This window comes from Cajanus cajan, chromosome 8, assembly GCF_000230855.2.
Source record: "Cajanus cajan strain Asha chromosome 8, NIPB_CcT2T_4, whole genome shotgun sequence".
Classification (NCBI taxonomy): domain Eukaryota; kingdom Viridiplantae; phylum Streptophyta; class Magnoliopsida; order Fabales; family Fabaceae; genus Cajanus; species Cajanus cajan.
The window spans coordinates 13,449,440-13,593,618 of NC_138524.1; the positions used below are offsets into that span (position 1 = coordinate 13,449,440).

Here is a 144,179-nt window from a genome sequence, read left to right on the forward strand (position 1 = left end):
ACCTCCCTTTGCAAAGTGAATGGAGAAGTCCACCTTTGAGAGGGATTCATCATCCCCACCTTGTATTAAAGCAAAGAGTTTTCCATCATCACTGTAAGTTACCCCTTTAATTGGTGTCAACACTTTGGGAGTAGGGATCTGTTGAGTGACAAAACAAAGAGGTGGGTGTGTATGAGGCAAAAAGTGTGCATGCAAGGTCATGATGGAATCCTTATTATCCCTACTAGATATTGGGCCAAGTGTGTCAAGCTTGAATGTATGTGTTTTGGTGTTGTTTCATGATTTAGAGACATGTGACCCAAGATTAAAATCCCCATTTGCTTCTACAAGAGTTAGGTATTCCTCTACTTGTCATGTGCGTTCTTTAAGTGACACGTGATTGCTTTCACCTACCTTGAATCCATTCTCAATTGTAGCCTCTTTTAAAATACCTCTTTCTTGTAACAACTCTTGCACCGCCATACCTCGCATCCCATCTTTATACCTTTCCCCCCACTAGTTGCTCCCCAATGTTTCTTTCCAAAACCCTTTTGATGTCATCATATGTATCGATAGCCACAAAGTCTTTTATTTTCTTCATTAACTACTTGTCAAGGCTCATTTAAATTAGTGAAAAGAAGTATCAAATAATTTTTAAATTTTTTAAAATTTGCAATCTTGATTTATGCATTAAGAACTTTAAATTCAACGATTTTCATTGAAATTTAATGTAAAATATTAATTATTGAATAAAAAGTTTAAATAGATTTACTTTTAGAATAAATGAATCCTTCTTCATGTATAATAAATTTACAAATTTTCATGTTAAAGCCCAAATTAAAGATTATGCTAAAGAATATTAATTAAATATAAAATTATTCATACTTCAACTAACTTGAGCTTTTAGAAAAATAGTTAATGGACACTTTTTCTCTTTGGATGTTTCCAACGGACTTGCTTGTGTGCCACCAGCTTTTTCTTTTTTCACTTTGGATGTTTCAAAGTCCTTCGTATAGACGTCAAACTTGGTAGTATACTTACGTTTTCATGTTCAATCCCAAATTAAAGACTATGTCGAAGAATATTAATTAAATATAAAATTATTGATACTTCAACTAACTTGAGCTTTTAGAAAAATAATTAATGGACACTTTTGCTCTTTGGATCTTTCCAACAGACTTGCATGCGCGTCACTTTTTTCTTTTTTCTCTTTGGATGTTTCAAAGTCCTTCGTATAGACGTCAAATTTGGTAGTATACTTTTTTTTAACTTCAGTCCCCACACTAAGAATGCAAAACTATAGAATGTATTTGATACTAGAAAGTCTAGGAGGAAGACGCCACAATTTGTCTTACCTTGCATATAGAGAAGGCTATATATAGTTTGTATCTAGTGATCGAGAATAATTTTTATTTTAATAACGTGAGAACTATAAATCCAAATAATACACAATCACATATTGATGATTACTTAATTGTCAAATCCTTCAAGTATCACGTATATCTTTTGTCTTCTAAATAAATTTGGTTATTCAAGAGAATGAAGGTTTCACTAGCATTAATAGCTGTAATTAGACTTTTCACGGTGCTAAGATAAGTGCAACTCAAGTAATAATTAATCTCAATAATAACCATTGTATTAAAGAACATATCTTTTTTTTCTTTTTTTTACCTTGTTTCATCTTAATTAAGATGCTAATAATATGATATGATGGCTTAGGTATAACGTAAAAAATGATTCTACTTATTGATTGATTCAATGATCCGACAGATCAAAATTCAAAAAGTGTTCTAAAAAGAATTGGGTCACTTTAACTCGTCTAGTGAATCAATCGGGCCAATAAATTTAAGGTTCAAAATTTAATAAAATCTGCACATTAATTTTGTTTTTGTGATGTATGAATGAGTTGACCTTTCTAATCCCCTTTCAAAAAATTCTTGATGTTCTCAATGATAGTATAGTATATTGATGATAATGAACATGAATTATAAATAAAGTGTAATACATGAAATAAATTTATTACACAAAGAAGTATATTGATGATAACGAGCATGAATTATAAAGTGTAATACATGAAATAAATTTATTATACAAAGAAAATCGTCATAAAGGAGATATTAAACTAATTTCAGCTCATGAAAAACTGCTAACAACTCGACTTTAAAAATACTTGCTTGATCCAAACCACTGTAAGAGCCACTAATCCATACTTCTATTTGCACTGTCCTTTTAATTATTGATGATGGAAAATGAATTTTACACTTTAGCCAGACTTTTTTAATACCGTTTTGTTTAGAATTTGAAAAATTAAAAGAGAAAACGAATTAAGACTTGTGTACGTTTTATTTCATTGATCGAAAAAGAAATTCTTAAAAAGTGATGTTTTAAAAATATGAAAATATCGTTTTCTAGCTATTTATGATCCAGAGAGGAAAAGTTGTCTCACATGTATGTAGGTCATTTCGACTACTTTATTTTCTGTTTGTTGAGTATTTTCGTTATACTATTTTGGTTTCCAGAGTTACTTGTCTTTTGGATTTGGTAATATGAGTACTTCTTTTATATAATTCTAGGCAAATAATCACTTATATTTGTTTAAAAATCGACACATTTTCTCTTTGAATGTTTCCACCTACAGACTTGCGTGCCACTTTTTCTTTTCCCTTTGGATGTTTCAAAGTCCTTCGTAGTATGCTTTTTTACTTCATTCCCCACACTAAATTAACATGGAAATCTAGAATGTATTAGATACAAGAATATCTACAAGAATGATATATGAATGACACAATAAATTGCCTTAATTATGAGCAACGGATAAAAAAAATGAAAATTACCATGACAGCTATAGTTTGTATAGTAAGAATAATTTTCATCTGAAAAGTACCATAAACTATAAATCCAAATTATGTAATCATATGTGTAGATTGTTTGTTAAATTCTTCAAGTATAAAGTGACTAGCTACAACAAAATAAATTTGTAGGATATTTAATATTATTTTTAATGATAATAAAAATGGTTGCAATTTTTTTTTTATTCTTCATGCGAGTAAAGATTCTTATAATAATGTATAAATTTTTGTGACATTTTTTTTATGGATATTTAATTTTTTTTGTTATTGTCACTAAAAATTTAATAAATAATTCATAATTTATATACTTTTTTAATTATCTTATCTCTTGTCGATGTGAAACTTGTAAGATAAATGTTGTTTTCTTCTTATATATTCTTTAATTTCCTCATTTTTAGTCAATGTGGACTCAATTTTTTCTTTAAGAAATAATTCTTAACTTATATATACTCTTTAATTATATATCTTATCTCCTAAGATATGTGAGACTTATAAGATAAAAATTACAATCGATGTGCGACTTAGATTTTTCTCAATACACCCCTTCAAGTTTAACACTATTGAGTTTGATAATGGTTGGTAATTTGATACCAATTTAGAATAGTAAAATATGGATCTAACTCAACCCTACAAACTAACTTGTAAGGTGAGAGTTATCATCCACTTATATACTTTTTAATTTTTTTACTTTTAGTTAACATGAGATTTAAGTTTTTCTTAATAAATAATTATCATTAATAATAAATTTTGATATAATATAAATATATTTTTAATGATTATTATATATTATTATTAAATAATTAATCATTAATATTTTTATTACATAATAAAATAAAAATATTTAATTTACTATCATTAAATAATTATCAGTAATTATAAATTTTGTTGCAGTATGAATTCATTAATTTGTCTTCAAGTCTTCATAACTTTGGTATTCACAAGCCCTGCAGTAATATTTGACTTTTTAAATTCTTTTTACAATGCAAGATAAGTGCAGCTGATCATTCAATAGTCTCGATGACAATTTTATTAACAAACATAATTTCTTGCTTTGTTTATCCTTAATTTATTAAGATACCAAAATAGATGATGTTGCTTGAGAATTGTGAAACGTGAGGGAGAGAAACTCGAGAGGGTTTTCTTTTCTTTTTATGATTCTCCTTTCTATTTCTTCTTTTCTAACGTCAAACCTCATCCTTTTTCTATCTTTTTCTTAAATTTCTTGTTTTCATTGATCTAATAAATAGTGTTTGTCCAGCAAAAAATTACATCTTTCAAATACAAATTAGTAATAATTATCGATTTAAAAAAATTATATAGTTCATTTTAATTGAAAAAAAGTTGATAACTCTACTAACACTTCCACTTCATATAACTCTCGTAATTTACTTATAACACAACCACAAATATTTAACCACCTCATATAATATAAATAATGACGTAAATATATGAAATACACATCATAATAAAAACATGGTGTTACGGTGGAACTGGTTCCTCCTCATGTTTTTTTGTCCCAAAGATGTTGATGATGGTGCGTAGGGAGAATGACAGGTTTTGGTGCATCATGTTTGTGGGGACATTGAATGGGACTGCATTGAATTGGTTCAGTGGCCTCCAGATTGGTCTATTATTACTGATATTAACAAATTTTCACAATTATTTGTCTCCAAATTTACTAAAATAAAAAAAAAGCCACTAATGGTGGCCAATGTATTCGATGATGACGCTGACAAAAACGAGAGAGTGACATAAATGAACACAGATAAATTATAAAACATATTAAAAAAAATAAAATAATAAATAAATAAATTGTAAATAACTTAAAAATTACAAATTCTAATGGGTATCATAAATGTAAATAAATTAATTATAAATTTTGCACCGTAATAGTAATATTAAATATTCTATCTTTCTCTCTATATATTTTATGAGAACTAAATTTGGTGTGAAATCAACTATACCATTGGTTAACATAAAACAATTTTAACTTAGTTAGTTTACGTGCTTGATGATATAAACTAATTTTTTAATTAATGGAATTAAATTATAGAAAATATGATTTTTTTAGAATGTTTTAATATGAATTTTCTATTAGATTATTATTATTAGAGTAGGTGAGATTTAACATTCTTAAATTTGGTATCCAAAATATTTTTATTTTTATAAGAATCTTAATTTTGCACGTTTGATTTATCATATAAAACATAACATTTTTAGAAACACGATTTCTTATAAATGCTTTTTATACTTGTTTCTTACGAAATTATTTTAATGGGATAATGAGATAATCTAATATTCTTTTGAGTTAAAAAGGAATTTATAATACTAAAAATATTACATTACCTTAATTTGTTCAGTTATTACTTATTATAGTAATTTTTTATTTTAATTAACATTTACAAATATTTTTTAAAATATTTATGATCAGTTGAACATATATTTAATCATTATTGGGAATCATAATTCTTAAGGTTTATGATCTTATAATTATTCGAGCATGAAAAAAATTACCTTCTAACAAACACTCCTTAGAATTTAATGATCATTATGAATGAGAATGGGTTAGTCGAGCTAAGCTTTGAATATAATATATAGGTTGGGTCTATACTGCAAAATTAAAGTTTAAATCTAGTCTATTATTTATTTTAGCTTTTTCTTTATAGGTCTAGCCTGACCATTTTAAAATCTAGTCTCACCAATTATCATATTTAAAAATATATTTAAATTATTAATATTAATTAGGTTAATAAACTTAATTTTTAAAAATCAACAAAATTATTTTTAAAATATAATTTACTTAATATTGTTAAAATTTAAATTTTAAAAGAAATATAGAAGAAAATTAAATCATTTTCTATTGAAGAAACAATTCATGTGTAATCATGTATTGATGTACGATCATGCACAAGTCGTAAGCTTATAAACCTATAATGAAAAAAATAATTGTATAAAAAAAATATTTTAAATCATTGATAATTTATTTTTGCTTTATAAATTTGTTTGTTTATTTATATTTTTAAATATATGTATATATATATATATATTAATTTTTATTATATTATATAAATAATAGGTTAATCTATTAGGTCTAACAAGTTTTTCTATAAGCTTAAGCCAGACCTTTTTATATATGTAGGTTTTTTTAAAAGTCTAAACTTTGTCTTTTTATACAGGCTAACTTATTTTTATTCCTAATGGTCATCCATTGATAGTATAAATTATTACATAGTATGACACTCCTAAACTCTCGATCCTTGCCTTGAATGTGAAGTTGTGATTGGAGGCATTACTTTACTCTTATAGGGTGTGATGTACTAAGAAAAAATTATACTCAAGGTCGACTTAACATATTATTAGGTCTAAAATAAATCTTAAAGTGGGGTCTTTTTTAAATTAATAGTAATATCTTTTGATAAAAATAAAATATTTTAGAAATAATTTTTTTAAAAATATATTATATTTGTATATCTTTTAGAGATAGACCTGTACTAACATGGCTAAGGTAATTAACTAGCTCGACCAAAGACAAAAGACATAAAGATTACAAGTCAAATGACATAAGATCGACACATCATATCAAGTAGACGAGCTATGTCACCTAAAGACCTAGTCAAAGAGTATAAGGTACGATTATAACGCCCATACCACGAAGATCGTAACATCCATAGATAAGATCATCCTATCTCTAAAAAAGTACGTGCATTATAAATAAGGGATATCCACATCATCAAATACTAACTTAAACATCGAAGAATCATATCACAAAGTAGAGAAGAGTTGAAGACCTCGCCCAAGAAAGTCAGTATCAAGGATATTCTAGGTGAGAACATCTTGGCACCTACTAAGGGGTCGAAGTAGAACTTTCCTTCGGCCAAGCTAATGTTTCAACTTGAGGCCACAATAGAAGAGCAAAGACGACAAAGATCATAATGCACCTAGGATGGACGACGAGGCAACACTAAGGTAGTTGCTCGACCAAATTAAGCTCTTATGACAACAAAATACGGAGGCCTTGGAAGCCATGCACGTCCAACACCAGGCTAACCTCCAAGCATTATGCATCGAGAATAAGCGCATCCGAGCCCAACTTTCTCAACAACCTCCTCAGTCGAGTAATCACCTAGAGGAAGAACACCAATCCCCCTTATCGCCACCCACGCATCGCTCACTTGTGCCCACACATCGCTCAGTCCATGAAGTTACCCAAGAACCTACCCTATCTCACCCACGTTAGGCAGGAGTTCAACGACACCCCTTCGTCAATGGCATCATGGAAGTACCCCTCCCAGTAGGGTGGAAGCCCCTAAACATCGACCGTAATGACGGAGCCACCGACCCAGATGAACACATCGACGTGTACGTCACACAGATGAACCTGTACCCCAATTACAACGCCATCATCTGTTGAGTCTTCCCACCTCACTGAAAGGATCGACACTCAATTGGTACACCCAACTGCCACCAGGGTCCATCGATAACTTTGAGACCTTGGTGCAACGCTTCATAGCCCAATACACGACCAACCAACCTCACCACATCACCTTGGAAGCCCTCTCCAACCTGACACAAGGGAAAATGAGTCCCTAAGGAAATTCATGGAACGCTTCGCCAGCATCTCCATCAAGATCTGCAACTTCAACCTCAAGGTTGCTTTGCATTCCATGCTCATGGCCCTCAAGCCAAGACCATTCTTTGATAGCCTCTACTTTCGACCTCTTACTGACATGGATGAACTTCGTGCTCGAGTTGTTGGGTACATTCAAATGGAGGAACAGGACAAGTTCCAAGAAAAAGTCCACGGGAGATCACAAAGCAAACACAACTAGGGTTACAAGGACAAGTTGAGAGTCTCAAGTAAGACTCGGTTTAAGAAACCAAATATGAGTCTTATACTCCATTGAACGCACCCCGAGTTCATATCTTGGAAGAAGCTAGTAACGCGATTTTGATAACTCTACCACCACTGGGGCACAATTCTAGCAATGCCGACAAGTGCAATCATTGTCGCTATTAAAGGAAATTTGGCCATATGACCAAGGAGTGTTGGACACTTAGAAATCAAATTAAGGATCTCATCCAAGCAGGGCAACTCAACTAGTATGTCTAGCAATCTCAATCTCATCGAGGTGGCAACCACGGCCAGGAGTGAGGCCGCAAGCATGGCTGAGGCTCCCACTTGTGAACTGATCAACCCTCGAGCTCCTGGAAAAACACCAAAAATGTCGAGCCATAAGAAATAGAGTAAGACAACGAACACATCCCCTTTTGAGGAGTAATCAATACGATCGTAGGAGGGTTCGCAAAGGGTGGCACAACCAACTTGGCCCGCAAAAGACACTTGTAGAATATCAACAATGTCCACACCAACTCTGCAGGTCCTACCCAACACACTCTACCAATCACCTTCACAGATGATGACTGTCGCAACCCAAAAATTTCCGATCTCGCGACGTATGGTTTAGACATCCTTTTAAAAGTCTCATTAATTAAGGAATGCCCGGACACCAGACTAATCCTTAATTAATGGTTTTTGAAAATAGGTTCATGGAGTTGCCACCAATATTTTACTCAAAACATTGGAAAAAGAAAAGGTTTTTTAAAGATCCAACTATGGCCTTGATAACCAAAATTGGGTTCGGGGGTCGATTACGTGTAGGGAAGGTATTAAGCACCCCTACAGCGCCCTCAATTGGTACCCTATGATGAAGTTAACATTATAAAAATTAATAAATTAAATATTGAATCCCCTTTATTAATATTTATTTACATGCTTAAAATATAAATCATGCTTAAAATATAAATTAAGCGATTAACCCTAAAATATCTACATTATGATGTTTATTATAACAAAAAAGGAGATAAAGATAAGAAATAAAAGGAAGAGAAGAAGATTAGCTGAAATACCTCTTGAACAAGCTTTATTGAATCTTCAAATATGAAAAAGGTGCTTTGTGACGACCTTTCACACTACAGTATGCCTCACAAATCTCAAGAAATACAATAGGAGGGAGAGAGAATATATAGAGATGTGACACAAATCTCAAAAAATAAAATAGAAGGGAGAGAGATAGAGAATTTTCGTTCTCAAAGGAGTCTTATTCGAAATTTCTCTGGCCGCCCTGAGAACTGTGCCCAAAGCTTCAATTTATAGGAATCAAAAGGGGCCAGAACGGCCTGTTCCAGATTCGGAACGGCCCGTTCTGGCCCAATCATTATGGGCAAATTTCGTACCCTGGAACGGCTCGTTCTGAAAATGGAACGGCCCATTCCGGGGACCAGAACGACCCGTTCTGAAAACGAAACGGCCCGTTCCGGAGACTAGAACGGCCCGTTCTGAAATCAGAACAGCCGTTCTGGGGGTACAAAATTTAGGCCTTTGATGGGGTTTGGAACGGCCCGTTCTGGTCTGGAACGGCCGTTCCAACCTACAATTTTATGCCTTTTTAGGAGTCTCGAAACGGCCAGTTCCAATTCCAGAACGGCCCGTTTCGAACTTGGGAACGGCCCGTTCCGGGCTACTAAAACCACCCTTTTTGGCCTTTAGGCCTTCTGATGTCCAGTCTTGTTGTTTGCCTGCTTCGGAAGCTCCTTCCCTTCATAACGGAGGTCCATTTCTTTGTTTGTGTGCCCCCCGGACGAAATTGGGTGTTTACAATGACTACTGTAACGTTTATTTTTATAGTTCTTAAATTTAATACTAAATATGTATTTTTTATAAATTATTAACGCAATTATAACATTAATAATATTTTACATAAAGACAAAGAAGATTTTGTGAACTTATATACATGTAGTAGCTCATATTTATATCTCATACCATTATAAAATATTTACAATAACATACGTAATTACATACTATATATATATTCTCTATTTCTACTACCATATTTACATATTAGGTTGATGTAGGTTTACTATTGGGTTAGCGTGATTAGTTGGGGATAGATAGAAAGTAACCACTATTTGACCATCTATAATAATAGGAGTTTGCTGGGTTGGTGAAAATACAAAGGAAGATACTCCTATGCCCTGAAAGGTAACGACATTTGTAGTTGTGTCCATACCCCAACTCGTACCCAGAAAAACGATCGTGATAACGAAAGTGAAAGGGTCTGGTATGGTTGGCAGATCCATCTATTTTACATTATAATTAATTAAATTTTTAAACAAAGAAAAATAAGGAATGAGAACAATTATCCAATAGATATTAATAATTAAACAAAATGCATAGAAATATTTTTAATGAATACTAAATGAGTTATTAATCCTTCTTGATATAATAAAAATTTGAATAATGCTTGTAGTAACTAATCAAGATAAATGAGCATAAAAAATAACAAAAGATTATTTCATCTTAAGTTTTTTCTTTACTCATTTAAATCCTCATGGTCAAACATCTGACTACAAATTAATTCAAACTTTCATTCTAATGGTATAGATTAACATTTATCTTTATAATATATAAAGAAATAATAATAAAAATGAGCTTAGGATATTTTAACAAAACTATTTTATAGTTAGTAAAAATAATTAAGCTAAATAAGTTTGAATATTTTTAATTATTTAAAATATAATATAATATAGCTTTCAAAAATGGAATGTATTAAGGAATATTAATCCAGTAAATGACAGTGATAAATATCATAAAATAATTAAAGAACATAAATTAGGAATACTTTATTAATTATTAAGAGTAAAAAGTATCTTAGATAAAACAAGTAAAATGAGGTTAGGAATACTAAGTAAATACAGATAGATATAACATAAAATAAACAAATATAATAATATATAAAATTTAAAAGGATAAAGATCTCTTCCTCCTTATCTTAGTAGAAAAATGAAGTGACTTGGAAGTATCCTAAAATTGTATATTTCTTTCCTCTTTCTCTCTTTTCTTTCTTTTTCTCTCTTCCTTCTCAATGTTCTTTCTCTCTTTACATAAATTTTCTCCTTCTCTTTTTTATTTTATTTTAATTAATGGTCCCCTCCCCCTTGTTGGCCTATTTATAAGCAAATTTTTGCAATAATTATTATTAATTGCATTCTAATGATATATAATTTGATTACTATATAATTATATAGCTAATTACCATACAATAAATGCTTTGGATAAGCATTATCTATTTATATGTTTCAGCAAATATTTTCTATAAGATATTATTTTTATTATTATAATAATTATTATTATTATTAACGATTTCAATTATATATATATATATATATATATATATATCACGACGATTTCGATTATAGTTTTATATATATTACGAAATCTGCATTATAGTTTTATATATATCATACGCCGTTTTCGTAGAGCTGCAGTATTTTTTTTTTATTCCTTACAAAAATAATTAGAATAGTTAAAATTATTAAGACTAGATATTATTTAGATATATTTAATCTACTAAAAATAATAAATTGAAAATATTAAAATTTATCTTATAATTAAATTATTATAAAAATATTATAAATAGGATTTTAAAATTTTATAATACAATTAAATATTATATATGTAGATATTTCCATTTTTGTTTCCTGGGAATCTTGTGATAAAATTTTTAATATATTACAATTATGTAAAAACATTATATTTAATGTCTTATTTTAAAATATGATAGCTAGAAATTTATATTATTATTTTAAAAATGAAATAATAATAATAATAATAATAATAATAATAAATTGAGAATGATAAAATTATATGATATTATAATTAAACATTGTATTAAAAATTTGGAATGTTATAACTACATCGACATGAGCCCAAACCAGGATGACCCCATGGTTATTGCAATTGAGTTAGCCAACTAGGAGGTCTACAAAACTTTGATTGATCAAGGATGTTCGGCTGATGTGCTATATTGGCCAACATTCTTGAAGTTGGATAGCTCACATACTCTCATCTGACCATACATGGAGCCCCTAGTTAGTTTCATTGTAGAACGAGTCCACATGTGTGGCTATGTAGAGTTACTAACAACCTTTGGGTCACCCCCCAATGTGAGGAGAATAATGGTCAAGTACATGCTTGTTGAGGCCAGCACATCCTACAATATCATTATTGGTTGACCAATGCTAAATCAACTCAGAGCCTTTGTGTCAACCCCTCACTTGACGATGAAATTCTTGGGGAATGATGGACACATATCTCCATTAGAGCAAACTAGAAAATAACCCGGTGATGCTACGTGGAGAGCTTGAAAGTATCGTCTTAACGGTTGAGGCCCTACACCAGCATGACATAGGAGCTACTCAAACCTCCTCCATGGTAGCCCACATTGCTGGCATTAAGATCACTAAGCTCAACCCAAGGTCAGATGTCAACAATCATCGACCAAGCCCTATCGATGACCTCATGGAGTTCCAAATTGGTCAACTACCTGGATAATGTACAAAGATCAGTCGGCACCTTGACCCTACACTGTAAAACCAAATCATGGTCGAGATCACTAAAAATGTTGACCTCTTCACCTGGTCAAACATTGATATGCTTAAAATAGACCCTAACCTTGTTTGCCACAAGTTAGCAATCCATGAGTAGGCTAAGCCTGTGGCCCTGAAAAAAGAAAAATCGATGAAGAACAACGAGAAGTTGTAGCTATTTAAACTCGAAAGCTACTGGACGTCGAGTTCATCAGGGAAGTAAGATATACCACGTGGTTGGCCAACGTGGTAGTGGTCAAGAAAAACTCCAACAAGTGGTGCATGTGCATTGACTACACCGACCTTAACAAAGCTTTCCATAAAGACGCCTACCCGCTGTTGAGTATTGACAGGTTGGTCAATGGAGCATCAGGTCATGTCATTCTAAGTTTCCTTGACTCCTACTCTAGTTACAACCAAATCATGATGTACCTACTAGATGAAGAAAAAACAACGTTCATCACCAACCAGTCTAACTTCTGCTACCGTGTCATGCCATTCAACCTCAAAAATGCAAGAGCCATTTATCAAAGACTAATGGATAAAGTCTTTCATTAGTAGATCGGTAGAAACATGGAGGTCTATATAGATGACATGGTAGTCAAAACCACCTTGATCGAGTCTCACGTGGAAAACTTGGCCAAAGTGTTCAGACAAATCTGAAAGCAAAACATGAGGCTAAACCCCAAAAAGTGGGCCTTCAGAGTCCAAGGAGGGAAGTTCCTCAGGTTCATGATCACCCACAGAGGGATCGAGGCAAACCTCGATAAGTGCAATGCCTTGATAAACATGCAAAGACCCTAGTTCGTCAAAGATGTGCAAAGGTTGGCAGGCTAGTTAGCATCCCTCTTAGTCGATATCACACTTTGAGGAATTCATAATACATCATGCACCTTGAGAAGAAAATGACAGGGTCAATCTCTTGTCTAAGCTTGCCAGCACGAAACGACTAGGATAGCACAAAACCATCATCCAGGAAATGATTAGCTCACCCAGCTTCGAATCCAAGGCCATTTACGTTAACAAAGTAGAAGACAGAGAATAGATGACCAACATCTGGAACTACCTCCAAGACGGGACATTACCAAATTACAAAGCCGAAGCCAAACGAGTCAGGATCAAATCATCTCAGTTTGTCATTGAATCAGGATAACTCTTCAAGAGGAGCATCTCGGTCCCATTACTGAAATGTCTCACACAATCCCAAGCCAGATACGTGATTGAAGAAATCCACTTTGGCATATGTGGCATGCACTCTGGCGCACGTTCCATGGCAACATGAGTAATCTGAGTTGGATACTATTGGCCAACCTTGAAGTTGGATTGTAAAGACTTTGTGCAAAAGTGTAAAGCCTGATAGGAGTTCGGCAATACATATTGGCTCCACCCAGAAGCTCTCCACCAGATGTAGTCCCTATGGCCTATCGCGTAATGGGGAATGGACATTCTCGGCCCATTTCCCCCTACTAGGGGCCAACTTAAGTTCTTGATCATAACAGTCAATTACTTAACAAAGTGGATTAAAGCAAGTGCCCTGGCCAAGATCACCACACAAAATGTGTAGAAATTCACTTGAAAAAATGTGATATGTCGATATGGCCTACCACACACACTCGTCACCAACAACAGAAGGCAGTTTGTTGATAAAAAGTTTAAAGACTTTCTCTACGATCTTCACATCAAACACCATATCACCTTGGTGGAGCACCCCTAAACCAACGGTCAAGCTGAAGTTGCGAATAAGGTACTCCTCTAAGAGCTAAAGAAAAAATAGGGACAAGCCAAGGGGCAATGGGCAGACGAGTTACCTAATGTCTTATACGCATATCACTGCACCCTACAATCAATGACAAAAGAGACATCGTACAGGTTGACCTATGAATTCGATGCTATGATCCCTGTAAAGGTCGAAGAGTTGTCTCATCGATGAATCACTTTCAATGAATCACAAAATGACAAGAGATAATGTACAACCTCGATCTCCTAGACAAAATCAGGGAAGATGCCTGAGTTAAAGAAAAGACTTGTAAGCTCCGCACCTCTAGAAGGTATAACTCCAAGTTGAAACCATAAAGTTTTTGAGCAAGAGACCTCATCTGGTGACTCATAAGAGATACAAGGAAAAAATCCAAAGATAGGAAGTTTACAGCCAATTGGGAAGGACCTTTCCAAGAACCGAGGACTTGGAGAACGACATATATCGATTGTAAGAATTGAACGACAAAGCTCTTCAGTTAATCATTTGTAAAGCTCAGGTGGTGTACTCTTTTTCCTATTTCAATTTTTTTTCCCTAATAATGAAGGAGAGTTTGGGATGAGGAAGTTTTAATGAGGCACACTTCAAGACACTGACATAAATATAAGTTACTTCACTCGCACATAATCTTTATTCTAATTTCACCCATGGCAATTACATTTAAATATTTTTCAATACGTTTGCAATATACTGAACACTAGTTGTCATGCGGCTGAGCTCAAAGTTGCACGAACAATGATTGGTCGAGTTCGATACCAAAAACACAATCCCATATTGGGCCAAGTTTAAAGCCAGGTATGGAATTTCGCGCACATAGGTGCGAATGTCAAAATTGACAACTTGCATGGCCGAGTTCGAAGCCATATATGCAATTTTGCAAACAATTCAACTTAATTGGTCGAGTTTTAAGCCATAGCTGAGTTCAAAGCCATATATGCAATTTTGAAAACAAGCCAACTTACATGGCCAAGTTCAAAGCGATATATGCAATTTTTTGAATAAGTCAACTTGAATGGTCGCGTTCAAAGCCATATATGCAATTTTTTGAACAAGTCAAAACTAACAACTTATACAAAAGGCCGAGTTCAAAACCAAACGTGTAGAACTATCACAAAAATGCAAAACACCATGATGTTCAAGCATGAACCCCGCAATCACTATTGGCCGAATCTGAAGCCAAACTCTCCTTAAAATTATTCAAGTAAGTTTTTACTATGGATTCTACACTTAGCACTGAAAACGAGTAAAACATACAACTTACGCAAGTCAAAAACATTTACAAACTCAAAATATATAGATAAGTGCAAGTGTTCGTTACAAATTTAACAAGGCTAAAGAGTATACAATTCAGACAAAGAAAATACAAAAAAGACACCAATACAAAAAAAAAAGAGGCCTCTAGAAGTTCTCCTCACTTGTACTATTAGAAAGGTCATCTTCATTCATCAGCTTGCCATTTTGAACGTCCTTGTTGATGTCCAAAGCCGAGATATCACCCTCGAGAGCAACCACGTTCATTTGGCGAGCAGCTTTGTAGAAACCCCTCCTCAGCTCAACCACAATTAGGTGTTGGGTCTCCATGAGCTCCTTTTCCACATCCTTCTTTGCCGCACTTAGTACCTTTGAGTCCATCTTCAGATTGGCAATCTACTTAGCATTGGTGGAAAGGAGATCCTGGTTGCTCTAGTGCCTCTCCTCGACAGCCTTCAACTTCTCCTCCAAAGTCTTATCCGCTCCTCATACGAATGGACTTGAGTCCTTGAACCCTCCACCTCAAGCTCGACCGCCTTAACCTTCCCAAGAAGATCCCCAACCTTGGCAGCATAAGCCTCATTCACCTTATCAGATTTTTTTCTCCAAATTTTATGTACAGGTTCCACGTTGGATTAAATCAACCAATCATACTTCTCCATTTCATTTTTCAGATTGTTAAGCACTGGTGCTTGGAGAAGTAACGTTTCTAAAAAAATTTAGAACTTGACTTGCCACGTAGGATGAGTTCAATGGGGATTTCTTATAAGCACCATTGCTTATAACACTAGTACAAAAATGACTTTTAAAATCGGGGTTTTAAAATTAGTCATAAGGTAGCCGATTTTAAAAGTGACGCGGTGGTAATTTTGTAAATAATGGCATTACTTTTAAAATCGGCTACGTTATGACTGATTTTAAAAGTCTCTGACGCTACTTTTAAATTCGGCTCTTGAACAGCTGATTTTAAAAGTCTAGTTTTAAAATCGGCTCTTGAACAGCTGATTTTAAAAGTCTACTTTTAAAATCGGTTATTGTACATCCGATTTTAAAAGTAGCATCAGAGACTTAATCTATACTATCTCCGCTCCCATTCTCCCCCTAGCTCCATTCTCTACTCTTTGGCTTCAATAGTTCATATATTCTTCTTTTTACTCTTTCAAGCTCTCATCTGAAGTGTACAGCTTCTCATTTTCTCGGAAGAATACAACATCAAGGTAACATTCTCGTCTCATGTCTCTTATTTCGTTGTTGCTGGGCAAATTTTGAGTCTGAAATGGCCCCAGAACTGCTTGCAGTGCGGCCCGTTCTGCAAGCAGTACAAGTCGTTCTGCTTGCAGAACGGGTCGTTCTAGGGCCATTCCAGACTAAAGTTTTAGGCACTACAAGCAGTTTTAGAAAAATATCTGTATGCATTTGTTCGATGCACAAACCTCCTCCTGTAGACTTTAAACAATTATTAGATAAGTAAGTTGTTTTAAAAAAACTACTTTATTTTATTTATCATTACATTTTATTTTAAAATATAATAATGATGTCCTTTTATCATTAGGGCTATGGAAGGATACCATATACTTAAAGGTTCAAAGTTGAAGAAAAAAATGCTTTTGGTCTCTCTTAAAGTAAGTTATTTTAGTAATGATATTTTTTCTAAGGTATTTTCTTTTGAATTACCATTACTACTAAAATTGGTTTTTATATTATTTTTGTAGTCTCATAAGCAAAAAGGAAACTATGAGTGCGGATACTATGTAATGAAGGCAATGCATACTATTGTTGATTCATAAATAATATCTGGGTGGACTGAAGTACGTTTTAGAATTTTAAAATTTTTTATTTTAAGTTTTCATTTTATCATGTTTTAAGAGTTACTTCTAATTGTTCTAATTTTTCTTAACAGATATTTATAGATCGATCACCATTGTCGCTAGAAGATATAAACACCATTAGGGAGCAATGAGCTACATTTTTCATTGAAACATTGGCTAGCTATGAGATATGTTTATAGTTTTACTCATTTTGTAGTTTAGGATGCATCATAATTTGTAAGTTACTTTGATTATATATATGGTTGACATTTACCAACTCTTGTCATTTGTATGTAATTTGGTATATTAAAAACATATGAATTGTCTGGTATTTTATTAATTTGCAGGTTTGTTCAGGGATCCTCCTAAAATAAGTCAAATATTTTAAAAAAAAATTAACCACTTTTAACATCGGTCATGGCATGACCAATTTTAAAAGTCCCACTTTTTAAAATTGGCTCTTTTAAAATCGGTCAGAGAACCGATTTTAAAAGTAAAAAATCGATTTTAAAAGTATTTTTCCACTAGTGTAAGTAAGCTACACAACAAGCACCCCCAATTGGAGGTGCTCTAACATGCGATGTAAGAAATAGAGAGAGGAAAGGAGAAATACATACTTGAAATAGAGATAGATTTCTATGTAGTGACTCAGCCCCTCTAGTATTTATAAAAATATTTAATTTTTAATATTTTTTATTTTTTTTAAATTAAAGATAAAATCACTTAATATATATATATATATATTAAATTAGGTTATGACCATTATATATACTAGAAGGAAGAGGAAACAAACACTTCATGTCTCTAAATATTTTTAAAAATAAAATAATTAAAAAAAATATTTATTTTTTTCTTAAGAATTAAGGGTATAATTGTCCATAATTTTGGAGATGAAAATAAGTTACGGGAAGACGTATATTTCCCTTTATCTATTACTATAGATAATCAAACAACTATTTAACTATTTATCTTCCATTCATTTTCTCATCCTATTTTTTATGATATTCATAAAAAAAAAACATTTATTTTTATGAAAACTAGAGGAAAAAGAGACACGTGGTATCTCTCTTTAAAAGAAGAACAAAAGATGATAAGTTGTTATTTAAAATGTGAAAATTTTAGATACTACTAAATATCACGATCAAGTAAAAAATAAGAGATAAAATAAATAAATAATAGATAAATTAATTTAAAGTTAGTTATATTGCTAAATTATTTTGAAATTTGTTTACTCAAAAAAATGAGTATCTCCTTTATTAATTAATTATATATATATATATATATAGATATATATTCAATAATAAAAGTGAATTACACGATGAACAATTATCTTTCTTAATTTTTAATTGTATGTTGTGTGATAATTATTTTATTTTTTATTTATTTTCAATGATTAATTAATTTGGTAACAAAATTTACAGATAATTTTGACGGGAAAAAAGTAAAAATGAAATTGTTTATTAAAATAACAAAATTGTTATTCAAAAGTTGTGAAGTAACTCTTAATTATCATTTAATTGTGTGAACGTTTGAAATTTACCAACAATATATATAATATAAGGTAATTACAAATTTCACCTCATCAAAGTGTGTGAAATATCTAAACAAAATATTAAGATGACTAATTAAGATATTAAATTTAATATTTATATTAAATATCATCTGTTATCTTATACAAAAATATTTTTATAGATTTTTATTCAACAAATAAATATTTATCAATTAAAAAAATTGTGCTACAATATAAATTACTTATCATAAAAATAAAATATAATTTATATGTTTAAAAATATGTATCTATATAATTTTAAAATATAATTTATATATTAGAATGAAGTATTTATTTATCTATATAATTTATTATAAATTTTAATTATATATATATACAGTATTTTACATACTATAAAATACTAATTTATTAAAATGTCCAAACAACTATAGAATAAGATTTATTAAGAATTCTTCTAAAAAATAAGATTTATTAACATTTTACTAATATATCTTAATAGTTAGTTTAATTATCCAGAGAATAAAATATTATTAATTAAAATTTATAACTAAAAACACAATATTTAGATTTAATATATTAATTATCATGTTATCTATATAATTAATACTAAACATTTTCGACGAATGAAATTTCTGACGAATTCAATTTTTGACGGAATAATTCGTTGGAAACCTTCTGTCGAAAATCATGAAATTTCCGACAAGTCGAAAATCATGAAATTTCCGACAAATTAATATTTGTCGAAAAATTCAGTCAGAAATTTTGACATTTCCGAAAAATATAAATCTGTCGAAAATATTCCGTTGGTAATATTAATTTTTCTACAGATTTTTTTTCCATCAGAAAATAAATTTTTCTGACAGATTCATATTCGTCGAAAAATATCTATCAGAAATTTGTTATTTTTCTTGTAGTGTTAATCAATGTGTATATTAAAATAAAATAAAAATACTTATTTTAATAGATAAATTTTCAAAAAATACTTTCACATCGAATAAAAACAAGTTGATATATATGTTGATATATATCTATTAATGTATGATTGGTTTAACATCTAAAGTCATTGAATGCGTTAAACTTGATTTTCTCATTCACTAATTTTTGTGCTACTATCTTCCTCAAAATGTCATTTGGGTAGTTTGCCAAGTTATGCTTATTTTCTGAAAAATATCCTCAACGTGTGCTCACCGTTCCTCTTGCCTAAGAAGTTCGTAAATTTGGTTTGGCAATATATATCCTCCCCAAGAATGAGGCTGCTTTAGAAGGGAAAAAGTTTTAACTGATCAATTCAAACCACTTAGAGGTGTTAGGTATGCTCGTCTCTTATCCTTCTACATCTTTGTTCGTGTATGGAGTAATTTAAGGTATATATATAACATTAAATTTTTATATTAACTTCTCTAAAATACGTTGTTTAATTAATGTGTAAATTAATTTTGATTTATGAATAATTTTAATTTATTTTTTTTATTATCTTTTGTAAAGTGTTTATACAGAAAAGCTTATCTAAGCACATATTTCTAATCTTTGGTATTTTCATGGTGATCTTACCTGCTGGTTCACACCAGAAACTTACATGTTAAAATTATATTATTAACTCAATGAGTTGGTTTGGTGGTTAGGTATCATAGACTCACAAGTTGTGAGGATGATCTTTATAATGAAAATTCTAATTTTGATTGTTGTGAGGACGATCTTTATAGTGAAAAATCTAAGTTTGATTTTTGTCTGTGCGAATGCTCATCAAATAACAACTTTTGTGAACAAGATTAATCTCCAACTGAATATATCTTCGACAAGAAAAAAAAAAAAAAAAAACTTGAATCCACCTCTTTTTTCGAGAGTTTCAAACAAAAGGTTTGATGCAGCTGAATACTAGTTCGAAACAGAAGGTGAATAATAAAGAGAAATTATAGAAATTAATTATCACTATTTTATTTCTTACACATTTTTTCAGACCAAAATTGCTGAGTGATCGATTATTTAGAATCAGTTCCTATTTTTTCATTTTCAGTTTTAGGCTCATCTTCTCTAATAAGCACCCAACGTAATGTAACACACAGTACGCAACAATGGGTTGTTTTACACAATCACATAAGGGGGTCCTTACACTAATTATATCATTCATTCAACCTCTTACTTATTATAAACCATAACTTTATAAAATAAACATTAATAATGTATATAGGCTAAAATATTAATTAATTTTTAATATGATATCATCTCTACATATAAATTAGTATAATTATATTAAACGAGATTATTTTCTTATATCTATGTCCATATATTTAATATATTTTACAACATTTATTTATTAAAAAATTAATTATATTTAATAGACATTCATTTTGTGTATTGCACAAATTAAAAGATTAAATTAAAATTGAAATTATGCAGATACAAAAATTTGTTTTTCATTTTTTTCATAATTTTTTTATAAAAGATATAAATTGAAAAATATCAAAAAATTTAAAAACTGATATATAGATTAAATCTGAATGTGAAATTAATCTTTAATTTTGGTGTGATTAACATATTAAAATTAAAAATGTAACTAAAAATATTTGTGAGAAATGAAAATAAAATGATAACTAAAACATATTAAAAGATAATTAACATGTTTCCTTAGCATAAACTAATGAAATTGTAACGATTTAATGAGTGAATGATTTAACTCTAATATATTTAAACTATAAGAATTTTTTAAAAATATTTTTAATATAAAGACCTAATTAGAAACTTGTACTCTCTCCATTTTTTTTCATAGACATTTTCACACTATTTTTTTTTTCAATTTTTATCGTCATTTTTTTAAAATTAATGATTTATTGTTTTTTTTTTTTACTTTTTATAATTAATTTATTTTTATTGAACAATATATTTACTTATTTTCAATGTATTTATTTATTCTCCAACAACCTAAAGAATATAAAAGGAAAGTAAATAATAAATGCTTTTAAAAACTGAAATATCAATATTTTTTTAATTATTGTGCATAAATCTTAAACATAAAAAAAATGGAAGGAGTATAAGTTATAAGAACTTACACATTAATTTAACTAAAATTATATCAATAATAGTATTGGTGACTTGTACAAACATTACCTTTTTTTAACAATACAACAACTACCTTTTAATGTATAATAATTAGATTAATAATGGTATAGTTGGTGACTTGTACAAATCACGTTTTTTTTTTACAACAATTACTTTTTAATGTATAATAATTAACTTAAAGAAACGTTTGTTTTAAGGTATTATATTGCATTTGTTTGTTATAAGGATTCATATTGCATTTTTTGGAATGCAATTCTCAATAATATTTTAATGGAATATTATTTTAAAGTACTAGTAGACAATAAGGTAGTTTGTGCTTTCATAAAAAAAATATTTTAAAAAAAAGTGTCTCCATGAAAAAAAGAAATGAGTAGTTATTTTTTTTTTTTAAATGTTGTTTTTTTATACATATTTTTTCTTATTTCATTCTTAAATGATATATTGGTGGAAAAAAAATATAATACAACATGGTTATAAACTTTTTTCAAAAGGTTGACATGAATCCTTATATTTATATATATATATATATATATATATATATATATATATATATATATATATATATATATATATAAATTAGTGGAATCGTGTCTCTATATATATTATTTGAATATAAAAAATGAACCTAATTTAATACACGTATTACAATATAGAACAAAGAAATATAATTATATAGTGTATAGACGTTATATAATAATGATTGAAATAATTATAGAAAATATAGTAGTCTCAAAATAACAAAAGAGAAATATAATAGTCTCAAAAATAACTGTGTCTTTATAAATTTATTTTAAAAAATAAAAATAACATAAGATATTAAAAAGATAATGATGATAATTTTATTTAGTGAGAGCAGGCAATCATCCAACTATGGTTGTTATTAGAGAAGATAATATGTAATTAGTTACTAAAAGAGATTTTTTTATTTAAAATGACAAATAGAGGTAAAAATAAAATATTTAAAATGAAAATAAATAAATAAGTTATAAGATTAATGAGTCTTAAGAAAAGTAGAAACATAAAAAATAATATCTCCTTTATATATATAGTATAGATTGTTATAGATGTTTAAAAAACATGTTATGATTATGTTCTAACATTTCTTGATGAATATTTTAAAAAATTTAAATAAAAATAGAGTAAAATATATTTTTAATTCATCTAAAATTTCTCAAGTTTGATTTTAGTCCCTCTAAATATGTTTATCCTAGACTTTTTAATTTTAAAACGCACTACTTTTGATCTTTAAAATAATTTAAATAGCACTTTATAATAATTTTTAAATACTTTTAATGTATTGTAAAAGTCAACAAACGTTAAATATAGTGATTTATGATTATAATATAATGTAAAATTAGTACATAACTTTTTAAACACGCATTTTGAAAATTCAAAGTGATATATTTTCAAAATTAAAGAACTAAAATAGGATAAATGGATTTTAATAAAAACTAAAAACAAATTTCAATAATTTTAAAAGAAACTAAAATATGTTTTATAAAAAAAATAGAAAATAAAGGCACAAGTATGTTAAGATGTATTTTCTAATATTCCTATCAAAATAATATTTTTTCAGCCCTCACTATGAGAATAAGAAATGCATGCATGAAACATGCTAACATTCCTAAAAATAAACCTTACTTAAGAATATTCTTTCAATACTCTAATCTATATCTTTAATTTTCACTTTTTAATAGATCATTATACTCTTCAAACATAAAAATAAAATAATATATATATATATATTATTTTTAAATAATTACATACAATCTTTTAATATTCTATCTATGTATAATTATTAAAGGCACGAAGTACTTTGACCCTTCTAGTAACCATAAAAGTATTATGTTCCTATGTTTATATTTATGAGAATCTACTTATTCTAATTAAAAACGCCGCCTAAGTTATATCATTATGGTTTGTTGACGGTGTAACTTTCTCCCGCAGCAGTGTATACTAATTAAAACACGTCTTTTAATTAAACAAAAATCATGTTGTATATAAAATTAATTCTATAACATAACAATGATACAAAATCAATTCCCCAAACCCACATATAAACTTGTTTTAATTCATGTTAAGCCGTCAAAAATCACGTTAAAATACAGACTAATGATATTTTCACATTATTTTATTATACAATATAATTATGTCTGCTAAAAAATATATATCTAAAATAAAAATAAAATTTATTAAAATTTATTTTATCATATAAAGTTATTAATTTTTATTTTAAATGAATTTAACATTAAATAACTATTTTAAAGATGCGATTAACTTGTACAGTAATGTTATACCCCATATATAATATAGTGCCTATATTATATCACAAACAAGGCAAATAACTAGGTTGGTGGTTTATAAGTGGTATTGTAAAAATGCAAGACATGAGTTTTATTTTTCCTCAATCATTTTCCAGATCACAAATTTCTTTGTCACGTCATGTGATATAGATCGATTGTTATAAGAGATCAAAAGTGAAATTTAAAAACCATATTAAATTAAAATAAGTTAAATTATAATTTTTATTTTTTATCTTATTTATTATATTCATGTTGATTATTTAATCGTTAAAATATTTATTTTAATTTTTTATCTTTTATATTTGGATTAATTTATTTTTTTAAATAATAATATTTTTAATTTTATAACAATTTTAAATTAATTTTGACTAATTCAAAACGTGAAATTTATAATAATAGATTAAATTATATAAAAAATATAACATTCAGTTGACATTTAAATCCATAAAAATTATAAACATGATGAAATTCATGTTAAAATATATCTCATAAGCAACTAGAAAATAGTACAAAATTATAATTTTTAAAATTTTAATTACTTTTTAGATTTATTTTTATGCAATTTTTACCATGTCTATAATACATTTTTATTTGAACTTGAGATGCATTCAACAATTATTATAAGCAATGAGAAGAATTTCAAGTCTTAAATTAATCAAAAAATAATCTAAAATCATGTCTCCAAATTAAAAACAATCATTATTCTAAAATGATCAAATTGATCTAAATTTAAAAGATAAAAATTAAAATAAATATTTCAAAATATAAAAGATCAAAATGAATCTAACAATCAAAATATCAAATATCAAAATGAATCTAACAAATAAAATAAAAGACCAAAAGTATGATTTAATCATTGAAATAATTTGAAATAACTTTGAATTAAATAATTTGTTTTACTAAAATATTTTAAAAATGAACACATTTAAACATGATTCATTTCACTTCAAAATTAATTTTGTAAACCTAAATTCTTTAAAAAAAACAATTTTAGAAAAACTCAAAAGTAAGCTTATTAATTAACTCTTTCTTCTGTATTATATTATATATTAAAGGGAGTGAGCCTTGGCTAGAAGAACATAGAGAAACAATGGATGAATCAAACGAGAATGTATCATCTCAAGAAGTTATTACACAAGACAACATTCGAAGATCAGCAAATTATAAACCCAACATTTGGAAATACGACTTTCTGCAGTCACTTGCCAGTAAATATGATGTGAGATATTCATACTCCTATCCATATTTTTTTTTTCATTTACTTATTCGATTTATTTCAATAGATGAAAATCATGGATAATAGCTATTACTTTTTAGGTAATTGTAATTCAAACATTCAGTTCTTTTTTAGCTAATGTATTTGTGAACTGTTTGACTAAATAATGAAAAAATATATAGAAAGAATAAAAGGAAAGAAATGTAAATAAAAATACCAAAAAAAAAAAAGAAGAAGAAGAAGAAGAAGAGAGAAATGCAATATGATCTAAATGTATTTTATGTTTTTATTTTTTAGATTATAACTCAAGTTTAAGAGATGATAAAAGAAAGAGAGAGAAGGTAAAAAATAATTTGATTGAATTAAATAATTAATATAAAAGAAATAAACACTACAAAAAATTTGTTATATAGTGACACACACCTTATAATGACACTATACATGTCACTAAAAATTACTTTTACTCACACAATAATTATAATATATGTTGATATATTATTAAAAAGTGTAGGTATAGACTATAGTGACACACAAAATATATTGTTAAATCTTATTCAAAATTAACACTAAAATTGTGTATAACTATATGTCATATAGATATATAACTACATATTTATAGTAATATTTTTTATATTTTTGTATTTTACTATATGTAACATTTCTTATAGTAAAATAAAATCATCTTGTACATTCTCACTTTACACGTGCACACTAAATCGGGGGTACTACTCACTCTATTTTTTGACCACAGTCGTCTCTGTTGTTAGCACAACCATTGGATCCTGAACTCAAAGTTAATAAGAACATTGGATATAGCAAATTCAAATATATAAAGTTGTAAAAGATAAAATATTAAAAATTTAGAATATTTATCTATAATAAATTAATAAAAATTAAGAGTGTGAATTCAAATACATCAAATTATGAACAAATATAAAAATTTAGATTTATAAATAATTTTTTAAATTAAGGAGATACACTTACAACTCTCATCGTATATAAGATAGGTTCGCCACCGATTGATCGATTTATCTTTGTATTTTGACACTACTTACTTGATAGGTTCTAAAATGTGGACCTTGTTGGGATTAAGGTACCTATAAAAGGTACTTTGAGACTCGAGTTAATTTTGATTTAGGTATAATAAAAATGTATCAACAATAACCTTTATCTCCATCACACGTCACTTTATTTATAGTGACATTTTTTTTTTGACTTTAGTTCACAGTTACCTAATAGGTTATAGGTTCTGAAAGATGGATTATCTCTTAATTAATCTATCAGTAAATGTATTAACCTTTCTTAATCTTAAGCTATTTATTTGGACATCAGATCCTCAATTACCGAATACTTCAAAACTTGAGTGTTAGCGTTGCGATAGCCGAGTTCCTTGATATCATGATAAGCCTTTTAACTATCTCCCGTTTAAGTTGTCAATGGAGTTTCAATTTACCGAACCATTAGGTAACCTATAGACCTATAAGGTATACACTTTTTATAAGTGGAAAAAAAAAAAAAAAAAACTCAATTGAGGTATCATTATATTTCAACATACTCTATAAAAAAATTGAATATCATTATATTTTGACATACTCTATAAAAAAAATCCTAATTATATAAGTTGAATATATGTCACAAGACTTTTTTTATAAAAAAAAATGTTTTCAAATCTTAATCTAATATACCTCTTAATTAATATAATATTGTTAATGGGATAATATTTTCAATCTCTTTTTTTTTTTGTAATTATAAAACAAAAAATTATTAGTAATATCTATTTTAGATTTCTTTCTTGTTTAATTATTGAAAATATACCTTGCTATGACATCGATGACTTTGTGGCATGATTAAATTTGTATTCAGGAGGAAGAATATGTTATGCAGTTAAAGAAGCAGGTGATTGATGTAAAGGATCTTTTTGGTCAAGAGGTGGGTGATCTGCGAAAATTAGAGTTGGTTGATTGGATCCAAAAACTAGGCCTGGCTAACCACTTTCAAAAGGAAATCAATGACCTTCTCGAATCTATGTTCGTCTATGTCAAAAGTGGCAACAATAATCCTAGTACAGCACAACACATACATGTATTTGCCCTATGCTTCAGACTTCTGAGACAACAAGGATACACTGTTGATCCCGGTAACAAATTGATATAAACATATAAAATGATATGAACTTCTAATTTAACAGTTGGACTTACAAAATTCACATTTAATATAAAGTTATTGATTGGTATAATATTTAATAAAAGTTATACTGGTATTATTATAACCCTTTTCTCTCTCTATATATATATATAGGAGATCCGTTTACTCTAGGAGTAAATTTTCATGGATTTACTCTGTTCAATAACTCATGTTCTACATCAAATTTCAACGATTCAACAGTTGAATTTAAAGTTTTTAATGCATAGATCAAATTTGTAAATTTAAAAAAAATGAAAATTATTTGATACTTCATTTCATTAATTCAAATTGACGGATAATCATAAAATTATTTTATACATTGATTTGAATTAATGAAACAAAGTATCAAATGATTTTCAAACTTTATAGAAATTTGTAAATTTGATCTATGTATTAAGAACTTTAAATTCAACGGTTGGATCGTTGAAATATGATGTAGAACATGAGTTATTGAATGGAGTAAATCTAGGTATACTTACTCTTAGAATAAAGGGATCCCTCCACATATATATATCATATAAGAATCTGTTTACCTTACGAGTAAATTTATCTAAACTTATTCTATTTAATAACTCATTTTCTACATTAAATTTTAACTATCCAGCCATTAAATTTAAATTTCTTCATATATAAATTAAGTCTGCAAATTTTTTAAAAAAATTAGAAATCATTTATATATGATTTTCAACTATCCAACCATTAATGAAATGATTTTCAAATTTTTTAAAAATTTGTACACTTGATTTATGCATTAAAAACTTTAAATTTAACGGTTGTATCGTTAACATTTGATGTAGAACATGAGTTATTGAATGAAGTAAGTTTAGATAGATTTACTTAGAGTAAATGGATCTCTCGTTTATATATATATATATATATATATATATATATATATATATATATATATTGATTTGAATTTAATCAAACAAATTATCAAATAGTTTTCAAATTTTTTAAAAATTTGTAAATTTGATCTATGCATTAAAAAAATTTAATTCAATGATTGAATTGTTGAAATTTGATATAGAATACGAACTATTGAATGGATTAACTCTAAGTAGATTTACTCTTGAAGTGGATCACTCCTCTCTCTCTATATATATATATGTGTGTTTGTGTGTGTGTGTATATATATACATGTATATATGAAGAGGGTTATAATAACACACGTGTAACTTTTACTAAGTATTACACCGCTCAATAACTTTATATTAAATGTGAATTTTGTAAATCAAACCGTTAAATTGAAAGTTCTTTACTCTTAGATCATATATACAAAATTTTATATTAATCCAAGATGATTTGATACTTCATTTTTATAAAACAAAATTGACGTAATATATTGATTTTAAAATATACTAAAATATGAACACTTTGATTACCTTCAAGTTTTTGTTCAATTTTAACAAAATTTGATATACACATATAAAGTGGGTTCAAACGACACCGGTGTAACTTTTACTAAGTGTTACACCGCTTAATAACTTTATATTAAATGTGAATTTTGAAAATCCAACCGTTAGATTGAAAGTTCATATCTCTTAGATCATACATGTCAAATTTTATATTAATCTAAGATGATTTGATACTTAATTCTCATAAAATAAAATTGACATAATATAGACATTTCAAAATATACTAAAATATGAACGCTTTGATTACCTTCAAGTTGTTGTTCAATTTTAACAAAATTTGACATATATGATCTAAGAGATATGAACTTTCAATCTAACGGTTGGATTTTTAAAATTTACATTCAATATAAAGTTATTGAGCGGTGTAACACTTAGTAAAAGTTATACCAGTATCGTTTGAACCCTCCTATATATATATATATATAAATTGCTAACATACTCTCACCTTAATTTAAGTTGGAGTACATTACCAACTTACACTAAAATTTTTGGACCGAAAATCCAATCAACTTTTTTTCTTTAATAAACTTATTTGAAGGATATTTTAGTAATTTATTATTTATTCATTTTTAAATAATAAAAAACTCATTTACCAACTCACTCTCTTTCTTCCTCCATCCATTTATCTATCTTCTCTCATTTTTTAGAATGATTGTTCTTCTTCCATTGATGTAGAGGTGAAAGAATGAGTTGACATGAGAGAGAAATGGGTGAATCAAAGAGGAGAGAGAGAATGAGTTGACACAAGAGAGAAATGAGTGAGTCATGGAGAGGAGAAAGAATGAGTTGACCGGAGAGAGAAATGAGTGAATGAAGAGGAGAGAGAATGAGCTAGCACAAGAGAGAAATGAGTGAGTCATGGAGAGGAGAGAGAGAAAGAGTGGGTAAGAGAGAGAAATGAATTATATTTTTTAAAAAGAAATAAGTGATAAATTATTATAGCATCCCTCAATTAAGTTTATTAAAATAAAAGAGTTGATTGATTTTTTGGTCCAAAACTTTTGGTATAGGTGTCTAATATACTTCAACTAAAATGAAGGTGGGAGTATGTTAACAATTCCCTATATATATGTATAAAGGAGGGATTTATTTACTTTAAGAGTAAGTCTTAGTAGACTTACTCCACTTAAAAAGTTGTGTTCTACATCAAATTTGAATAATCTAATTGTTGAATTAAAATTTTTTAATGCATAGATCAAGTCTACAAACTTTTAAAACATAGAAAACAATTTGATACTTTGTTTCATCAATTCAAATCAACAATAAAATATTTCTATAATTATCCGTCAATTTGAATTCATGAAATAAAGTATCTAATTGTTTTCAAATTTTTTAAAAATTTTCAAACTTAATCTATACATTAAAAACTTTTAATTTAACAGTTAAATTTTTAAAATTAAATGTAAAACATAAGTTATTGAGTAAAATAAGTTTAAATAGACTTACTTTTAGAGTAAGTAAATCCTTGTTCGTATATATTTATGTGTGTGCGTGTGTGTTGAATTTGGTCATTCAGAAAAATTATTAAATAATTCAAGAATATTATAATTATTACTAAGCTTTTACATTATATGTAACTCAACATTATTAATTCTATCTAATATATTTGAGAAAGCTTAATTTTCACATGACATGTAATTGAATATTATTTTTTTTCTTATAAATTGAAAATTTTGAATGCATATCACGTAGAAATTGGTCAAGACATTAAACACGTATTGGCTTTACATTATCAAATAATTTCTCGATCATTATCAGACATCTTTCATGTAGAGATTGATCAAGACACTAAACACGTGTTGACTTTACATTATCGAATAATTTATCGATCATTATCATACATCTTTTGAGATAACTAATACTACTAGAATTTCTCTTATTATATGCGACTTTTCCTGTGAATTTTTCATAAAAATTCGTAGGAAATGTTGTTCCTACAAATTTTTCTGCGAAATTTTATCTGCAGGTAATATTTTTGTGGATAATATATTTTTGCAAATTTTAAAATTCGCAGGAAATTTTTTTGAGAAATTTCTTGCAAAAAAAATTGCAGGAAAGTTTTCTGCAAAAAAAAAAATTGCAAGAAAATTCATAGGAAAATTTCCTGCGAATTTTTTCGCAAGAAATTCTGTAGGAATATCTTTTACGAAAAAAATTAAAGAAATTACTATAAATTCTATCAATAATTTTTCACTTTCAAATGCTCACAATAAATTCATCCAAAACATTTGTTTTCATGCCTCCAACATGTGATACAATCTTTTAAATTCTAAGATTGTAGATTATAAGTCTAACACTCAACCATACAAATCAACTTGTAAGGTAAGTGTTGCCCCAACTTATATACTCTTTAATTGTTTTTTTTAATCGATGTGGAACTTGAAGTTTTTTTTAAATATTAAACTTATAAATTTAAATATTTTTATTTTTTTCCTTTGGATTAAAATTTGCAGAAAAATCCGCAGGAAAAGTTATCTGCAAAATTTTTCTACCATTTAGTAAACATTACTTGCGAATTTATTTTTGCAAGAAAATCTGCAAGAAACAAAATAAAATTCTTACAATATTTTTTGCAAATTTTTACCATGGAAAAAAATTTCTATGATTATTAAAATTGTAGCAAAATTTGTAAGAAATATTTGTAAATTATTTTTCGCAAAAAATTTCTGCGAATATTTTTTTCAGGAAAATTCACAAAAAAATTCTACAAATATTTTTTTGCAAGAAAATGACATTTTTTTAGTAGTGTAACTTTTTGGTTAATCATTTTTGGAACTCAGATATACTAAGCAGCATTTTAGATGGAAATGGTGAAATGATAATGAGGAAAAGCTCATGTGCTAGCCAAGCTAAAGATGTTATGGAGCTTCTTGAGGCCACGCATTTGGGCTTAGAAGGAGAAAAAATCTTGGGTGAGGTCAAAAGTTGTGCAATAAATTTTCTCAAGAAGGTTTGCTCTCCTAGTTCCATCAACATCAACAAACTCTCTAATCCAAGTGTTGAAAGGATGGTCCATGCATTGGAGCTTCCATCCCATTGGAGGGTACCATGGTTTGAGGTTAAATGGCACGTCAAGCAATACGAAAAGGAGATACAAATTGACCCTATATTACTTGAATTGGCTAAACTAAATTTCAACATGATTCAGGCCAAACATCAAATGGAGATCAAGGAACTATCTAGGTATATATTTTGAACCACCAAAAAAATTATGGCGAAAAATTATAAGGTTACTAATTAAATATTAATTAGATTTTTAATTTATTTTGTCATTTAGGTGGTGGGAGAACCTTGGCATAAAAGAAAGCTTGAGCTTTGCAAGAAATAGATTGGTTGAAAGCTTCATGTGTGCAATAGGAGTTGCTTTTGAGACTAATTATAAATTAGTCAGGAAATGGCTCACTAAAGTGGTTATTTTTGTACTAGTGATCGATGATGTTTATGATATACATGCCTCATTTGAAGAGTTGAAGTTGTTCACAATGGCATTTGAGAGGTTTGTTTATTTCCAATTTAGAGCAAGATTCCTAATACATACATATATGTGCACACACATATATAAATAAATAGATAGATAGATAGGTAAAGAGAGACGGAGAGAGAGGAAGGGAGGGAGAGAGAGTAAGGGATGGAGGGATGAGGGATCCACTTAATTTAAAAGTAATTCTTGATAGACTTACTCCATCCAATAATTCATATTCTTATTGCATGCGAAAAGTGCTTAAGATAAGCATACCTTATCCTAGTACTAACAATGGACAAAGTCCAGATATCAAACCTAAAAAGTTAAGTTTAAGTAATTACCAACTTAATCGTGACTTTTAGTAGGTTGAATAAACTGAGATTAATTCAGAGAGAGTATTAATTTATAAATTACAAACAAGACTAGAAAGTTGTTATTAAAATATAGAGATTAAAGTCCTAGAGTTGTGACTTATTATTCCTAATCTCCCGAAGATAAAATTCATGAATTAACGAGTAATATCATCAATTATACTTATGAAATTGTTAAGAATCCTATGGTTTCAAGAAGTTAATAGTCTTTATCTTAAGAAAAATTCAAATTGATCGATAAAGTTTTATTCTAAAAATAAAGCTTATGTGCGTAGAAGCATATTAAATAATTAACTCAATTGAAAATTATGAAAATAATTTGATCATGCCAATTTTGCAATAATTCAACTATTTTAAGATTTCGTTAACTAAAAGAGATTGATCATACAATTTTCAATTAACTAAAATAAGAATTGGAAACATTAAAATAAAGAACAATTATATCACAACCCTAGAATGAAAGAACTAGTAACACATGTTGCTAAAACCCATTAAACAAAGGAAAAGAATTGACTATAATTAGAAGAATCCTTCTCTGAGAGTTTGACCTCTAGCCTCTTATTGAACCTCAATAATGAATACAAGAGAGAAAAGAAAATATAGTTAAAACTAGAGAAAAATTAGAAATTAGATGCTTCACAATGTGTCTGGACATCCTTTCAATGGACAAGGTGTGCTTATTTAGCTAAGCACAACATGATTGTGCTTCACAACATAAGAAGGAGACATGAGTGTGCTTCAAGAGTAGAAGGACATGTTTGTTTGCATTTTGAAGGAAGCAAGGTCATGCATATTAATAAATACAACCATGCTTATCATGGTCGTGCATTTGGGTGTGCTTCAATTGAAGCACAGTTGTGCACAATTGTACATACCTTCATACTTCAATTTTGCTCCATTTTGTCCTTTAATTGAGCAAATTTCATTCTTTTTGTAATTTTTTTTTGTTTGTTGCGCGTTTAATAAAAAAAGTGAAGTATTGCGAAAATATTATCAATAAAATAAGGCAAAACATCAATGAATATCATATCAAAATGTAACATTTTGATGGTTTAATAGTTTTACATCAAATTTCAAATATTCAACCGATAAATTAAAAGTTTTTAATGCATATATTAAGTTTATTTTTTTTTTAAATTAAAAAATTATATGATAATTCATTATTTAGATTAAAATCAATGTATAAAATATTTTTTTATGATTATTTATCAATTTGAATTAATGAAAGTAAGTATCAAATAGTTTTCAAGTTTTTTTTACAAATTTGTAAATTGGATTTATTATGTATATTGAATTATGTGATATTATACTCAAGATTATGGATATATGAATATGTTTGGATACAAGTTAAAAGTGCTTTTGAGAACATCTTTACTAAAAATAAAGAGTATTTTCAAATAAGAGAAACTTTCAAAAGTACTTTTAGACCTATATCCAAACAAGTATTATATCAAATTTCACATGATTTAAATTTTTCTAGATAAGTTATTTAAAAATAGATATTTATACATATTTTAAATATTATATTATACATTGAAGAAAAAAAAATTATGTGATGAATTACTAAATAATTTTTAAACTTACATTTAATGTCGACCATTATATTTGATAGTATTATACTTATGATCATATATATCAAATTTTAAATGATTAAAATTCTTGTAGATATATATTTAATAATAGATACTTACATGTATTTTAAATATCATTTTATACGTAAAAATAAAGGAGATATAATTTAGACTTTTGTATGTGATTAGCATTATTATGGTCTTGCTTATATATATGTTCCGTACCAATTATTTTGAAGAGTTTCAATGTTTCAATGTGTCATTATACACAGATGGGACGACAATGATCTTGAAGAACTTCCTGAGTTCATGAGAATTTGCATCCAAGCACTTAAAGACGTCACAAATGAAATCGCTTACGAAATTGGTGGAGAAAATAACTTTCACTTGGTGTTGCCTTACCTAAAGAAAGTGGTACTTTTACTAATTATTATAACCCTGTTCTCTTTGTCTTTTCAAACTAAAATCAATGTAAAAATCATTTTAAAAAAAGGAATAAAATGAACCGATGGTTAACTTGGTTAACTAAAACTTCTCGTTTTAATTTTCCAGTGGATCAACTTTTGCAAAGCATTACACGTGGAAGCAAAGTGGTCCAATGAGGGATATATTCCATCGTTGCAAGAATATCTAAGCAATGCTTGGATTTCATCTTCGGGGCCAATAATTCTACTCCATTCATATTTTGCTACAATCAATCAAGTAAGGGGTGCAATGATAGACGATTTTCTACACACTAATGAAGATTTGATCTACAATGTATCTCTAGTAATTCGACTGTGCAATGATTTGGGGACCACAATGGTAATTTTTTTTGTCTCATATATGCATTTAATTTTGTTGTAAGTTATTTCCTTTGCATATAGAATATTGAGTGTTAATGTAGAATCAAATATGAAACAGGCTGAAAGAGAGAGAGGTGATAATGCTTCATCGATCGTGTGCTACATGCATGAGAGAGATGTTTCAGAGGAAAAAGCAAGAAAGCATATACAAGACATCATAAACAAAGCATGGACAAAGATAAATGGACATTGCTTCACTCGAGTGGAGCCATTTCTTACTCAAGCTATGAATGCAGCACGTGTGGCCCATGCCCTTTATCAAAATGGTGATGGGTTTGGTATCCAAGACCGAGATATCAAAACACATATTTTATCACTAGTTGTTGAATCCCTTTAGAACTTTATCACAATATACAATACTTTCCCTTTCGTTCTTGTGACAATAATGTAAACTAAATGCATACAATATTTGTTTCTTATACAAGTAAATAGACATTACATATTTATTGTAAGATTTTAATTTATACATTTTATCTTCCATATCACATTGTGAATAAACTGATACAAAATTCATTCAGCTTAACCATAGATCTCAAGTATGATTACTTTCAGTGGAGCATATTTGTAATATATATATATATATATAATATCACTATAAACATGTGACATTTATCATACAATTTATTTACTAATAATGTATAGTTTAGTCTAACAAATGATTTATGAACTACCATTTATCTATACAAGTAAAATTAATTGTATAATAATATTAAATATTATATATGATCAACTTTTTGTTATTAATATGAAAATTTTCAACAACAATAACATTTATATACAAATCCTCGTGCATTTAATCCAATCTCCACTGTTAAGCATATATGATCAGCATAAATATGATTAATTGTATTCATTAATATATTTTAGGTTTTTAATTAAGGGATCAACTTATTCTAAAATTAACTTTGGGTAGAATTATTTCACTTTATAACTCATAATCTCACCATTAAAATTTAAAGATTTAACTGTCAAATTAAAAGTTTTTATAGTATTGATGAACTCTACAATTTTTTACAAATTAGAAAATTATTTAAAATTTGTTCCATTAAATCAAATGGATGTATATTAATACAAACATATTATATGCTAATTTGAATTTATATGACAAAATATCATATATTTTTAATTTTTTATTAAAAATAATAAATTTGATCTATTTATTTAAAAAAATTAATTTAATAATTAAAATGTTGAAATTTATTGTAAATTATGAGTTATAAGTGAAGTAATTATAACTAGAGTTACTCTTAAAATAAGTAAATCTCTCCTCTTTAATTAAATGTAATACATGTTTATCAAATGTATGATTCATATGTAAAATATTAAAATTACATTATAAGTGATTAAGTAAATTATAGTATTTTAAACAATCAATATTAAAAGTAGATTAGTGATTTGAAAAGTGAGAGTAATATTAAAAGCAATAAAAATAATTGTACATAGTATATTAAAAATTATTCTTCATTAACAAACCAATTAAGAACATTATTCTTCTTTAATTTTTAATTTTAATTACATAAACACTACCTTTGCTTTCTATTTATAAATAATTGTATAAAATAATAAAAATTATTTTTAATCATTTTCATTATTCTTCTCGGGAATTTCAGTTTGTCTGTTGGATTTCTGTCACCCCAAACATATCTCCCATCCTCCAAGCTGATGTTATGAGTATTCAATTTCTGTGTTTAGTTTGTTTTTTCGTCGTTGTCTTTCCTCGTGTACCCAAAATATGAAATACTTACCACACTTTAAAGACTTCGGTGGGAGCCCTTGTCTTGAAACATTTTAGCCTTACCAGAGTTGTAAGGTTGAGCTTTGTTATATGGTTATGGTTTGCATAGAGAATCTCATATGGTCAAGAATCAAGATTTTGTACATTTGCCCATCCTCCAACTATACACAAAAGATTGTAATTGGAGTTGCCATCATATTATGACCTCACAACTTCTTGTACCAGAGGCCAAATTAATATTTGCCACTGACACCAACTATAAAATTGGGCCTGACAAGTGGTTAAGTTATTTATTTGTTGTACCTAACTGTACAAAGGAAAATGAGCAAGGCTACATTTGTCTACAAAGGAATCATGTTTAATCATGTGATGGCTGTTTCAAATACCTTTATATTGTGTATTGATGCATTGATGGCATCCTAGTAAGTAAAGGATAGATGTTTGGCTTATTTCCTCCATGTTGCTATTTATGGCTTTTGTCGTCTTTGTTGTAGCATACTTGCTGATATAATGGTACATGTTGAATTGGCTGTCTTTGGAGATAAATAAATACAGAAACATGTTATATAATATGAATTATGAGTGGAAATGAAAACAAAGTGTAAGCTGAAAGAAAGGTATATGATTGATTATGATTTATGAAGATATTTCTGTCACAGAATGAGCATAAGCCCACGTTCAAACTAAAAATGAGTACTTGATGATTCATCTTTTTCATAATCTTCAATGCACCATTGCAACCTACAAGATCCAACTCAATTAGTAGATTATTAAGCTCTTTAAGCATATTATGAAGAATTTGATTCCTATTCATTGAAAGATAAAACTCATTTCAATTACTTCTAACAATTAACTTCTTACTATCAGTTAGGGATATCTTTGGTGCAAACTAAATGAATACACCATTGTGTTCTCTAGATAGCTCTTCCAGTTCCTCATTGAGTTTTACCATCAAATATGGAATCTATCCAAAGCAGAATATCCACTGCAATCTCTACATTATTTGTGTAAATAAAATATCATTTGTATGAAATAATACTGCTCAAAATATAAAGAGAAATTACAGAATAATAATTTTCTTTTAAATAAGGTATAAGATTTTGAATTTTATATATGCCATAAAATTTTAAAATTTGGTGTCCCAGTAGAGCGTCCTTTGGCCTGAGAACTTTGATTCATGTTTCATACTTCTTCATACAGATATTCACCTCAGACCCATGAACAGTAAATGGAAACGAGGGAAATCTAGAAGTTTAAGCAGAGTTTATTGATAAAATTAGAACAAATACCTAATCAAAGTTCTGAATACAATATAGATTCCCATCTCAACAACAAATAATTTACGAATCACAGTTGGTGCTCTGATTCATATTGAAATTCACTTGACCTAAAAAATGGAAATGAGAACTGTCTTCAAAACTAACAGAGAACTGACTGATAGCATTAGAATAAGATTGCTAGCTCATAGTTCTGAACGCTACATAAATTCACATCTCAACAATCAGTAATTTAAGCTGAAGGATACCAGACTTTGAAATAGACATCCAAGTCAACAAGACAATGCTTCCCATTCAAGGGTTTCACCAGCAAACATGGGAACGATGTCTCCAAATGGAAACGATAGAAAATCAGGTACTTTCCAAGGAGCTTTCCTCAGTTTAATCTGTAACTTGTTTCTGGGGAGGCCATAGAAGTCAGGTCCATTAAAGCTTGTAAAAGCCTCCAGCTTATCAAGTGCACCAGCCTAAAATTGCAACAATTTCAAAAAACAAATTAAGATTAAACTCCAGACACTTTTAGAAGGATGCGTGCAAAATATGATATATGATAATTGTTAAATATGCATACAATTTTTATTAAATTTAGACAATTATTAAATATATCTTATGTTTCAAAACTTTGTTTTTGGCCACAAAAATACTTGGTCAAGAGTTAACTTTATTTTAGGATATAATTGTTTAATATTAGATATTTTTAATATTTTTTCTTTGTTGAGATTGACACACTCTGAGCGGGACGAATTCACTTAAAACATCCAATAGATCTTTTTGAGCGAGCTAAGTTAGAGACTACACCTGGGAGATTAAGCTAGCTTGCTTAAGCGAGTAGAGTGTGCTCACTCTGAGCAAGTGAAATTCACTTAGTGACCAGGACCTAGCTTAAAGCAAGTCATGTCAGAGAGAATCCCCTAGAGATGGTGCTAGCTCACTTAAAGAGATCATGTTGCTCACTTTGAGCGAGTGAAATAGCAACCACGAGTGCTTCGAGCAAATCATGTCAAAGACCCCTCTAGAAGGATCGAACAAGCTCGCTTAAGTGAGTTACATGAACACTCTAAGCAAGCGTACACAATAAAAAAACCCATTCAAAATGTTATAAATTAGGATTTTTAGGAGGTCTTTGTATTGTACTTTCTAATTGAATGATTAACCCCCTTCTGAAACCTACCCAAATGCACGTTAGCTAAATGAAGACATAAATACCAAGATTGGCATATTATATTACAAATAGTACAATGTAAGTGTTACCTCTTCAAAAACTTTGGCATATAGTGGCAGAGCAACCGGGGAGTTGTATATGCCAGCACATCCACAGGCACATTCCTTTTTAAGCCTATCATGTGGAGCACTATCAGTTCCAAGGAAAAATCGTTTACTTCCACTAGTGACAGCCGAAACAATAGCCTGTCCTAAATAAGAAACAAACAAAAGGAGTTCAAGGTAAGATGACCAAGACATTTACAGTTGGTAACAATTGTCAACATGATGATCCTTGTCCCTAGTGACATTTCCTCAACTTAGGAATTAATACAGTATATAGTCTGAAACCCTTAATGGTACTTTGTACTAGCACATTCTGCAGCTAAATTAAAATTTATAAAAGTATAAAGCTGTTTCTTCAAAGACAATTTAGTGCACTGCAAAACATAATTATCTTTTCCCATGCAAATCAAATTGTCAAAGATACATTTTAATCTCTGTAAATATTGAAATATGTAAAGCTAGAAATAAGGGATCTTCTTTGACTTTCTTTCTTTGTATCCTTAAATTAATTGTATTCTTCATTACTTGATTATAAATAAAGCCTAATGTGTGGGGGTAAGACACGAACTTTTTGTAAACCATATACAAATCAATCAAGAATCTAAGTAATTTACTGAAGACAGTGTAACACCAAAGAAAATTATATGAATAAACAAAAGTTACATACTATGGATCTCTCTTTTGAGCACTGGAAGACAGTAATTGTGAGGCTGTAAGCCACCTTGGAATAAAGCATTACGATTCAGAAGAAGATGCTGTGGCGTAACAGTTGCTGCTACGTAACCTTACAAATAAAGCAAATCATGAGAATAATTTTAAAACTAAATAGTACAAATACAATGATAAATTAGCTTTTCCATGTAATTTATTACATTACCTTCTTTGCAAGACTCTACAAATTTAACAGCATCTGCAGTAGTAATATGCTCCATCACAACCTTCAGCTGTGGAAGCCTTTGAACTAAAGGCTCTAAAATTGTTTCAATAAAGACCTTTTCCCGATCAAAAATATCAACGGTTGAATTTGTAACCTCTCCATGAACCTGACATGTATAGTAATTCACAGATAAGAAAGTATAATGCAAACTTCTAAGTTTTACATATTAAACAAAGGATAGACATAAAGAAGGAAACATGCCACTAGGCAGCACTTGACTGCCACAAGCACCAGTCAGCTCATAATTAAGTGTTGAAGTGTTAGTAGATGTTTTCATAGTGAACATGCTCCAAAATTGTTGTCCAACATTGTACGAGCATTTTATTAAATGGCATAAAATAATTCATGAAAATGTGACTATCAGAACTGATTTGAATTAAGAAGGCAAGCATGGCAGCAAATACATTCTTATGCATCAGTATAAGAACATTAAACTTAGACACACACATGCGGGCACAAAATTTTGGGTGGGGAGAGAAAACATAAAGAAATAAACAAAACTAAAACCACAAATAGAAATAAAAACAAATAAGTTACCAGTAATGGTAAATTTTGCTCAGCCATCTCCTCAAGAACAGGAAGACAATTTCCGAAAAGATCTGTAACACCATCTTGGGAGTTTGTTGTAGCACCGGCAGGATACAACTTCACACCATAAACAAGTCCACTTTTTTCTGTCAATGCAAGTAGCATAATCAAGTAGTGTACTATGATTAATAGAGGGGGTGGGGGGAAATAAGCCAGATGAGCACGGAGGGTGTAACTGTAATCTGACCAAATGACAAATGAACATTGACTGTCATGGCCTCATGTGCCATGGGAAAGACATTTCTTAAAGGCTGATGATTAAAAGGTAAAATAAGATAACAGAAACTTCATTTTAACCAGATTCAGAACAAAACTTGCATCTATAAAAATAGACAGAAATTAAACTTACTGGTACAGTTAAAAATTTAATAACTTTTCTCTCTTCATATTTCATAGGTACTATTTTTAAAATTTGTGCACCCCATTGATTAGACTCACTTGCAAGTTTAATCTCATCAGGAGTAGTCATGTCTGTGAGGTAAAGTGTCATGAGAGGAGTGAAGTTGCTATCTTTAGGTATTGCTTTCAAAATGGACTCTCGATAAGTGATAGCAGCAGCCGTGGAAGTGATGGGTGGTTTCAAATTTGGCATCACTATAGCCCTTCCAAAATGCTTTGCACTGTGAGATCAATAATTATGAATCAGAACTCTCCTGAATTTAAGTAGGAATGCAATAAACAAAATGGACGCCAAACTATACAAAGATGCAATGTGCAAGCCTTTCTCACATTGGCCTCACAAAAGATTAGGAAATAGTAGAGTATCAACAATAACAATAATCTTATCCCACTATGTGAAGTCAGCTACATGGATCACAATGCCATTAGGTTCAGTTATAAACCAAATTTTTAAGGATATTATTCACCATGCAATCCCTCCTAATAATTTCCTACAATTTCTTTATTGGTCTCCCTCCACCCCTCTTCATGGGGCTAAAAGTTATGCAATCTACTCTCTCCTCACCAATGCCTCTAGTGGCCTTTGCATGTGTCCAAACTGCCCACGGCCCACCCGACAACACAACACCTGCAACATGTAAGACGGTTGAGATCGCATTTATAGCAGACTCCACAACATGAATGTGTCGTGATTCCATTTCTGCTGGAATCTGCAATGTGACAGCATTATAGCTTCATGATAGCCACCATTTGATAACATTGCTTGTATCTTGTGTGTGAAAGCAATAATTTTGCTATCATTTTGTAATATTGATCCTAGATATAAACTTAGAAACTTGTGATATGACATCTCTAATTTTTCTTCTTATTTCTTACTAAAATTGCAATGCATAACTCCTAAAATAGAAGAGAATCACTGAGTTTTTTTTTTTATTGCAAGTAAAATGACCTCTGAGGGAGGACAGCTTCAAGAAGGGAACCATCACGGAGGTGAAGATGCCAATCATCAGGCTGTGTAATAGTGAGCTCCATCCTTATGCTGATCAACCTTTTTTATTAGAACCTTAAGACCTATAACAGAAGGTTAACAAAACAAAATAAGCACCAGAATCAGTGAGAGAGAGCAAGAGGTGACAAATGATCTCACCCTCCAGATAAGGGGAGTCATGATATACTATATTATAGTCCAACCCAATATATTTCAAAACCTTCAGGTTGGCTTTCTCAATTTCCTTAAATTATTTTGGACAAAACAAACTAAACCAGACAACCTCAAATAAATCCAGATTAATTCAGTTCGGGTTATCAAATTCTCTACAACATTTAAAATAAAGAATGAGACCCAAAAGAAACTCAAACAACATTCATAACATGGAAAATTAAGGGTAACAACAGCAAATAGTCAAATAAATCCTGTATGGTTGTAAAAAAACAGCCAAATACATGGTGCAAAGCTGTAATAATAAAGTGCTCATCAAATCCATTACTTAAAAATTGATAATCTCTCTTATTGGTTCAATAACCCACGAGATTGTTTGAACATATGATAAATGGAAAGAGTTTTGAGAGGACTTGGCAACGAAGGAAATACAAAGGAAGGATGTGAGAATACATTTTGGCGGGATTTTTGTGGTGGGGTTGCGAAACTGTGAAAAAGTGAAGGGGGCATCATGCTGAGAAGGAGGGATACAGCCATTTGGTATTGCGGGACTTTTGAATTGGTTTTGGGCAAATTCGCAAATTGCTTATACATGTTGTAGGACTCGCATTAAATAGAGGAGGGGCAAGCTACAGTAAACAAACCTGCAGATGATTAATGACTATGGATGCATTATTTTCTTTTGAACGTGCCATATTTATCAATTTTAATGCTTTTTGGTGAATAAGATTTGTTCAATGTGTATTGTCTCTTGGATACATCATGTGTTCAAGCTAAATGATATTAATGAAATTTGTTTTTTGTCTTTCAAAAAAAAAAATACCAAGAAAATAACCAACATAAGTAATTTCAAAACTCAAATTCTTCCTAAAATAAACTGTAGATACAATAAGGCAACAGATACAATGCAGCACACTTATATAACAAACAAGTATATGGTGCTCAGAGAAGATCACACACACAAACTATGATTCTTTATCATGAAATTTTCCATCAGCTTAACTGACTCAACTTGGGGTCAGTGTTTGGTAATGGTATATATGTCCATGATGACCAATATTTTAGACAGTACTGGGTGATTTAAAATTAGAACCAAATAAGGCACATAAGATAATCTGGCTAACTTCTGAAATCTAATTATAAGGTTCATATGTTGGTGTCTTTAAATTTAAGTATGTAAACTTTATGATGTAGTTGGGTGGCAATTGACAACTTGATCATTTGATGTATTGGTTTATTGCTGAAGTAGTTAATTTCAGGAAACAAATTTAGCTGTAATGTATAGTAACTATTGGATTTTCCCTCTGATATGCTGTATCTGTCATACATACAATTTTCAGCATTTGATAATGGTCTAAAACTTCCATTTTCTTGCTTATAGTGGGAGGTAAGTTCCCCGAAAGTGCACTAAAAGAGGAGCAGGTTCAGACATACCAGGAAGATGAAAGGCAACGCATGCATAGGACTCTGGATGAATATCTCCGTATCTGTCTACAGATAGGGGTAACTATTGCAATTCTATATGAATATGTATTTAGAAATTTATTTAATTTTGCACTAATAACTTTCTGATACATGTGCAGTGCGGGCAGAGAAACTGCAAATTGAAATGGATAGCATTGAAAAAGGAATTTTAGAACTTGGCTCCCAGCATGGCATCCGAAAGCTTGTTATGGGGGCAGCATCTGATAAGTTCTATAATAGGTAAGAAGCCAAAAGTTCTATAATAGGTAAGAAGCCAAATACCCCCGGGTCCCAAACCACATTATTGTTTACAGAAAATTTGATGATGAAATTGTAAAAAGTATTGAAGATGGTATATTAGTATTTCGTGAGGAATAAGATAAATAAATTGCTATATATCCGTGGATGACCACAGTGGCGAAACTTCTGAGCAAAGCATGATATAGCTTTTCTGTTTTCGATTACTAGTTCAGTGACTTTCTAAGCTCTGGAGCTGAATCTATATCTCTCCACTATGATTCTATTGTTTGCAAGGGTTGCATGCATGGAGCAATCATATGACTCACATATTCCTTTCCAATCCATATCCACATCCTCGCACAGAGAATATCACACTCTACAAATGTTACGCTGTCTGGGAATCATTTTAGATTTGCAATGAAAAAACCAAAAATGTGTTCTCAATTAGGTTTGCAAATTCAAAACGAAGAATAAAAAATCCACTTATTCTAAGAATATTTTCAGGCAAAACGCTCTCGTGATTTCAAACAAAAACATAGACTGAGAATATAAGGAAGAAAAAAAAAACGCGAGATTCACACGACAGAGAAATTGCGGAACAGAGAACGCGTGCGCTTAATCTGATAGAGTTTGGAGAGTGAGAATCAGTGAAGGTGAGTTACTCGTAAAGTGATGCGATCGTTGACACGAGAAGGAAGACTTCACTTCACTTCCGATGCAGGTTTTCTGAATATTTTGTCGTAACCTTCTTTGAATTTTCGGATTTTTTCTTGTTCAGTCGCGAGCACACGGAACCCAGCCACCAGCCACCGCCGGCTTCGTCACCACTCACCGCTCTCAGACTCGCTCACACCAAGTGATGGTCACTTGCTGTGCTAATCCTACGGTCCAAACGCAAGAGATCCTGTTCCCCACTAGATCCTGGTTTTGGGCTTTAGAAAGAATAAAAAAAAAGCCCAACCCGTTAAAACATATATTATCTATAACTCGTGCAGTCGTGTTGTGCGTGGCGTATTAATTAATGATTATATTCTTTAGGGAGAGATTAGAGTTACTTTGCTGAATAATTCAGAATATACATTGAATTTCAAAGTATATATTGAATTTCAACTATTAAATTAAATTAATCAAATTTATAAAATTTTACATTACATCAATTTAATTTAATGGTTATTTAATAAGATGAGGATTGAATTTAAATCTTCATCTTTCTATTTTTACTCCTTCTCTCAATGAGGAGGCTTATTTAAGTAATTTTATATTATATATTAATTTGAATATATGTATATATATATATATAGGAATTGACTCAAGTGAAAATACTTGTTAAAATGAGAATATGATAATAACTGATAATGATCCTTAAATTAAAATAAATGGCTTAAATTAAAAGATGTTATTATGTACTGTTATCATCCTAATTTTTTTTGTTATTGTTGTCCTTGTCCTTGTTATTGGAACTCTCACAATCACCACTTCCATCACATCTCTACTACATCACCACCAAGGGATTTTAGGTGAATTAAAATAAATGGCTTAAGTAATTTTTTTGTTATTGAATTTTAGGTGATTTTGGGTGAAACTTAGTTATGCATAAGTGCATAACTAATGTTGCGCTGAGCGTGCCTTCATAGCGTTGGGCATGATTTCAACCAAGGGATTTTGTCTTGTTCTTGCCAGCATGAAAAAAGAGAATTATCTCAAATTGAAATCATGTCAAACGTGGTTTGAATGATGTCAAGCGTAAGGAGATAAAATCGTCTTTGCCTTAATCCATGTCACACCAATGGAGTGACGTCGGACAAAAGGCAGGTGAAGACCTTTTGCCTGATTGGGGTCGAGCGTGGGCTTTTACCATGCTAGGTGCGAAAGGATGGGAAACTCTCTACCTCAACCACACCAGACAATGGTAATTTGGCGTTGGGCATAAACGAGATAGAGAGCCCTTTATCTTAATGGCGTCGAGTGTCTTGTGAGTGGCCCTAGGCTCGAGTTGCATGATAAAAACTTATTATTGTTTTAAGTTGTTTTATAGTTGAATGATGATGAATAGGTTGTGTGGATGATGATGTATGATGATGAATCTATATAGTGTAAGTTGATACATGATTAATGATGTTTATGTTGTTAAGTTGTGAAATGATAGATGATTGAGTTGTAAAGTTGTGTGTTGTTTTGAGTTGCTTAAGTTGTTAAAATGTTAAGCATATGGTGAAGATACATGTCTTTGTTGAGATGCATAAAAACTAGAAAAGAATTAAAAGTTATTTTAGAAATTAAAATATCTCATTATATGGATATACGTTGCGGTGCTCCAAGAACCCAGTTGAAATCCTTTAGTAAGTACACTAACTTTTGAATGAGTATTTATTTTAAATTATTTCTCTATGTTATATGTGGTATCTTGTATGTGGACAAGATTGAGACATGCGTGTATAAAATGGCCAACTGAGTAAATTACAAAGTTGAGGACTTAGTACCTAACTGAATATTAAAAGGGCATAATATTTGAAAGGTAGTCGGTAGGTTAATTTCATAGGTAGCTTAATGTTAAAAACTAATGTCGTGGTAGGTTTATATCCAAGTCATTCAACCTTAACACAAAATAATGATGTTATTTCAAGACTTTTCTTTAAAAAGGTTGTTAGGTTGCATGGTCTACCTAAGACACTAGTGTTTGATAGAGATACCAAGTTCCTTAGTCATTTCTTGAGATCTCTTTGGGAAAGGCTAGGAACTAGTTTTCTCTACTACTTATCACTCACAAATTGATGGAAAAAGAAAAGTAGTAAATATATCTCTATCCACTTTGTTGAGGGCAATTCTTAAAGGCAACCAAACAATCTCCTTTTGAAGTTGCATATGATTTTAATTCTTTCACTCCTTTAGATTTAATACCTCTCCCTTATACTACTTATTTTTTACATAAAGATGGAGTGTCTAGGGAAAATTTTGTTAAACAATTACATGAGAGGATTAAACATCAAATAGAACAACAAATCGAAAAGTATGTTAAATACAAAAACAAAGGGAGCAAAGAGATAACCTCTTAATTAAGAAGGGGATTGAGTTTGACTTCATTTACAAAAAGATAGATTTCCAATTCAAAGGAAGTCCAAACTCAATCATAGAGGAAATGACCCCATTCAAGTCCTAAAAAGAATTAATAATAATGCATATAGGTTATATCTTCTTGATGATTATGGAGTTAACACTACATTTAATGTTTGTGATTTAACTCTTTTGTAGGTGATGATATAGAATAGGAGCCTATAGATTTGATGACAAATCCTTTTGAAGAGGGAGGAAATGATAATTAGTGTCTTTCACAAGGCAATGTCAATGAGGATGCAAGAGGAATGGACTCATAGTGAAGGTAGAATGTTAAGCTTTTTTTTTTTTAGCTATAGGCTTGTTACTTCATTCATTTTTTATTTGTGTATATTTTTTCTTGTAAATTTTTTTCTTTATTTTGACCTTGTTTTGAGTCAAGTAGTATAAGAATTATTGTCCTTGCATTTTTATTTTAAGAGTGTAAATAATAGTTTAGAATGGGTGCAACTAATAAAGGTTTGTTGCACATATTGGGCTTGAAATGCCCAAAAACACCCCACCTCACTCCATATGGGACGTCCATCTGCACAACATACATGGTTTGTTGAATGTCTAACATGGAGGGAACAAGGTGTTCCTAGACCATTCAAGGAGCCACCATGTCACAAGATCTTATCTAGTCACACTAAATACACCTTACCATATTCATACGACAACCTCTCATTGACTCTTCCAGATGTAGGATGGTGACATGAGTCACATTTTCCTTGTCTTACCACATGATAGGCTTTTGTTGGTTGTTCTAAATCTAAGATTGTGACATAAATGGGAGGAAAATTCAAAATTTGAAATGTAATTAGGATTAATAGTATTGAGTTTAAATTAATTTAACTTGGGTTAGCTTAATTTGCACTTCAAGCTATCAAACCCTATATATACATGTAGCTTAACTTAGGTGTGTACTTTGGATTATTTTGTGGAAAATACAATTGAATTTTCTCTTTTGAAAATCTAATTCTCTCTTCGGAAGACACTTCTTCTTATGAATTTTTATCAGAAAATTCCTCCTTATAACAAGTTCTTCAATTCTTGCTCATCTTCTTTTTAGAAGTGGCACATCTCATCTTTTGTCTCCAACATTGTTTTTTGTGTTTTGAAGTTTTTGGGTCTATGAAAGAAGATAGGGAGTTACATAGAAGCTAGTCGAAGAGAATTCATCAAGTTTCTCCAAACTAGTTTTATCAACTACAAAATCAAGAGAATCATTGAATATGATATGAGATTTATCAAATTTTATATTTTCTAATAAATTTTAACTAATTAAAAAATATGTTAAAAAGTGTGTTGTTAACAGTTCTATATATATATATGTATATATATATATTCCTATTCTTCTTATTTACCAACCATTGCATGGATAAAAAAAATTTCAATCTTTATCTTTCTCTTTGTTCTATAGAAACAATTGTCCTTAACTCTTTATATAGCACTAGAAAGTCCTTAAAGATCCAATTCTTCAAATTACAAATATCACCCTTAGCTAAACTTGACAATTAGTGTTGGACCCTTCCAAAATCACATTAATTACATGTTTTGTTTGTATAATTTTTTGTGTTCATCTTTTTCACTAAAGAGAAACAACACTTTATTTTGTCTCTTTAGTAGCTCAAATTAAATATATATATATATATATATATATATATATATATAATTAAAATTCATAATAACTATTTTTAATATATAAATTATATTGTTAAAAATTCAAAAAATAGTTATGATCATACTTTCTTTCTATTCTAATCTTGCAAGTCAACATTGATTTTCGTACTTTAGAGTTTTGTTTAAGTATATACTTTTGCTTATTTTATGTTTATAATTTTTTATAAAAAATTCAAAAAATATATTTAAATTTAAAATTAATTTAAAATAAAATTATAAAGTATATTAATTAAATAAAAATGAAAATATTTTTAATTTTCACTTTGATTATTTAAATAAAATTAAAATGTTAACTCTTCACTTTAACAATATTATTCACACAAAATTATATTTCATTATATTTAAGGATTTATAATATATATTTAATGTTCCCTTTAAAAAATAATATTTAATGTTTTTTTACCGATTTTAATCGTTAATTATATTATACAAATTGTATTTTATATTAGACTCGTGGAATGTACAAAATAAAAGATTAATCATATTTTAAATTTAAATAAATATTTTATATTATAATACACAATTTTAAATAATTACTAATTTATTTTAAAATATCATAATCTAATTTAAAAATATAATAAATAAAAATTTGAAATTAGTAGATAAAAAGTTAAAAATTCATAAAACTCCCTCACTAATCATTGCATAGAACTTCCTGAAAAGGACAAGTTGTTAAATAGTTTTGTTTTGTAGAAGAAAAATTCTAAAACCATTTTTATTATTAAAAAAAAAAAAACTCAGAAAAACATTGTAGGGCAGTGTAAGTGTATTATTCATAAGCAAAATCGATCCAATTTGATTCCACTGAAAACGTCATTGTCCCAATTCTCAAGTTCGTTTTTTTTCCCCATTTTCCGATTCTGCAATGCAAAGGGTGTCTCCAATTTGGAGAACCATAGCCTCTACGGCTCGAAACTTGTGTGCCTCTTCCGCACGCTCTTTCTCTGCGGTTCCAGCTGTAGCCGCCACAGTCAAGAAACTGCATCAACAGGAGATTCCTGGTGATTTCCTGAAATGGGGTTCGATTGGATTCTGCAGGACATCGAGGTTTGCCACCGGGTTCAACCCTCTTCAACCGAAACCGTTGGATTCTATTGTAGATGTCCACAGACTCAAGGATCGGTACCCTGAAGATATTGCTTCTGTTTGGGATGATGTAATGTCTCACTTATTCTACTCTTCATTACTTGTTATTTAATTTTGCTTTTGAGAGTTTTTCTAAATTGTTTTGGATAAAGAAGCTCTCAAAAATTTTGGTTTTACTCTTTTCATGTATATAATTTTATGAACTGAATTTTACTTTTTAGAAATGGTATTATAAGGACTTTAGTGAAACCATTTTAATTTAGGGATTATGAGGTAAAGTTTAGGAAACTATAGAGATTATAGATAATTAAATCATAGTTTTTCTAAACTAGTGTCGGAACAGGTTTTGTCATTTTAATTTGTTTGACTTTTGGACTCTGTGTGATGCTGGCTGGAAGAGTATAATATATAGATGAAAATGAATTGAGCTTCTTTCTTAACTCTAATAGATGCTCTCCCATCTATCTTCTCCAAAACTTGTGGTAATAAGTTGTTTTTAATTCATGGGAGAAAGAGAAACTTAATTTATTTTACTTTTTTTATTTCTTCTCCTGGAAGGACTTATGGATAGAGAAGTTTATCTTACAAGACATATAGTATTGGCTTACATTAAGAGAAGGATCAGAGTAGTCTCAACATGTTTTTTGTGTGTCTTTGTCGCTTGGTTTTGTTAGACTTGTTTAAATTTTGGAGAACGAAAGACAAAATTCGAAGATAAGTTGGATATAAGCTCCGGGAAGAATGGAACAGGAAACAACAAATGAAAATTTGGACAATTAGTTGATCATTGAGAAACAAGAGACTTCTCTTCTGTGTGGTTAGTATGGTATAGGAAAAATGTCCATGATCATGTAGCAGTATGATGATGATCTTTGTAGTGGCAATTGAGTTCTTCTTGGATGTGGGTCTCTAGGATTTTGAGATTTTCCTTGTGAACCTGACTTTAATTTTGTTATCATGTTGGATTATATATTTGCAGCAGCTTCTTTGTTGTGACAATTTTTATTTTCGTTATTGATGGAATGCTGATGCAACTTATGAAAATGCTGTCAGGCTGTTTTGCAATTATAGGCCGAACAAATATTGAGTTCAATAGATATGCACTATTGTCCTATTTCTGTCAACGAATTAGAAATCATGGTTGGATTGACTATAAAAGTCAAGAATTTAACAAGCATATTAAGAATGGATGGCACCTTTACATTGTCAATGCATGTGTTATTTATTTATAAATATTACTGTTTTTGTATTTTAAAATGTATTGACTGATTTTATTTCAGTATCACATAGGAAGAGGTCATATCGGAGCATCTATGAAAGCAAAACTTTATCACTTACTGGAGCATAGAGCTTCAGAATGGTATTCATTCTGATTATTATTGATATTATGAATTTGTGTTATTTTAGATTTGATGTTCTCAACTTTCTTTATCCATGGCAGCCGATATTTTGTCATTCCTTTGTGGAGGGGAAGTGGATACACAACAATGTTTGTTCAAGGTTTGACAAAAGTTACTCTTATTTATTTGTAAAAATAATTATTTTGAATTAACAATGTTACACCTGATTGCTGATTTGTATTTGGGAAAGACCGAAAGAGGAATGTTTTGTCCCCCATTTTATATAGGTATTATTTAGATATTATCTATGACTTGGATGACTGATGTGAAAAAGGAAAAGAAAAAGAAAAAAGGTCATCCTAAGAAATTGTTGACATTGTAGGATTAGATGGATAAGGGGAAGGACAGAGAAAGATTGACTACAAGTATAATTTATGAAAGATAGTCTGAATAATTGTGATAAGTAACACTGAACTGACACTCTCATTTATACTAATAAAATAATAATCTAGGTCTAATACTCGTGCAACTAGTACATACCCAACTTAATTCCACTCACAGTGTACTGCATGATATAGCATAAGGCAATAACACTATTTAGCAATATTAACTTATGCATAGGCAGGTATTTCTTATCAATGAATAGAGATATCAGATATTTGTACATCCAGGTAAGATAGGGATTTTCTCTTCTTCCTGATATTAATATCTGCAGACTGCCGTCAAAGATATTGTTACGTGTCCACATATATCCATGGACTCTATTGTAACCCACATAACAAATAAGGATATCCTAATTGGCAATTAGCAAATTGAAATGGTAAGCATGTACAATACACTGCAAAACATGACAAAAGTGAGGCATTAATAAGCATACACAATCATATTTTGGTGACTATTTTGATCCTTTGTGAAAGAGAAGATTTACCTAGACATGCAATTTCACAAAATCCTGTCTTGTAGCTAATTCATGTATTTCTCAGGTCTGGAGAAAGAGATGTGGTTGCAGTTACACACACACCCACATATATATATATATAAAGATGTTAATAATTTGCCTCTATATTCATGGACAATTTCTATTACTATTGACAACCTTTGAATACACCTTACCTATCTGTAAATCAAATTCCAATCTCTGCTTGAAAAAGACTATGGCCGTGCCACGAAAAGCATTTTGAGATAAAACTAAACTTAGAATACATTGAAATCTTATGTTTTGTGCAGTTTGGAAGAAAATAAATGTATTAGAAGAAATTTCTTTCTATGTTATTTTTAATAGTTGATAAGATAATTGTTCTCTACCTCCTGTTTTTCTTTTATGGTCGGTTTATGTCCCCATTTTTATTTTGAGATATTATTTCTATTGGCAGCTTCAGCATCAAAAACTACTTTCCAGAAACTATAATTTTTATTGCATTAAGATCTGTCTCAGTCTGGTTGAAATCTTGTCCACAGATAGGTGTTGGAGAATGTTTTCAGTTGTCCTCCAACGACTACATCCTTATATCTTCATGCAATAGCAATACTAATAGACTGTCAAGTGTCAGCAGTGATTTTTTTATATATGTATCATTTTTTAATTGTTTAAATCACTTGTAGTTTTTAACATTTTATATAACTTCCGACATAATGATGTCAAGTTTTAGAAATTTAAATTTATGTTGAAGCAGACAGAAATAGATTATAAATTTATGTTAATGGTGGATCTCCTTGAGGTTTGGAGGGGTGTTTGTGGGTGGGATACAGAGAGAAAGATTTCAAGAATGATTCTTCCTCTTAACAAACATTTTACTTACAAAAATTAGAATATTATAAAGTTGTAACAAATAATTTATTACTGAGTTTTTTTTTCCAACACTTATTCATTGTTGTCTCACATACACTTATCCATTATTCCTTGCAGTCCAGACACCACACATGCTTTTTACAGGTCTTGAAGATTACAAGGCCAGGGGAACACAAGCATCTCCCTACTTTACTGTGTCCTATTACACAGAATTTGCAGAGAGCAAGGACTTGGTTCTGATCCGAGGGGATGTTGTATTTACCAGTAAGCTTACTGACGCAGAGGCAAAATGGCTTTTGGAAACTGCTCAGTCTTTTTATTTGAATGATGCAAGGTACAAACTGGTTGAGAGGTTCAACAGAGAAACACGTGATTTTGAGTTCAAAGATGTCTTGCAAGTATTGGACATGCCTATTTTATAACCTTTTATTAAGTAAAAAACTGCAAAAGTGAAAGGGTTGATTTGATGAAGGATGAAGTTGCTAATGAATGAAGGAAGAAGAGTATGAGAGAATGTCATGGGATTTCAAGAAATGAGTTTTTTTTTTTTTTTTTTTTTTTTAATCATTTGTAATCATATTCTTTTGTATAAGGCAATAGATCTTGGACTGAACTTCCTATTATATTATAGTCTAGGTCTAGTCTTTGGTTTTTCTTTCGTGCTGATTCAATAAAGAGATTTTGGATGCTAAGGCACTTTACTTGAAGTTTAAAATTGATTTAAGCTTTGATGGAACTACTTGGAGAAGGTTGATATTCTTCAAGTATTCCATGCAAGGACCGTGAGTTCTCTTGAGGTCACCTTCAATGACACTTGAAGCTCCACGAAGTGTTCTTCATGGAGTAGAAGTCTTGAAGAGATTCGGTTCTCCTTAGCTTGTGTAGGAAGTTTGAGGAACCAAGCAAAGGTTGAAAACTAGAGCTGTCAAAACAGGTAACCCGGCCTGGCCCGGCCCACTACGGGTTGAGCCTTTGGTGGGCCAACCCAACTCGGCTCATTTATTGGTGAGCTGAAAAAAGTTGAGCCCGACCCGGCCCACCACGGGTTGGTGGGCTAAACGGGTTGGCTCACCTAATTTGAAAACTTAAGTTTGATAACTTACTGGATAAAGCTCTCTCACTTCAGCCCAAATAACACGAGTCAAACCTCGAAAAAAAAACATCAAGTGAAGTGAGTGGTCTTGTTGGAAAAATAAAATGAGGAATTCCCATCTATTAAATTATGCCTGTGGTATGGTTATGAAAAATAATACATATGATTTATTAATTTATTTTAATTTTAATAAAAAATAATTTTTTAATTCTTTAATTAGTATTTTTAAATAACTGAAGATAAGCTTTCATCAAGAGTTGGAGCTATCGTGAATAAATAACGAATTGAAATAATAATTAGTATTTTGGGAATGTCAAAAACAGTCTACAAGATGTTTGGCGCAGGAAAAAAAAGTAATAAAAACATAATCTGAGAGTTCTCAAACAAGCGTGGTGTAAATTGAAATTGAAAAGCGTGAAAAGAAACTTAAGAAACCCTTACTTTATTTGGCCCAATAACATAAGGTTTTTTTTTTTTATGGGTTGGTGGGTTAGCCCGACTCACCACGGGTTTAACCCGGGTGAGGCGGGTTGTTAGTGAGCCGGGTTTAAAATTGGCCCACACTGAAATTTTTAATTTTTTTTTAGCCCAACCCGGCTCGAACCCATGGTGGGCCTGGTTGGCTCACCGGGCTGAGTCCATTTTGACAGCTCTATTGAAAACCTTTGGTGAGAAACCTAAGAGAGATAGTTCTCTACAGTTTTGAGGAGAGACTTTTGGAGGGAAATCTGAAGTTTATTTCTCAAAATACTCAAAAGTGATTACATGAGAGGTATTTACAAATATATAGGAAGAGGTAACTTCTAGGAGAAGCTAACCTTAACCATGGTTCACTAGGAACCATGGTAAGGTGTAGCTAACCTTCCATGGTTTAGAAAACTTGTAGGAGAAGCTACCTTGACCATGGTTCACTTAAGAACCATGGTAAGGTCAGCTCAACCTACTTAAGTTTAGAAACTTGGAAGAGAAGCTACTAAGCTTGAAGGAATGGCTTGAAATTTTCGGCCAAAGAAGAACTTAAAGAGTTAGGCGGCCAAGTGCTCAAATTGCTCCATGATTTAATTCAAAAATGTTTGATTTGATTTAGTTAGGTTCATCATATGATGATGAAACCTAGCTAAATCAAATCTATGAAAAATTAGGAGCAAAATGAGTCCAATATGTAAAATTTTGCCTAGGCCCAGTCCTGGCCCAATTACTAGTCACACCCTCAAGCATTGCTAAATGTCACCCCTTTTTCTCTACTGAAAAAATACAAAATGAATGTATCAACTAGGGAGGTTAAATGGAGTTAAACTCTCCAAGTAACATACCCTAAAATCAATATACAAACACTAGGAAAAGCAAGAAAAGTGCCTCACAAATACAAAGGCAAAAATAACCTATACAAGAGACTATGTATAAACTATACAATATACACAAGTAGAACTAGGCCTTCTCTTTATGAATGAGTGGTCCAAGTGAAGAATACCTTGGGCTTGAAAAGCCCACTAGTCTTCAAGAGGTCCAACTCTTCTTGAATTCTTCTAGCCATAGCTCTAGTGACTGGGCCCTTGGCCCATGATCTATCATCCCCTCCTTCTTGAGAAAGATTTGTCCTCAAATCTGTAGGCTCATCTTCCTCATCATAACCTGCAAAGGGAATAAGATCACTCACATTAAAAGTGTTGCTTACTCCATAATCACTGGAAAGATCTAACCTGTAGGCATTATCATTGATTCTTTGGAGGACTTGGAAGGGACCATCACCTCTAGGGTTGAGTTTAGACTTCCTTTGAGAAGGAAATCTTTCCTTTCTCAAATGAAGCCAAACCCAATCTCCCTCCTCAAAAATGAGGTTTTTCTTTCCTTTGCTTCTCTTTAAAGCAGTTCTCTCATTTTGCTGTTGTATATGAGTTTTAACCTTCTCATGTAATTTCTTAACAAATTCAGCCCTAGATACCCCTTCTTTATGAAAATAGTGAGAAGAATCTGGTAGGGGTATTAGGTCCAAAGGAGTAAGAGGGTTAAAACCATACACAACCTCAAAAGGTGAGATTTTGGTAGTCTTATGGACTACCCTGTTATAAGCAAATTCAATATGGGGCAAGTACTCATCCCAAGACTTATGGTTACCCTTAAGGACTGCCCTTAACATTGTAGATAGGGATCTATTAACTACTTCAGTTTGCCCATCAGTTTGTGGGTGACAAGTAGTAGAGAAAAGTAGTTTAGTTCCTAGCCTACTCCAAAGAGTTTTCCAAAAATGGCTAAGGAACTTGGTATCCCTATCTTAAACAATGGTTTTGGGTAGACCATGAAGTCTAACCACTTCCTTGAAAAAGAGTCTTGCTATGTTGCTTGCATCATCTATTTTGTGGCAGGGTATAAAGTGGGTCATTTTGTTAAATTTGTCCACTACCACAAAAATAGAATCCATGCCTCTCTGGGTCTTGGGCAAGCCCAAAATAAAGTCCATACTAATATCAACCCATGGAGAGTTAGCAACAGGCAAGGGTGTATAGGTGTCATGAGGCATTACTTTAGACTTTGCTTGTAAACAAGCTATACATCTAGAGCAAAACCTTTCAACATCCCTTCTCATATGGGGCCAAAAGAATTTTTCTTTTAGAAAGCTTAGAGTCTTTTCAACTCCAAAGTGCCCCATGAGACCACCCTCATGACTTTCTCTTACAAGGAGTTTTCTAATAGATCCTTGGGGTATACAAATTTGTCCTTCTTTATATAAGTACCCCTCAGAAATATAGAAACCTCCTTGAGGCTTAACCAAGCATTGGGTATAATTTTCACTAAACTCTGAGTCATTGGAATATAATTCCTTAATGTGATCAAATCCCAAGATTTGAAATCCAAGGGAGATCAACAAAGTGTGTCTCCTAGAAAGGGCATCAGCCACAATATTATTTTTCCCTTTCTTGTACTTGATCACATATGGGAATTGTTCCAAAAACTCTACCCACTTAACATGCCTTTTATTGAGTTTGCCTTGACCCCTCAAATACTTAAGTGACTCATGGTCACTATGAATGACAAACTCCTTGGGAATAAGGTAGTGTTCCCAAGTTTGAAGGGCCCTAACCAAAGCATAGAGCTCTTTGTCATAGGTAGGGTAGTTAAGAGAGGCACCCTTAAGTTTTTCACTGAAATAAGCAATAGGGTGCCCACCCTGTAACAAAACCGCTCCTATGCCAACCCCAGAGGCATCACATTCTAGCTCAAAAGTTCTTGAAAAATCGGGAAGAGCTAGAAGAGGTGCATGGGTGAGCTTATCCTTTAAGGCTATGAAGGCATTTTCTTGTTTCTCTCCCCATATAAATTCCACATTTTTCTTGACTAATTCATTTAATGGAGAGGAAAGTGTGGAGAAATTAGGAACAAACCTCCTATAGAAGCTTGCCAACCCATGGAAGCTCCTAATATCTCCAACACTTTTAGGAGTGAGTCATTCTTGGATGGCCTTGATTTTCTCGGGGTCCACATGAACCCCTTTTTTGCTAATGATAAAACCTAGAAATACAACACTATCTACACAAAATGTACATTTCTCTAGATTACCAAAAAGGTGATTTTTCCTAAGAATATTGAAAACTTGCCTTAAGTGTCCTATGTGATCACTTAGGCACCTACTATATATGAGAATATCATCAAAATAAACTACAACAAATTTACCTATACAATCCCTTAGAACATGATTTATGAGACGCATAAAAGTACTAGGAGCATTGGTGAGTCCAAAAGGCATCACCAACCATTCATACAATCCAAACTTGGTCTTGAAAGCGGTTTTCCATTCATCACCCTCTTTAATTCTTATTTGATTATAACCACTTTTAAGATCAACTTTAGAAAATATGATGGCTCCATGAAGCTCATCTAACATGTCATCAAGTCTAGGGATAGGGTGTCTATACTTCACAGTGATGTTGTTGATGGCTCTACTATCACAACACATTCTCCACTTGCCATCCTTCTTAGGAACCAACAACACTGGAACAGCACAAGGACTTAAGCTCTTTCGAACCCAGCCCTTCTCCAACAACTCTTGGACCTGAGACTCAATTTCTTTTGTTTCTTGGGGGTTGGTCCTATAGGCAGGCCTATTAGGTAGGCTAGCCCCAAGCACCAAATCAATTTGATGTTCTATTCCTCTTGAAGGAGGAAGGCCCATTGGACCCTCGGGAGGAAATAGATCATCAAACTCTTTTAAAAGAACTTTGACCCCCTTAGGTAAAGTCTCATGTCCACTAGATGTGGCAGTGCAAGAAAGAGTTCCTTTACAGAGAAGGATATAAGAGGGTTGTTGAATCAAGAGGGTTTGTTTAGAAGTGTTCTTCTCTTGAGTAACAACCTCTAATGAGGGAACTCCTTTCTCCTTAGATTCCTCTTTATCCTTAGGTTTCACGGACTTTTTTTTTCCCTCTTTTTTCTCTTTTTTTTGAAATCTTTTCTCACTTTCTCTTTTGAGTTTCATTTGTGCTTGATCCTCAGCCACCTGTTGAGGAGAAAGAGGATGAAGTACAAATTTCTTTTCTTTATGGGTAAAGGTAATCTCGTTAGTAAGGCTATTATGCATGGTTTTCTTATCAAATTGTCATGGCCTTCCTAATAAGATATGACAAGCTTCCATTGGTACTACATCACATAACACCTCATCTTCATAATTCCCAATGGAAAGCTTAACCTTTACCTGTTGGTCAATTGCTAAGTCACCATCCTCATTAATCCAATGGAGTTGATAAGGTTTAGGATGGGGACTAGTAGTTAAGCCTAACTTCTCAACCAGCCTAGTGCTACAACAGTTGCACCATGAGCCACTATCAACAATGAGAGAACATGCACTGTTTAAAACTTTGCATCTAGTATGAAAAATGTTCTCCCTTTGTGATAGAGTATCACTAGATTGGTTGTTGAGGAGTCTCCTAAGCATTAAGAGCTCCCCTTCATAAGGAAAAGTAGACTTTACACCTTCCTCTTGCTCACTTGCTTCTTCCTCACTATTACTAGAGGAAGTAGTAGCCTCATCTTGGCTACTATAAATGTCATGCCCCCTCATAATCATGACCTTCTTTGTGGGGCATTGGGAGGCATTGTGGCCTCTCCCTAAACATTTAAAGCATTTAATATCGCTAGTCCTAGAATTAGTGTGTAGTGTCTTTCCCCTTTCCCTTATCTTTTTCTGTTGCTAGACTTTTGGAGGGTTCAAAAGTTTTCTTTTTCTCAAAAGTTTTTCCCTCCTTCTTTGAATCTTTATTTAGAAATGGAGTGGGAGCTATCTTTTTTATAAGATTTTCTCATTTTTGGTTGTTCTACCCTTACACAAAGTTGGACCAAGTCATTTAGGTCCCTGTAGGGTAGTAGCTCCACTTGGTCTCTTATTTCTAAATTAAGACCACATAAGAATCTAGCTGCAGTTGTAGCTTCCTCTTCCCTTATACATGCCCTCATCATTAAAAGCTCCATTTGTTGCCTGTAGTGTTCTACAGACATATCCCTTTGTTGGAGCCTTTAGAGCTTATTCATAAGCTCCCTCCCATAGTAGGTGGGAATGTGCCTCCTTCTCATAGCACTTTTATGATCATTCCAATATTGAATTGGAGGATCATTGTGGAGGCGTCTCTCTCTCTCTAGAGCTGTCCACCAATACATGGCATACCCTTGGAAGCTAAGGGTAGCCAGAGGGACTTTTCTCTCTTCACTCACCATGTGGCAAGCAAAGAGTTGCTCAACCTTCATTTCCCAATCTAAGTATAACTCCACATCATCTTTGCCAAAGAATTGTGGGAGGTCAACTTTGACTTCCCTTGGCCTATTGGTCCTCCTAGGAGTATGTTGGTAGTGATCCCCTTGATTCATGCTTTCATTAGGGGATGTATATTGGGAATGTGAGCTCCTACTCTTTTTTCTATGTTTTCTCATGTCTTCTTTCAATTTTTCTTCCTCTTGTCTTAAAATTCTCAATTCTTTCTCAAGGTAAGCAAGTTGTCCTTCTCTTTCAATTTTTTCTTTTTCTCTTTGAATGGACTCTTGCTTTTTCCATAGCTTAAGTGATTTGAGCTCTTTAGTGATATATGAAAGACTTTTTGGAGAGCCATCACTTTCACTATTGGAGGAATTTTGAGACATTTTATTTCAAGAAGATTTTTCCACACAAAAATAGTTTTTATGAAAATAAGATTTTTGAAGTGCTTTAGACTTGGCACTTAGAGGTCTAAGAGTACAAATTGAACTTTGGAGGGAGGTGAGCTACTAAAGAGCCACTTAATAACCAAGCCTCTTCAAGTAAAAATCTCTAAACCCCCTTGTACTTTTGTCTTGCACAAAGCAATTTTCACAAAGATTTTTTTTTCAAAGAAAAATAACAAACAAGTGCCTAAGTGTACAATTATATGATGCTTGAAAACATAAAGGGCAAGAAAACATAAATTGCTTGAAAACTTAAATTGCTGAAAACATAAATTGCTTAAAACATAAATTGCTTGAAAACTTAAAGACAAGAAAACATAAACTAGACGTGGAAAGCAATTAAACCTAGGTGAGAGCTTGAAAGGCACCAAAGACCTTCAAGGACCCTCTCACAAGTACTACACGAATTTTACTATGAGAACACTTAAGGAGAGATGGAGATACACCAAAGGCACTCCAAGACACTCCTTAATAAAGGCCTTGTACAAAATTTGGAAATCAAAAATTACAAGAAAAATTGAAATTCAAATTTTCTTCAAATGAAATGCAAATTCACACTCTACATGAAATGTAAATTCACATTCAAATGAAATTAGTGGCTGCACTTAATTTCAAAGAAAAATAATTTAGCCACTAATTAGAGACAAATTTTAGAGACGGATTTTGTAATGAAAACAAGTTTTAGAAACTAAAAATTGCGTCACTAAAATTAGTTTCTAAATTTTCACAAAAATTTTCACAAATAATTTGGTTCCTTCTTGCTCCAATCCAGCCACCAAAATGCAATCTCACAAGGTGTTTCACTCCTCTTTCAAAAGCAACCTTGACTTGGTCACTTCTAGGTGTTTTCAAGAGTCTTTCCTTCAAGAAAGAACAAACTTCCTAAGCAACCACCAAAGCCTTCAAGTTGACTTCCTTTGGCTTGGCCTCCTACACCTTTTAAGAAGCACTCAACCACCTTCAAGACTGGAATATTAGTTGAAAAACTGAAAAGGCACAATTTAGAATAGCTACACCAATTGGTGGAATGAAAATGAGACAAACTAGAAAGAGTTCCACAAAAATGACAAACAACAATTAAGGTAGTTTTTGAAAGCTAGTACACAAAAGAGATCCTATCAAAGGCACTAGAATGGATGAAAAAATCAAAGCTAAGATTAGAAACAAAAATAAGACACAAATTATGTGGCTGGACAAAAAAAAATATAGGCAAAAAAAATGTTACCAAAACCGAGAGCTACATATACCAATTTTTTTTTTCACTCCTTTTTGGCTTTTTCTTTTGCTATTTCTTTCTTTTCTTTTTGCAAAATATTTTTCACTTCTTTTTCTTTTAATGTTCAGGAGTTCAAATGCCTTTTAACACATATAAGTCTCGGATTTAGGCTATTAAAAACTGCAGCAAAAATTTCACACAAAACAAGAGGTGTTCACATGCATTTTGTAACTAGTGCTTCACAATTTTGTAGTGTTTTTAGGTCAAATTTTTAAGCACTCATTCTTTTGTTTTTCTCATGCATTTAGAACACTTACACCTCTGTTTTGTCTCTGTTTTAATGTTTTAAAAATTGCAATAGATTTCAGCCACACAACAAGACACAAAAAAACCTAGTAGGAAGAGTGTTTAACAATTTTTTTTTTACAAAAATTTTATCAAGACATAATAGAAACCTAACTCTATGAAATTTGCTAGAACTAATAGCAAATTAAGAACTCAAACATGTAAAGCAAAAGCACATATAGTAAGGTTCAGATTTAAAAAGCAAAAGACACAAGAATTTCGGACACAACAACACAAAGAAAAAAATTAGGTCAAACAAGCTAGTCTAGGAAGTTTCAACATGTAAAAGGACTACACATGACTTTCTAAGACAAAACAAGAGATTCAAAAACAAAATCTATGCTCAATGAATGTTGTCCAATCACAGACACATGTGAATGAATGGAGAAGACTCAAGCAAAAACAAAAACGCACAAGTTCAAGAGTCCTAGAAGCTCAAAACCGAAATTGATTCACAAGAATAGGAACAAGCAAAAATGAATCAATTAATTCATACTTGACATATAGGATCCATCAAACATTGTATTAGAACTAGATCCATGCAGCAAACACAAGTTTAAGACATAGAAAAGGAAGATTAGACAACACGGATTCAAGTAGAAAAAGTTAGAAACAAAACCTCAAGAGCACTAGGCTCTAGATACCAAAAATGATGGAACTACTTGGAGAAGGTTGATATTCTTCAAGTATCCCATGCAAGGACCGTGAGTTCTCTTGAGGTCACCTTCAATGACACTTGAAGCTCCACAAAGTGTTCTTCATGGAGTAGAAGTCTTGAAGAGATTCGGTTCTCCTTAGCTTGTGTAGGAAGCTTGAGGAACCAAGCAAAGGTTGAAAACCTTTGGTGAGAAACCTAAGAGAGATAGTTCTCTACGGTTTTGAGGAGAGACTTTTGGAGAGAAATCTGAAGTTTATTTCTCAAAATACTCAAAAGTGATTACATGAGAGGTATTTACAAATATATAGGGAGAGGTAGCTTCTAGGAGAAGCTAACCTTAACCATGGTTCACTAGGAACCATGGTAAGGTGTATGTTAAGTCTCAATTTTACTTCTTTTTGGATGAGACTTATTGAAAAAATTCCACTCATCCTTTGAACCATTGCAATATAATTGTTCTCTTTTTGGTTCATTTTGCGTGCAGATATAACTAACCCAAATTCAGCTAACAATACCTTAATACACCTCATTTTTTGTGCAGGTATTGAGCTAGAGATTTGAGGATTGAAGATCTTTGGGATTGGAAACATAAGGAGCCAAGGAGCAGAGCAGAGTGGCTGCGCCGGGCGCAAGATGACGCTGCGTCGGGCGCAAGATGACGCTGCGCCGGGCTTGAGAAGAACAGAGCAGTGGACTTCTGGAAGTCATACATGCGCCGGGCGCGAGACTCCACCACGCCGGGCGTGTTCGAGGCAGAGAGTACCTCAAAACTCTCTGGAATGAATTGCGCTGGGCTTAATAGAGAATTGCGTCGGGCTTGCTCTAAGGCATAGAATGCTTGAAAGCCTCTGGAAGACACTGCAACGGGCGTAAAAAGTAATTGCGTCGGGCTTATAATGAGGCAGAAAGTGCTCAGAAGACGCTGCGCCAGGCGCGAAGACTTATGCGTCGGGCGCGAAACCCTAATCTAACCTCTCAGGCTCGTATTTGAAGCCATTTTCGAGGGTTTCTTCCCCGATTCTCACATTGGGCGCCTCCAGGAGCTACGAAAGGGATTCCCAGGGCTTGGGATCGTCCGTGTGCGGATCTTTCTTTCGGTTCTTCATCCTCCTTTCATCTCTATTTTGTATTTGCCCTCTTTGTTGAGTGGTTTCACCCATTTTGTGGGGTTAGATGTAGCCAACATACTCTATTGTAATCCTTACGTTTTCAATGATATATATATTTGTTGTTTCATTCATTGTTGTGTTTGTTTCTTTGCTTAATGCTTGCTTTGGATTGATCACCCTTTGCATGATTTAAGGTTCCATTGAGTATTGGGAAATACCTTTGAAATTAGTTATGGAACATATGCCTAGTGGAGATTGTATCTAGGGATAGAGCTTGACCCATTAGTAGTCTTAAACCCTAGCCCGTAATGCGGGTGTAGGTATTGGGTACTCAAGGGATTGATATTCAATATCCGCACCTAGGCTCTTTCTCTAAGGGATTAGGTTTGAGTAAACTTATGGGTTGACTAAGCAATGAATTTAACAAGAGATTAAGGATACATTAGTGTTACGTTCGGTGAAATCTGACCCCCACAGCCTCACAATACCATTATCCCATTTCTACTCTTTCCCATTCTCAAACTAATCTTTTTATAGTTTTAACATTCCAATAGTCATGCTCTTCATCTCACATTTACATGACAAACTATAAATTGGAATTATTCTTTAGTCACGAATAGTCAATAAATGCTTATTTTACCTTCTAATCCCTGTGGATACGATATTTTTACTACTTGAACGGCCGATATACTTGCCGTGTTTGAGACCGTTGATGGAATTAAACTGATTTACAATTATAACAAAAGTACTTCAACGAAAATCTCAACAGTGTAGCTAACCTTCCATGGTTTAGAAAACTTGTAGGAGAAGCTACCTTGACCATGGTTCACTTAAGAACCATAGTAAGGTCAGCTCAACCTACTTAAGTTTAGAAACTTGGAAGAGAAGCTACTAAGCTTGAAGGAATGACTTGAAATTTTCGGCCAAAGAAGAACTTAGAGAGCTAGGCGGCCAAGTGCTCAAGTTGCTCCATGATTTAATTCAAAAATGTTTGATTTGATTTAGTTAGGTTCATCATATGATGATGAGACCTAGCTAAATCAAATCTATGAAAAATTAGGAGCAAAATGAGTCCAATATGTAAAATTTTGCCTAGGCCCAGTCCTGGCCCAATTACTAGTCACACCCTCAAGCATTGCTAAATGCCACCCCCTTTTTCCCTACTGAAAAAATACAAAATAAATGTATCAACTAGGGAGGTTAAATGGAGTTAAACTCTCCAAGTATCCTACCCTAAAATCAATATACAAACACTAGAAAAAGCAAGAAAAGTGTCTCACAAATACAAAGGCAAAAATAACCTATACAAGAGACTATGTATAAACTATACAATATACACAAGTAGAACTAGGCCTTCTCTTTATGATTGAGTGGTCCAAGTGAAGAATACCTTGGGCTTGAAAAGCCCACTAGTCTTCAAGAGGTCCAACTCTTCTTGAATTCTTCTAGCCATAGCTCTAGTGATTGAGCCCTTGGCCCATGATCTATCAAGCTTTATTCAATTTCAATGATATATAGTAAGAAAATTAACCTATCCTCACATAGTACCTTGATACTGAATTTTGAGTATCTTTAAAATGATATTGAAGTCACAGTCTAATGATATTTGAGTATCTTTAGGCTTCATTGGATCACTTAGGCTTTCTTGGGCTTAACCTAAGTAACACAGATTTAGCAAAGACACAAGTATCATTATTCACACTGAGTGTGTACCATTTCATAAACAATACTTAGGTCTACTTGAAATTCTCCCACAAGTATCTTGCTAAACCCTTCTCCTTTCCTTACCCTCATTGCCTCCCCCTCTACCTCACCTTTAAAATCTCTATCGTTGTGTCCCACTACTTATCCCTTGATGCCACCTCTCTTCCCTCCTCTACCTCTTCCTTGTTGATGCCACTTGCCTCTATGGCCACATGATGCTCTAGATCGACCTCTCCTTCTATGTCTATGCCTTTATTCTCAAGGGTTATCACTACGTCCTCGACATCATTAGGGGCGTCAAGGGATTCACACAATGTGATCTCCATGATTCAAAGCTACACAATTTTGATTCACGAATCTTCATTGTGCTCCTCGTGATGCTTACCTACGTGTTTGGAGTTTTGGGTTGTGTCCATGTTAGAGGTAGGGATTTGTCTATATTGTAGTGTCCAATAAATGGGTTGTGTTAGGTTTTGTTGGCCCATATCTGAATCATGTTCATGTTGTGTTCATGTCAAATCCATTTTTGACAGATGGACATAGTTGTATGAAGCAACTTAACTCAAATTTAAGTAGATCATGAAGGTTAACTGATGTAGTGATGTTTGACACATAATCAAAGGAATCCAAGTGACCTAATGGTGTTTGCCATGGCCTAATGAAGCCCAACTAATTCATTGAGTGACCTAGACCCAAATGATGTGGTGGTATTTGTAACATTGTAATTGGTAGAAAGTAGTAATTGTTTTAATTATATGTTGAGTGTTGTGTTAGGAACTCTAGGATCTAAGGATTCTTTATGAGTTTTAGTAGCCATGGTAGTAAGTATCGCACGATTTGTGATTCGTATCGTACGATACGATACAATTTTGAGGCTCCACGATTTGAATCGCATGTTGACTCGTTTTTTATCACGAATCGTGTTCGAATCGTATGTGTCGTGTTCGGAATCAGAAAATCGCGATTCTAAGGAGAAATCGCACGATTCTGGACGTAGCGGGTCACCCCCGAAATCGGGTTCGGGTCATGCATGACCCGATTCTAAAAACCCTAAAAAAATGATTATTTTTTTTATAAAAAAAATGAAAGTGAGACAGAAAGTGTCGCTTATATTCCCTGTACATGACCCACTTAGTGGGTTTCACTTTTTGTGGTCCATTTGCGTCATTCAACTTCTCTGTTTCGTTTGGGTTGCTGTTCATCGTGGTCCAAGGTAAGGGCTTCCCTTCTTGTTGTGTGGTCCATTCCTTCACTTGTTCTCTCTTTTTTCTTTGTTATTCCCTCTACAACTTCCCTCTCTTGCTGTTGTCTAAGTTTCTATTTATTGGTACTTGGTAGGCCATTAAAAAATGGGTCATTCAAAAAGAGAGCCTGATATAACTTGGAACTATTGTGATAGTATCCCTCCAAATAGACTCAAAGTAAAATGTAAGTTTTGTTCTCATGTTTGTTGGGGTGGTATTTCAAGGATGAAACATCATCTTGCTGGAACAAAGGAAAATGTGATTGCTTGCACAAGTGTTCCGGATGATGTGAAGGAAATATTTGTTAAGCTCTTGGAAACTAAAGATAAAAAGAAAGAAGATTGCTTGAATGTAGAGAATGGGACAATAAAAGGTAAAGAGGGAACATCTAAAATTTTCCAACAAAAGACAATGAATGAAGTTTGTAAAGATAGGGAATTTGTGATTCAAGAAATTTGTAAATGCATTTATGGTAATGCATTACCATTTAATTTGGTAAGGAGTCCTCTTTTTATTTAAATGTTGAAGGTTGTTGGAGACTATGGAAGAGGTTTGAAGCCACCAACTTATCATGAGGTGAGGGTTTCTTTTTTGAAGAAAGTTGTTGACAACATCCAAAAAAGCTTAGAGAAATATAGAAGTGATTGGGAGAAATGGGGATGCACCTTGATGTGTGATGGTTGGATGGATGAGAAAGGAAGATCACTCACTAATTTTCTTGTTAACAGTCCAAGTGGGACTGTTTTTTTGAAATCTATTGATACTAGTGATGTGATAAAGGATGGGGAGGAGCATGTAGTCCAAGTTGTGACGGATGGGGCTTCTAATCTTGTGGCTGATGGACAAATGTTAATGGAGAAGAGAACCAAACTATTTTGGTCCCCATGTGTAGCCCATTGCCTTGATCTAATCCTTGAGGACATTGGAGAGCTTTCGGTATTCTATAATACCATTGCTAATGCAAAGAAGATTACTACCTACATATATAGGCATACATGGGTCCTTAATTTGTATAGAAAATATTCCAATGGAGGGGAATTAGCAAGACCAGTTGTGACAAGATTTGCAACTTCTTATCTTACACTAAATTGCATTAACAACAAAAGAATGCTCTTAGATCAATGTTTGCATCGGAGGAATGGGCTACTAGTCCACATGCTAGTAAAAGTGAGGCTAAGCAAGTCATGAACCTAGTGTTGAGTGATGATAGATTTTGGAGATCAATTACATATTGTCTAAAGTGCGTGATTCCACTTGTGAAAGTGTTAAGGCTTGTAGATAGTGATTCAAAGCCAGCCTCACCATACATTTATGAAGCAATGGATATGGCTAAAGAGAAAATTGCTCAAAACTTTCAAATGCAAGAGTCAAGGTATAAAAAACTGTGGAAGATTATTGACACTAGGTGGAATCTGGAGCTTCATAGGCCTCTTCATGCAGCTGCCTATTATCTCAATCCTAGGTAAATTATTTAAAAATAATTATCATTTTAAGAACTACTATTTTCTTTGTGCCTAGTAGCTAAGTTATTTCTTATTTGGTTAGGTATCATTATGACAAGAACTTCAATCCGGATAGTGAAGTGTTAATTGGTTTATATGAAACCTTTCAAAGAATGGTTCCAGATATAAGGACAAGAGTTATAATAGATCAATAACTTGAAAAGTTTAAGGGAGCTAAGGAGATCTTTGGAATGGACATGGCAATAGCTACTAGAGATAAGAAACAACCGGGTATCCCTTTAATTTTTACTCTTTATTAATATCATAAAGATAATACATAATAATTAATAATAATTAATAACTACATTTGTAAACTAAGAGGTAAAGAGTTACGGTGGAAGAGGTAAAGAGTTACAAAAGGTGGCCATGAGAATTTTGAGTCTTACATGTAGTGCCACGAGATGTGAGAGAAATTGGAGTACATTTGACCAAGTGCATACTAAGAGAAGAAATCGATTGGAGCAACAAAGATTAAATGCACTTGTATATGTCAAATATAATCTTCAACTTGAGATAAGGCAAAATAGTAGAGAAGAGAATGGAGATACCTATGATCCCATATGTTTGTCAGATATTGAATCCGATGATGAATGGATCACTGAAAAGGAGAATCCTTGCTTGCCTATTGATGCCTCATGGATGGATGTACATGAGTGCTTTGGTGTTGATGAGGGAGCTCCAAAGAAGAAAAGAAAGAGAGGTAATTATTTATATTTAAAAGTTAGTTTAGAACTTGGAAGTTGGAATTAGAACTAGACCTTATTATTTTCTTTTGATTACATAGGTCCAAGAAACTTGAATGCCAAGATTGGTAAGGAAAAATTAATAATAGAAGATGAGGATGAAATTGAAGATAATGAAGAAGAAGAACTTTTGATATTAGAAGATGAAGATGACTTGAGTGATGTAGATCTTGAGGTTGGGGATGATGAATGATCTTGGATAGGGGCATTTTGTATAGATTTTTTGAGGCTATATGACTGAATTTGTGTGGCAGTAGCACCACTTGTTGCTGAGTTTATGCAGCAACAACACTAATATTTTTTTTGGGTAGCTATATTGCTGAATTAGAGTAGCAAACAGTCCCTGGTATATGCATATATTTAGCAACAACAATGGCTTTTTTTGGAGGCTTTGTTGTTGAACTGTGCAGTCATTTCTTTTGGCTTTAAGACTGTTATTATTTGTATAATTGTATCTTTGTTTGTATTGAAGTTTATATATTACTAATTACTATATATTTATGTATGACTTCATTTTTATATGTCTTGTATGCATATATATACACTATGTTTTTATTGATCATGAATCTTACGATTCACGATACGATTCGATTCACGATTCAAAAAATAAGCCTTCTGATACATTATTTGTATCTCGATTCAACTACCATGTTAGTAGCTAGAGCGGTTTCTCTAAACAGAAGGTCAGTTTGACCTTGAGAGGAGGAGTATATAAGAATTTTATTTAGAATAGAGTCTTATAAATTAAAGTTCTCAAAATCTTAGAGAAAAGAATTCTAGGGAGAAAGACTCTAGTACGTGAGTTCTTGTTACTCTAAATCTTCTCCTTTTCCTTCTTTGATTATCATTGTAATTGTAATGTTGTTGAATTCAGGTCAATAGGAGACTTGAAAACTTGTTGTCAGTTTGAGTTAAGGGAGGCATGGAACCTAGGAACCCCTTCTTCTTTATTGGTTAGCTTCAAATCTAAGGTAAAGGAAGCTGGATTTTTCTAGTTTTGATTTAGTAGTTGGATTGTGAGTTGATGCATGAGTTGTATGCTGCTTGAATTCCCTTTAAATTCATGGTTGTGTTGATAAAATCGATTTAGGTTTTTTGGTGTTCTTAATGAAAAGTAAGAATTTGATAACCTACCTAGTATGATGTTGTTGCATGTCCTTTCTTCATTGATTTCTAAGTTGCATGTTGTGAAAATTGGAAGGTTTTGAGGTTTCATGTATAGGTTATTGCATAACTTGAGAGAATTTGAAGATTTTTGGGTGGTGTTCATAACTATTGGGATGTTCTTCATTGATGTAGAAGTTCTTAGGTTTCTGAGGTTAAGCATGGGTTTTTATGCTTAGTGTGAGAATTGGATGTCTTTTGGAAGGTTGAGACTAAGCATGAGCCTCACGCTCAACATGGAAAAATGAAAAAAATATATATAACTCTCTTGAAGCCTGATGCTTAACATGAGATTTCACGCTCAATGTGGGAACTTGGTCAAATATTTTCTTTTCTAATTGAGTTGGTTGCTTACTTGTTGAATGAGTTGTATGTTGAACACACATTGTTTGAGTTGTTTTATGACTAAATGAGGATGAATAAGTTGTAGGGATGATGTTATATGATGATGATTATGTTGTGAGTTACTAGTTGAAAGTTGATTTGAGTTGCAGATTGTGTGGTTGTGTAGTTGTGTTGAATTTGTTAAATGCATGATGCTGCTATGTTTTTTAGATGATAAATGCTAAAAATGACTTAGACATCTAGGGCATGGTGTTGTTGAGTTGTGATGACCAACCTAAGATTAGAGGAGAGGTTGTTTTTAAAGTTGCATATCTCATCGTGTTGATATTGTGTTGTGATGCTCTAAAAGCCTAATTTGTTGAAAAACTCTTTTAGGAAAGTTGACCCATTAAAAGGACATTTGAGTCTCCTCTAGGACCTTAGTTGGTACTGTGGGCAAGATCGAGATACATGTGTATAAAGAGACCAATTGAGTAAAATACAAAATCAAGAACTTAGTTCCTAATCGAGTATCAGAAGGGCATAATATTTGGAGGGTAGTCCGTGGATTAATCTCATAAGAGACTTGGTTAAGCTAGTTAATGTCGTGGTAGGCCTATACTTAGTTGTTCTACCCTGACTATAGTATTGGACTTCCTTGTTTAAGTGGCAACATCCGAGAAACCAAGTTCTTACAATTTGTTGTTGATCTAGTAAGTCCAAAATGATCACCATGTGTTGTTGGTTCAGTAGGTCAAGCTACTTAAACTGCTCACCCTATATTGTAGGAGATCTCCTAGTTGAAGTACATGATGACGTACCTAACTATGAAGCTGTATTGAATATGTTGTGTTGTGTAGTCAGTGTTGTATATATTGTGTTGAAAATGTCTTCTTAAGTGTTAAAGACCTGTGTAGTTTTTGTTGTGGTGTTAAAGATGATTATTGTGCAATAATATCTTGAGTTGTTCATGTTGATAGAGAAGTTGATGTGGTAGTGATGTATGCTAGCAATGTCAAATGTGAAAGCTGTTATTTGATGATATGCTTGTTATCTATAACACATTGACTTTATCTAGTGTTGTACATACATTGTTTTAAAACTTTAGTTTACCTTTGCATGTTTCCATGTGATTTGGATTGTGATGATCATGTGTGATATGAGAGCAAAACAAAGATAGGTATGGAGTTGTGTAGTGGAGGCCACTCAATGGTGTTGGAGTCAGATGTCTCTTTTGAGGCTACCTTTGGGGTGGTCCTTGTATAGGTAGTAGAAGTTGCTTAATCGAAACCTTAGGATGTATTGTTACTTTAAGTTGGATTATGGTATCTATATTGTATACATATACTAGTGTAGTTGAATTGCTTTTATATGTGTGATATATGATACATATTCAAATATTAGTGTATATACAATCCTAACTCATTAGATGATTTTTCGCTATTAGTAACTGTGTCGTTTAGTGTAGGGATCATGGAATGGTTGTTATAAATGTAGACTAATAAGTTCAAGTGTGCAATTACATTTGATAACCATTCATGGAGTCCACCACCCTAGACTCGATTTCAATGGTGTCTTTCTCTTTTGGATGACACAATTTTTAATTTGTGTGGGTGTCTATCTTTGTCACAAATTTTTCTATTTAATGTATTTAGAATGTGTTTTGAGTATGAAAAAACCATTTTTAGTAATTTTTAATCTCTTATATATTTTGAGTTTTAATTAATCATTTTTATTTTTATTTCTAAAGTGAATTTCAAAATATATATTGAAAAATATTTATTTAATGTAAATTTTAATTATATAATTTATTTATTATAAATTTTTTAGTTATTATAAAATAATCTCTTCAAACAAATTTATTATAAAATAAACATTTTAGTTATATAACTAAATTTAAATGTCTTCCGTAATTTATGAATATTGGTGATTAAATATTAAACTTCCACTATGGTTGACTTTATTGGACTAGTTTAAAAGATCTTGTTTGCACTGAAAATTAGTAGTTATAAACACTAATTAAGTTCTAAAATTAAAATTTGTCAAAAATTTAAATATCAGACTGTTAACCAATAATATTTTAAGTTTTTGTCATGTTCCAACCATGAAACTGAATTCATTAGTGATCTAACATAAGTTCCAAACATCAAATTTTATATTTTTATAATCATTTTGGATTCCATTGTTCGTGACGAAGAGGGATTACCATTGGTTGGTTGGGCCTGTTTACATTTTATGCAGACCTGTTTACATATCTCCAAAGGAAGCCCAAGCTTCATGTTTTGGTTGGGCCTTGACAGTAGCAAAATATTTGTATTTGCAACACATTGAAGTTGAAGATTGCATAGTCCTATATATAATATGCTCTTATTTTCAGTCTTTTAATTTTAAATTCACCAAGAGATTGGGCAACAAAGTAGCTCATGAATTAGCTTGTTTAGTTTTCAATTTCCTTGGTATTGAATTGAAGTTACCTCGTCAAGCAGAACATCTCACAGCTGATTTCCTCTCAAAAAAAAAAAATCAATCTCCTAAACAACTACTATGTGCTTCTATCACAAAACAAATACACATTCAATTTTCAAACCATATAATATATAATACCAATATCAAACAAGAAAAACAATTGCATGTACGAATTGACACTACAGCTAGCTAACAATTGATCCTATATATACGAGTAACATGAGTGTGTTCGAACTTGGAATGGGTAGCACCACTGTTCCAATAATCTTGAACTTGGTTTCACCGAAACTATGACATGTTTGGTAATTGTGGTGGCGGAACAAGAACATGTGACGTTGGTGAAACCGAAGTAAATAACTGCTTCTCTTGTACCGCAGCAACAAGGTTAAGCTTCAAACTCTCCAAGGAAGCTTTGAAAGTTTGGAGACTCTCCAAACTCATACCCTCTGTGGGGAGATTCCACCAAGGATCAAAGCACGAATCAGTTTGTGCCTTCGTCATCGCTTGAAGACGCTTTGTCTCTGCTTTCAACAGATTTTGAGTGGCCTCGTACTCCACCCTTAGGCTTTCACATTCTATTCTCTCTTTCTCATTCGTTTTGCATGCACACTCCAAGTCTCCTCCAACACATGCCTACATACACCAAAATTTCACAATGATTTTTAGTTTTCCAATAAAACAACTATATACATTGCTTATTTATCAATAGAGTTAATCACCTATATATTGTTAGTGTAAAAAAATTTTACACTAATAACCAATCAAATATTTTAATAGTATCTTTTTTATTTTAATTTAATTAAATAAATAAATGACATAACACTATTAAAAGATCTGATTAGTTGTCGGTGTAAAAAAACTTTACACTGACAGTATATAGGTGATTAACTTTTATTAATATATGAGATTTTTTTTTTGCACAAGTAATACCTACATATACCAAAAAAAAATCTTACATATAAGTATATAACAATATTTATTTTATGTTTCTTAAATTTAAAATTGATTTTTTTAGTTTATATAACTTTAAAAAATCATATTTTAGTCTCTCAAATTATAAATATCATATTTGATAACAAATAAAAATAATTATGCAATATCAATTAAATTTAACGTAATATTTACATTAACAAAGATACAAGTAAAATTTTTGTAATAATATTTCACATATTTATTAACTAAATTTGCTTATAAAAATTAAAACAAGATTTTTTAAATTATAATGACTAAGAAGATCAATTTTAAATTTGAGAAAATAAAAATAAATTTATCTTAAATTTAAAAAATTAAAAAATATTTAAGCTAAATTTAATTTATAAATAAAAATATAAAAAATAAATTAAAAAAGTTTCTAACAACTTTCTTATAAGATAAAAGTCTCTAAAAATACTCTCAACGAGATAATTATTCGTGTTTAATGTATAGGTTCAATCATTATTACGACCATTTTTGTAACAGATTCTTTGGAGCCTAATAGTTGGGTGGGGCGGGGTTGGGATAGTTAGAAGCATGGGGATCTAGGTTCAATCTTCATTGCGACCATTTTTGTAATATTTTCTATTTTAAAAAAAAAATTAAGTTTTACTTACCCTTGCGTGGGTCTTGACACAGTGGTTTCTTTGGAGGCTTCCTCCGACGCCGAGATAGCGGCGAAGAACAGCGTCGGCGTCGGGATAGCCGCAAGAATAGAGCATGTCGCTTGGAGAGATAATGATCAATGCGGTTTTCACGTCGCAAAGAAGAGAGAGTTCGGTGAGTTTGTTGAAAAGCCCTTGTTTGCGTTTGCAGAAAGTCGCGTGACGCTTGTTTTTCTGTTTCACTTCCTTTATCTCTGTGCTTCGCCTCTTCCTGCTTGATGTTGTTCCACCAGAAGCCATATCGTTGTGAAAACAAGAGAATCCAAAGAGAAGAAGACTCAATATGGCAGAGTGTGTCGAATTTTGAATATATATTATTACAATTGCCTTTGGTTGGTTCCTCCTTTTAACATCAACTTGCTTTCGATCTTCCTCATTTTTTCCTTTTTCGTTATAGTCTCCTCATCAATTGTATCTTTTAGATTATATATTCTAATCTATTAATGTGATTCTTCTTAATGTAATTAGGGTGTGTTTGGTTTCTTTTTATTCGTTTTGATGAACACTGAACAGTAAGATTAAAATCCAGGTTTACAAATTTAGGATTTGTCTGTATATTATACCAACTATTTACTATTAAGGTTTTAATAAATTTTTTGTCTCTTAAATTTAAGATAAATTTATTTTTAGTTCTTTAAATTTAAAACTATTTTTTAGTCTCATAATTTTAAAAAAAAATCCTATTTTAGTATTTATACTTAAATTTTGTTAAAAAATCTATAAAATATTATTGCATAAAATCTACTTACTATTTTTATTGATAAAAATATTATATTAAATTCAGTTAATAATACATAATTATCTTTATTAATTTCAAATATATTATTCGTGACATGAGGAATTTAAATAAGATTTTTAAAAATAATTATCATAATCAGTATCTCCTCTATATTATGGTATAAAATATTATATATAATGTGTGATTTTATTTATTAAAACATTATTTTATAATATTTATACTTATTTAACAGTTGTTATTTAAAATATATTATATACTAATCGGTCGCTATTGACTGTTTATAAATATTTTTATTATTAAATATAATGAAAATAATAAATAATTATTATAAAATTAATATAATATTAAAGATAATTAATTTAAAAACTAATAGTTATACCATAACATATGTATAACATAAACATAGAGAGAAATTGTTAAAATAATATAAAATTATACAATTTTTTTATTAAACTTATAATAACTTCTATTTTACATATTTTTATATAATTCATTTAAAATGTAATTTAATTAAAAATTTAATTAGTTTTTTTTATATATTTTTTAATTATTCAAATAATTTTCCATGTTGACAAGGAATTTTTTTTTATTTTAATATTAAATAACACTATTTATATTTTAAGAAACTAATCTTTCATTAAAAATACTCTAAAAATAAAAGTTTTCAAAAAATATCTTTATTTATTTTTATTTACTCAAATAATTTTTCATGTTAAAAAGGTACAAATTTATTTTTTAATATTAAATTATACTATTTATATTATAAGAAATTAAACTTTTACATTTTAAATAAAAATATCTAAAAATAAAAGAAAAATCATACTCGAAATTTGCATAATTGCCTAGAAAATAAACATACCAAATTCTCAAAAAAAAAAACATTAATTATATTTTAAGTACTATTTCAATAAATAATTATCTCTAAAAATAATTTAAATTATCTTTTAAAAATTTAAAGTACATTTGAATAAATTTAGCTAAATTGACATCCGATTAGCATATGATGTAGGTGCACCAATTTGGATCAGTGCAAGTAACGGTGATTTACATCGTTAAATTAAGTGATCAAATTTTAAATCTTAATTTTCACAAATACAAAAAATTCAAGTCGAGAAAAAATCAAGATTATTCAACACAAATCATCCATCAACAATTAAATAATTATTAAATGAATGATAAAATATATAAAAAAAATAGTTACCAAACAATTTTTAAAATTCACAATATTTTGTATTATTAATATTAAAAATACATTGTATTGAATATATTGTGTAAATTATAAAAAATAAAAATTAATTTTTATAATAATGGAAAAATAAAATATATTATTAAATCTAGGTTTATATATATATATATATATCAACATTGTATAAAAAAAATTAAACTAATTATTTAATATTTTTAATGATTAAAATATAATAAATATTAAATATCATTTTTGTATTCTTTTATAATAATTATTTTTTAAATACAATGTATCTCTCTTTAGCTTTTTAACATGTAAATGCGAACACACAATAAAAATAAATAAATAAATAAATAAAACAAATTACATCATTACATCGATTTAATTTTTATAACTATTATACTAATAAATAAATTTGTCAATCTAACAGTGTTACTTTGAATATTTATGTTAAATTTTAACTTTGTTAAAATTCAATGATAATTAGATAGTAATGAAGTTATTTATATTTTAGTATTTATAAGAGATATTTTAGTATATTTTGAACAAAATATCAAAAAAAAACTATTAATATAAAATTTTGTGTAAATATAATCTAAGTGAAAGAAACTTTTAATTTAATGATGATTTTAAAAAAAAACATCTAATTAAAAATTATTAATTGATATAATAATTTGCAATTATATAATTTGATCATTCTTCATTAAAAAACATTTAAACAATCATGAAAATAAACTAAAATAGAAGAACCTTAACATATTAATTTAGCAACTTCAGAATCTTAAATTATCCATGTAAACAATAAGTTGTCACATGAGTAACTAAATTTATTCGATTAGAAGAACATTATGGTGCATTAACCTTTAACAATCTTATTTTATTAAAAAAAATTGGTAAAATTAGGAAATATAAAACTCTTTTTCATGAGATTGGATTAACTTTTATTCATAAAGTTATATTTCTTGTCATAATTTCAATCACGTTTGTTAGTAACTTCTAACTATTTTATAGGATTTTCGTTATCGACATTGCAAAGGGTTTTTAAAAGTATTGGAATTAAAGAACTTTATTATTTTTTGAACGCTTAATTTTGTCTAAAAAGATATTAGTTTTTAAAAAATAATCTTAAACATATTTTTAGCCCCTAAAATTTAAAGTCATTTTGTTCTTGTTAATATTAACAATGTTTTGATTCAAAGTGTTGTACTTAGGTGTGACTTTCAACGGTATGTAGTGACCAATTACTCTCAACAAACTCACATCACCACATTCGTGTTATGTATTGAAGAATATTTGCATTAGTTAGAAAATTCATGTTGCGTATTTTTGCATTCTCCATTCTTTGTTTCATGACATTTTATTCATGGTATGTAGCTAGCTTACCCTATTATGCTATTAATTTATAATTTGGAGTCTTGTTAATTTTTTAATGTAGGGTTTGATTAATTTTTAATTTGAGGTCTAATGACTTTCTAATTTAGGTTTTGTAATTAAAATTTATGTAATGTGGTATTCACAGCAGTTTCCATCTCATAGGCAAGTTTGAATTTAAACCATAACAATGGTGGTGAAGTTCACGTTATCCATGACCAAGACATGGATACTTGGTCTTTTTATAAAGAAAAAGGTATATTGGAAGATCTAGGATATGGTGATGATGTAAAATTATGGTAGAAACTAGAGAATGTTACTTTTAGAGGGAAATTGAAACCATTTAAGTATGATAATGATGCTAAAGAGTTGAGAAATCATGCATTGAAGAATAATTGTGAAAAATAGGAATATATGTTGAGCACTCTCAAACAAAAGTTGAGTTGAGTGGTAATATTTGCTACAACAATGAAAAATTGATGTTGTAGGTTTTGTGAATGCCTCACCAAAGTAGAAAATTGTAACAATGAAAAATAAAAGTATCCCAACAAAAAGACCAATTAGGAGTGTAAAAAAATAACAAATATTGGTTGAGGAAATTATTGAGCATGTTGTTGCTAAGGAACCTATTACTACTAAAGAATATGTTGTGGCAATTCATAAAGGTGAAGTAATTCAATAAGGTCAAGGAATTGCAAAGATTGGTGGAATTGAACAAGGTGAGGGCATTTAGTAGATTGGTGCTAATTATCATATTGGGGGTAGTGAATAGGTTTTAAGGGTAATGAACCAAATGTTGAGCAAGTTCATGTTGAAGTTGTTGAAGAAAGTAGAAGTGGGAATGAGAGCATGTGTCTTTTGGTGTTGAGTCATAAGGTTCTGACTTTGACTATATACCTAATGTCCATGACCAAATGCATCAAATTGATAATGAATATAGTAGTGAGAAGTTGGTTAGTGATACTAAAGAAAGTGATGTTGGATAAGGTGAAAATATGAAGGCAAAATGTGTCATCTATATGAAAGAGCACATGGGTAAGGAGTACAAGTTAAAAGTTGGGATAGGATTTTAATCCCTTCAAGATTTCAAAGATGCAATTAAAGAACATCGTGTGTTGAATGATAGACAAGTTCAATTTCTAAAGAATGATAAAAGGAGAGTAATAGTTGTGTGTAAGCAAGGATGCAATTTTGTTACATATGTTACTAAGGTTTTAGGGAAAGAATCATTTGGAATGAATGCTTTAGTAGAAAACCACAATTGTGGTAAGGTGTTTGATAATAAAAATATTGGATCAAAATGGGTTGGTAAAGTTGTGATATCTAAAAGGATGACAATGTTGATGATATCCACATGAATTATTCAACAGGTTTTGCTAAAGTTAGAGTTAACTAAGCAAGAAAATTAGCACTTGAAATTGTTGAAGGAGATGCCACCAAATAATACATAATGTTGTGGAGGTATAGTGCTGAGTTAAGGATAAGCAACTCAAGGAATACATGCAAAATACAATTACCAAGGCCTTCATCTGACGTGCACCCAATATTTGGTTCATTTTACATGTACTTGCAAGGTTGCTAGAGAGGTTTTGTGTCTAGTTGTAGACCACTTATAAGGGTAGATAGGTACTGTCTCAAAACTAAGTGTGGAGGCCAGTTACTGATAGTTGTATGAAGAGATTCTAATGACTAATATTTCCCTCTAGCTTTTGTTATGGTGGAAACTAAAACTAAGGACAGTTAGAGATAGTTTTTGACTCTATTATTAGAAAACATTGGAGATGTTAGAACCAATAGATGGCTCTTCATTTTATAACAACAAAAGGTTAGTTTATGATTTTAACACTAATGTCAATTGTTTTGACATGTTAGAAAATTGTCATGTTAATTTATATATGCCGGTGTCTAAGGTTTTCTAAACGAAGGTTGCATTCTCATGCTTTAAGTTCCCATAATGAGGGTATTTTTTATTAAAAAAAGAACACTTCAAATTAAAAAAGAAAAAATATAAATTTCAATTGTACTAAGTAATTACACATTGTTTGTCACGTAAGACACATTAGTAACGTTGTCTAAGATTAGGACTAAAAATAGAATTTAATAAAATTTAGAGACCGAAAAAAATAATTTTAAATTTTGGGGACCAAAACCTTAATTATCTCAAATTTTTTAGACTTAAAATATATTTAAGTCAAGAAAGTAATTAAAGAATAAAGAGTAAATTACATTCTCCTCTTCCAAAAGATATGAATATTATATTGACATCTTTTTTATGTTAAAAATTATAGTCTTTGAAAAATTCCTCATAGATGTAAATATTACATCACCACCCATCTTATGTTAAAATAAATATGTTCCTCCATTAACAAATACTAATATGTTATATTTTAATAATTTATATTTTTTATTTCCATGCATATTTAATTATTATTTTGAAATTATTATTAATTTTTTTAAAATGAATTATATATTTAAATAAATATTTTCATTATTATTTTTACAAAATATTTTTAAAATATCAAAATAAAAATAATACATATAACTATAATAAAATCAAACACATAATAATATTTAATCATTTTAATTAATGTAATATGTTTATAAATATTTAAATAAAATAATATTTTCATTATACAGTATTAATTATATATATTAAAAGTAATATATAAGTATTAAAGTATTATTTAATTTATGTTACTTTAATAAATATATAAATGAACAAGTGTTTTATGAGAAAATATTATTTATTATATTTAATTAATGTAATGTTAAATATATATATTAAATATAATTTTTAAATAAATATATTTGTATTAAAAATTATTATTAAATAAAAATAATTATAAAAAAATTTAATGCTTTTAGATTGAGTTAAATCATTTTAAAAATTTAATCAATAAAATTATATATATATATATATATATATATATATATTTGAAGTGTATATACATATATATCTATTTATATTATATTTTATTTTAATAAATTATTTTAAATTTAATCATATATTTTATAATCTTTATAAAGAGAAAGAGTGACAATAAATAAAAAATATTTTAACATATATTTTAAGTAAAAATATATTTTAAAATCTTATAATAAAAATATTCAAAATCTTCAAATAAAAAAGACAAAATCTTCATCATTTAATACAGCAGATACAGTTGCAAATTAAAAATGTGAAAGGGAATGCAAAAATCAAAATTGCACAATATAAATAGATAAAAAAAAAAAACAAAAAATATTCAATCAAATCGATATGAAAATGCAGCATTAATTTCCTCATGACATATACTCCGTAGCAGTAATATTCCCTTTCCGTGCCATTAATTGACTTGTCTCAATATCTAATTTCGTGGAAAAAAAATAGATCCACTTGCTAACTTTTGCGGGATCAAGTATGAAATCATGAAAAAAAAAAATGGAGTTTGGAGCTCTCATAATTTTTTTCAATAAAAAGAAGTGTGAAATCAAGAATTAGCACAAGTTTTTTGAATTTGATCCAATTCTCAATGTATTAACTTCTTATTTGTAATAAATTGTGTGATAACTGGATGTGATATGGCTAGTACGTGATTGCTGAATTGCCAGAATTCAGAAATTAATTTAGAGTACTCTTTTTATATATTCCTTTATATTTATCAGTCACTACTGTTCAAAACATTTCCTTTCTAGCATATTATCTTGTTCCAACTTCTGCTAGCTGTGTAATTTTAAGTTGTTTGATTTATTCAGATAATATATAAATATGGGTTTTTTTTTTCTATAGTAATTTTACTCGTTAGCTTTGTTGATGTTGTATTAGCTGGTGAATATTTTTTATTAATGGAATCTTGTTGGAAATATGTCAGTAATTTTCTTTAATTGATTTTTTTTTTTGTTGTTGTTGAGGAACATGTTCCTATGAATTATTTTACTTCTACTCAGTTTCTTGGGAAATGGAAAGTCAATTAAAAATATATTTGTGTAAATTTTTTCGAGAACACTTCTATGTAAAAGAAAAATAAAATATTTTTTCTATAAATTAAAATTAATTTACTGTTGAGCTTGAGCCTAGTAGATTTTTCACCTTATACAACACCACAAGATTCACCTCAAATTATCCTTTCTATTTAGGGATGATAATGGAGTAAGGGTGTGAATTTTAATATATGTGTCTCCTAATTTGTATCATATATATATATATATATATATATATATATATATATATATATATATATATATATATATATATATATATATATATATATATTTATTTATTTATTTTTGTTTTTATATTAAATAAGTATAGAATTTGTATTTCATTCTTATCTCCGTTGGATATTGAATATATTTATATCATGCTTCATATCACTTAAAATTAATTAGATATTTTAAATGTATATAAAAATTTATTTTAACATAAAATAATAATTATATAATTATATTAATTAAATTTCATCTAACATGAATTTAAAATAGAATAAAAAGTGCATAAATCTTAAGTAAATTCTAAAATAATAAATTAAGTTTTTAAAAATTTAAAGTGAGAATGGAAAAAAAGACAAATATAAATATTTGACAGATAAATATATAAATATTCATATTCTCATACTTATTTTAATAAATTAAATATTATTTATACTCGTACCTATATTCGATTAAATCAAATATTTTTTTATTAAAATTAAAATAAGTTTAGACATTATTCATTAGCATGAGTTTATTTGACATTTTTACTTTTATCATTGAATTGCTGAAGGCATACCATTCTTTGAAAATTGACACTTCGATGTGTTAAATATAACATTATGTTTATTATTATGAGTAAAATAGTACAGATAATATTTGATTAAGTAGTCTAAATATTAAACTACTTAAGTTTACTTCTATTAGTGAAAAATGTGTACGTGACTAACTTGGTCTAGTATTCAATTATTCTTTTCTTGAAGTGACACTTATGAACACTTGTAGGCCACCTATCATTACATTTGTAGTTAAAAACATAATGTTATTCAAATAATTAATTTAAGCTATGTGTGCATGCTCATTTTCATCACCTAACTCATTGTCTACTAAGCAAATATCATACTGTTGTGACTTGTGAGTCACTTATATATACATAATTGAACTTGGTGTTGTCAGTTCCTAATGCCACAAATAGTTTAATGCTTATACAATAGTTGCTAGACCGATCGAGGCTTTCAATAGCATTTACAAATTACCTACCAACGAAAGCCACATCTAGAATAATCAAATCTAACAATCATATATATTGTTAATTACTTAATCACGTAGATAAGCAAAGTGAACCAATTATGAGTATTTGGTTGAACTTATTTTCTATTTGATGTAGTCTCCTTATCCCAAGACAATGAAACATAATAATAATAATAATAATAATAATTATTATTATTATTATTATTATTATTATTATATATATTTTAATATTAATTTTAAATAATTTATTTACTCCAAAAATAAATTTATCTATATTTATTTTGTTCAACAATTTACATCTACAAGTATAAATTTATTTAACATATAATTATATATAATTTTAATATTAATAACATATTGTATATCACTATAATTTATACATATACTTTTACTAATATATTAACATATATTATATTCTTAGTATTAGATAAAAATAATTTTTAATAATAAATAATATATTATTATAAAATATGTATCATTATATTAATTACTTTTTTTACGTGTCATCGAATTTTATTATGAAGAAACTAATGAATATGCAAAAATATTATTAAGAGAAGGCTTTTCATTTATGACTTGGCCATGTCATTAACCGACAAGAGGATGTTCTAAAGAAAAAAGAATGTAACGATCCCATTTGGAAGCTGCGGAGAAGACTAGAAGATATGCTCAACAATTACGTACGTGGACATAATGCCACCACCTTTATTTAATGGTAGCGTTGTGATGTTTCATTTCACATTTATTGAACTCTATCACAAAAGTGTTTTTAAAAATTGTGTTAAATAATAGTATATTGATGATAAGATTACTCAATAATTTTTAAATATTAGTAATCTATATTTTCTTTCACCCATCCTTTTAATAATATATTTTTATTATTAGGTAAAACTTACATAAATTCTGCTAAGTTTTGTGGGGTTATTTTGTCAAGTACCAAATCCAAATGTTGTGTTTAAATTTTATTAAAACTACCTTTTTCGAAAATATATCTTAAGAGTAGCCCAAGTATATATTAACCTTTGTATACACAATGAAAAAAAAAAAAAAAAAAACTAATTTTGCCTTTAGCTTGTTGGTATGGAACTTTGATGTTACGGATAAAATTGGATGATTTAAGAGATTTCATTAGGAAGTAAACTAATTTGTGTTGCATCAAATTTTGTAAGTTTGCCGCAAAAAATAAACCTTGTAATAAATTAATAGGTAGTGAGATAATTAGTTAGTTAATTGCCTAACTCTAAAAGTTTTTATCTAATTAGTTGTTTCAAATGTATAAAATAAAGTGAAACATAGATAATACACACTTTTAAACACACTTTATAATTATATTGTTTGTTAAAATATTTTTTATATTATTAATGCATAAAAATTAAACTTTTTTTAGGAAAGTGTTCTACAATACATTTTTCAAACACAATTATATTAATACACATTTTAACGTCGGTTAACAGTTATTAAAATTTATACAATCAAAAAAAAATTCATTAAATATAAAGTGAAATTAAAAAAAAATAAATAATTTTCGATGAATTTTGTTGAAAAAAAATATGTTAAAAAAATGTGTTATAAAGTAGATTGTTAACAAATTTTTTAACCTTTCACCTTTGAAGATTAGTTACATAGTGGAAATGTGTTCGAAAAAGAAAGTCTAAATAATTTTTTTTTTTTTAAAAAAGTTCAAGTAAAAGATTACATAAGATTTCAAAAAGATTATCTGAAAGAAAAAGAATTATTCTATAAATACTATAGGAGAAAACGAAATTTACTCCATAGCTTACACTTGACCCAAGAAATATATATATATATATATATATATATATATATATATATATATATATATATATATGTTCAATTAAATGAAAATTTTCCACACCAAAATAAATGAGCATGACGTGGCAAGTTTTTTAATAATAAGAGGAACAACATTTGAATAGTTCCACCGTTCTATATCTTCATTGCCTTAAACAACCTTCATATTATATCATATATATTTTCCAAAACTAAGATACAATAATGAAGCACCTACATGATTAATTTTCTCAACAACAACAACAACAAAAGCAGCTATGTAATTTTAATTTGAATATATGTGTGACACTTTCTGGAATGATTGATATTTTGTTCTTATCCGGATAATGCATTTAAAAGCTTGGGAAAAATTATTAGATGGCTCATAACTACGTGATCCTAATCAATTTCTATATATAACACATCATTATTTTATTTATTTTCTTAAAATTGAAAATGTAATCAAGTGTCTTGTATCGGTATATGACATCAATGGCTTTCTCCATGCAGAACTTGAATTTAGAAATGCTATGATCACAATATGTCCAATTAATTCTTGTTGGGTGTCTCAGAGATCTCCATAGCAGCTTTGTATATGACATCAAAAGCTTTTTCCATGCAAAACTTGAATTTCTGTTCATCTACGAACCCCTTTAGTGTTCTCAAGGTGATTCTTAATACTTTCACATAGCTCATAATTGTTATGTCCACATTCTGCAATCACACACACAATAAGCATGTTATTATTAGAAGCTTGGAATTCCAATAACTGGACCAAAATCAAGGAAGTGCATGTGATGATAATCTTTTTAAATACAAGTTAGAAATATTTTTTTTAAACATTTCTAATGATTTTTTTTATTTTTAATAAATAAACTATAAAAAAAAAAACTCACTAAGTGAATGAGTTTCTCAAAATTAAATAAATACCTCAGGTCCACCAGTCATGGTGAAATAGAGACCACTTATGGGATGATTTGCCAAAGACATGTGTTCCATTGGCCCAAATATGTTGGATATGACAACACTAGAGTTTCCCAGGGTTTTGTAGATGATTTTAGCTACAGCCTGAAACAACAACACAATAAATTAGAGGAGATGAATATGAGGGTGATTCTCTATACAATATGGGGGGTGTTTGATTTAATAACTATTAACATCAATTCCACACACCGTTAACACAAGTTTCTATATAAATTTTGCAGTTAAAATTAGACTAATTACAATTTCTACCATGTTTAATGATTCAAAAACAATTTTACAAAAATCTAAAACAAACAAAAGAATATCATTAAGAGTGTGTTTAGGTAAATAACTTATTAACTTATTAAAATGAGTTACTAGAAAAAGTTACAAGAATCTAAACTACTTTACTAAATTTCAAACACGATTTAAAAGTTAAATTTTAAAAGTTAAATTACACGCACCTCAGGGCCTCTTAATTTCATCTCCAAATCCAAGAGCAGACCTATGAGATAAACACTGAAAGACCTTCTCTTCCTCTTGATTAGTTTCTGGGCACTCCAAACAAGTTCAAGAGGGTTGGAGATTGTGGATTGGCTTAGCTTTGGAATTGGTATTTGCAGAAAAGAAATCTTATTCCCCCATAAACCTTTCACCTCTGCTTTCTGCATGTCCTTCACTGATTGGTACCCTCTAATATTTCTTGTGTTCAGCATTACCACAGCTGTGGAATTTGCTTTTCTTCCCATGTAATCAATCTCTTGCATGTACAACCGAATCCCATAGAAAATCATTCCAGTAACCACATCATTTATTGTCTGCATTCATGTCATCAAAAATAGACACAAATTAATTAATATATGCCGTAGTTAAGAATTTAATTTCTATGCTGGAAACAATTTTTTATACTATATAAGTCCATCAGAAATCATGGTAAGTATAATGATTTCAGTATAGATAAGATCTAATTACTCTTTTTATCTTTATAGTTTCACTAATTTTATATTTTAACTTTTATAATTAAAAATTAATAAATTATCGTACATAATGATTTCTGATTAGAGATATGATTTAATTATTCTTTTAATATCTATAATATCATCAATTTTATATTTTAGTTTTTATAAGTAAAAAATATCTCATTTCAGTTTATAGATGCATCTTTTTTAATTTTATCTAGTCTCTATAATTTTATCAACTTGACTTTTAAATTTTTTAAAAAATAAAAGACAGAAACTAAAAAGAAATAAAAATAATGTATATAATAACTAGCTTTTTTAACTATAAAGACTAAAAAATAAAATTGATAAAACTTAAAAGTAAAGAAAAAATAATTAAAAATTAAACTAAAATTACTTATATTATTGGTGCATTAACTATTTTTTTCCCATAATATCTAGATTGATCTAGTCTTACCACTCCAAGCTTGGACTTGATTCCTTTGATATGATCAAGAGACAATGATATGTTTGACAAGGTAAAGGGCATAGACTCGGTTCCTTCATATCCAGATCTTATGGGTGTTTTGTCATCTACAATCACTCTTGTCTTTATTAAGCTAGATCCAAAATCTGTGATGGAGTTAAAAAAAGAGGAGATAAACGAGGGTAACCTCCTAAACAAGCTTTTCTTTGTATGTGAACTTGATGATGTTCTTGAAGGAAAAGTTAGTGGAAGAGAAGGGTCATCGGTTCTTTGAAGACAAGAAAGAAGGGCACCCATGAGGGAGTAACCATCTCCAAGTGCATGATGAAGTTTGAATATTACTGTGCCTGCAGCATTGCTTGTTGGATACTTAATAATATGGATTTCCCATAGTGGTTTGTTTTGTGGTGTCCTTTCACATAGAATGCTAGTCACATAATCACCAAAATATTGCTCATATAATTCAGGTGAATTGCATTCTGGAAATTTGGGAACCTTTACATGCTCTTCAAGCTTCACTTCTACTCTTTTCCATCTCATTTTACCATTTTGGTCTTTAACCTGTGGCAAGCACATAAACAAAAGTTAACAACATAATTAACAATTGAACATTAATTTAATACTTACAAGTTACAAGAATCTTATTAATCTATTTTATATCATACCGGGTCTGTCAAAGAAGTTTAGTTCAGTTAGTTGAAATGAATGTGTGTTGTAAATTTCTTTAATACCAAATTCAGTTCTCATGTATCAAACAATATTATATATAAACATCATGATGACTTTAACCTTATGTATAAATAATTAAATTTTGTTGACTTGAAGAAAATTTAAAAGCATATGGAAGAGAGAACGAACCATGATAGAGGAGAAACGTGGGTTGATGGGGAGGAAGACATCTCTAAGCAAGGATATAGTTGGTATGTCATCATCAATCGGAACTGCCACTTCAAGAAAGCCATAAACATAGGAACATATCACAGAACTGTTGAAATATTGTCCTGGAGGACTCACTGGCTCTTCAATTTCTTCATAGAATTGCTCCATTATGCTAGTTTGTAGAAAAATGAAAGTGTGTAGGACTTAAATTAAAAAATATTATTTGATTGGGTGCAAAGCCAAGCCAGGATCTATGACATATAATATAGCAATACTTTATTGTTTGTAACCATGTATGATACATTAATGATGGTGGCACATGTCGTACAAAGAAAAGTATATGGTTTGGATGAGTTTGAATTAAAGCTCCGGCCAATAATTAGTGATAAACCAGCTTAGAGTAGAAACTTAAAAAGTCCAAAAAAAGTTGTTTCATTGATGGTATATCCAATTAATGCATGGTGCAAATAGTAAAAAAGCTGCATTAATGGGTATATCCAATTAAGTTATTAGAAAAAGACCTTAAAAACAATATATATCATTAATTTTCTTTATGATTTTTATTCATATGTTTTTTTTTTTACACCAAATTCAAATTTACACTTAATACTAAAATTAAGACGAGTCGTCATTAGCTAACTGTTTTTACATAAGATGGTATTGTATGTATGTCTATGGAACATGATTTTTTTAGTTAATTACTAATAATAGTTTAAATGAAAACAATTGTTATAATGTAGGTTTGATGGCCTCCAAATGCTGATAGGTATAGGCAGCCATACCCTCTGACCTTAGTTATATCGTATCTCACACGACATGGGAGAAAGATATTTCACGAGTAACGATAGCGTGAGTTCAGTTCATACCGTAGATGAGAGCAGTCCTATATATTTTCTCCTTCATTTTTGTTTGACTTTTTTTTATAAAAAAAAAATATCAATTTAATTGTCATTTTATAATATTAATAGAATATTAAATATTTTTTATATTTTTTAATTATTTTCAAGACTACTAGAGTTAGTCTAGTGGTTGGATGGGAAGGAATTAGAATAGTTCGAAATATAAAGACCCAAGTTCAATCCTCATTGTAACTATCTTTTGTAATCTTTTCTATTTTAAAAAAAAAAATATTTTCTAAAATGAGAAAATATAAAAAATATAATATTTAAGAAAGTGAATTTTGCATATAATATTTAACTTTACAAAATTGGTGATACCACTAGTTAATTTCGGATATTTAACTAATTCTCCTCGATTTTCGGTGGTTTGTTAGCCATGCATTTGAGTGTTACAGAAATTCCGACAACAATTAATAATGAGTAGGGTAAAATTTAATTAATACCATCTTTAAAAAAAAAGTGAATTATAAATTTAATTAAAATTGATGTGTAAAATGAAAATTATTTCTTACTTATATATAGTGCTTGATGTAAAATCTTCATCATAGAAAATATAATTAACATAAAAATAAAGTTCAAGTTGTTTCAATATATCAACTAAATCACTTTCACATCATCAACATACCAGGCTTCTAAAAATATAACACAAAGTTAATTAGATATAGTAAACTTAATGATGTAAACAAACTTAAAGTTAGAACACAAGTATTATTAGAAAATTAAATAATAACTTTTATAAAATTAAAATTTGAATTATATTTTTTAATACAAAGAGACAACATCTTGATGCATGAATTATGTTTGTAGGTGACAAGTAGTTGTTTAGAACAATGCAACGGTATTTAATTAAGTATTGTGTTGTTAATTTGGAGCACCCATCTTGCCTCGCGGAACTTTGGTTATATATATATATATTTTTTTAATTTAAATATGTTCTTATGTCTCAAGTTTAGGGTAATATTTTTTTCTCTTAAATTTAAAATTAATTTTTAATTTCTGTAAATTTTTAAAAAAATTATTTTATTCTCTTAAATCATCAATAACATATAAAAATAATAAATTAAAATAATTATACAGTATTAACTGAGTTTAATATGATATTTTTACTAATAGAAATATCAGTAGCTAGATTTTATGTGACAATATTTGATAGTTCGACAAAATTTGAATATAAAAATTAATTTTTTTAAATTATAAAAACTAAAAAACTATTTTTAAATTTGAAGGAAAAAAATAAAATTACTTTAAATTTTAAAAAATAAAAATATATTTAAATTTATATTCCAGCTCATGTTCTCTCGTTTTCACATAGTAATTAAGACGTTTTCATATACTGTGACTAATAATAAGCCACGTAAAGCAGATTCATTTGATCAATTGGAGGGTCTTGTCCCCCTAAACTTAAATAAAAAATAAAAAAAATTAGTGTATGTGTTATTTAAATATTAAGATAGATAATGGTATTTGTGTATTATTTATCTTTTTATTTCTAATCAAATATTCTATTTTTATAATATTTATCCTAAAATAATTATTTTTTTTATAAAATTAATGCGTCCCTCTAGTTTTTTTTTTTTTTAAAAAAAAATAACACATATCTTGTGTCCCATGTAACGACTCGGCTGACCATTTCACTCATCAACAAAACACACCGGAAACACTAGACAGAATAGAACAAGTATATAAATATAGAGTCTAGAATATAAGTATATACATATGTCCCGAATCCGACTAGAGTTAGGGTATGTAAAACAAGAATTACATTAGAAGTCACTATGCCTAGTGACTAAAACAAACAAAACATCCATAGATGTCAGCTCCATCTATCAGCTGCCGACTCATCGTTATCCACCTTCTATCCCTGCTCTGCTCCCGTACATAGTACGATCATAGCAGTCCAACCACATGGAAACACAAAGGGTAAGCTAGCATAAAAACAACAACATATGGAAAGATTTTTAAGAAAAATAGAAACAAACACGACTATGTACACTTCATCAACATACATTCCATCAGTTTTCAACATTATCGTCAATAAGAATGCAATGCGTCGTCACGCATATCAACTCGAAGATCTCCTACAACAACTCAGCCTTTCGGCCTACAACAACTCAGTCTTGCGGCCTACAACAACTCAGTCTTGCGGCCTACAACAACTCAGTCTTGCGGCCTACAACAACTCAGCCTTGCGGCCTACAACAACTCAGCCTTGCGGCCTACATCAACTCACATCAATATTCCAACACAACACAACTTATACAACTCAACATATCAACTTGCAACTCAACACAATTGTACATCTATACAACTCAACACATCAGCTTCACAGCTCAACATATCATCTACAACACAACACCACTTCTCAACACATTCACCAGATACAATTCAATATTAACAGCAACATTATCTACTAGACATCATTTCATAACCTTCCATTTCAATTCAACTCAACATAAAACATTACAACAATCTCATCTCTGCGCCCGGCGCATACGTGGTTGCGCCCAGCGCAGTACAACCAGAGAACCCAAGACTATCTCGCGCTTAGCGCAATAGTCGTTGCGCCCAGCGCTGGCCGGGCAGAGACTCAAGGAGTCTCATGCGCCCAGCGCACCAAAACCCGCGCCCAGCGCGGGGAAGGCAGAGACCTCCCTTGGTCTCGCGCCCAGCGCAATTCAAATTGCGCTCAGCGCCCACAAGGCAGAGACTCCTAAGGAGTCTCACGCCCAGCGCGACAAGGGGCGCGCTCAGCGCCCAAAAGAAGAACCAAAACCTGCCACAACTAGTATCGCGCCCAACGCGGTCCAAGTCACGCCCAGCGCGGGCCAGCCAGAGACCCACATTCTCAAGCGCGCTCAGCGCACTCATCATTGCGCTCAGCGAGCTTGGCCAAATGGGGTCTCCTGGTGGCCACGCACCCAGGCGCGAAGAACCGCGCTCAGCGCGAAGCTCAGCAGCAGCCAACCATTTTCGAAAAACTCTTCAAAAATATGTAGAATAATAAGAGAACCCCACATGCAATCGGTTCAATTTACTACATTATCAACCCAGAGTTCAAAAACACCACCTTTTTCAACATGCAACAACAAATCAAGCCTTTTCCCCAAATTTCTCAACAACCCCGAAACCCCAACAAAACAAGTTTCCTTCCACTACAGCCACGAATCATCCAACAACAAGCATCCAATGAGTTTTTAGAACTCGTCCACAGCCAAAAATAGCGAAGAAGAAACAAAAAGACTAGCTTCCCTTACTTTGGGTGAAGATTCCGAGTTCCGGGAGCTTGAACGGAGAAGAAGAAAGAGCTTGTTCGGAGGAGAAAAGAAGCACCACTCTCATCTAATTCCACCTGCCTCTAGCTCAGCACCTAAGCCACCAATTTCAGAGAAAGGAGAATGAGAGGGAAGAAGAGAGAGTTGGAGTGGTGGGAAGTGAAGGGAGGGGAAAAAGAGGGAAGGGGGTCTTACATCCCACTAGTTTTCTTTAATCCCCTTAATTTCTTTAAAAGAGTATGGATCCACACGGTACTCTATATATTTGTTCATACGCATTATATTTTATTTTATTTATTTATTTATTTTTATTTTATCTTCCCTGTATTCATTAGTGTAGGACAAGAAATGTTAGTTGAATGATGATCCCTTTGTAATTGTCAAATGGCCCGTACAATGACTAATAACTAAATATAACTATTGTACACATACTGCATGATTAATATGACACTATAAAAAAAAATTACATATAAAAATACATAAATGTCATGTTTTATTAATCTAAATTTATTCTATTTAATAACTTAAATTTTATATTAAATTTTAATACATTTTTGAACCATACACATTTATTCTTTTTCTATATATATATATAATATTACATAATTCAATGATTAAATTAGTTAAATTTTTATATTTATACATGATCTCAACAAATCTTTACTCCATGGGTATGTATATATTGTTGGGCCCGATTGTCCACCTTTTCCTCCACCATAGTATGATATTGTCCGCTTTGGGCCCAAGTCCGCACGGTTTTGTTTTTGGACTCCTTCCCAAAAGGCCTCATACTATGTGGAATGGTGGACACTTATAAAGTGGCCAATGTTTCTTCATTTTACCGATGTGGGACTTGGGATGAATCCCAACAAACCTCCTCTCAGACCGAGGACCACATGTCTCGTGATCTCCTCCGCTCAAGCGATAATAATCCGTCACCATCTTGTACCAAGTTCGGATCTCTTCTCCATCGCGAGGCACAACACTGAGGGTCTTCCCGCATCAAACCCAGTCGAACCGTTGGCTCTGATACCACTTATTGGGCCCGATTGTCCACCTTTTCCTCCACCATAGTATGATATTGTCCGCTTTGGGCCCAAGCCCGCACGGTTTTATTTTTGGGCTCCTTCCCAAAAGGCCTCATACTATGTGGAATGGTGGACACTTATAAACTAGCCAATGTTCCTTCATTTTACCGATGTGGGACTTGGGATGAATCCCAACATATATTAACTTAACTTTTGATGATTTTCTTAAATTACATTCTTACACTTAATTATAATAAAATCCATGTGATCTCTTCTTATTGCTGAAATTAAACAACAACGAAACTTTTCCACATGAATTCATTAAAAAAAAAAAAAAAAAAAAAAAAAAAAAACTCTCAAGCATACCCTCCTTTAGATCCTTAATTACCCCTCTCTTTGTAGATAATTTAACTTTTGATTTTGATGGCTATTTCCATTGCTGCTTTGGATATGACATCAAAGGCTTTCATAATGCAGAATTTGAACTTCTTCTCATCAATAAAACCTTTCTGTGTTTTCAACGTAATTCTTAACGTTCTTGTATAGCTCATAATTGCAATATTTATACTCTGCAATCACAAAGGATAACATGTTATAGTAACACTATCGATACGAAGAGATAAGTTAACTAGCATGATGCTATGCATAAAAGATTGAGCTACCTACACAATAAATAAGGATAACATTGAGTAGATATTGTAGTATTCATTTGAAATAAAATTTACATGCGGTAAAAATTAAATTCTTCGATCTAAACTAAAAATTTATGATTTATATAAACAAAGTAATTTAAATTTTAAAAATTTTACATTTTTTGAAATTTTAAAATTTTTCATCGAAGCACAAACACAACTTAATTAAGCGAAATTTAAATCAATACTATGTGATTTCTCTTTTTTATCTGTGTCTTTTAATGAAAAACACTAATAAAATTAGTCTTCCACTAAAATACAAAAAATATTTCACCTGACCATTACGTGGAAAACTACAATTCCACTAGTTCAAGGATGTTACTGAGGTTGCTGTTTTTCATATGATACACACATGACATTATATAAACTTGAACGAATTAGAAGAAAAATAATGGTGACATGACATAACATAACGTTTTTCAACGTTAGCATCCCATTTTAGTAAATAGTTTGAAAACAATCTAATTCAAATAAATAATTTGTAAAATCAAAATAATTTATAAAATGAACTCAAGTTGGTCAATTATTCTTTAATTTCCTCAGGCTTTTATTATCCACAGACCACAATAACTAGGGTTGTAGCCAACGAGACATCGAGATGATGGTTACCTCGGGTCCACCCGACATTGTGAAGTACAAGCCTTTGACAGGATGATTTGCCAAAACCATAGGTTCCATTGGCCCAATCAAGTTGGACACGACAACACTTGAGTTTCTGAGTGTCCCATAGATGTGTTTAGCCACTGCCTGTTAACACATGTCAATAGATAATAAGGCTTTAAAAAAAATAATAATAATTAAAAGAAAGTTTATTGATCTAATAATTGTAAGATCTATATGTGATATGATGATTTTTTTAAGTTTAATTTTTATTTGTGTTAAAATAAAATTTAATTAATAAAAATCATATTCTATAAATACAAATTAATTTTTAATTATCAATTTTGAAACATCATGTGAATTATTTCCATTAAAATAAATATCTAACAAATTGAAACTTACCACCTACACATGTACCCACCTCATGTCCTCTTAATTTCAGCTCCATGTCCAAAAGCCATTCAATAAGAAAAACAGTGAAAGAACTTCTCTTCCTCTTGATCAACTTTTGAGCTTTCCAAACAAATTCAAGGGGGTTGGATAGGCTGGCTTGGCTTAGCTTGGGAATGGGTACATGCAAGAAAGAAATATGATTCCCCCATGGAGATTTGGAATCAGGTTTCATCATTTCTTGGATTGATTGGTAACTTCCAATGTTCCTAGTACTAAGCATCACCAATCCTGTGGAATTTGCTTTCCCTGCCTTATTGTCAATCTCTTGCATGTACAGCCTAATCCCATAGAAGATTGCCCCAGTAATCACATCGTTTATTGTCTGTAATTACACAAAAAATAATATTAAATTACCTTATTTCAAAGATAATAATAATAAGGTTTAATTATATTTTTTACACATACAATTTTGTGAATCTTATTACTCAACTTTTGAAATTGTAGATTTTATCAATTTTTTAAAATTTTGTATATCTTGTCACTCTATAGTCATTAATTAATAATTAATATAATACATTAACTACTAACATATGTTACGTGGTTATTTACATATTACATTAATTACATATTACATTAAAGACAACGTATTTATCGATATGTCATGTTAACAATTAATATATCATTTAAACAAATAACTAACAATATTAAATAATCAACTTACAAAAAAAAAAAAAAATGTATGAAATTTTAAAATATGATTAATATAAAAATTAAACATGCAATTTCATAAGTTGGGTGACAAAATTCAATAAATCATGAAATATGAATAAAAAAACCACAGTTAAGCCTAATAAAAAAAAATATCATTTTCCTTTAAAAAAAACTACAAACAAAATAAAGCATCAACAATTTTAATCAAAGAACCATTTGAATAACAAATGTAATTAAGATACTATCTTAATGTTTTATCCTTAAAATAAGTTGTGGAGTTAATTTGAATCTTTTCTCACCCACCCAACAAATTACTCATCAACACGAATCTTACCACTCCAAGCTTGGACTTGATCGTTTTCACTTCATCCAGAGAGAAGGATATGTTCCATAAGACACAAGGCAGAGACTCAACACCTTCCTCACCACTCCTTATGGGTGACTTGTCATCTTCTACGATTGAACTCTTCACTATGCTCCACCCAAAATCCTTGATAGAGTTGAAGAATGAGAACATGTTTGAAAAAGGAGAAAACCCTAGGAAGAAGCCCTTCTTGGAGGATGGTGATGATGCTGAGGGTTTACGTGAGGGAAAGGAAAGAGGAAGAGAAGGGTCATCAGCTCTTTGAAGACAAGAAAGAAGAGCACCCACAAGGGAGTAACCATCACCAAGTGCATGATGAAGTTTGAATATTAAGGTGCCAGCAGCATTACTTGTTGGGTATTTTATCACATGAATTTCCCAAAGTGGCTTGTCTTGGGGTGTTCTTTCCATTAATAACATAGACACATAGTCATCAAAATATTGGTCATAGAATTCTAGTGACTCGTTTTCGGGGAATGTTGGGACCTTTATCTGATCTTCGGGTTTCACCTCTACCCTTTTCCATTTCATTTCACCTTCTTCATCCCTCACCTAACACATACAAATGTGCAAGATATATATATAATTATTGTTATGAAAAATTGCAAAGAAAAAACATTTAAAAGAAAAAGTGAGTGTGAAGAACCATTATGGAAGAGAAGCGTGGATTGATGGGTAGAAAGACATGTTGGAACAAATAGTTGGCTTGAGAGAAATCGATTGGAACTTCTGATTCTAGAAATCCAAAAACATATGCACATAGAAGTTGGGTGTTGAAGAATCGTCCACTAGGACTTACTGGCTCGGTAACATCTTCCAAGGTGTCCATTATACTATTGTAGTGATGAATTTTAGAAGGTGGATAATAATTGGACTGCTTGGATGATATTCAACATGTGTATGTCCATGTTCTCTTATATATTGGGTGATTAATCAAACATCTTCATCATGTGGTTGTATCTACTCTCAAACAATATCAGTAGTTAAATGATCTTGTGCATGGAAGTGGGACTACTCAACACGGCATGTGATGCTGGTGACAATAAATAGTTAAAGAAAACAATAAGAAAAATATATTTATTGTTTCGTTAATATTGGAAAATGATAATCATGTTGTGTCCTGCTTTTGAAATATGGGGGAGTAAATTTTTTTTTTTTTTTTTATATTTGATTCTTGTTTATATTAAAATAATATTTTGTCAAAAAAAAATCACACTCTACAAATATAAATTAGTTCTCCTAGCTATGATACATTGCATGACCACATCCATATAAAAAAAATTAAAATGTAACATTTCTTTTGTAAAACGTAAAATAAAATGGAACAAGGAGCACATGGAAGAGCAAAAATAATGAAATATGTTGAAAGCAACATGTGTCAATTATTTTCTTTTCATTTATTTATTTACTTTAGTTGAAATAGTTTGAAAGCAACAGGAGTCAATTTTTTTTTCATTTATTTATTTATTTACTTTTGGTAGAAGTTTTGTTTACACGCTTTGTGGAAAAAAGAGGAAGGGTTTATCTGAACAAATTGAGTTTAATACTTGTTTAAATCTGCATGTTATGAGTTAATGAGTCAGCTCGATCACGGAAGAATTATTATTTTTATATTTTTTTGTTTAATTAATTAATTAGATAATTTTTATTTGGTTAGTGTATATCGATTTCTTTCTTAGTGTTTCGATATTTGTAACTTTTATATAAAAAGTTAAAATTATTAGTTTGCTTATGATTTATTTGATGGTTAAGTGATATCGACTTTTTTAGTTTGTTAATAGACATGACCATGCAATATTTTATAATTAATGATAATTAAAGATTAGTTAATCAACCCTCCAAAACGTGATTTTTATTAGTTAAATAATATTTTAGATATTACTATATTATTAAGTTGTATATTTTCTTTTACTTTTTCATTAACTAATATTTTAGCCTTTGTTTTGTAAGGTATATAACTAAAATATATAATAAATTGTATATTAATAAATATAATATTTAAATATATAAATTATATAATATGTAAAATTTGTATAAATAAATATTTTAAATGTATAAGTTATATTTTATATTTATGATAAATAAATTATATTGTAACATAAGATATATTATTTTTAATTATTAGTAAATTAATTTAAAATGATTAAAATTTAATTAAACAAATATGATACATATAAATTAATTATAAAAATATTCTATAAGTTAATTTAAATTAATGAAATGGAGCATTAAATAGTTTTCAATTTTTTTAAAAAATTTACAAACTTGATTTTTGTATTAAAACTTTTAATTCAATTATTAGATTGTTAAAATTTGATGTAAAAAACATAAGTTACTAAATGAAATAAATTTAAGTAAACTTATTTTTAGAGTAAGTGGATCATTTATATATATATATATATATATATATATATATATATATATATATATATATATATATATATATATATATATATATATATGAGAGTTCAAACAACACCGGGATAACTTTTACTAAGTATTACATCGCTCAATAACTTTATATTAAATGTGAATTTTGAAAATTCAACCGTTAAATTGAAAGTTCATATCTCTTAGATCATATATATCAAATTTTATATTAATTTAAGATGATTTGATACTTCATTCTCATAAAACAAAATTGACGTAATATATACATTTCAAAATATACTAAAATATGAACACTTTGATTACCTTCAAGTTGTTGTTTAATTTTAACAAAATTTGATATATATGATCTAAGAGATATGAACTTTAAATCTATAACGGTTAGATTTTCAAAATTCACATTTAATATAAAATTATTAAACAGTGTAACACTTAACAAAAATTAGACCGGTGTCGTTTGAACTCTCCTTATGTATATATATGTGTGTGACTTGTGTTTAAAAGTTAGTTGTTACACTTCATTCATTAATAAAGAACATTTAATTTTTTTTGGTTTAGAAAAGCAAAGAGTATATATGTTATTAGTATGATGTGAAATAATTGACAAATAACTTTATTCTTTAAATATGTAGTCATTTAGGAGTTTAATATTCTATGTTAAAAAAATGTTGAGTGAGATTAGTTCTTTAAATAGATTGACTAAATTGTACTTTTGATCTCTCTATTTTTAATAAATTTATAATTTTGATCTTTTTAATTTAAAATAGAGATATTAATCCATTAATTTTTAAAAATATGAAATCTTGGTGTTACTTTCAATTTAATATTCATTGATCATTAAATTTGATATTATTTGATAATTTATCATCACTTAAGTGATATAGTATTTAGTAACATGACATATATATAGATACAAATTAAAAAATAACATACAAACAATTTTTGTTTGTATCTATTTTAATGAATGATTGATATTTATTTTTTATTAATAAATCTTATTTACATGATTCATTTTTTGTTTTATTTTATCTTTAATTTTATCATGTTATTAAATGTTACATAACTTATGCATGAATAAACATTAAAACATAATAATGATTAAATGCCAATTTGATAGAAGATCAAAATTTTATATTTTTAAATTAAAAAAACTAAATATCTTCATTATAAAATAAAATGAATAAAATTATGAATTAAAAAATAAAAATAATAAAAATAATAAACTTTTGTGTCCAAAGATAATCCTCCACTATTTGACTAAAGGATAACCTAGTTTAAAAAAAATGTTATTTTAGTTATGCATTCTCTTTTTGTCATTTTCATAAATCAAACATATGTGTCTACTATTTGTTTTCTTTAAATTTGAATAAAATGAATATCATAATCGATACATACTCTTATATATATATATATATATATATATATATATATATATATATATATATATTTAAAATAATTATAATCATGAATTTTATATTAAAATATATATAGATGGCAATAGTTTATAATATAAAATAAATGTCATTGAGCATTTGAAAGGGTTATTGGCAGTTGTGTATCAATTAGATATCGTTGTCACACAGTTAGATAAAAACATCAAAATGGCAGATTGAAGTTGCTCAAATCCTTTACCTTATTTATACTTCATTCATAGGCAGTACAAGTGGCATAAGAGTTAAGTATAGACATGTCATTTCAAAGATTAATAAAAAGGATAATGATAACCATGGTGATACAATGCTTGGAATTAATGGTTTGACAAAATGATACTAATAGACATATAAAGTTTACATGCATATTCAACGAGAGTGTTGATTTCTTTCCACGAGTATTTTTTTTTAAGTATATATGATAAAACCAAATGTTGAGATCCCTTTTAATAAATTTTTGAACTTTTTAGTTCTTTATTATGTTATGCAAATTAATTAATCTTTTATACAAAATTCAAGTGTTGATTCAAATTTATTTTAAAGTTTGTAAAATTTTATTAATAATTTACTTAAATTTATTTTATATTAATTATAACATAAACACTTGGTTGGGAGAGAGTTTTAAAATAACTTATAATATTTTTGGAAGTTATTTTTAACTTTTAATAAACTTTTTAAATAAACATGTTTATGAAGATGTGAACTACTTGTTCTAAGACAGAAACCCTGTGACATACATGTAAATTTAAGGAATTACAAATTTAGTAAGTTGTTTCGTGTACTTATAGATAAAATAATTAAGCAACACCAAACATACATATGAATTAACTTATATAAAATTGTTTTATTTTAATTTATAATCTTATTTTATTTTAGCATAATTTTTTCTCATAAAAAAATACATACAATATCTAAAAGAAAAATCATTAAGAAATGTGCTTGTTAATTTGGATCGTCTCGATCCATTTGGGTTATAACTCAACGCAGTTTATAATATTTTAAAATTAGGCGAGGTTGGACTAATTTAATTATTTTATCTGTAAAAGTTTTAATGATGGTAGTATATTTCAAAAAAATAATATATATATATATATATATATATATATATATATATATATATATATATATATTACTCTAATCTTAAATCAGTAGGTTAAATGAGCTGACAGTCTGACACACAAATTTTTGATATGCTGATTTTAAATAATATTTTATAAAAAAATAAAAATAAAACCTTCTATTCTCGATTTTTAAATCCAAATTGAAAATTTAAATTCATGCTTTGATAATTTTATTCTAAATCCAAAGATTTAGTTTAAATAAATAAGAAAACCAATAACTTAAAATAAAAAAAATTCAAATAACTTACTAGCTTGACTTATTATGTGCTACTTTACATTTAATCAACTAACATTTGAGTCGGATAGAATTGAATTAAAATTGAACTGAGAATTTTTAAAAATTTACATGCACTTTAATAAAAAATAATATATATATATATATATATATATATATATATATATATATATATATATCAGGATTTATAATATATATTATAATTGTTGTAGATTGTATTTGTTTCGTATATTTAACTTTATTTATTTGTGAGTTGTTTTATAGGAGATAATTATAAGAATTTTGTTTTGACATTAGAGAACCTTAAAATAAAACGTTTAACTCAAGATTTTTGGTGTTGCATGTTGATTTTGAGGTTGGATTTGAGTTTTTAGAAGTTCCTATGTATGTTATTACTTGTTGCATGTATGGGATTGTCTAGTTTTCAAGTGAAAGGAGGGCAATTCATCAGTCTGCAAATACATAACTCAATATTACGTTGAACACACCCTCATAGTATTGAGTAAGGCTCAAACTAGGGGTATTTTGTCTTGCTCATGTCAAGTGCTAGATTAGTGACGTTAGACACAAGGATAGAGAATAGCCTCTAATCTAATCACATTGGATGTGATTTAAATGGTGTTGTGTGTAAGGTGAAAGATTTAATTTTGCTTAAATTATCATCGAACACTAAAGAAATTGTGTTGAACGTGAAGAGAGGGCTTTTTGACCAAAGTGGGGTCGTTGACCAAGTTATTTACCTAAATGGGGCTGTTTTGAATTTATTTACGCCTTTGGGGCTGTTTACAACGGTGTCGCTATGGGTCATAGCGACACCCATGCCACGTGGCTTTTTTTTTTGGCGTAGGGATGGCTGGAATGAGCCACAACAATGTCGCTATGGGCTGGACCAACACAGTATGTGAGCCAACAAAGCTGGTGTAGCCCATAGCGACACCATTTAAGAAAAAAAATGAAAAAAATTGAAATAATTTAAATGTAATCTTAAAATAATCAACTGAGTATACTTATTATATATTTATAAAAATAAAAAATATTTATTTAAAAATGTAATTTTAAAAAATAGATTTAATTATTTATGTAAGTGGCGTTGTGGCCTATAGCGACACAGAGTCGCTGTGGCCCACAGCGCCACTAATTTTTTTTTTTTTTTTTAGTTATTAACTTATTTTGTTTGGAAATTTGTTTAATTTATATTTAGTACTTAAATATTAATTTGTAATTATAAAGTTTATTTTTCTGTAATTTATATTGTTTTTGTATATATATTTTTCTCCTTTTAATTAATTTTAAATAAGCGCTGTGGCCTACAGCGACTCTTAGTGTCGCTGTGGCCCACAGCGCCACTAATTATTTTTTATTTTTTTTTTAGTTATTAACTTATTTTTTTTGGAAATTTGTTTAATTTATATTTAGCACTTAAATATTAATTTGTAATTATAAAGTTTATTTTCTGTAATTTATATTGTTTTTCTATGGGCCATAGCGCCACACATTTTGTATTTTTTTTCTTTGCAATAATGAGATTTTATTTTTAATTTTGCGTTTTTATATTTAAAATTAAAAGTACAGAAACTAAATAATTAAAATAAAATTATATTATAATATGTTAAATTTTAAAAAAATTGTGGCAAAAATAAGTAAATAAAGAAAATTAATATATTATCATTAATTTGTTAATAAATTTAATTAAAAATAATTAATTGTGTAGTTTAAAGAAAATTTATTATTTAAGTTTATTAATAATTTTTTTATATGTAAATTTAAAAAAAAACTGGGCAAAAAATAAGTGAAGGAAAAAAATGTAGAAAAACAAAAGAAAATGAATTACAAATTTTTTTAAAAAAAAAACTGGTAGAATAAATCTGGAGAAAAAAATGACCCAATAACCAAAAAACACAAAAAAAAAAATTTAAAAAAAAAACTGAGGTAAAAAAAGTGAAAAACTAAAAAAAAAAAAAAAGGCTGGAGTCGCTATGGGCTACAACGACTTTTTGTCGCTATAGCCCATAGCGACTTTAAGTAGAAAAAAAAACGAAAATTAAAAAAAATAAATAAAAAAAAGGCTGGTGTCGCTATGGGCCACAGCGACACATAGCGACACTAGCTTTTTTTTTTTTTTTTTTTTTTTCATTTTTTTAGGTTACTGGGTCTCTTTTTTTCTCCAGATTTATTTTACCAGTTTTTCTTTTTCATTTTTGTTTTTCTACATTTTTTTCCTTCACTTATTTTTTGTCCAGTTTTTTTAAATAAAATATATCTGTTAATAATTATTATATACTCAACATTCTAGTAAATTATATTATCAATTTCATATAAATATATATTTATAAATTTATTATTTCTATAATTTGTTTATTTTATACATATTTATAGCGCCACTATTTTTTTTATTTGAATTATTTACTTAATTATTTTTAAAATTTATTTATTTTATATTACAAATTAAATATTAATTTCTATTTATAAAGTTATTTTTTGTGTAATTTCTTTTCTTTATATATATTTTTTTCCTTTAGATTATTTTATCACGAATTAAATATGTACTTTATTATTTATCACAGTGGCGCTTTGGCCTATAGCGACACTGTGTCGCTATAGGCCATAGCGCCACTATTTTTTTTTTATTTAAATTATTAACTTAATTTTTTTTTTACATTTGAATTTAATTTTTTTTAAGCCGTTTGGTGGCGCTATGGGCTATAGCGACTTTATTTAAGCCGTTTAGTGACGCTATGGGCTGTAGCGACTTTATCTATATGGCTTTCATGGCTTCCCTGAAGTGAAAAAAATGCCACGTGTCACCGGTGTCGCTATGGCCCATAGCGACACCGTTATAAACAGCCCCAAAGGCGTAAATAGTTTCAAAACAACCCCATTTACGTAATAAACTTTTAAAACAATCCCACTTTGGTCAAAAAGCCTGAAGAGAGTGACTCGTCTCTTCCTAATTTGGGGCTAGTGTGGAACTTTGTCATGTCAAGAGTGAGGATACAAGAGTTCTCTATCTTAGTCATGTCAAATACAGATTGAATAATATCAAGTGTGGATGAGGTAGGAGATTCCTTACTGAATTACCTTCTATGACAAGTCATTACATTTAATTTAAAAGATATTTTTAAGATTATGACATTAAATATAATTAAATCAGTTAAAATTTATTTATATTTAAGTATGAAAATTATATATATTTTTTTTTACTTATATATGAGTTATATTTATTACTGTGTCCTCTTGCAATAAATAGAAATCCCTTTCTTAAGTAGTTATAAGGTGTTCTAAAAAATAAGTTATATGTTGTTTCACTTATTCTTCAACCAGTTAATTAAGGTCTACTTATTTATAATGTATTATTTTAATATTTATTTAATTTTCTAAATTTTAAATTACAATATTTACTATAATGTGAGATTACTTGAGGGTGACAGAGTTCCCAGTTTGGTCAAAATAACAATACAAAACAGTCTTACATTCTACTAAATCTTTTAAATTTTATTAAACTTCGATTGAATTTCTTAATTATAAACTTTTCGATTCATTTGACATTGTAAATACATTATAAATCTCTAACAACTTGAATATAAAATAAAAACCATTAGTTATAAGTATAAAAAAGGACCAAATTAATTTAATTTTAAAAATAGACAAAGCTTAATTTCCTAAAAATATTTAAAACCAAAATAAAATATAGTTTAAACTAAAAAAAAATTGTAATTAAACTTTTTTTTAACAAAGTCCTTTTACTTCCTATGTTCATTAGTTAGAACGTAACAACCGGAAGAAAAAAGAAAAAAAGAAAAAAAAAACTGGAACTAATAAATTGGGCCGTAAGCCCAAAAGACAAGAAAAAAGGCTTGGTCCAAGCTGGGAGCTAGGGTTTGTGTGGCTTCATGCAATGGAAGCGCTTTAAAAGCCGTCATGGACGTTCGACACAGTCCTCACTCTCATCGCAACTTCGATTCAGGTAGTGTTTCATTGTTCTTCTCTCTCTCGTGTGGTTGTGTTGTGGTTTGTGAAGGTGAACATGATGAAAAGAGGATGAGTGATCATTGAAATGATCCAATTTTCCATCGCTACGTTCTTTCTGATTCACCTTCCTCCACCACCACCACCACCACCACCACGCGCCTCTTTCTAATTAATGAATTCAATTTCACTGCACGAGCGAACCATTTGAATTGTTAGTTGTGCGTTGCAGGGCGTAATGGGCCGGGTTTGGGCCACGGCGGAGGATTTGGGCCGGAACAGGGCGCGGGTGCTGTCGCTGTACAGGCAAATACTGCGTAGGCTGAACTCGCCGGAGCTGCCGCTGAGCTTCGCGGCGAGGCTGGCGAAGAAGGCGGAGGTGCGGGCGATCTTCTGGGTGGGTTCCGATGAACGCTCATTGCACAACATCGCTGACCTAATTGATGCCGCTGAGTACTCTCTTTCCTTTCTCAGAAAAGGGGAACTCCCTCCGCGTTACATTAATTGAATATTGTGTTCTTCGTTTTTTTCATGTAGATAAAAAAACAATGGTAATAAGAAAAAACTAGAATTAAATTGGATGTGATATAGTGATATTGTTCATATGTTCTTTTGGCACTCTGTATATTGACAAATGCCGTGGAATAATTGAAATTTGTTTGAATTCATGACACCTTTGTTAAGAAAATATAGAAAAATTCATTATCTCTATTTGACATGACAGACTATGATTATTGGAATGAGTGGTTAATGGATGTGGATGAGTTGTTGCCATAGTCACTCAAGAGGATGAACAAATGTTCAGTTTGTTGCTTTTGCCTTGTATAAATCATGCAATGTATGTACACTTTGTTGCTTCTGCTTCAAATTGATATTTCCCTTGTGATTGAACCTTTTTGCTCTGTTTTCCCTTGAGTTTAAACTTTAAAGCAACAAACTGGGTGTTCCTCCCGAGGAATGACTATGGTAGTCAATGCATCTACTCACCACTGATTCTTTTGGGTGTTATATGACTCAAGAATGTGCCAGATCAAGGTACCTATGCGAAGAAAGGTTTCGTGCTCTAAGCACCAAAAGTGGTTATTTTATTCATTTTAAATAACCATGTACAGATTATCAAAGAGCATTAATTAACACTATTTGTTATTTGAAAGAAAAAATATTGTTGTTGAATGAAGCATGTTATTAAATAAAAATTATTATATTATTTAAAATAATGTTGTAGGAAGATTGAGATCAAACGTATAACAAACAACCAGAAACAAGAACTGGCTTATGGAAATGGAACATCAGGAAGAGAAAATTTCCAAAAGCTCGTAGTACTGAAAATTACTAGCACCATTTGAAATGAGGGTATAGTAAATCAAGATGAGATGCTATGTAGTGAACTTTAACGGTTGGGGGAAACTTTATACTACTCTGCTCAGCTCCTATTTCTAAACTGTGCAGCAGAGAAAAGAACGAACGGAGATATCACACTAAGGGAAATGGATCCTTTGTTGGACACTAATTAGAAGCACATATTGATTTGAAGTTGAGCAGATTACACATGCGGTGATAATTTTCGTTGGTGCAGTTTTTCTTCAAATTGATTTCCTTGCCCCTCTCTATAATCCTATGATTAACTTAAGGATCATGAACCAAGACTTGAAGCAGGTATCAGAACTTTCTGAGTGGGTAGTGTTTATTTGAAAGCTTAGGACACCAATTAGTGGTATTATGCTCGGCACTTCTAGTGTAGATAATAAAAAGAGAAGTGAATCAAAATTATTTTGTTTTCAGGATGCCGAAGAAGGCTTTGGTAAAAAGGAGTAACCACTGAAGAAATCCTCGAAAATTCTTATAAATCGTCCGAAAATAGAAATCAAATGAGAATGAAACCCGAAAAATTAGTATAAGCGTAAGTTTCACATTGCATTTATTCCTTGATTTAGTGAAATCCTTCCATTCAGACATTATAACCAAAGTTGTTTAATAATAATAATAAATAAATAAATAAAAGCAAAGTTGTTCATATAGACCAATCTAATCAAACGCGAGCCACCGAAATCGAATTCAGAAAATGGGTCTAGTTTAATGAAAACTAAAATCATTGTCTCGACTACGTCATATTATAAAATGTGTATCATTGTTTGTTCTCATTATTTTTAAGTTTAAAATATTTCAAAAATTTTAGTTTATAAATATGATAGTAAAAATTTTTAATACTTCATCACAGTTCCCTACATGGTTTGCGGGAGTTAGGAGGGGGACTCCACTATCTTTCATGAACTTCAACTAATATTTTTGTTAGTATATTTTTACCAGGAATTGGGATTGCTTAGGGAGGCAATGTAATTGGGTTTGGGTAAACACTGAGATTGGGATTGCTGATTTAAGAGCTAAATTGCTTTAGGGGTTAGATTAATTCATTCTGAAGTCAATTAACTTAACCCCTTTATTATTTAACATGGCATACATTTTGTTTTATCGATAAGATATATTTTAATTTTCAATATTAGATTAACTCAATAGTTTTATTGAACGTAGCATGCATCACCGTTTTATAGTTTGTTTTATTGAAGGGGAGGCCTTGAAGTCTTTGAAATTATGAAGTGTGCATGGTGGGAGTTGGAGCTTTTTTTTTTTCTTTTTTTTTTCTTGCTCTCAAACTGCAATATTATTATGTCGTTTAGATCAATTAAATTGTCGTGTATTTGAGATTGGTAATAATATGTTGATTAGTTTCAGATCCTGTCACCTTAGTTGAATTCTTGAGTAGTTTACTTTGCATATTACGGTCTTCAGTTCAAATATAATGAATTTAGTGGAACTCTTCAAGGCCGGCTTTACAATACTTAAAATAGCCCTTTTTTTTATAAACAAATGAAAATTATTATACCTTAAGTTTTTTATAGCTGAATTAAAATGTGATATCTAATTATAAAGTAGTATTCTTTCGATTGTTAGTTTTTTTTATTTTTTTTATCATATGTTATATTCAAAAATCCATGTTATTTAAACTTTTAGCTTACTTAACAAATCTATCAATTTGTAGCTATTTACCGATCTTATAGTATAATGTATATAATTATAATCTTTCAATTTTGTTCACTTTTGTCACCCAGAGTGAAAAAAAGTATATCATATGCATTTTGGTCCAGTGGACTAGCAGATTAGATAGGATGGATCAGATAAGTTGATGGGTTAGGATACATAATCTGATTTATCAATTTTTAATGGACTTACGGGTCGATTCATGGATCCATTTGTTCACCCCTAAATTTTAGCTTTATATACCTTTACACTTTTTTCATTACCATTGAGAATTTGTCTGCTTGTATGTGTGTTTAGTGGAAGTCTTGTTCTCCTCATGTAATCTCGAATTATATATCTTCAACACACTCTCCTTTTATTGGAAAAATTCCTGTCTCTATTGAAGTTCAAAATAGCGAAAACAATTAGATTTTAAGAAACTAAGTTAAATGTAAAATTATATCTAAAATTTTACGATGTTTGTGTATTGAAGATAAAAATAATGAAAATAAATTAATTTTGAGAAACTAATTTATCAATAAGTTAAGTTTAAAATAATATCTAAAATATTATCATATTAGTATTCATTAAAAATTATAGTGACAAAAATAATCTGAAAGATGAAATTGGTGACAAATTTATTTCTTAAAAAGTTGATTTCAGAATAAAATATTTAGAAGATTAAAATGATAGTAAAAAAATATTTGAGATTAATTTCATAAACTAAAATTCTAAAGAACTAATAATTCAGAATATCAAATTGACAGTTATCTCAAATTAAAATCATCTTGATGTCTCATTCCAACTATAATATTCCATCACCTTTTCACTTTCATTTTTATATCATAGCCTTCCTATCCTTCACTTACCATTTTGGTCTAACAACTAGTTAATTAGATAAACAAGTTCAGTTTATAGGTTTGACTTGTTTAACTTACAACAATTTTTTGTCTGGGAATTTCTGTCCTGAAAAGTATTCTAAACCCCGATAATATCCAACCAGGTCTTTACAGCTAGAAATTTGATTTAATATGCATTGTATATATATATACATATATATAATACTTTTTAATATATAAAAAATAAGTACAAATATCCTAAATTTGATTATACTATTAATATTACTTATATTATCACCTTTTAAGTCTATTTTATAAGGTTGATTTAGAATTAAATTCATTTTTAAAGATAATATATATCAAAGCATATTAGAACTTCTATCCTAATAATTATTTATTATTATTGAGTTTACTAAGTCACATGAGCGTTATCAGACCAGTCACAGATATTTAGTATTATAAATTTCATATTCAAGATATCTAATCTTTAACGTAATAGATGTATTAAAGATCTCATATCGATTAATAATAAGATCAACAAAATATATATAAATAAAGAGTAATTTTTATCTTACAAATCAATTTTATAAAATTGAATTCATATTTTAACTAACTTTTTAAAGCTTTTTAACTTAAAAAAATAGAAATAGTTATATTTAAAATAAATATATTCCCAAACATAAAATCATTTAAACTCTAAATTATAAGCTCTGTACATTTGACCTACTTACCAATCCACAGGTCAACCGTAACATTTCACTGACTTGTTAGTTATTTATTTTAAAAAAATATTTACATTTCTTTTCGCTTTCACCTAACTATCTTGCCCAATGATATATTTTTAAATATACAATTGTTAAATCATTTAAACGACCCAATAGCTCAATAAGACCCGAAATGCTAAATAATTTTAAATAAAATAAAATAAAATAAAACAAAAGCAAGAAGAAAAAAAAGTATGCAACTAACAGGTTGGTGGAACTATGGGAATCCACAAAACATGTGAGATACCACACGTCGAAAAGTCGAACCCAAATTGTTAATTTAATAGATTTCTTTCTTAATTTAATAATGTTTTTCTTAAAGATCAATTCAATAATGAATAGAATTAATCGATTATGAAATGATTAAAAATCTATAACATTATAATATCTTTTTATACACCAAAAATATTTCTCAACCAATGAGTAATAATTCTTTTCTATTCATAAGTTTTGGTTCTCCCAATAAAATTTAACTTTAATATAACTTTATAATGTGGTAGAAATAATTAATTTAGTGGGTTCATAAATTATATTTTAAGGGTGATTTTATTTTATCAATCAAATGTAATATTTTTAGCTCAATGTTGAATTTATATAAAAAAATGTGATGGCGAATTTGATTTCACTCATAACATATATGAATAATCAACTTTATCCTGGGCCGGCAATGTAAATTTGGTTGGTGCACTTACCTAATTTCTTATATACCTGTTCAATTTTCTCTTTTGATTAAATTTATTATATTATTGGTGTAAAAAATATATATAAGCAGATGCTATGAGTGATCTTCAAATCAATATTTAATTTTCTAAACGGTTGAAACTATCTTTAGTTAGTATTTTTTATTGATAATTAAAAAATTATTATCTCACTTCATTGTCTTATGTAAAAAGTATATGAAAATAACCCGATAATTAATTATTAGAGTAAGAATAAATATCGAATTATAATTTAATGTATTTATAATACTTTATTAATGTCTTCTGTAAAAAAAAATTCTTTATTAATGTCTTTTATTGCACACTTAGATATATAATTTAACTCAAACAAATGAGTAAGGACAATGTTCTATTTCTTTAACAAGATTAGTATTTCACATGTAAAATTACAGAGAGAATATAAATAAAGTTGGTCTTTGTTACAGTGCATATTTAGATACAACTTATTTATAGTGGACATGTGACGACAAAATCTACAATTTGTAACTTTCCCACATATTTAAAATTTTAATGTGATTTTGATGTTGGAATTGTATTTGGGATTTTGATGTCTGATGCATGTCTCTCACGTAAATTTGATCTTTGTTATATCGCATATTTAGATATGTCTTATTTATAAATGGACGTGAGTCATGACAAAATTTACGATTTGTAACTTTCGTATTTTTTTTTTATAAAAAAAAATGTGATTTTGATGTTCAAGCATGTATTTGATGATGAGAGGATTATTAACAATGTATTCCCTCTGTTGTTTATTATGAGTAAAAGTAATTACATAATAATAATTTTTGTTATAAATGCCGGAGAAAGTAATACAATTGAAAGATCAAATAGAAATATTTTAGAAGAGTATCATTGAATAAGACAAAACTAGTTAAAATTCACTTATATTTAAAAACAATTATTTATAATTAAGGATGAGAATTAGACTTTGTATATACAAATTAAATTTATTATATAAAATTAAAATTTAAGTTTGACTTATTATCTATTATAGATTTTTTTTATAAGTTTAATCTAATCTTTTTAAAAATCTGATCTGATTTATTAGTCTATTTAAAAATTATTACTTTGTATAAACAACATTAAATAGGTTAATAAATTAAATTTTAAATAAGATAATAATTATATTTTTAAATACTCATATGAGATATTTTTTTATTTGCATGAAAAGTATTTTTTTTAAAATTTGCATGATAAAAAATACTTTATTATTAATAAAATTTAGGATTTAAAATAAAACATTAACTGAGAGACAACTTATGCATCATATACACTAATATTACATGTTGTAATGAAATAAGATAATTTTATAAAAAAAATTCTAAATATTCTATATTTTATTTGAATTATTTTAAATAACCAACTATGAAAATAAAGGAAAAAAACAAACAAATATTCACCTACTAGATTTTTTATTTTTTGATTTTGTACGAACAAGAAATGTAAAACATTAATCATTTAAGTTTTGTATTACAAATATATTTATTTAATTATATTATTAATAATTATATATATATATTAGATAAATAAATATTTTCAATAAGTCTAAATTTAACTTTTTAAATAAATAATTTTCTTAAAAAAATTTAAGCTTGATTTTTTTATTCAGTCAAGTCATATACCTTTATTTAAAGTCTAATTTATTCTTATCCTACTTATAATAGAGAATAAAGGGAGTAATCTTTTGAACTACTCAATCTTATTAATTAAAATTTATTAAAAATTATAAAATTATTAGAGAAAAAATTAAAATAAGATATAAAACTTACTAAATTATATATTTTTTTAATAAATTTCAATCAATGAGAAAGTGTTTAAAAAATTGTCACTGAAAATGTATTGTTACCATTTCTCTCACCAATAAAAATAAGTTTTTTTATTTTATTTCTAATGCATATCTTGTGTTTTTTCCTACATAAAATATAAATAAAACTGATTTTTTGTACATATGTTTAAATACGCCTTATTTATAAATGGACGTGCGTCGTGACAAGATCGACAATTTGTAACTTGCATACTTTTAAATTTTTTGTGTGATTTTGATTTTCAAAGCATTTATCATGATTTTTTTCCTATATAAAATATAGATAAAAGTGATTTTTATTTGTAGGTGTGTGTTTAAATATATCTAATTTGTTTATTAGAAAAATTGAGATAATATATACAAAGTTTAAAATTTGATTTATTTTTTTGTTATTGTAATTTTTTTTACTTACCAAAAAAGGATACAACCTAACTTACAAATTGATGTGTGTCACTACTACAAACACAACCATTTGTAAATTTCACTTAATTTTAATTTTAATTTTTTTTAATGCAATTTTGATATCTAATGCATGCATTGGATGATGAAATAAACACATAGGTTGTTGTCATTAAGAGTCCTATTCACTTTGAACAAGATTATCCTTTCTAAAATGTATGTATTTTAAGACAACATTTATTGTGTAGGAACAAACTAAATCATTTTTTAAAATGACATTATTGTAAATAAGATTTTAAGAACATATTTTAACTTGATGTTGGACAAATTTAGTTTATTTTCAATTATCATGTACAAACTTAGGTGTAGTTACGCGGGATATATCATAATAGGGAGAGAAACTTTAAGAGGATAAAAGTTTATTATAATTGTGTCCGAAGAACACACTCTTATTATGTTCTAGTGATTGTGATTCAGAATATGCATTTATAAATGAACAAAGTTTGATGTAGATGCACGTTATGTTGAGACAAATCAAGTTACATACTTGCTTGCTAAATATAGCATATGGATGCTCGTTTATAAGGGTTTATTGGGGTTGATGTTTCTTGTATTTCTTTTCTATAAAGTTTTTAATCATTCATATATGTAAAACAGAAAATTACTCTATCACTTTCATAATTGTACCATATCTTTTATGTTAAAATCCAGGCCATGAATCAACTTTTCATTAACCACTTGAAGATGGGAAAAATAAAGGAACATTAAAAAAAAAACAAAAAAAAATACAGAATTACAAGAACACAACATAATCTTTTGTGAGTTATGCATAGCATTCCACCACAAACACACGTGCAAATGTCGACAAATCCTAAAGAAAAAAAAATGAGAACAAAGTTTCATCACCAATGCCATAGAAACTAGAAAGTACAAATGATGGGAAACAATCATTATTTTCTGACCACATCAATCAGTTCCAACTCACAAAAGTCTCATCCAACAAACTAAATAAACCAAACCAAACCAACAAAGGCAGTGAACACCAAACCGACAACACTCACACCAACCCTTCCGGAGGCCGATTTGTCGGTGGGAGGCGGCGCCGGAGCGGCCAGGGCGGAGGCCGGAACCTTCTGCGGCGGAAGGGGCGGCGGGGCGGCGGCGCGTGGAGGGAGGTTTCTGATGGCCATGACTAAAACGATGAGTTTTTGGCCGTTTTTGCAGTTGTCGGGGTTGCCACTTATGAAGTAGAAGAGACCCGAGTTGGGAAATTGGAAGATTGAATCGCCATCGTCCATTTTCTGAATTGGGTTGTTGGCGTTGCATGAATCGAAATCCTCCTTCTTCACCACCACCACCGAATCGCTTCCTTTGTTGTACCTGAAATCTGCATGCAACCACACCAATATCAACAATTATCAACACACTCTCCTATTTATTCATTTTATCTAATAAAAACGAGTGTGATAAAACAAAATATGTTATTAACTTTTGTGAATAATATAAGTTATTACATTTTCCTACAAGTTTGCTAATTTATTATACATGAGAGAAAAAAAGGAGAAAAATATGAATATAATAGATGGTATAATAAAGAAAAATGAAGGGTGTGATTAGATCTACTATGTATATATGATGATTAGACTATAACTTTTTATTTAATTTGAGAATTCATGATGTTTAATGAAATGGAATTTGGTGAATAGTATGTGTGGTATGTATTATTTCCAGCATTTTAAATTTTTGAACATATTGTAAATTTAATTTATCAAAATAAGAGTTATCAGATCTTGATTCCTCCGGGGTGTAAATGTGTGAAAAATGAAACAAGATTTTTCTTTCCAAAAAAAATATTATAGGTGTAAAATTCCATTACTATATCAGATCTCTCTCAACTTTTATTCACCTGAATTCAACACTTTAAAATTCAATTTCACCTAGGCTTACAAAACGAGAAATTCTAATAATGTTTTTTTTAAAACTAAAAAATGTCTGAATAGTGTTGTGGGTTTCTTTTCCATAGAAAAAATAGTGTGAGAAGTAAGTTGAAAAAAAAAAAAAAAAAAAAAGGGAGTTTATATGAAATACTTTTTTTTTCCCTTAAAAAAAGAAGTGTTTGATGTAATTAAGTTGAATCTAAAATTGGAAAAGAGTAGATGGACTGACGAAGAGTGTCATTGACTTGAAATCTGTTTCTTTGAGCCCAATGACCATAGTCTTCGGAAGGTTTCACCACCCACCCATCTTTGCCACCAACAACATATTCCCTGGCCACAGCTTGAGAAGCAAGAAGCATCATCATAGGAATCATCGAAACCAACACGCCCACACCAAACCTGCGACTCGTACCAGCCATAGTTTGAAATGCCTCGAAACCCTCACAGAAGAAAGATAGTGTGAAATAATGTGTGAGAGGAGAGAAGGGTTTATATATAATGATGATGAGAATGGTTTAGAAGTAACCGTTGTGTATTTGCTGGCAAATATGGCATTATATAGGATTGGAAGCAGAGCCTCTTAAAAAGTGGGCGTTTCAAGAGTGTGTGTGAGTTTCTGTTCTGTGCGTAATTTAGATCACTGTTACGTCGACACATGGCGACATGCACCACACTCAACGGTAACACTACCTTCAGTTTTTTCTTTTTTTTCTAAGAGATAATCATAAATTACCTATACCTTATCATTTTAGGGTGTATAATGGAAGAAGAAAAAAAATACAAAATAAAAAAGAGAGAAATTAATAATATCTATAATTATATATAAAGAGGTTATTTAAACTTTTGTTTTCACATGTTTTATAGTTTGCTAGTTTTTTTAATAATACTTCTGTTGCAAGTGAAACCTTCTCACTATTTACACACAATTACTTTTTTTTTTGCTCTATTCCCTTCTCTTACGTGGATACATACTTGCTTTCAAAATGTATATTTTTTATTTCATTAATATATAATACGTGATGTGAGAAAAAAATAATAAAACAGAATAAAGAAAGAAACAATAACAAAAGGAAAGTACGTTTATATGTATGTATGTTGTTTGGGCATTCTGTGTAGACACCTTTGGAGAAGTGCCGGATTGAAATTTGAAAGAAGAAAGTGATAGATGGGCAACGATATAATGGGAAAAAAAAATGAATATAAAGGTGAATTTTTATTTTTTTAATATAGGCGAAAGTTTTGATACATGGGGTGTTTCTTTTTTTTTTTTTTTTTTTTTTTTTTTTTTTTTGAGATTATCTGTTTTCTATTTCTTTGATTCCTAGTCGATACGTCCAAAGCTAATAGGCACACTGAATATCGCAAGTCATCAAAAGTTAGATTTAGATTTTAGAGTGAGTTTGAAAAAATAACTCATGAATTAGTTATTTCATTGAATAAGTATTTAACTATATATATATATATATATTAATTAGTTTAAAAATAAGATGAAATTAAATTTATATAAGTTGTAAAATATTTTATGAGTTATCATGAATTTTTAAAACATATAAAATAAAAACAATTTATAAATACATCATAATTTTTTTCGTAATCCTCTAAAACATTTAGATAAGTGTTCATTTGATAAGATCTATATAGTAAAACATGTTATGAATATTTGTTCTAAATTACTCTTATTTTCCTTTGTTCCTTACTTTCCGAGTCATGTTTTGGCCACATTATCCAATTGTTTTAACCTGATCAATTATTATTTTGTTACACATAATAACATTTTAAAATAAATCATATGTTACAAAGAGAATAAATAAAAAGATATGTATGAGAGAGAAAATATAACTGATGTATTATTTTTTTTAGAAGAAGACTAATTTATTTATAAATACATATATATAGTAATTGAATAATCATATAAAAATAAAATAATACATAAGAAAAATATAATAATAATAATAATAATAATAATAATAATAATAAACATCCACTAATCAAGTCACTAATTATTATTTATAACACTCTCCTTGGATGTCCAATATTTGAATGTGTCTCGTTAAAACCTTGTTAAGAAAAATTTTATGAGATAAAAACTTAGTGAAGAAAAAAGAGTATATCATTCTTAAATATTTATTTTTCTCCCTTATACACACAATCATCCTTTAGATGATGGGGACCAATATTATGTATCAACTATTTAAAAAACTTTTCTTAGAAGTGACTTTATAAAGAAATATGTTAGGTTGTCACATGAGTGAACTTATTGAACATTTATATCACCATTATTTTAAAAATCATAAGTAAAAAAATAAAATTAGTAAAATATGCTTTATTTTATCTCTCTTTATGTATCAAACTTTCAAGTCTGCAATATATGCAACATTAAGTTCATATATAATTGTCGGATATCATTTTTTCAAAAGATAAACTACAATTTTCCTATACATGTTGAATCATAGGTCTTAGCCAAACAAAATCACAAAGTGCCTCATGTAATGCTAAAATTTTTGCATGGTTAAATGAAGTGATTGTTATGGTTTGTTTTACAGATCGCCATAAAATGATTATATTACCACTTGTAAATAAATATTCTGTTTGTGATTTACTATTACGAGGATTTGACAAATAAATTGTGTATGCATAATCATTTAGTTCTAGTTTAGAAACATTTGAATAGAATAACCCCATATCCATTGTACCTCTAATATAACGAAGGATTTGTTTAACTTCATTTCAATGTATTTGTGTAGGTGAAGAACTATATCTTACTAACAAATTAATTAACAACAAATATTATATCAAGTTGTGTATAATTAGTAAGATATATTAGTACTTCTATAACACTAAAATATGGTATATCAAAACCAAGTATTTTTTCATCATTTTCTTGAGGTCTAAATGAATTTTTGTTAACATCTAAAGATCTTACAATCATAGGAGTGCACAATGGGTGTAATTTGTTCATATAAAACCTTTTGAGAATTCTTTATTATATAAGCATTTTGATGCATAAGAATTCCATTTTCTAAATATTCAATTTGCAGTCCCAAGCAAAACTTTGTTTTTCCTAGATCTTTCATTTCAAATTCTTTCTTTAGTCAATCTATTGTGTGGAGAAAAGATAAATACTAGAAGGAAGAGGTTGAATAGTGTATCAAAAACTCGCATGTTTTTCATAATGAAGTAGTAATATTAGTCAAATGTACTGCAAAAAGTAGTCAGATGAAACATTAGGTGTTTTTTACTAGTTCGTCTGAATCACATACATTATGTTCAATTCTCAATCTAATCATATTGAGTTCTATTATCTTTAAACAAAAAATACAAGTATTCTTTCGATAAATCACTTCTGACTCAATTCTAAGTATTCTTTGACTTGCCTCTTCAAGCAACTACGTACCAAAGAATTCTTTCAACAACAAGTCTCTCTATACTTAACAACTAAATATTCTTTTACAGTTAAGTCTCTTTAGGCTTAAAGCAAATGTTCTTTTTCAAACAAGTCTCTCTAGACTCAACCTTATAACAATGGTTATGAAGTTCACACAGATGTTGTGTTCGTATCACTTAAACATTATGCAACCAATATAGAATAGTTAGCTTTTACAAGAAAGAATGAAGTTTATATACAAGTGTATTTTACAAAGAGTATATGTTTTTATACACATGTATCTATATGTGAGTTCTCTCTTCTTTCTTGAGCTTTGAATTTTCTTATATAATAACTTGGAGAAGATAACCATTGCTACACTTTGAGTCCAATTCACAAGTTTGTTTCATTTGTCTTTATTGTCTTTCCTTATGATGGCAAGTAATTGTTTGATTCATTTAATGTGGGCATTAAATGTATTTTACAAAATGGTACCTTTTATCTAATTAAGAAGGTTACCTATCAACTTTTCATACTAAACAAAACTTGCAGAAGTAATATCAGTGTAGTGTAACAATAGTAGTGACTTTATCTGTTTTTCTTTATGATTCTAAGGATCTTTGTCTTTGGTCTTGACAAAAAGTATGATCTTGTTCTCTTAAACAAATTTGTGAATTTCAAGATAATCTTCTAGTTTGATCTATTGAGGAATGAAGCATTCAAGAAACTTTTGTCGTTAGTCTCAATGAATAATAAACATTTTAATGTATATAAGAGAGATTGTATGCTTCGCCTTATTTACATTGTCTTACAAATGATTTGTGTTTTACACTTCGTTTAATGACTATTTTCAAAGATCATTTTCTTTAATATAAATATTTCATTTGTTAGCATTAAAACTATAAACTCGAGGGATCCAAGATTGTATTTTGACTTAATATATTGCTTTTGAAAGTTTTGTGGGAGTTCCAATAATGCTTATGTCATCTACATAAACACCAATTATGCCAAATCCATTTTCAAGTCTTTTTATTAAAATACACGGACAAATTAGATCATTTTTGTATCCTTATTTTAACAAATATTCAGTTAAACGATTATACCACATACAATCTGGTTGCTTTAGTCCATATAGGAATTTATTTAACTTGATCAAGTAATCTTTTTTAGAAATTGTACCATTAGGCAAATTAAATCCTTCAAGAGGTTTTATATAAATGCCAGTGTCAAGATAGCCATATAAATATGTTGTAACTACATCCATTAGATTTAAATTGTTTTTCATGTACAACCAAACTAATTAAGTATCAAAAAGTACATGCATCCATTATAGGTGAATATGTCTCTTCAAAATCAATATTAGGTCTTTGTGAGAATACTTGAGCAATTAGTCTTGCTTTGTATCTCACAATTTCACCATTTTCATTTTATTTTTGCACAAAAATCCATTTGTATCCAACTGATTTTAAACCTTTAGGTGTACGTACTACTGTTTGAAAACTTTTTCGCTTAGCAAGCAAATTTGGTTTTGTCTTAACTGCATCTTTTCATTTTGACCAATCATTTATTTGTTGAAAATCCTTGACGAACTTTGGTTCTTGATCCTTGATATCATTTATTACATTTAATGCTATATTATATGCAAATACATCATCAACATTGACATTGTTGCGATTCCATCATATTTCATTCATAACATAATTTATTGAGATCTCTTTATTTTCAATTATTTCAAGTACTTAAGTTTCTTTTAGAATTGAAATATTAGTTATGTCAAAGAAATCTTTTTGAGTTTTTACATTCTCAATTTGACCATCTCACTCTTTAGCTCCCTTTTTTATTCGAGGATTTTTATCTTTAGAACCAATTGATCTACCATACTTTAGGCATATTTGTGACTCATTTGCAATATTCGACTGCCCAATTGAGATTTTGACTCTTATTGAAATATTAGGTTGCTTGCCAAAAATCAACTACAAAAGAGAGAATTTGTGATAAATTGTTGGCTTGATACGAATTAATACTGCATCATGCAAGATTGCATATCCCCAAGTTGACATTGGAAGTTTTGATCTCATGAGTAATGGTAGTGCAATCAATTTTCAACTCTTGATGAATGATTCTACAAGTCCATTATGAACATGTAATACTAGATATTCAATATCAATTTCAATGGACATACAATACTCATTAAAAGCATGAGATGTGAATTCATCAGCATTATCTAGACGATTTTTCTTAATTGGATAATCAGAAAAATGAACTGTTAATCTAATTAGTTGAGTTAATAATTTTGCAAATGTTTGGCTACAAGTTGATAATAAATAAACATGTGACCATCATGTTGATGTATCAATTAAAATCATAAAATATATAAATGGTCCATATGGAGGTGTATTGGTCCATAAATATCATCCTATATTCATTCTAAAAATAAGATAGGTTCATTTCCAATTTTTGTTGGTGATGTTTTAATTATTAGCTTCCCTTGGGAACAAGTGATACATGAGAAAATATTTGATTGAAAAATCTCTTGGCTTTTCAATTAGTGTTTGCATGAATTTTAAATTATTTTTTGCATCATAATAAATCCAGAATGACCTAATCGGTCATGCCAAACCTCAAATTTATTTTGATTAGTAAACTTCTGGTTTACAATAGTATGTGTTTCAATCATATTAACATTCATGCAATACAAACCATAAGAAAAATCGGATAATTTTTCCAGTACTTGCATTTTATTCAAGTGAAGTTTTGTGATATAAAAATATTCTACATTTTCTTCATTGTTTGTTTCAATATGGTCTCCATTTAAATGAATATCCTTAAAACTTAATAAGTTTTAATAAGACTTAAAAAAATATAATGTATTTTTAATATATGCAACTTTGTTCCTTCTTATAACAATATATTAACTCTTCTAGAGTGTTCAATTATATTTATAGAATCATATGACATTAACTTCTCACATTATTGAATATGAGAAGACAAAAAATAATACATTGTTATATTCACTCTAGGGAATGAAATAATATTAGTTGAAATGATCTCATGCATAAAAAATCTCATTATTTTTTTTAGTCTTCAAGGAACAATAAACCATCTTAAGATATTTCTTAATCTTTTTTTTCTTCTTCTGATATTGCTGCTTCAAGAGTACAATAGATATATGAAAACTGTATTATATTTTCTCACATATTTTTTAAATTGAGAAATTATTATAAAAGTAATATTTCTCTTTATGTATCTCTAGATATCAATTTAATATAAAAAACTATACTAATTTTTTTACCATGTATATAATCTAAAAATAAGTGTTTCGTACAAAAAAAACCATTTAGAAGACATATCTCGATAACATTTTACTTTGTCATTTTGAGAAATGATTGACTTGGTATAAACTCATAATAAACAAAATAAACATATAAAAAACAAGTGATTCTTTCTCATTATAATGATTAATAACAAAATGATAAAATAATTTAAAAGATCATTTAATAAAAATATATTTATGTCATGCTAAATCACTCATCTAACTCTTTAACGATTACTAAGCTAACTATAATTTAGTTGTTTTGTTGGTATTAAATTGAATATAATTATTTTTTGAAAGTTTCTTTAAGGTATAATATGAATTTTATTGAAATTAATAAGTATGAAATATATATATATGATATGAATATTTTTCTTAAAAAAAAATTTAATAGAGGCCAAGGTCATGCAATTTAATTAGTAATTCACCAGTTTGACTTCCAACCCATTGATCCAATATCCTAATCGATTTGATGATTGATATGATTTTTAAAACATTAATCTCATGTATGAGACTAACTTTCTTGAGGTAAAAGTTAAATTTTTATGCAATAAAAATATCATATTACTTTATTTGCTTATTTAATGTAGTAAAAATTATTGATTTTCATATAACATTATTCATTCTTAAAAACATTTACCACTAACCAAATAATTTTTCATGACTCTTAGGAATCACGATTTCTGAGAAATTCTCAGAAAATCATAATTCCTAGACATGAAAAATTGTCATGTATCAAACACCTAAAGAAAAAGGTGAACCTAGAATATTTAGATCAAGAGCTTAAAGAGTCACTATATTCAAATTAGTGATGAAGTTGAAGTAATGATTTTAATTTTAAAATAAGGTATCATTATTGTAATTTTTATAAGATAAAGAAAAGTTATGATCTTAAAAAAAGAAATTAAAACTCTACTATTGGTTAATGGTTAACTAAATAACTCTTTAATGCAATCATGATGTTTTTTATAATATCACAATACATACACATGACATATATGAATGATATGATTTTTTGACACGAACATGCATTAATGATGTGGTAAAAAATATATAAAATTTATTTAAAAATAATAAAAAAAAAGTAATTTTATACGAACTAAAAGTTCATTTGGATAAATATAATTTAATTAAAATCTTATTTAATAAGTTATTATATAATAAGAACTTATGATATAAATACTTAAAAATTTAATAAATTGTTACATTTATATATACATGTTGATAAACACTTATAAAATTTTGACATATTATTATTTAATAATAATATTATTTAAGTACTTACAAAATTTTGACTTATAAAATCTTATTTAATAAGGTATTTTGACATATTATTATTTAAGTACTTACAAAATTTTATCTTATTTTAAAAATTAAACAACTACAAATTAAATCTTGATTGAAAATAAAATATTAAAATTTAAAAAATAACTAAGTAACTTTTAAAAAAGACATTACATATCGTAATAATATTCAAAATAAAAAAAGTTGTTAGTCATCATTCACTTAATTTTAGTTTATAAAAAATAAATTAATAAAAATCTGAGAAATTAATTATACATGTAACCATGATTACAAATTAAGAATCATAAATTTAATAACTAAAATTGATTCCTTATTTTTTCCTTATACGTAATCATGATTAAAAAATATTGTATAAATATCAATCACAAAATTATTTCAAATATGTTATTTCAAAAAAGAAAGTTACAAAGGTTTATTTTTATAATAGGAGGAATGAGAGTTTTATTATGATGGATATCACTGTGATAAAGTCTTTATAATATCATCTTGATCTTTAGTGTATTCTTGTTGTAATAAGGACTATTTAATTTATAGTTGGTGTCATTCTAACTTTGTTTAGATTTATTGTGAGTGAATATAGCGATTTTTTTATTTGAAAATCATTATAGGCCTCTACTCTTAAAGCTTTCACAAAAACTTAACATGTCACTTTTTCACATATGTTAACTTCACAATTCATGTGAATCCTTAAATAGTGTGACTTGTGTGGAAGATATGAAGTTGCAAACATCTTTATTTTGATGATTCCAACCTCAATTTCCAAATAAACCCTTATTGAGTGTGGTCTACATGGAAAACATAGATTGATTTTTTTTTGACTCAATGTCTCTTAAGATCTTATCTTATATAGAAGTTTGTGTCTTAAATTCTAAAGAAAATTTATTAAGTCAATTCCACATTCACATCTTTTTTATTAATTAAACTATACAAGTGTCTCAATCTAATATATATTTTTATGTTTCAATTTCATATTGATACATAAACTCTCTATAATTTTACTTCTATCTTCAAGATAAGATTATACTAGATTCTCTATTTATCATAACTATTTTGTAGGCATGATAATTATTCATCTCCAAAGTTTTTCAATTTCATCATTAATAATCTTACTAAAGGAGTATAAGCTACCTTGAAATTAGATACTTTTAGTACTCCATTATGAGGTTGACTACAGAGCAGTTTCATTTCAAAGTTATTGTTTAACTAAAATCTCATTATTAACACTTCATAATAAGTGTTGTATAAGAAAAAAAATGTCTCAAAATAAGTATTATTTTAATATTAATTTTTAATACAATATAATATTATTTATTTATTTATACATCTAATGATATACTTTTTACTTATATAGAAAACTTCATATGATAACCAAAATTCTGAAGGAAAAAAAAAAGTTGGAAAAAGGAAAACTGTTGTAGTGAAAATCTTTGGGCAACGTGGAGAAACAATACCAGAAAATCGAATTTGGCGGTTAACAATTGCAGTATTGAAAAGAAAACAAAAGAAAACGAAAACCCCATAAAAATTCAAACTTTGCGCTTTGCGCATGAAGCCATGTCACTGCAAGCTCTGAAGGAATCTCTGCGACGTTGCTCAACCCAAAATCCCTCTTCCTTTTCTTCTTCTTCTTCTTCTTCAATTTCCCAAACACTAACAGACCCCAATTCAATTCTTCGCGACAGCGATTCCCTCTTCCCAATCCCTAGAAAACCCCCTAAATCCTCTCTCTCCCACCAGCTTCGCCGTCTTTACGAATCCCCTCTTCAACCCCACAACCCACTTACCCAAACACACTCCAAAACCCTACAAAAACCAGAAGAAGAAGAAGAAGAAGAAGAGATTAAGAGAAAGCAATTCGCTTCACCCAAATTGCCACACTTTCAAATTGATCACACCGGACCCTTTGAGCCTCTGCTGCTGTCTTCACAAGGACAACTTCCTGTGGTTCAGGTCGCTAATTCTTCATTCCCTGTAATTAGGATTCAGCACAGTCACCAAATTTGACCTCCACCTTTGGATGAAGATCAGACGGCTCATGTTTTATCTTGGTAGATACAAATTGAAACATTCGTCCAATTTGTACCGTCTGATCTTCGTTCAACGGAGACGAATTATGGTGTGTGACTGCAGGGAGTCTGTTTGTAATTATAACAGTTGTGCACGGGATGATTGGATTCCATTTAAAGATGAATATGGTGTTTATGGTACTGGATGGATTGCACAATGTTTGTAAATTTATTAAATGCTCTGGTTTTTATAGAAATTATTGTTTGTGGTTAGCATAATGCCCTAGATTGTTTTAGCTTAATTAGAGGTCTCGAATTTGAGTTTTGGTATAAAATTGTGTTAAATACTCGGAGGGAGAGTTTTATTGTTAATAGTGGTCTTGGAGTGCCTTTGGTGGAGGATACTTGTAGTCTATACTAAAAAGATGTTTAGCATTTGTGAATTGAATGATTTTTGAATTTTGGATAGATGCTGTAACTTGAAAGTGCTGAAATTTAAAACAAGATTGAATGTTGTTGTGAACTGTTGTTGGCTGTTTCAGGTTCCTGCATCTATAAATTGTAGACTGCTTGAGCATCAAAGAGAGGGGGTGAAGTTTTTGTATGGTTTGTACAAAAACAATCATGGAGGCATACTTGGAGATGACATGTGAGTTGCAAATTATATCCTCCTACCTTCTCTGTTTGGCCTCTCTTGGCTTGCAGCATCTTTCTGTCTTCTTGAATTTATATTCTTTTTGTTATTTGGATACTCCCTTCAGTTATATTAGTTTTATACATGTTGTATGGATACATGATGACTTGTGTGTCTGACAAATTAGCTTGTTCTGGAATTCTCAATCTCATTCTCAAGCACAACATGACTTTTAGTTTTGCGTAATTTTGAAAATTCTAACGGATGGAGTTTTATTTTATAAAACAGTTATGGTGACTTTTTTTCCTGCTATTTTGGGCTACATGCTTACAAAAATATGCTTTTGGAACTCTTGACAACCCTGTTATGCTAAACTTACCATGGTACATGCTATTAGGGCATGTAGTGGTTTCTATTTAACCCCCTATGGTTTTATTTTTATAACATAACCCCCTTGATTTTTTATTTTAAGTGAAATGTTATATTTTTGGGTAAAGAAACTGAACACGAGACATTTTCACACCAATATCCTTAGCATTTCAAAAACATTTTTTTTCTTGAAGTTTGTATATTTATCTCTTAATCCTTTTAATGTTTGGTTTGAAGTGTTTGCTGATTAACTTCCATTTGATTTCATTCAACTGAAAATGTAATTTTTGCATTTAAAACCAAGCTACATGGGGGTTAACTGAGGAAAAAATAAAGGTTAAATTTCTAAATAGTTCAGGGACCTACTTAGTAATTTAGCCAAAAATAAACTTTAGGGAAATAAGTTAAAAACAATTATGTTTGAGAAAAATCCATTGTACCATACTATTATGGGCATGTAATGCTCCTAATACTATTATACTGATCCAACACATGTTCTGATGGAATTCAATGCTCATATATCTGAACTTAATATCTTAAAAGAAAATGTTCATTCAAACTCAGCCTGTATATAAGTTCATTTCTTCACTCCCTAAAAAATACATGACAATAATGTTATATGTATTTCAACTTTCAAGATAAAAAGCTTGAATGTTTCAATTTAACTAAAAAGGTATATAGGTTAATGTTTTAATTTTATTTAATTTTTGGCTCAACTACTTCTTGTTTTAAAATTCTAATGACATTTTAATACCGAGAAATTTCTGTATTCTTCATCTTTATATCTTGAGTTATTCTTTCTGAAAGTTATAGAACCACAAGTTGCGTCTTCTGATCCTATTTGAGCCCTATAAATTTGTGGATTTCCCTTCTGTTTTTTGTCTATATTTTCTGTTGGTATATTTTATAATCATGTTTTTGTGTGAAATTTGGTTCATTTCCTCATGATTTCAGCTGTAAATAGTTAATTGCCAAGTTGAAGTTCATTTTTGAGATATTGAAATTTGAAACAGGGGTCTCGGAAAGACCATTCAAGCAATAGCATTTCTAGCTGCCATCTTTGGTAAAGAAGGACATTCTACTCTAAAGGAAAACTGGGAAGTGAAAAGAGAGCCTGCATTAATAATTTGCCCAACTTCTGTTATCCACAACTGGGAGAGCGAATTCTCTAAGTGGTCTAACTTCAGTGTTTCCATTTATCATGGTGCAAACCGGGATTTGATACATGATAAATTGAGAGCAAATGGAGTGGAGATACTTATTACCAGTTTTGACACATACAGGATTCATGGAAGTTCCTTGTCAGATGTCAACTGGAAAATTGTGATTATTGATGAGGCTCATCGACTTAAGAATGAGAAATCAAAACTCTATAAAGCATGTTTAGAAATTAAAACCCTAAGACGTTATGGTCTCACCGGGACTATAATGCAAAATAAGATCATGGAATTGTTCAATCTCTTTGACTGGGTTGCTCCTGGATCCCTTGGAACACGGGAACACTTTCGTGAGTTCTATGATGAACCACTTAAGCAAGGCCAGAGATCAACTGCTCCTGATAGGTTTGTCCAAATTGCTAATAAGAGAAAACAACACCTTGTGACAGTTCTTCATAAATATATGTTGAGAAGGACAAAGGAAGAGACCATTGGGCATCTTATGATGGGGAAGGAAGATAACATCGTATTTTGTGCAATGAGTGATGTGCAAAAACGTGTTTACAGGAGAATGTTACAGCTTCCTGACATTCAATGCCTTATAAATAAGAACCTGCCTTGTAGTTGTGGTAGCCCTCTTACTCAAGTTGAATGTTGCAAGAGGATAGTACCAGATGGAGTTATTTGGCCTTACCTGCATAGAGATAACCCTGATGGTTGTGATTCATGCCCCTTTTGCCTTGTCCTTCCATGCCTTGTCAAGCTCCAACAGGTTAAATGAGATCTTTGAAGTTTCTTGTCTCTATTTTTTATTATACTTCCTTGCAAAATTTATTGTTAAGAACTACTTTCTTCGTAGCACTGGTCATCTGTTGCAAGTTTATACATTTGTAGGAGTTTCTTCTTTATTATTGTAGGAAAATATTTCTTATGATTCAACTCAACAATTGTAATAGAGAAGAGAAGGGAGGGCAACAGCTTAATGCGAGAAAATATGTTTGTTATCTATAAAGATAAAAGTAGATGATGACAAGGATATCAATGTTCAATTTTAAAAGGATATTGTTTGACAATAAATTTAAAATTTAAATCTTGCACATGAAATTCAAGTGCTCTTAATTACATGATGATGGATGTTGCTCATTTTTCAATGCCACCATAATGCTAGCCTTATATTGACGTTGTGTTACATTGCATAATTATATTAAAAATAGTTCCCTTTTTTTTTTTTTTTTTACCTTTTGCATACAGGTAATTAATTGATCACGATTCCAGATCTGGTTTATGTACAGGATTCTCTATTTTTCACATTGAATTATGTTGAATGAGATGTATGTTTTCTGTGGAAAAATTAATGTATACAAAAGGCTCAGGATTTTATATAAAAGAAGTTTCAAAACCAATGCTTATGCTTACTGATAATATTATAGGGAAAGAGAACTAGTAAGTGAACTGTTGGAGATCTCATCTCAACTAGTAATAAGGCCTAAGTAGTAGTGTATGTAAGTGGGGCGAAATTCACACTAAACTAATCAATTTTGTAAGATTGAGTTATTCCCAAACTCACATTCTAATATGGAATCTAAGTTTATCCTAATGGTTGTTATTGGGTCTATCAGGTCATTATCAGACCATTTGTAGATGTTTAGTTTTGCAAATTTCACATTCAAGATATTTAATTCTTGGTGAGAAGGATCTGTATTAAAAATCTCATATTAACTAGTGATAAGATCAAAGTAGTGTATATAAGTGGGAGGACAACTTTCACTTTAAAAGTAAGTTTTGTGAAGTTGAGTTAGATCTAAACTAACATTCTAAGATGAACCAAGGATATGTCATTTTAATTGCCAATTTCATTAATGCTTTTGTTGTGAGATCCTTAAGGTACGGTTGTACAAGCAGTATTAGTTTTGCAGCAATTATAATCCACACTTAATTTTTGACTGAAAAGTTTGGAGCACCGTTGCCTTTCAGTTCATACTTTGTTTAATGGTCTACTTCCATGAACAAACTTATCAATTCAATTTCAATTACCATGCTCATGATGCTTCTCTACATTATTATGATGTTACTTATTTATGTATCTTTTTGCTAGATAAGCAATCACCTTGAGCTGATTAAGCCAAACCCCAAAGACGACCCCGACAAACAAAGTAAAGATGCGGAGTTTGCAGCTGCTGTGTTTGGCCCTGATATTGATTTAGTGGGTGGAAACACACAAAATGAAAGTTTCATGGGTCTCAGTGATGTGAAACATTGTGGCAAAATGCGAGCACTTGAAAAACTATTATTCTCATGGTTTTCACAGGGTGACAAAGTTCTTTTGTTTAGCTATTCCGTAAGGTGAATAAGTAATATACCCTTCAGATCATGTTTGATGATTTTTCTTGTTGCCTTTAGTTAGATTCCTGCTTTCAAACTCAAACGCATAAGTCTAGCTTGTACTGTAGACAACTTCCTCTTATTTATTTCCTTTATGCCATAATGGTGGTACCAGTCTTAAGATGACCCTAGCACTGAAATTTTGTTGGCATATTAGTAAATGCTCTCTTCATGTGCCTTGTTTTTTTTCTGAAACATATTTTTCTTCTGCTGTTTAACTTTGAGCTACTCTTTCCAGGATGCTGGACATACTAGAGAAATTTCTAATACGAAAAGGCTACTGCTTCTCAAGACTTGATGGGTCCACTCCGACTAATTTACGTCAATCTCTGGTTGATGATTTCAACTCAAGTCCAAGCAAACAAGTATATCAGAAACCTCATAGTTGGTTAAGCATTTTTCCAATTTTATTTTCTAAAGTGTGCTTGTTTATTATTTTAGGTGTTCGTGATATCAACTCGTGCTGGTGGGCTTGGATTGAACCTTGTCAGTGCAAACCGTGTTGTAATATTTGATCCCAACTGGAACCCTGCACAAGACTTACAGGCTCAGGACAGGTCCTTTCGTTATGGACAGAAACGGCATGTCGTGGTGTTCCGTCTTCTTGCAGCTGGTTCTCTTGAAGAACTTGTTTACACACGTCAGGTGTACAAGCAGCAGCTCTCAAACATTGCTGTCTCTGGAAAGATGGAAAAACGATATTTTGAAGGTGTCCAGGTATCAAATTCTGTGTCTTTTTGGTATTGCATTTCTTCATTTGTTCTTTAATATTATTTTTTATCAAATAATTCTAAATAATAGCTACTTCCTTGCAGGACTGCAAGGAGTTTCAAGGAGAGCTTTTCGGGATTTCCAATTTATTTCGAGATTTATCTGATAAGCTATTTACCAGTGAGATCATTGAATTGCATAAAGAACAATGGCATGAAACAGAACAACCGGAAAAAGTAAATCTGTCAGAAGAAACAGGTTCATCGGTATCAGAGTCAGAAACCAGATTATGTGATAAATCTACAAGGGCTGAATCAAGTAAACCAGATCTTGAAGACCTTGGTATGTTTCATATCTCCTAAACCTCATCCACTGAAATTTCTTGTTTTCTTTTATCATAAAGATACTGTCAATGAGAGAAAACAGTTAGGAAGTTAGTGAACTGATAAGTTTATTTCTCTTGGCCTTCTAATATATCATAGGGGCAGACATTTACTAGCAGTGATTTATGTTGGCTGATAATGGACATGTCTTCATATACATAAACATATAAGTAATAAGTAAAACAAAGTGTTTTCTTAGCATTTTATGGAACTTCATATTTCCATTCACACTGTCATCACAAAAAAATAATAGAAATTGGATTGAACAGCTTCAACCCATTGAATCTTTGCTTATGGTGGCACTTGAAATGAGGGAGCAAAGCTTCTGAATCTATCTCTGCTTTTACTTTTGGGAAATGGCATAATGAATTTCCATTTAGTCAACTGATGTTTTGTATGTTTAGGCATTGTCTATGCTCATCGCAATGAAGACATTGTCAACTTCGGACCTGGGATTCAAGGGAAAATAGATACCAGCATCCCTTCAAATGATACTCTAGTCAAGCCAAGCATCTCTTTGGACCACCAAAGAAAAAAAAGACACAAAGTTCCTTTGATTGATGAAAGGAAGAGAGGCCAATATAGGCTCCTTGCTCAGTCTATGGGCATGGGAGAGCTTGCTTTTAGCAAATGGTTACTATCAGCGACACCACTTGAGAGAGAAAAAGTGCTTCTTGACTACAAGAAGAAAAAAAAAGATACCTAATGGTTGAAGGGTGGTTATTAGGGATGGCAAAAGGTCTTCCATGTATTATTACTTACAGAACCATAACATTTATTTGTTGTGTAAATTTTTGTACATACGGATGTATAGTCAGATATTTCTTTTTCACAAATTGAATATGTTAAATTTGTGTTCCAAGCATTGTAACGTTTACATATGATAATCTTGCTGTTATTTCGAGCCTTACGGCATGATGAAATAATTATTTAATAAAAATGGTCTTGAAATAATAATTCAAGGTATATGATTTGAATGAGTTAGATCATTTATACAATAGTTTTCCATGATATTTTTTATAATACTTTTTTATAGTACTATTTTTCTCTATATCTTTATCAAATTAACCATCATATATATGCCTTTTATTTCCCCTTACTATTTTTTGTTATACAGAAAATTATAATAAAAAAAAATTAACCTGGGAATCCAATCAACTCTTCCCAACTACATTTTAGAGGATTGGATTGGACATTTCTTGTTAAGCCAATTATAATTGGTTGGGTCACAATTAATAAGTTTCTGATCATCCAGTTCGACCTAAAATAAGTATTAATAAAGTACTAATTATATATTTGGTTGATACAATTATTAATCGTATAGTATTAGTGTTTGGGAAACATATTAATCATGTTTCATATTAGTATTTTTCGTGCCTTTCCTAAGTGACAAGGATAAAAAGAAAAACGGGTCAAAAGAATGTCATTTCATAATTTTATTGACAATTTTCTTGTGTTAGCATAAATTCAATATTTTCTAATTTTTTATAATGAATTACAAAAAATAAAATAAAATAACTAAGCTGTAAATTAGGAAAATTGATCGACGAAATCTATTAACTAAAGCTTAATCTTAGTATAACTTGGAACAACACATATTTTTAACTTCGACATATATTGACAGTTACAAATCATTTAATTAGAATTAAATTTAGAATAAACATACTTGACAATATAATCATTTGAAAAATAACATAATTCAGATTAATTCAAAATTTTATAATATTTTAATAAATTAACATATTTATCTTAATACAACACGATTTAAGTCGAGCTAGATTAAAAAAAAAAAACAAAAAAAAATACACACAAATATACCCGACCATTTCCATGGTTGAGTTTTACATCAAGTCAAGTCCAATCAAACATACTTTGACTCTTTAATTATAACTTGAATATGTTTGTTTTACTTATAAAATGAGTTTTCTATAATTTTTTATTTACTTTATATTTTTAAAAATTTATAAACATTATTTTTCATCTTTGTAAAATGAATAGATTTTAATTTTAATTCTTGTAAAATATTATCCGTTGATAAATAATAGTGATAAACACCTAAAAAATGCATAGATTTTGAGAGATGAAAAACTAAGATAGGAACGAATAAATTTAGGTGTATTTAAAAAATATATAAAAAATAAGTTATTTCAATAATCAATTATATACATAATTATTTATTGTTATGATCAATTATAATCAAAACAAATTTTTGTTTAAAAAAGCTTGTTGAAAAACGTTTTTGAGATACTTAATTTTGTTTGAATACAAAAAAGAATAATATTATGTAATAAAGAAGCTTTAGAAGAAAAAAAATACCTATTGAAAAATAATAAGTTTCAAATCTCCATATTCATAAAAGAATTAATCACCTATACACTGTCAGTGTAAAAAAATCAATTATAATTGATTTTTTTACACTGACAGTGTATAAGTGATTAACTCTTCATAAAAATAACTTACTTTTCAAGGAAAAAAGTTATTATAAATATTAACTAGTTTTCCACACAAGGAACTTATTCTATAAATAAGTTTTTTTCCATTAAAACAAAAAAGCTGAAATTTGAGGATTTCATCTTTCAATCACACACCAAGTAAAAACAGTAATGCGACAATGTTGATACCAACTTATGTTTCAAAATGTTATCTATACAGTTCACGCTTCAAAAATTATACATTACAAATAGACTTTCAATTACAATTCTATAAAACATAGCAAAGCCGCTTGAAACATTACACAGTCTTTGTTTAAAGAATGTTAAATTCTATTTTCATTTCTTCCATTTCTTTCTTCTACCAGGAAAGGACGTTAATTCAAAAAACAGTTATCTGTTTGCTAACATTTGTTTATCCCTCAAGTACATTTTGAAGTGTTTATAACCTGAGCACATTTCTGTTTCCTAAAAGTTTGTCCCCTAAGCACTTAAACAAAGCACTTGAAGAAAAAGGATGAAAAAGCCTCTTTACTATTTTTTTCTTATTTTTTAAAATGCTTGTTTTGGAAATAATTTAAAAGAAAACTGGATGAAAATTTGATTAGTGAGTAGTGTGAAATTGTTTTGAAAACAATTTTTAAAACAAAAATAAATTAAAAAAAATGAGGAGAATCAAACATGTCCTAAATTTTTCGTTACTCATAACGGTTTATCCTACTTTTACTCTTTCCACTTCCGATCTCAACCAGCACATCCTAGAATCATGGATGCTACACCATTAGATCACCAAATACAAAAAGATTCCAACCTTCTCATCTTGTAACTATCTTCTCTGGATTTTGAATCTGGAGACTGGTTTTGAAGATTGAGAACTGGAACCCTGTGAAGGTCAAAATTGAGATTAGCAAGATTTAAGTCAATGATGAAACAGCAAAGCAACATGTACAAAAACCATGTTTATAAAATCTTTTTATTTATGGGCAAAATATATCAGTAAATACCTGTGATGAAGCTGAACTTTGGTTTCTTGAAGCTTTTTGTAAATTATCAGTATGCTCTATAATAGAGCCTGTAAAAGCCTGCAGAAAATATTATTAGAGAAAACTATCTGCTGTTGCTTGTTGCAGAGCATTAAGACTGAGGATAAAAATTATGAAGTGTGAACACACCTTGCGACTGTCAAATGATGGTTGTGGAGTTTGGTGTCGAACCTGAAAAGGAAATAATTGTACAAGTCAAGGACCAATTCTCCTGAAATCAACATGCTGCAAGACGAAAGCACCTAAATAGTTTTCTTTCTAGTTCTTTGAAACATTTAAATCACTACTTAAGTGTAACGCTGAAAGCACTCATACTTCCTTGTTTCCGTACAACCTTACTCTTAAGTCTTAACATGTTTACTAAATTTCAAATATCAAAATTTCAGTTTTCATTAGTTCCTAACTCTAGCTTATTTAAATCTTTTAACTGGACATCTAAGCATCCTCCAATCAGATTACACCCTTGATTCCTTCAGAGCTACGCTATGGTTCATAAACAAATGGTGACTTGTTGCATATTTGTAGGCTTTATGTCACTTTCTCCTGATATCAGATGCCCAACCTTTGACAAATGGAAATGGTGATACTGTTGATAACCTTGTGGAGCAGGCTCATAAGGAAGCACAGAAGCATGGAATTTAGGGATACCAAGAGGCACACTATTATGTATTATTTAAGAGAGAGGAGAACAATGTAACCTCAATATGGTTAAAGACAAACTGAAAAACTGAAATATTAAAGCTGCATGTTACTTCCAACTAGAAAACAGACATTAGTCGGTTATCTCAAAGCAAAGCAAGGCAGTATTTCCATTTGGTTCCAAAGCGGTATAAACCACTACACAACAAGCAGAGAATTATGATGGGAATTTCATCACAAGAACAGAATACCTCAGTTTTTGATGCAGTAGTAGCTCGAACAGCCTTTTCTTTAGAAAGAACAGGAATCTTTTCAGTAGGATCAGTGGATTCTACAAACTCTGCAAAACTTTCCCCCTCTGCTAGTTCAGACCCATTGGAAAAATTAAATTCAGTATGGATGTTAAACAGCAGACAGAACTACAAAATGTGCAAACACAAAGAAAATGAGATGCAAGCTATTGAGGACTAACCTCTGACCCTAGATTGCACTGCCAGGTTACTAAACTGCATTTTGAAAATTAGAATGCAAAAGCATGCTTCTTCAGATGTCGAGTTACATAGCATACTAAACAAATTTAATGCTGAACTATGACACAGGCAGATAATATCTTACATTCAACTGATCAGTTACATCTCTATGAATGTGTTTTTTAGGAAACTCAGTTGCTATAACTTCATCATTAGTCTGGTCCAGTAGCGCACTTTGCTGAAAATCCTGTTTAAGCAGTCATAGAAAATGATTTATAAGATATCACAATCCATTGTACTCATATAGCCCCTAAACAAGATTACCAGAATTCAACAAAATAATCAAGATATTACTTTTGAACTTTGGAGATTGTTATCAATATGCCCTCTGTATGATATCTCATCAAAATCAGCAGTACTTTCATCATTTTGATCACTGTGATTGCCACTTTCTGCAGCAAGCTCTTCTTTCTCAAGTTCATCCATTATTGCCATCATACGAGCATAATCCTCATCATTATCTGTAGCATTTCCCAAATTAGGAGCATCTTGCTGCAGTGGACCTGAGAAAAAGGATATTAACATTTCATTCAATCATTATTTCAAAATTGCCAACAAATTTACAAGTATGGTCATTGGTTGGTGCATAGTTCTACACTAAAATATGAACTAAATTTTGAACAAAAGAGACACCATGTAAAAAACATACACAGCAGTAGCTGTCAAGCTCACAAAGTTTGGACAAAATCTTGTACCCTGCTGGAGAATTCTCATGCAAATATTGTTTAATACAAGCCAATATTTTTCCAATAAATTAGCTAAACTATCATAAATAATATACCTAACCTAATTGAAGAGAAAATAACAGATTTACAAAGTCAAACTGTACAATCACATTGACTCTACTTTAGACATCCAGCTGCTATGCATGAATTTGCTGGTTTTTCAATGACCAGTGAATCAGCCCATAACGATACAATGAATTGATGGCTCAATGCAATTACATATCATCAATATGAATCAAACAATTCAATGATTTGTTATTTTTTCATTTTCTTTTCTTTCACCAATGCAATGAAATCAAAAGGAAAAGGGCAATTAGAAGTCAATGAAAACTATTCAAAGAAAAAAATGTTTTTCAACTTAGGAAAAAAGCATAAAATTATACCAACACTACTATACTAAAAATAGTTATAAATGGTTGTCTATCCACATACAAAACATAGTTATAAATGGGTGTCTTTTGACATACAAACCATAGTTATATACAGTTGCGTATCCACATGTATTACTGCTCATGAGTTCCATTTGGTAGTTCATGTTTTGTTGTACAACTGATTTGAAATATAAAAATTACTTGAATAAACATATGATAGCTTGGAGAAAAATAGAAAACAAAAATTTAGTGTTTAAAATAAAAAGATAAAAAAATTTCAAATCTTTCATGCAAATCTACCAAAATATTTGCAGACACGTCAAAATAATTAATCATAAATGCTAATGCCAACAAATCATAGTAGAATTAAAAAAAAAAAAATCAAAGTGAAGCACAAGTCAGATTAAATTTGCCAGAGGATGACAATTACTGCTATTTGAATAATCTAAATGGTCTGGACCCCTCTTTGGAAACAAAAGACATCAACTTATTTAGTCTTGGGAAATGATACTTGTACCACAAATTCTACATCAATTTTTGTGTCTATCTGTCTCCATTACATCATTTATTACATTTATTAATGATGAAGAGAGATAGAAACAAAAATTAATGTTGTACAAATTATTTTATGAATTATTGTACGTGTATCATTACTCTTTAGTCTTTCCATTCTACTCTCTACCAGCTTCCATTTATAATAAAGTAATGAACTTTGACTATCATCTTATATCAATATTAAATCTTGGAAGGAAAACAATAGAAGGCAAGAACATGCCTGGTTTAGATTCCCCTTCGTTAGAGTCTTCCTCCTTATAATCTTCTGTTATCTCCACAAGACCCTCCTATGCCAAATTAAGCCACAAGAGCAATTAATAATCTATACAAACTTCAAATCCATAGGAGTTCCTATAAGTCTGCAATTTGACATAACAATTACTTCTAAAATATCAAAAACATATTTTCCTACACAAATAGCGACACCTACCAATACGATCAAAGGACTACAATACTTCAATACCAAGAAAGTATGCAAGACAACCCAGATTTTTTCTCTTAAAATTGTGAAATAGATAGTTTTGGTTGACCTATGCCACCATCAACAAAACCAGTAATGACAATATCACCACCGTGGAGGAGAGAGAAATACGCAGAAGCAAAAATTTGAAAAAGAAAACATACTAGGCTCTTGATAATATGAAGATAGAGGAAAACATCCTAATTTGGATGAATGGTTCAATAAAAAATGCTGAACTTAGTATGATATCACATTTATATTGCGTCTCTATAGTAAGGTACAATTAACATGTACAGTAATGAATGATAACAAGTCTAGCAAATAGAAATGAACCTGGTAATTATATAATAACTAATGAACCTAGTAAATAGTAATCAGTATATCGGATATTAAACCTATTTCTACACACAGGAAACCAGGGTTAGTTAAGAAAACACTTGAAAACTAAAAACCAATACACATTAGAGCACAACCCCCTTTTTTGCATGAAGCCATTTAACAACCACATACCCCCAACAACCCTTAGAAAGTAAAAAAAGAACAATGAATGTACAATAATGTTTGTAAAACCAAACCAAACCACACATTAGAACCAGTCAAACCCTGAATCCGTTATGTTCCTAGTTTGAACATTAATCAGTTCAACAAAAATTTAACCCATTAAACATGAACCAGAAACCTCTCGGCCATGATATCTAAAACATTGATCCACAAATTCATAACATACCATTTTCAAAACAAAATACATATGCCAACGTCAAAATTGTCTCTACACGAATCAAATTCAAGCTGATCAAAAAGTGGTTAGAGTGAGCCATATTTAGATAAACTTTTCAATAAGCACTTATGGGATAAGAAAATAAGTATAATGAATTGAGTTTCTCCCAAGGTAAAATAAATTTATAAAAGCCCTCCCATTTAACTTCTCCACAAGCAACTTCTACATAAGCTAATTTTACTTAACTAACAAAAGTTCATTTATTTTACCCTTTTACTTTCTTCTCCGATAAGTAATTAACTATGTATTGAGAAATTACAAACAAACAAGAAGTGAAGCCTCACCGCAACTTGAGAAGCCGTGGCATTGAAAAACGATAGCTCTGCTTGAAGGTCCTTGATATTGGCTTCGAGAGAATTAACCTGCGAATCCAAGGACTTCCCTCTTCGTTGCAAAATCTCAACGGTTTGCTTCGACGTCCTCTCTGCATAGTACCCTTCTCCCAAAAGAACCTAACAACCAAAAACAAAACAAAACCTCCAGCCACAGAAAAAACGCGCCACACTCAATCGAAGAATCAAAGTGAAGAAAACGCGCACCAGGAACTCGTTGGTGTGAATCAAACGACCGGGGAAGAACGCTGCTTTCCCAAACGGAACCTAAGAATCCATAACCGAGTCTTATAAAATTGAGGTTTACAACACTTTGTGGTGAACTGAAAAGGTGGACTATAGAAGAAGTAATAGTTTGTGATATTTGTTACCATGATGTGGTGGGAGAGTTGTTCGGGGAGCTTGTGGACGAGGTTGACGAGGTTGTTGTTGTCGGTGACGAAACCTCGTACGCGGTGAAGCTCGTTTTGTGCGTCGGCAATGGCGTCTTCCACGCGCTTGGACGCCTTCTGCGCCTCCTCTACTGGGAAGAGGGAGGCGAGTGAGGTGACAGTCCCTTTCTTCGTTGATTCTTCCATTTTCCCTCCTTTCTCTCTCTCTCTCTCTTTCTTCTTCTTCTTCTTCTTCTTCGTTGATCACTGATTGTCCCGTTAGAAAATAAGAATCAGGGTATTTTAACTTATGCAATTCATGTGGATTTATTGTATATAATTAAAATTTATAATAAATTATATAAATAAATAAATTTAAATTTTAAAAAAATTTAATTTTTTTTAAAAATTATTAATGTAAGACATGTGTTATTAAGTAAAGTAAGTTTATTAAATGAAGTTAGTTTAATTAGTTTTATAGTAGATTCTTTATCATATATTAATAAGAAAAATATCTTTCATGAAAAACAAAAAAAAAAATATTTTTAAATAGATGAGCAATTTTTTTCCAATAAAAAAAGTTGTTTATGTATTTTTTTATTTCATCTTTAACATATGTATTAGTAAATTGAAATTAGAATATAAAATAGGAATATAATTAATTTTCTAAAAGTAAATACTAAAAGAGTCTATCCCTTTTATTTATTATTTTATGCGTGTATTTCGGCATCACAATTTATAGAAACATATTTATCTTATATACGATTCTGTCACATATTGTTACTGTTCTTAGTAATAGATACTTATTGTAATATTATAATAATTACTTAAGATAAATATATCTATCTATAATTTTTACTATTAATAATTGACAATTTCTTTTATTTTTCTATACGCATTTTGATTAAATTATTTTATCATTTTATTATGACTAATCATACAAAAGGGTAGCATGCAAATGCTTATCAACATTTCAATTATACATGAAATAACATACCAATGTTCATCATCATAATACACCATACCACGTTTACATATATCAATCACAAATTAACATATATAAACTCATCATTCATCATATATCATACAATATGCAATAAACTTTATTATTATATTCATGATCACTGGTTCACCCATGAAACAGCAGGTATCATCATCACAACTCGTGTCCAACACTACTAAAGTAGGGAGTTATGTGCCTTGTTCACATCCATCGCCACTCAACTCGCATATGACATGACTAAGGAAGGGAACCCTTGAAGATATCCAACCTAGCATGACAAAATTCATGTTCGACCTCGTATCAGACAGAGAGTCTCTACCTAACTTACACTTAACGTCACCTCATTGACGTCCAACATTGTCTAGGTAGAGTCTCTGCCTTGATCACGCTTGGCACCATCCAATTTGGGGTTAACATCACAAAGTTAGAGGTTTTCCAATTCTCACACTCAATGTCATCCTAACTTGAGATGGGTCTTTCTTCTCATGTTTGACACCATTGATCCTACATCTGGCATGATTGAGATAGAGACCTTTGATTGTAATTATGCTTAGCGCCGTGAAGGCATGTCTAGTGTGACATTAGAAATTTACAATTACAGACTTCAAAAACTGTCTCAATCCACCTAAAACACAAAGGTTTCCAACATGCAACATATAAACAATTATATAACTACTTCAAACAACCAAATTTCAAGTCCAAAATGCACATGCAACCCTAATTGTTCAAAATCATCTTCATAACTCAAAACACCAACAATTTTTTCCCTTCACCATTCAATTTGATTTCAGTTACATACAAGCTCACATTTGATGAAAACAACAACAACAACAAAATTTCATCAAATCAACCAACCAATCCATCCTAACTTCCCTTTACCTCAACTCTAAGCTAATTGAAATCGAAGAAGAGAAGAAGGAAAAACTTCGAGCTTCCATAAGCACTGCAACCACACAAACTAAGTGTTAGTCCCTTAGCCTCGTATAACTTAAGAAGGGGGATGAATTAAGTTTTCTAAATTTTCCTCTTATAAGAACTTTTTCAATTACTTTCTTATCACTTTATTTCCTTAGACAAATTTGCATGTAAAGAATGATGATGAAGAACAACTCAAACACAATTAAATAACAAATAAATAAAAGTGTAGGGAAGAAGAATTGCAAACTTAATTTTATACTGGTTCGGCCAATCCTGCCTACATCCAGTCCTCAAGTCTCCCACTTGAGAATTCCACTACTCTTGTAAACCTTACAAGAAAATGAATCCTCCAACACCTCGGAACTCCCTTTCCTTGTGTTGAGATTCAAACACCAACAAGGAGAAAAACCCTTTCTCCTTTACAGATCCAATGATCTATTAAGTAATACAGAATAACTCTCTTGAAGAGTGGATATTACACTTTCATGATCTTTGATGAACTCTTTAGAGATTTTGCAAATGATTTTGGCCAAGTGATTTGTAAAGATAATTTTTCACAATTGAGTTCGTCACCTTTCTCTGAAAAATTATAGGTATTTATAGACAATTGTATCTTGAGTTATGTCTTTTCATGAAGAGTTGTAACTCTCTATAATTTTTCAGAAAATAGGCTCTGGTAATCGATTACAAGACTTGGTAATCGATTACAACGGTTTAAGTTCAAAATGTTTGAAACGTTGTATAGTTCAAATTTGAATTTTGAAATTTCTCTTCTGGTAATCGATTACAGTCAGTGGTAATCGATTACCAGAGAGCATTTTAACATTTTGAAAGGTTTTCTTTCTCTGGTAATCGATTACAGCAAGTGGTAATCGATTACCAGAAACATGTCACTTGTTTTGGCTTATGAAAACCTAAGATATAAAGAGCTTCTATTTTCCAGTTAAAAATATTTTTATTTAATCTTTTGAATACTCTTTTTGCTTTCTTTTCAAACAACTTATTCTTATATTCAAAAGTATTAAGTTTAGGTTTTCTTGAAATTCTTATTTTAATGGTCAAGTCAAATTTGCAAATTCTAAAAGTTCATTTTACATACTAAGCTAAGCAGTCAAGACTTATCTAGTTATTACTTGAGATCTTGTTTCTTGATCAGCTTGCTTTAACTTGACCTTTATTTTCTTCAATGCTTTGGCATCATCAAAACTTTGTGCATATTTTCTTCCACATTCTCCCCCTTTTTGATGATGACAATTCACTGTAAAGGGAAAGAAAATAAAACAATATATTTCGATCACTCCCCCTTAAACTCCCCCTTAGTAAAGCATTGATTGAAGTTCCTTTTATTTTATAAAAGGAGTTGTACTTATGTTTTGAAAAAGATTGTAGAGATCAATGTTTATATTTTTAAAACATAAGTGTCAAGTTGGGCATCAAGAATATTTTTGTCAAAATATTTTAGACAAACTTAGCCCACAGTAATGTTAGAAAGAAAATAAACATTTTCTTTTCCTTTGCAGTCTTATCTCTCCCCCTTTGGCAACATCAAAAAGTTAAGTAGAGGATTAAGATAAGTGTTGTATTTTTCCTTTTGTGATCCTTATCCTGACTCTCCCCCTTTGGCAACATCAAAAAGAATATAATAACAAAATAATCCAAAGGTAAAGATCAAGCCAAATTGAAGTCCAAGGAAAAATTTAACTCGCCCATCATGGACATTTCAAAGTCACTTGCATATCATTAGAAAACTCTTTGCACAAGTGATCATTTGTACTTTCAAAAATAAATCATCAACATAAATTTGCACTTTAAGAATATCATTCATTTTTCTTTTGATAAATTAATGTTGTATCAACCTTTCCTTTTGTAAATTCTTTTTTCCAAAAGAAATTTACTAAGTCTTTCATACCATGCCCTAGGAGCTTGTTTTAATCCATATATAACCTTTTTCAACTTAAAGACATGGTTTGGAAATTATAAGATTTCAAATCTAGATAGTTGTTCAACATATACTTCTTCTTGAATAAAATCATTCAGAAATGCACTTTTGACACCCATTTGATATAGTTTGAAATTCATTATAGATGCATAGGCTATTAACATTCTAATGGTTTCTAGTCTTGCTACAAGTGCATATGTTTCTTCATAATCTATGTCTTCTTCTTGATTATATCCTTTAGCAACTAGTCTAGCTTTGTTTCTTATAATTATAACATGTTCATTATTTTTATGTTCAACAAGACATTTTTGTGAATCAAAAGATATAGAGAAACCTTTATCACATGATTGACTCACACTTGATAAACTATGTTTAAGACCATTCATAAGTAAGACAATTTCTATAGAGGTTGAGAAGTTTGTACCAATTCTTCCAATGCCAAGTATTTTTCCTTTGTTGTTGTCTCCTATCACGTGCTTGGAACATTTACTATCAATGTACCAAGTTTGGTCTTTGGAGTCCTTCAAGAAAAAGAATGAAGTGATTTTGGTACCCAAGCTTTCTTTGGGTCCTTAATGTTAGTAATAACAGAAGAACCTTTAGGAATCCATACCATATTCTTGAGATTGTTAAAATTCTTTCTAATATAGCAAGTTGAAGAATTATGACCTTTCTTTCCACAATAAAAACATGTTGTGAATGGAGAACTAGTAACTTGTGTGGGAACAGAGAAATTTTTGTATTTCTTTTGTTGTTTTTGAGGATTATATCCTAATCCTTCCTTATCAAATACACATTTTTGTTTTCCTAATATTATATCCAAATTATTTCTTCCACTAGTAAATTTTGCAAGAGTGTTTCTTAGGTTACTAATTTCTTCTTTAAATCTATTGCATGTTGAACATGGATGATTTATTTTATTTGTTTCTAAATTATTTTTAATCTCTTGATTTTCTTCTTTAGAATTTATTATACTAATTTCAGTTTTAAGATCATCTAATTCATTATTTAATTTCGAAATCTCTTTTTCCAAGTTAGAAATTGTTTTCTTATATGATGATACTAATTTTGCAAGTTTAAAAGATTCCTTGTGTAAATCATTAAATTCATCTTGCAATTCATCAAAGGTAATATAGATATCATTGTTAGACGATGTTACCTCTTCTTCGCTTTCGTAATCTTTGGTCATGAGTCCCAAATTTATAACTTCATTTTCTGACTCACTTGTAGAGTTCATATCATTTTCTTCCCAAGTGATATATACTTTCTTGCTTTTCTTATCCTTGAAGTTTTTTTTGTTTGACTTCTCCATCTTCTTTTCATAAATTGGAAATTCCAATTTTAAGTGACCTAGTTGATTGCATTCATAGCATCTTGGAGTTGAAGAAGATTCTTCTCCTTTCTTCTTTATGTTGAAATTGAATTTTCTTCTATTTTCTCTATTCCTTAGAAATTTGTGGAATCTTTTTACAAAGAGATTGAAATCTTCATCATCATCATCATCATCTTCCTCAATGTTGTCATCTTTTTCATTTTCTTCATGAGAGGATGAAGATGCTTTAAGTGCTATACTTTTCTTCTTTTTGTCACTATTTTCATTTTGACTTAGTCTCATCAATTCCATTTCATGCTCTTGAAGTTTTCCAAATAGAGATGCAAGAGACATGATTGTTAGATCTTTTGATTCAGCAATTGCAGTCACTTTCGGTTGTCATTCCCTACTCAAACATCTCAAAACTTTGTTAACAAGATCTTCATTAGGAAACACTTTTCCTAGAGATGCAAGATGATTAATTATATGCGTAAATCTCTTTTGCATGTCTTGTATGCTTTCATTTTGATTCATTCTAAATAATTCATATTCATGAGTGAGAGTGTTTATCCT

General features: G+C 29.8%; 11 protein-coding genes and 1 non-coding gene across 15 annotated transcripts; 6 read left to right on the forward strand and 6 right to left on the reverse strand.

Moving 5' to 3' along the window:
- Positions 1-19,607: 19,607 nt before the first annotated feature.
- Positions 19,608-35,442, forward strand: LOC109816863 (alpha-farnesene synthase). 2 transcript variants are annotated; one of them, XM_020382014.3, is made up of 8 exons: positions 19,611-19,889; positions 24,995-25,158; positions 27,019-27,292; positions 31,535-31,937; positions 32,032-32,250; positions 34,432-34,573; positions 34,712-34,963; positions 35,063-35,442. In XM_020382014.3, the coding sequence occupies exons 2-8, from the start codon at positions 25,030-25,032 to the stop codon at positions 35,339-35,341; spliced, it is 1,698 nt and encodes a 565-aa protein (XP_020237603.1). In that variant the 5' UTR covers positions 19,611-19,889; positions 24,995-25,029; the 3' UTR covers positions 35,342-35,442. The 2 variants fall into 2 exon arrangements, with proteins under 2 accessions (XP_082918144.1, XP_020237603.1); XM_083062018.1 differs by lacking the exon at positions 24,995-25,158 and having other exon boundaries at positions 19,608-19,889.
- A 2,543-nt stretch (positions 35,443-37,985) lies between these two features.
- On the reverse strand, positions 37,986-44,990 carry PYR4 (pyrimidin 4). Its single transcript, XM_020381997.3, has 8 exons — positions 44,732-44,990; positions 42,156-42,277; positions 41,246-41,427; positions 40,757-40,893; positions 40,160-40,325; positions 39,950-40,066; positions 39,268-39,428; positions 37,986-38,483 (listed from the first exon to the last, which is right to left on the reverse strand). Exons 2-8 carry the CDS (start codon positions 42,236-42,238, stop codon positions 38,289-38,291), a joined length of 1,041 nt encoding a protein of 346 aa, XP_020237586.1. The 5' UTR covers positions 42,239-42,277; positions 44,732-44,990; the 3' UTR covers positions 37,986-38,288.
- Positions 44,991-49,584: 4,594 nt separating this feature from the next.
- LOC109816856 (ATP synthase F1 complex assembly factor) lies at positions 49,585-53,758 on the forward strand. Its single transcript, XM_020382006.3, has 4 exons — positions 49,585-49,998; positions 51,209-51,288; positions 51,370-51,428; positions 53,175-53,758. The coding sequence occupies exons 1-4, from the start codon at positions 49,708-49,710 to the stop codon at positions 53,477-53,479; spliced, it is 735 nt and encodes a 244-aa protein (XP_020237595.2). The 5' UTR covers positions 49,585-49,707; the 3' UTR covers positions 53,480-53,758.
- Positions 53,759-66,834: 13,076 nt separating this feature from the next.
- On the forward strand, positions 66,835-69,047 carry LOC114916067 (uncharacterized). The gene is made up of 6 exons (XM_083061316.1): positions 66,835-67,029; positions 67,138-67,545; positions 67,716-68,071; positions 68,504-68,811; positions 68,896-68,922; positions 69,022-69,047. Exons 1-6 carry the CDS (start codon positions 66,835-66,837, stop codon positions 69,045-69,047), a joined length of 1,320 nt encoding a protein of 439 aa, XP_082917442.1.
- Positions 69,048-72,759: 3,712 nt separating this feature from the next.
- LOC109816862 (agamous-like MADS-box protein AGL62) lies at positions 72,760-74,989 on the reverse strand. Its single transcript, XM_020382013.3, has 2 exons — positions 74,398-74,989; positions 72,760-73,441 (listed from the first exon to the last, which is right to left on the reverse strand). Exons 1-2 carry the CDS (start codon positions 74,683-74,685, stop codon positions 73,097-73,099), a joined length of 633 nt encoding a protein of 210 aa, XP_020237602.1. The 5' UTR covers positions 74,686-74,989; the 3' UTR covers positions 72,760-73,096.
- A 9,875-nt stretch (positions 74,990-84,864) lies between these two features.
- LOC109816850 (wax ester synthase/diacylglycerol acyltransferase 4) lies at positions 84,865-88,341 on the reverse strand. The gene is made up of 5 exons (XM_020382000.3): positions 87,978-88,341; positions 87,111-87,680; positions 86,159-86,512; positions 85,662-85,799; positions 84,865-85,445 (listed from the first exon to the last, which is right to left on the reverse strand). The coding sequence occupies exons 1-5, from the start codon at positions 88,164-88,166 to the stop codon at positions 85,281-85,283; spliced, it is 1,416 nt and encodes a 471-aa protein (XP_020237589.1). The 5' UTR covers positions 88,167-88,341; the 3' UTR covers positions 84,865-85,280.
- Positions 88,342-90,558: 2,217 nt separating this feature from the next.
- LOC109816851 (wax ester synthase/diacylglycerol acyltransferase 7) lies at positions 90,559-96,939 on the reverse strand. 3 transcript variants are annotated; one of them, XR_014428466.1, is made up of 6 exons: positions 96,604-96,931; positions 95,928-96,509; positions 94,911-95,264; positions 94,499-94,636; positions 92,152-93,766; positions 90,559-90,763 (listed from the first exon to the last, which is right to left on the reverse strand). XR_014428466.1 is itself a non-coding variant. In XM_020382001.3 (5 exons), the coding sequence occupies exons 1-5, from the start codon at positions 96,784-96,786 to the stop codon at positions 93,605-93,607; spliced, it is 1,419 nt and encodes a 472-aa protein (XP_020237590.1). In that variant the 5' UTR covers positions 96,787-96,931; the 3' UTR covers positions 90,559-93,604. The 3 variants fall into 3 exon arrangements, 1 of the variants encoding a protein (XP_020237590.1); XM_020382001.3 differs by having other exon boundaries at positions 90,559-93,766; XR_014428467.1 differs by lacking the exon at positions 90,559-90,763 and having other exon boundaries at positions 93,755-93,766; positions 94,892-95,264; positions 96,604-96,939.
- An 8,024-nt stretch (positions 96,940-104,963) lies between these two features.
- LOC109816860 (COMPLEX 1 LYR-like protein) lies at positions 104,964-105,765 on the forward strand. The gene is made up of 2 exons (XM_083062585.1): positions 104,964-105,095; positions 105,330-105,765. The coding sequence occupies exon 2, from the start codon at positions 105,336-105,338 to the stop codon at positions 105,603-105,605; it is 270 nt and encodes an 89-aa protein (XP_082918711.1). The 5' UTR covers positions 104,964-105,095; positions 105,330-105,335; the 3' UTR covers positions 105,606-105,765.
- Positions 105,148-105,226, forward strand: LOC114917098 (small nucleolar RNA R32/R81/Z41). The gene has a single exon (XR_003805845.1). It is a non-coding gene; the product is annotated as a small nucleolar RNA R32/R81/Z41 (small nucleolar RNA).
- Positions 105,766-113,433: 7,668 nt separating the features above from the next.
- On the reverse strand, positions 113,434-115,124 carry LOC109816861 (early nodulin-like protein 3). Its single transcript, XM_020382012.3, has 2 exons — positions 114,807-115,124; positions 113,434-114,027 (listed from the first exon to the last, which is right to left on the reverse strand). The coding sequence occupies exons 1-2, from the start codon at positions 114,994-114,996 to the stop codon at positions 113,645-113,647; spliced, it is 573 nt and encodes a 190-aa protein (XP_020237601.1). The 5' UTR covers positions 114,997-115,124; the 3' UTR covers positions 113,434-113,644.
- An 8,874-nt stretch (positions 115,125-123,998) lies between these two features.
- On the forward strand, positions 123,999-131,063 carry SWI2 (switch 2). The gene is made up of 8 exons (XM_020382019.3): positions 123,999-124,509; positions 125,108-125,214; positions 126,582-127,497; positions 128,821-129,068; positions 129,346-129,472; positions 129,549-129,824; positions 129,923-130,160; positions 130,606-131,063. The coding sequence occupies exons 1-8, from the start codon at positions 124,114-124,116 to the stop codon at positions 130,905-130,907; spliced, it is 2,610 nt and encodes an 869-aa protein (XP_020237608.1). The 5' UTR covers positions 123,999-124,113; the 3' UTR covers positions 130,908-131,063.
- A 2,143-nt stretch (positions 131,064-133,206) lies between these two features.
- On the reverse strand, positions 133,207-138,725 carry LOC109816855 (Prefoldin chaperone subunit family protein). The gene is made up of 11 exons (XM_020382005.3): positions 138,435-138,725; positions 138,271-138,330; positions 138,016-138,183; positions 136,714-136,780; positions 135,137-135,345; positions 134,928-135,029; positions 134,785-134,818; positions 134,564-134,670; positions 133,803-133,844; positions 133,635-133,712; positions 133,207-133,513 (listed from the first exon to the last, which is right to left on the reverse strand). The coding sequence occupies exons 1-11, from the start codon at positions 138,639-138,641 to the stop codon at positions 133,457-133,459; spliced, it is 1,131 nt and encodes a 376-aa protein (XP_020237594.1). The 5' UTR covers positions 138,642-138,725; the 3' UTR covers positions 133,207-133,456.
- Between the last annotated feature and the right edge of the window lie 5,454 nt (positions 138,726-144,179).

What these genes read in the sequence shown, in the direction of transcription:
- LOC109816863 (XM_020382014.3), top strand. Translation starts at nt 25,030, where the DNA reads ATGGATGAATCAAACGAGAATGTATCATCTCAAGAAGTTATTACACAA. An exon ending in AGGATACACTGTTGATCCCG is followed by an intron (nt 27,293 to 31,534) that starts GTAACAAATTGA and finishes TTTGGAACTCAG; the next exon opens with ATATACTAAGCAGCATTTTA. An exon ending in GAGATCAAGGAACTATCTAG is followed by an intron (nt 31,938 to 32,031) that starts GTATATATTTTG and finishes TTTGTCATTTAG; the next exon opens with GTGGTGGGAGAACCTTGGCA.
- LOC109816862 (XM_020382013.3), bottom strand. Translation starts at nt 74,685, where the DNA reads ATGGCTTCTGGTGGAACAACATCAAGCAGGAAGAGGCGAAGCACAGAG. An exon ending in GTGTCAAGACCCACGCAAGG is followed by an intron (nt 73,442 to 74,397) that starts GTAAGTAAAACT and finishes TGGTGTATGTAG; the next exon opens with GCATGTGTTGGAGGAGACTT.
- LOC109816855 (XM_020382005.3), bottom strand. Translation starts at nt 138,641, where the DNA reads ATGGAAGAATCAACGAAGAAAGGGACTGTCACCTCACTCGCCTCCCTC. An exon ending in CCACGGCTTCTCAAGTTGCG is followed by an intron (nt 136,781 to 138,015) that starts GTGAGGCTTCAC and finishes AATTTGGCATAG; the next exon opens with GAGGGTCTTGTGGAGATAAC. An exon ending in AAAGTTCAGCTTCATCACAG is followed by an intron (nt 133,514 to 133,634) that starts GTATTTACTGAT and finishes TGACCTTCACAG; the next exon opens with GGTTCCAGTTCTCAATCTTC.
- LOC109816861 (XM_020382012.3), bottom strand. Translation starts at nt 114,996, where the DNA reads ATGGCTGGTACGAGTCGCAGGTTTGGTGTGGGCGTGTTGGTTTCGATG. An exon ending in TCAAGTCAATGACACTCTTC is followed by an intron (nt 114,028 to 114,806) that starts GTCAGTCCATCT and finishes GGTTGCATGCAG; the next exon opens with ATTTCAGGTACAACAAAGGA.
- SWI2 (XM_020382019.3), top strand. Translation starts at nt 124,114, where the DNA reads ATGTCACTGCAAGCTCTGAAGGAATCTCTGCGACGTTGCTCAACCCAA. An exon ending in GACAACTTCCTGTGGTTCAG is followed by an intron (nt 124,510 to 125,107) that starts GTCGCTAATTCT and finishes TGGCTGTTTCAG; the next exon opens with GTTCCTGCATCTATAAATTG. An exon ending in GATATTTTGAAGGTGTCCAG is followed by an intron (nt 129,825 to 129,922) that starts GTATCAAATTCT and finishes ACTTCCTTGCAG; the next exon opens with GACTGCAAGGAGTTTCAAGG.
- LOC109816856 (XM_020382006.3), top strand. Translation starts at nt 49,708, where the DNA reads ATGCAAAGGGTGTCTCCAATTTGGAGAACCATAGCCTCTACGGCTCGA. An exon ending in GAGCATAGAGCTTCAGAATG is followed by an intron (nt 51,289 to 51,369) that starts GTATTCATTCTG and finishes TATCCATGGCAG; the next exon opens with CCGATATTTTGTCATTCCTT. An exon ending in CACAACAATGTTTGTTCAAG is followed by an intron (nt 51,429 to 53,174) that starts GTTTGACAAAAG and finishes TATTCCTTGCAG; the next exon opens with TCCAGACACCACACATGCTT.
- LOC109816850 (XM_020382000.3), bottom strand. Translation starts at nt 88,166, where the DNA reads ATGGAGCAATTCTATGAAGAAATTGAAGAGCCAGTGAGTCCTCCAGGA. An exon ending in CACGTTTCTCCTCTATCATG is followed by an intron (nt 87,681 to 87,977) that starts GTTCGTTCTCTC and finishes TGCTTGCCACAG; the next exon opens with GTTAAAGACCAAAATGGTAA. An exon ending in TGAAATTAAGAGGCCCTGAG is followed by an intron (nt 85,800 to 86,158) that starts GTGCGTGTAATT and finishes TTGTTGTTTCAG; the next exon opens with GCTGTAGCTAAAATCATCTA.
- PYR4 (XM_020381997.3), bottom strand. Translation starts at nt 42,238, where the DNA reads ATGGAGCTCACTATTACACAGCCTGATGATTGGCATCTTCACCTCCGT. An exon ending in GAAGCTGTCCTCCCTCAGAG is followed by an intron (nt 41,428 to 42,155) that starts GTCATTTTACTT and finishes TTGATCTCACAG; the next exon opens with TGCAAAGCATTTTGGAAGGG. An exon ending in GCTCAAAAGAGAGATCCATA is followed by an intron (nt 39,429 to 39,949) that starts GTATGTAACTTT and finishes TTTCTTATTTAG; the next exon opens with GACAGGCTATTGTTTCGGCT.
- LOC109816860 (XM_083062585.1), top strand. Translation starts at nt 105,336, where the DNA reads ATGGGCCGGGTTTGGGCCACGGCGGAGGATTTGGGCCGGAACAGGGCG.
- LOC114916067 (XM_083061316.1), top strand. Translation starts at nt 66,835, where the DNA reads ATGAAACATCATCTTGCTGGAACAAAGGAAAATGTGATTGCTTGCACA. An exon ending in AACAAAAGACAATGAATGAA is followed by an intron (nt 67,030 to 67,137) that starts GTTTGTAAAGAT and finishes TAAATGTTGAAG; the next exon opens with GTTGTTGGAGACTATGGAAG. An exon ending in AGGACATTGGAGAGCTTTCG is followed by an intron (nt 67,546 to 67,715) that starts GTATTCTATAAT and finishes TAACAACAAAAG; the next exon opens with AATGCTCTTAGATCAATGTT.
- LOC109816851 (XM_020382001.3), bottom strand. Translation starts at nt 96,786, where the DNA reads ATGGACACCTTGGAAGATGTTACCGAGCCAGTAAGTCCTAGTGGACGA. An exon ending in TCAAGTCCAAGCTTGGAGTG is followed by an intron (nt 95,265 to 95,927) that starts GTAAGATTCGTG and finishes GTGTAATTACAG; the next exon opens with ACAATAAACGATGTGATTAC. An exon ending in CAATGTCGGGTGGACCCGAG is followed by an intron (nt 93,767 to 94,498) that starts GTAACCATCATC and finishes TTGTGATTGCAG; the next exon opens with AGTATAAATATTGCAATTAT.